A 144,179-nucleotide genomic window follows, 5' to 3' on the forward strand; every position below is an offset into this window, starting at 1 on the left:
TCCATGCTTGTATTGCAAGTAAGACCTGATTAAAACATTCAAATTTCCTTAGATCGAGAACACCTTCATCCTTTGGTGCACAGGCTTATTCCTCCCTTTAAAGTGAGTTTTTCTTTCAGAATATGATTCCCAAAAAAATTGTAAATCTTATGAATACGTTCACAAATCTCCTTGGGGGCCTTTAGGCAAAAGAAGTGGTAGATTGGAAAATTAAACACTGGTTTCATGAGGGTAAGCCTTCCCCCTGTTGAGTGTTTCATTTTCCATTGAAGGACACAAATCCACTCTGAGGTAGGCACTTGGTTTTTGTGAGATTTTAACTTGAAAAATTCTCTGAAACATGGGCTTCAATTTAGGGTGACAACTTCTCCCGATGAACTAGGAACTTTTTCCTTAATTGATTTGGAGCTCCCTCCGAATGAATTTTGACCATGTATACGGCACACTAATCTATTTATCTTTAAAAAGACAACAGTCATCTGGAGCATCAGATGATCAATGGCTATACTTATTTGTCACTTTGATGCCTTTTCACTCGTTCTGCAAGAACGTTGAGAGAATGTTTTGACATAAACAATAAGATGGGAGACAACAGGTAACCTTGCCTGTGTCCACTTTCGGGCTGAAATGAGCAATAAGCTTTCCATTAACAAGGACTTTAAAGCTTGTAGCAAATACAGCATATCATAACCCAATGTCTAATGTTAACTCTAACATGAGCTTTGCTCATGTATATCAATTTTGAGGGACCTTGGGACACCACAGAAAACCCACAAATGTCACCATACCAAAAAAGCAAAGAAAATTTCTGTAATGATTTCATTAGCAAATGGTTTTTGCCAAAATGATTAGATAGTGGGTTATTTAGCCATCAACAAACCTTCATATCCTTCTTATGTGAGGGGCTACTTGCTCTAACATTCAAAGGCACACTACCATCATGTACAGCAAAACCTGGAGAAGAAATACAGGTATTTCTAACACACTCGAGTTTTAAACATGAATCACTGTCACCAAAGTAATACAATATGATAACAATTAAATCAGATAGCTCTTTCAGCAAAGTTGTGACACAGGATCTCCAAGACATAGCATCATCGCAAGGATTCAGATTCAGAAACTACAGCAGTGCAAATAAAATTACAGAAATTAATGAGCAGTGTGGCAGCAACTACAGTTTAAACTTCTCTCATTGACTTAGAAAACTAGGGAAAAAGAACAAGGTGAATCTAATCTCCGCTTGCACAGCCCTTGCATCCACAATGGACACATTCAATAACCTTTTCCTCCCTTAAGTGCTTGGGCACTCGGCAGACACAAGTTGTAGCAAAGTTGTGATCCCGTGGCTGCATACATCTCAAGCAGCACAAACGCTCGTAACCCGGCTGCCATAAATAAAACAAGAAACCATAAACATTTACTACTACAAGATTGAATTGAAACTTCAGAAAGATGGAGTGCAAGAGAGAGAAGGACAGAGAATATTGAAGTGTGAGGTGTGGTGTCTGCGATATGAATGTATGTCAACCTATGTAAACAGACAAAAAATTGACACATTCTCAAATTTTGAATTGAAAAAACAGCCCTTAATACAAAAGGAGTAAATAATCAAACACCATGAGATACAATTAAATGGTTTGCCTAATGTCCATAACCACATCACCATCCAAAAAGACAACAATATACTATACCATCCAACATTAATCTATATAACTAACAAATGTTTCAAACATGCAAGTCTCATATAAGTAAAAATCAGATTGGAGGAATACTCAAATGCAAGTGAAATAAGATGTGCAAGGAGCAGGCTAACCTTCTTCCATTTAGCAATAAGGTTGCGGTCAGCATAGCCTTGGTCCAAGCAGAACTCATACAATTCCTTTGATATTTCCTTCCTCCGATGGTATAGGTCAAAAATGTAGCGGCTCTTCTGATGTGCAATTTTGAAAATAGGCCACAACGTCTCACATTTTCGCTTACCATCGTGAGGATCATTCTCAGCTGTCCAAGGAGTTGATAATTAGTTAATTACTTCACCATATTATGACGATGGCAAAGATGATACTAAATAAATAAAGTAAAGTATTGAATGTTTAAGTTTGATGCAGAAGAACCCACCTTCTCTCATCTTTGCTTGTAGTTCACGGAGGGTAGGCTCAATCAATTCCCATCCTTCCGGATATTTTACACGGTTTGTTTTCACCTTCGGCATTGTTCTACCTGTCATTGATGCCCATCACAAAATTACTACCATATACATTTTTCTACTAATTTCATCATGCCACGAAATCAAACCTCTTACTAATAACTTACCAATCACGACTTATTTATTAGTTCTTTAGCTTCTATACAAGGAGCTAAAAGGAGGTTTAGGTAAAAGCAGAGATTCCCCAAATTAAAAAAAAACCTATATTCCTTTTGGAATTAGGGCAGAACCTTTGTTCGCATAACCCTATCTTTTCTATATAACTTTTTTTAAAATTATCGGGTTACTAATACGATTGAAAGAAGGGGGTGAAAGGGTTTCAAACAGCGGCGTGAACAAATTTCACCTCAATAGCGGCGCCAGCGATAACGGTCTGCTATTTCCGCTAAACCAAGGCATAAACCAAAATCTGATGACTCAAGTAGAAACCTTGAAGGTTAAATTTAGGGTTTTGAAAAATTACCTTATACAATTTCCCGATATCGTCTGTACGAAACTTGAAGGCAAGAGAAGGCTCGGGTCAGGGACTGGTGGTGGTGGAGGAGAGGGATCAAAAGAAAGAAGAAAGATGAGAGTCGCTCGGGAAATTTTAAGATGATATATATTTTATAGGTTAAACTACAAAAATAATCACTTTTGTTTGCCTCAGGTTATATTTGAGTTATTTATGTTTGAAATATTACGTTTTAGTCACTTATGTTATTATTTTGTTACGAAGTGATACTCTTCCGTTAAGTTCCGTTATCTCTTTAATGGTAATCCTACGTGGCAGTCTAACTAGATTTTAAGTGCCAACTTAGATTTCCTAATGAGATGAGAATATATTTTTAATTAAATAAATTTAATTAATTAAAAATTTTAAATCCTAAATCTTAGTTAAAAAACCGTTCGTCTCCCCCTTTTTTTAGTTTCCTTTAAGGGTTTCTCTAAGACAAATTATGTACCATAAAGGACATCAAAGGAAACAATGACGACGAGCATGGCCAAAGTGATCAAATCATAAGGCGGTGACACCGCAGACATACATGTGAACTTTTCCGGGGTTTTGGACTTGAAAACCTCTTTTTCGAGTCATGGTATTGTAAACAACAAATTGGAATTCTTGGGTTTCCTTTCTAGCCATCGGTTTAGAAGCTTTTTTTTGTTTGTTTCTTGCTTTGAGGATCCATTCGACCCTAAAAATTACCCATTTTCTAAAACTTAAATCACATGTAAATTAGTATGAATCTCCAACACCCTACATCAATGGCAAAAAAAAAGTTCATAGCTTTTGAGACGCTTTAACAGTGAATTCATGTTTTAATAACTGGGAACCTTTAAATAGTGAATTCCAACACCCTACATCAATGGCAAAAAAAAAAGTTCAAGCTTTAAAAAAATTTGTTAACCCCAGTAAAGTTAAAAAAAATAACTGGGAATTCAAGCTTTTGAGACACTATAACAGTGAATTCAAAACTTAAAATCCATGTATCTCTCATTCAAAGAATAGACCAAAGAAACAATCTTTAACAACGAATTCAATATAACATTAAACATTAAAGAAACAAAACGATGCATTAAGTGATTGAAGAATGAAAAGAACTCACCAATTAATCAAGAAATTAAAGATGCAAAAATCCAAGTGGGGGAGATGAACGGTTTTTAAGTAAGATTTAGGGTTTAATTTTTTTAATCAATTAAATTTATTTAATTAAAAATATATTCTCATCCCATCCAAGTTGGCACTTAAAATCTAGTTAGACTGCCACGTAGGATTACAGTTAGGGAGATAACGGAACTTAACGGAAGAGTGATCACTTCGTAACAAAATAATAACATAAGTGACTAAAACATAACATTTCAAACATAAGTGACTAAAATGTAACCTGAGGCAAACAAAAGTGACTATTTTTGTAGTTTTTCCTATTTTATATGGAAAGATATTAAGAATTTAAATAGAACTTGTATATAAAAGGGTTATTGTAATTTTTGGCCTTCAATTTATTTACTAGTACTTAATTTTTTTAACCTAATTCGTCACTCAGATATAGAGTTGTCCATGGGCCAAATTGGGTTCGGGTCGGGCAAGTAAAAAATTTAGACCCATTTTCTAGGCTTGGGTTTGACTCAACCAAAATAATGGATTTAAAATTTTATCTAAGCTCGACTCGAATAAAAATGTTAAAACTCAAGCTCGGCTCGTCCATATTAAAAATTTTTAAATTAATTTTTATATAAAAATCAATTTAAAAAATATAATACACTAAAAATATTAAAATAAATGTTTCCCAACAAATGAAAAGAAAAGAAAATATATATACTTAACTAACACTAAAATAAATGCAACTTAGCAAGCAAATAACTCTAATATAGTAGCAAAATGAATAATAAAATAGGAGTTATACAATATTCAAATAATAACAACAAAATAGTAGCAATATAATAGCGAAATGATAGCAAAACAATGAAAAATTGTAAAAAAAAAAAGCAAAAAAACAACATTTTTTTTTTTTGCAAATTAGGGTCGGGCCGAACCCGAGCAAAAAAATTACCCAAGGCCTGGCCCGTTTATTTTTTTTTGTCCAAGCTTATTTTCGAGCCTATATTTTTGCCCAAATCCCCACACTTTTGTACCTCTACACTAACTCGGTTAGTTTTTGTTGACATGACACTGATGGTTAATTCGATGGTGACATGTGAAATTTCTTAATATGACACATGGCAAACATAAGTTAAAATTTTTAAAAAAAACTTTAAAAATATATTAATTAATTTTAAAAAGTAGTTTTTTTCAAATCAAGAACGAACGTGGACAAATGATTGTCGAACTAGATTGATATTTTAGTAAGTTTATATAATTTTAATTTATACAAAATATAAGTTTTAGGTTATTATTATTTTAAAAATATAAATTTATAAAATATATATAAATATATGAAAGAATTAAAATCACATCTATATTGAATATGGACAACTGATTTCTAGATGCATTTGAATTTGGACAATCATATGTCTAGGTCCATTATTGATGTAAAAATTATACTTTTTATTAATTTATATATTTAAAAATTTATATAGTTTTAATTTCAAAATAATAATAACCTAATATTTTATAATAAAAATTAAGAACATATAAACTTACTAAAAATACAACTAGAATGAATATAAATAAATAAGTGTCCAGATTTAGATGTATCTGGACAACAATTAGTCCAGTTCATTCTTGACGTGAAAAAATATATTTTTATTTATTTATATTTTAAATTTTTTTAATTTATATTTGTCACGTCATCATTGGATTGGCCATCAATGTCATGTCAGCACAAACTAACGATGTTAGTGTGAAGGTACCAACCTAGATAACAGAATACAAGTTCTGTAACAACACATTTTCAGTGAAATCGGAATAGTAGTTTCGGGATCACAAATCCGAGTTAGAAAGAAAATTTATTTTAATAATATTGTATGGTCTACATTATGATAAGAAAGATGTATGCAAATTTCGATAAGAAAATTTTATCGATTTCATGTTTAATTATAGAAATGACCAAATTGCATAAAATGTAAAAGTTGAGTTCTAGTAGCTAGAACGATTAAATAGCTATGGAATTCAAAATTTGAGGTCCTTATAAGGCAAATAAACCATTAAGAGAAGTTATTAGATATTTATGATGATTCATCCATGGAAATTTAAGAAAAGAAAATGACTAAATTGGAAAGTGGAAAAATAGAATATGATAATTAAATTAAATAACAAAATATCATCTTTTTCATCATCTTTCCCTAAATTATTTTCATGGAAAGCCTAGCTAAGAGAAAAGAATTCAAGCAAGCTAAATTGGCTTAATTGGGTAAGCATTATTGTCCCGTTTTTAGTAATTTTATATTTTCGAGATCGTAGGTTCTATTTTGGGGATTAATTTGTAAAGTTATCAAAGTATTAAAAGTTTTCCATGGATGAGTATGCTGAAATTTTGAAATTTATGGTAGAAAATGAAAGGTTGTTGATAGATAAACAACTTTTGTAAAGTGAATTTTGATGAAATTTTGATTTATGGACTAAATTGTAAAGATGTAAAATTCATGGAAATTTTTGAATTTAATGAATTACATGGGCTGTAAATTTTATATGAAAAATCTAGTTAGACTTGGAATAAGAATTAAATTGCATGAATTTCATTTTCCGAGCCTAGGGACGAAATCGTCATTTATTAAAAGTATAAGGGCAAAATGGTAATTTTTCCTAGTATGTGAATTGGATGAAATTGAATGTTAATTTTATTAAAATGAGTTAAATTTACTCATATAGATCCAGATAGACCTAGTTCGGAATTGGATCGAGGAAAATAAAAAGTATCGGATTAGTAGCCTACAAACATGAACAATTATCGAGGTAAGGTCGTGTAACTAAATTATGTATATTAATATGTTTGAATTGAATGTTGTATATGTGTGAATTGTATAAATGTCTTATGTATGAAAATCAGTCACATATCTGATAATATCCGATAAACGTTAAGTCTCGTTTGAATAAATGAAATTCGATAGATACTGTAATGACCCAAAATTCGCGGGCATCGGAAAAGTATAATATCGGGCCTCCGTCTTAGTAATTTGAGTTCAGAAATAATTATTAGAAATATTTACGAGGCTAGTTGTGTGTTTAAGTAGGTTTTGGATAGGTGAATTTAGTTTAATTATGAGTAATTAGTAAAAAGGATTAAATTGAATAAAGAGTGAAAGTCTAATTATAGATTAAAAGAAAGTGAAAAGGGCTAAAATGGCAATTAAGCCATTTATATGAAATAAGGCGGCACAAACGCTTAAAATCCAAGATTTTAATTAAGATATATATAAATATTATATGTATATAATTATTATAATTATTATAATTATTTATTTAAATGGTAATTTATATTAATTATATTAATTTATTATGGAATAAGTTAAAATTAAGACAAATGTGTGGTGATAGGATGGTACAAGTGTAATAACATATATATATACACTTGTATTATAATTATTATTTACTTAAAATTTAAGTAAAAGATATTAATTAATTAATTAATTAATTATATCATGAGATTTTATTTGGTAAACAAATTAAATAATGACAATTGTAATAAAACTATTGGCACAAATGTAAAAATATAAGTGTGACCAAATATAAAATGAATATTGATATTAAATAGATATTAATATAATATAAAGTAAATGAAATAAAAGGAAATAAAAACAAAGCAAAAGAAAAGAAAGAAACAGAATAGAAGTGACGAAACAGAGAAGAAACAGGGAGAAAGAAAGAAAGAAGAAAATAGGGAAAATAGGGTTTTGAGGCTTGAAATTTAATTTGGTAAGTCAATTTAGCCCTTTTCTCTTAATTCTAATGTTTTAGAAGTTTTAAAACAAAGTTTTGATGGAATTAAATTGATATTTAGAAAGTTAATAGATTTTTGAATAGGGTTTATGTTGAATAAATGATGAAATTGAGGGTTTATTTGATAGAAATTTTGATTGGAATTGATAAGGGATTAAATTGTAAAAGAAACTATAAATTTTATGTTTTAGGGACTAAATTGAGGGAAATTCGAAATTAGGAAAATATGCTGAAATTTTGATAGTTAAATTTGAGTTTGGATGGAATTTGAATAGAAATAGAGTGTGAATTGAATTAGGAAAGTAAGTGAATTTAGTTAGGATTAAATTGAGAATAATGAAGAAATTGAATAGAAATTTAATTATTTATCATAATTAGTGTTGAAATTAATAGTATAAATTATTATTATTTTCGTAGCTAACAGAGAACCCGAGGCATCGGCATCAAAAGGAAAAGGGAAAGCTATCGAGGACTAAAGCGGGAGATTTACGGTTTGTATTACTATAATTCAAGTTATTTATTATTAAATGCTAAATTTCAATTTATGTGTCTAGTAAATGAAATGTGAGGTAAGTATTAATATTATTATTAGTATTATTATTATTATGAGTGGGAATTAAATTGAATAGTTGATATGAATTAATATTTGAATTGTTTGTTGTTTGAAAGCGGGAAATGAATTTGAATCGAATTGTGAATGGTATTAAATTGTATGGAAATGTATTGAGTTGTGAAAATGTGTGAATTTGTGAAATAATTATTGATTGAAAGGTGGAAAAATGATTGAATTGAAAATGTAAGAAATTGTGATTGAATTGAGAATATATGTGATCTAAATACCCTATTAACTAGTCGGGCTGAGTCGGATATAGTTGGCATGCCATAAGATTGGAAGAGTTCAGGGATACTTTGACCTCGAGTCGATGAGACACTGAGTGTCACTGTATTTCTTCGGATAGTTTCGACGAGGTACTGGGTACCAACTTACTTCGGCTTGGCCGATGAGACACTGGGTGTCAACTATTGCTTCGAACTATCCGATGAGGCACTGGGTGCCATTCTGGTGTATTTGGTTGGATCCGTGTATCCGCCAAAGTCTGAGTTTTGTTAATAGGGTAAGTGATGAAATGATAAACCGAACGAGTTGGTCAAACGAGCTATTGAAATGAAATGAAAAAGTTGAATTGCGAATTGAAATGTGAAATGAGATTGAGAAATGAACCTAAGGTTCATGATTTGTTTAAACTCAAATTGTGGATATATGATATTGGTTGATGAATTGCTATTGTTGAGATATTGAATTTAAATTGTATATACGAATTATGCATTACATGTTTATTATTGTTATAATTTGAATTATGGTAATACCACTGAGTATGAAATACTCAGCGTACGGTTGTTTCCGTGCGCAGGTCGATAGAAGTCAAAGGTCCCGGTTCAGCATCCAGATCAATCCCGACTTTAGCGTAACTTTGGTGATGTATATTTTCTTTGGTAAATGTGGCATGTACATAGGATGTGTATAAAGAGTATTATGTTTAATATAAATGGTTAAAAATGTTAGTATTATAAGTTTAAGATTTATAATGAATGAAGTTTACCTAATTTGATTTATTTATTGTTTTGTTAAATTTAAATTAATATCATGTAGATTGAGTTTTATTAGAAGTATTTAGAATAGAAAATGAGAACGTGAAATGAATTGGTTAATTTGGTTATATTTGGAAATGTTATGAATTTTAATTGCAGGGGGTTGTATGTAAAAATAAGTCAAAGTCTTTAAAATTTTTAAAAAATATATATATTTAAAAGAAGAAAAAAATAAAAAAAATTGAATGAAGTCAATTAGTAAAATTTATATGAATTTATGACTCTTTTGTATATGTTTGTTAATTGTTTATGAATTATTTGTAGATTATCTGATATGTCCGGTAATGCCTCGTAACCCTGTTCCGACGACGGTTGGGGTTAGGGGGTGTTACAGATACAGGATTTCCCATACTGGTTGTGGTTCTGCATATGTTGCGGACACACCATAGCTCTTACGAGCATCCTGTTATAAGCCCTCTCGAGCTTCCCGTTACATGGTTCCTGTGAGCATCCCGGTCAGTATTGATCCTACATGTGTTGCGGTCATACCACAGCTATTTGTGAGCTTCCTGTTACATGATCGGTATGGATCCTGCATATAATGTGGACATACCGTAGCTCTTTATGAGCATCCCGTTATAGGCTCTTTATGAGCTTCTTGATATGGCTCGCTTGAACTTCCTGATATATGGTTATCCGAAGCTTCCTGATTATGTGCTTCCTGATTATGTGCCCTAATGGGTACCCCTGAATATGAGTTGACGGATTACAGTTTTGTACACTTCGAGTGTACTATATGTGTATCCATCGATATTTCAAACAAATTCAACGGGCAAAGTTCTAACATGGTTAAACTGAGCTTAAGATGATTTTTCATGGAAATGCACATGTTAAATGGAAATATGATATGAAAAGCATATGTATATGAAAGTTATTACATGATGAGCTCATCCTTGATTCTTGATGTTTACATGTAATACATGACTAACAAGTTTCTTGAGATTATATGTGTTTAGGCAAATTGCCACTTTCTTTGGATGAATTTTGTATGCTTATCTTAAATGTAAATGAGTGGTAAGTTAATTTCTTGTTATACGAACTTACTAAGGATAATATGCTTACTCTCTTTTACTTCCTCTATTTTATAGTACTCAGAAGCTCGTGAATGTTGGAACTTGGTCGGAGACACATCACACCATCCCTTGGACTTCTCGGCATATAAAGCAAACTAACTTTTGGTATAATGGCATGTATAAGCTAAGTTAAGCATAAAGAAGAAATATTTTGGTTGGAACTAGCCATTGGAATGGCTTGTAATAGTTATATTTTGAAGTAAAAGTATATATATTTGTGTGTAGCTTTATCATGCTTGGTATGTGTTTGAAATGGTTAAGTGATGCAAAGCATATCGTTATATTGATGGTTAAATTAAGTTAGCACATTAAGTCCAATATGCATATAAGTGATATTATGTCATACTTAATACATGAATTTGGCTTGATCTGAATGGTTTGAATTGGTTGGTGAACATGTTTAAGTGTATTTGTAGGTGGAAGGCAATTTGGGTGAGAAATAAGGCTTGGAAATGGTCTAATTTTGTCCACATGGGCAGAGACACGGGCATGTGTCTCAGCCGTGTGTGACACACGGCCATGCGCACGGGCGTGTGGTTTGGTCGTGTGTCCCCTGCATCTTAAAATTTGAGAAATAGAATGATTCGAATTGCTCACACGAGCAGAAACATGGGCGTGTGTCTTAGCTGTGTGTGTCACACAGCCTAGCACATGGGCGTGTGACTTGGTCGTGTGACCCCTGCACCTAATTTTAAAAAATTAAATTGTCCACACGACCTGGCATACGGGCGTGTGGCTGGCCGTGTGACCCAAGTCAGAGAATTACACGGGCATGGACACGGGCTGAGACACGGCCGTGTGCCTCACATCGAATGCCCACATAGCCTGGGACACGGGTGTGTCACTTGGCCGTGTGAGCCACACGAGCATGTGTCCCCTGCACCTAAGAAAAATTTTAAGATTTTGCAAAAAATTCTCTGAGTTCCCGATTTAATCCCGACTTGTTTCTAAAGCATAAATTGGGTCTGGATGGCCCATTCAAGGGACACTATGATTGAATATATCTGATTTCGGTTATGAATAGTAAATGATATGTGTAAATTATTTTTAAATTTGTAAACTTCGATAATGCCCCGTAACCCTGTTTCGGTGACGGATATAGGTTAGGGGTGTTACAAGTTCAAATATCAAATGGGTAAAAAAAATAGTTTAGGTATCAACCAAATTGGGATACAGTGTGGAAGCTCAACACTCACCAAAAACAAAATCAAATCTTTCATATGGAGAGCATGTTATAATTCGCTAGCCTCTAACAAAAATTTGGTACAGACACATCACAAAAGGGAAAGGTTGCTCGTGATGTGAGGCGGTATACGAATCTAAATCCTTAGAACACATCATTTTCTTTTGTCCAATTGCTTAAGCGACTTGGAAAGCTTCAACTTTTAGTATAACCCATCTCTAATTGGGTTTGATTTCGTGTTTTAGATGGTGGATGAGAATTAATATCGAGGTTCCAAAGTTCAGTGAGATTTTGCGAATGGCCCTCATTGCTTGGTTATTGTAACACCCCATACTTGACCCGATCGTCGGATCCTAGATACGAGATATCTTATTCGTTGCCGGAGCAACTAAAACTTCATTTGAATATCAAATAAACAATTTACACAAGCCAATATGTTCAATTCTTAATTATATTATGATATTTAATCAAATTCAGACTATATACGAGCTTAAGAAAGCTCTTGAGAAAAGTCAATGTTAATTGAGGGACTAAAATATAAAATTTCGAAAGTACCGAGGTGTCGTCGCAACTATGAAACAGGAGACATCGTGACATTATATACTGACGAGCTCACATTGCGAGATTGGAGGACTGTAGTCGCAACATTACTTATTGGAGATACAACACCTTTGAGCATTAATTCAAATCCAAGTAAATTCAACACCTATAATCAATCTAGTACATAAAATGAAATACTTGTATGATTACATTCAAGATTAGACATCTCTTTCGTTAACTTGGTAAACAAATAACATTTCAACTTTTATTCTTTACACATATTTACTTTCAATTAATGTATTCATGTTCAAGTTAACATTTTTTATCCGAGGTACCAAAATGATAACTCACAATATAAAAATGACTCAACCTTAAGTACGTGCCACTTATTGATAACATAAAAGAACTATACAAACTTGATGAGTCGAGAGTTGCAGTCTGAATGTTGTTTCACTCCTCAAAACCTCAAGATCTACTGGTACCTGCGCACGGAATAAACAAACTGTGCGCTGAGCGATAAAGCTCAATGATACTTTCATCATTCAAGTCAATAATACAATAACATTAACATGTTAACAATACAATCAATACATGATCTAGTTTTCAACAATTTCAATTCACCATTCATGTCATATGTACCAAATTCATGTCGTATTTTATTTGACAAATTCATATGAATATATCATACCATGTTTTCTATCAACACGTCAATTCACTTTCATTTCATAACATACCACTTATTCATTTCATTATCTCATTTCTTTCTCGAATCTATTGATTTGTTCATATCCATATTGGCCCTTAGGCTTGTTTAAATTGGTTCGCATGATCTTTCACATGCTATCGTTTGTCACATTACATATATATACATGATATACCATTTTTCATCCACATTTCATACCAACTATCATATAGCAACTTAATTTTTATGCTCCCAATTAATCTACAAAGGGAAACATTAAGGGGTGAGCTATAGAGCTCCACGTGAATTTAAAACATATTTAACAAAGGAATTACAAATCAAAAACCAAACAGTAGTTCGATAACGAAAAGTACTTAGAGAGATAAGCAGAAACAGAAAGCAAACTCGGAACCAACGTCCCAAAAATACGCAATAGTCAAAGCACACCAAATCACATACATAATACTCAACAGATAAACCCGTCAACGGGTTGATACAAGAATACTTATCATCACAATGCAAAATGTCACTACGCTAACACCTCAATGCGCACATAATCAGTCATAAATGTTATGTTGAACAGACAGATTACAAACAAGTACCTCACATTCAGATGCATATGAATGCAGTCAAGTATTAAAAACCCAACCTTCCAGCCAAAACACCTCTCCGTCCCATGATCACACCCCAAAAGGGCTGTTTAAGCTCACCCAACCAAACACACCACATAAGACCTCGAAAGGCCCAACCCACCCTACACACCATGTATGTAGGCTAAGTCACTCAGATAATAATACGCAGCAAGGCTGAGGTATATGTAGTATAGTGCATTGCGGTAAACCGTTGTACAAACATGTTACAGTTTAAACTACCAGATCAGATAATAGTACACAGTAAAATTGACGTACGTGCGGTACAGTGCTGTAAACTGATGTACCGATAAGTTGTAGTTAAACTGCCAGATCATATCAGAATCAGTCTTCCTTCTCTTCACAACCAACCCAAAAAATACTTTATGCAAGTGCACGTATGCCTACAACCTCATAGAAACAAGGAACACATCGACAGACTGTCAGACAGAAAAAGGCATGCACACACCCAGCTAACCGGGCTCAGAATTAGATATCTTGCACAACAGTCACATATAACACATAAGATGAAGCCCAGATCAGAGTCTTAACTACCCTCACTAAAGCCTAGTCAAGGGTCGTAACACAAATACACATTTTTAGATAAAAAAACATACACCGAACTAAAATTGGTGGCTTAGGGCAACCCGGCCGTGTGCTCTAGCCGTGTGAAAAATCTGAGGCTATGTGGGAGGAGGCACACGGTCGTGTGAGCCAAGGACATGGCCGTGAAAACAGGCCGTGTAACTCTCTGTCCATTTGTGCTAAAATTGAGTACAGGGCAGACACGGCCGTGTAAGGGTCTCATACGCCCGTGTGCCCACCAGACATGGCCGTATGTCCAAAACACACGCTCGTGTGAGATCTCTAAATCCCAAAATTGGCCACACGGTCGTGTGGCATCAAATCACATAACCCTAATTCTTAAACACATACGTCCGTGTGAGGAAGGGACCCGATTGTGTAGAAGTCGACTAAAATCCCCAAATCAGCCTCACGGCCATGTGGCATCCAAATGAGCCCCAAAACCATAAATCTCAATTACACACAGATGTGTGAACCGCCCGTATGGTCACCCATGTGGTTACAAAACCATAACGAAATTGACTTCAAGTCTCGTTTCCCAATCACTAAAACGACCCCTAATCAAAGTATTTCATAACATAACAAAATAAACCAAATTTTATGCAACTTAACACCGATTCGAGCCTCAATTGCTCAACTACCAAATCACCCTAAAGGTTGTCGAATTCCACAACAATTCAATGTCGAGTTACACAGTTCAGAACACACATGTTATGTTGAATTTTAGAGAATCAACTCGGTATTTCAATAACGAAAAGAAGAGTTCATAACCCAACCTTAATTCGTGATCAAAATGCCCAAAATGACCGACGCCTCAAACCCGCCAATTCTGATTCACACCTGATGACTTAGCGAATAATTTCTCTAACGAAAACACTTGGAGACTCAAAATAAAAGACTAAGGCACCAGAAAATAAACAACAGAACAAAATTGGGAAAAGAGAGAAAATGAAAACAAAAAAAACTAAAGAAAAAACAAAAAAAATGTGGGAATGTGTAAAACAATTTGGGGTCCCCTCCTTTTTTCTCTTTCTCTCCCACCACTAAAATAAAAATAAACTAGAAATAAAATGATAAACAAAATCTTCTATACTTAAAAACAATACTAAAGCAAAAAATTTTCCCCAAAATGCACACAAGAGGACTCAAACCAAGGACCCAGAAACAAACTAATACACAACCAACCACTAGACCAGCAGGCCCATTCTGAAACTAAAACGCGAAAACACACATAATTGGTCGAGCTACACACAGACCCTAATCACAAACCTCAAAACTTCTAACCCCAAAATCTGAGGCGTTACATACTTTGAATAGGTTATTTTTATATTTGGATTAGTATTGGCCACCCAAATTAACATTTAGAAAATAAATAAGTTAAATGCTTAATTTGTATTAAATATTGAAGTTTTATAAGTTTAAATACTACTTTATTTTTAAATATTGTAATTATTAACAATATTTTATACCAGAAGCATATTTAGATACTACATTGTATTAGTTTATCAAATTAAACTACGACAAGTCGAGCTCAATTTCAATTTCTTCCGTTGAAATAACGTGAGACGAATCCGATCGATACCTTCTAAGCATTGACACATGGAACACGTCGTGCATTTTCTGTAATTCATAGACAAAGTTAATCAATACGCAATTGGTCCCACCCTTTCAGTGATCTCCTACGGTCCAATAAAACGAGGACTTAGCTTCCCTTTTCTGCCAAATCGCAGAACTTTCTTCCGGGGTGACACTTTTAGAAACACCTTTTCACCAACAGCAAACTCAATATCTCTACATTTTAAGTCTGCGTACAATTTCTATTTATCAAAAGCTATTTTCAATATATCTTGGATTATCTTAACAATGTCTTCTGTTTCTTGAATCAATTCTGGCCCAACAACTTTTCTTTAATACAATTCCATCCAACAAATAGGTGTTGGACACCTACAACCGTATAAAGCTCCGTACGGAGCCATTTGAATACTCAATTGGAAACTGTTGTTGTATACGAATTTGGCCAAAGGTAAATAACGTTCCCAACCTGATTCAAAATCGATTACACAAGTGCGAAGCATATCTTACAAAATCTAAATAACACATTCAGATTGTCCGTCTGTCTGAGGGTGAAAGGTTGTGCTGAAATTGATTCTCGTACCAAGAGATTCATGCAACTGATTCCAAAATCTCGATGTAAATCGCAGATCTTAATCAGAGATAATTGACATAGGAACACCATGCAATCTCACAATTTCTTGAATGTACACTTCAGCATGTTTTTAAAGTGACCAATCAGTCCTGACTGTAATAAAATAAGCCAATTTCATAAATCGATCAACAATCACCCAAACAGTATTTTTCTTGCTCTGAGATAACGGTAATCCCGTTACAAAATCCATCGTGATGCGTTCCCATTTCCACTCAGGAATACAAATGGGTTGAAGTAATCCTGTGGGAACCAGATATTCTGCCTTAACTCGTTGGCAAGTTAAGCATTTAGCTACGAACTCAACTACATCTCTTTTCATTCCTGGCCACCAATAAACTTTTCGCAAGTCCCTATAGATTTTCGTCCCTCCAAGATGCAAAGTAAAAGGACTATCATAAGCTTCGCAAAGTATCAACTCTTTTAATTCTACAACATTCGGAACACAAATTCGATTTTGAAATCTCAAACAATCACAATCATCAATACTAAAACTTTCTAGTGTGCCATTTTGAACCATGTCTCTTTTCTTTGCTAACTTGACATCATCTAACTGTGCTACTTTAATCTGATCAAACAACACCCGTTTGACCTTTAACTCGACCAACAAGCTCCCATCATCATTGATACTAAGTCGAGCAAACATCACTCACAAATCAACTATTGTCTTCATGCTCAATACGTTAACTACGGCGTTAACTTTATCGTGATAGTAATCAATAACACAATCTTAATATTTTAGAAGCTGGACCCAACGTCGCTGTCTTAAATTCAACTTCTATTGTGTTAAGAGGTATTTAAGACTCTTGTGATTAGTATAGATGTGACATTTTTCAATGTACAGATAATGTCTCCAGATCTTTAAAGCAAATACCACCGTAGCTAACTCTAAGTCGTGCGTCGGATAGTTACGTTCATGCATTTTTAGTTGATGAGACGCATATGCGATCACTTTTCCATCTTGCATCAGGCCACAACCGAGGCCACTCAATGAGGCATCACTGTTGATCACAAAATCTTTTCCCGATCCAGGTAAAGTTAAAACCGGCACCTCAGTCAACATCTGTTTTAATTTCTTAAAACTCCCTTGACATTCATTGCTCTAAATGAATTGAATATTTTTATGCAACAGTTTTGTCATCGGCAAAGCTATCTTGGAAAATCCATTTACGAATATTCTGTAATAACCGGCAAAACCAAGAAAACTGCGAACCTCTAACATATTTCTCGGTGCTTTCCATTGAACAGTGACTTCAATCTTTTTCGAGTCAACTCTATCTCCATCTATCGAGATAACATGTCCTAAGAACACAACTTCTGGTAACCAGAATTCACACTTGCTAAGCTTTCCATATAATTGTTTCTCTCGTAACACTTGCAAAACAATTCTGAGGTGTTGCTCATGCTCGGATTCAGATTTTGAATAGATCAAGATGTCATCAATGAAAACTACCATAAATTGATCCAAATATGATTGGAAAATACGATTCATAAGATCCATGAATGCCACCGAAGTATTAGTCAGCCTAAAAGACATCACCAAAAATTCATAGTGGCCATGATGCGTACCAAATGTTGTCTTAGATACGTCACTATCTTTTACTTTCAACTGATAGTAACCAGATCTTAAATCGCTCTTAGAGAAGACAGAAGCTCCCTTTAATTGATCAGACAATTCATCGATATGAGGTAGGGGTATCAATTTTTAATCGTCAACTTATTCAATTATCGATAGTCTATACAGAGTCGCATCGAGCCATCTTTCTTTTCAACAAATAATATTGGAGCTCTCCAAGGCGGTATACTAGGGCGTATAAAGTCGCGATCCAGCAAATCTTGCAATTGCACATTCAATTCTTTCATCTCTATTTCTGCCATACAATAAGGGGACATTGACACCAGAGTCATACCAGAAAACACTTCAATTACAAATTCAACATCTCAATCGAGTGATAATCCCGGTAATTCCTTGAAAAACACATCGAATAATTTTCAAACAGTACGAATCTTACTGCTCTGGCTATCATCAGAATTTGAGTTGATAACATAGGCTAAAAAATCTTCACAGCCCTGATTGAGAAGTTTATTAGCTCAAATTGTCGAAATGATATGAGTTGACCTACTTGTTCGACACCATTCACTTCAATTATGTTGCCATCTTCACTCTAAACCATAAATTTCTTTTTACGAAATTCTAGAATCACCCCGTGCTCAATAAGCCAATCCACTCTCAAAATTAAATCAAAGTCGCCAAATGGCATTATCAACAAATCAACAGGGAATGTTATATTTTATATTTCCAACGGGCATCGCCTACACACCTGATCCACTATTACGGACTGTCCTAAAGGACTTGACACAAGTATAGATACTTTAGACGTCTCAGCTATTAAACTTTCTGATTTAACTAATTCAGTATTAACATATGAGTGTGAAGATCCTGGGCCTATCGAAGCATAAATAGGTTCTAAATGCAATAAAAAGATACATGCCACAACGTCGGTAGCATAATCATCCTCACGTGTCCATACAACATAAGCTCATGTTGGCGCTCTGGCCTCTGCCTGGTGAGTAACAATATTGCTTCCTTTTCTACACCACCTCTAGCTAAAGAACCACCGCGACTTGTTCCATGGCCCCTATATGCAGGCACAGATCATTGAGAAGAAACATGAGTAGCATTCTTATTCTTCGAACACTTTCGAGCAAAATGCTCTATAGATCCACAATGAAAACAAGCCAGAGTTAGCTTCCAACGTTCACCATGGTGATTTTTCCCACAATGTTCACAATTCAGAAGAACAGTATCCCTGGACAGACCTCACACACTACCCGTAGACACAGTCAATTGTCGATCACAGATTCTATCAAATCTATCGGACTTAAAAGTTAATTTCCAGCCATCACGAAATTCATTGGTTCATTTTGGTTGTGGATTCGAGTTAGCAGCTCAAATCCACTTTCTAGAAGTGCGAGTAACCTCAGCCTTTTTATCAAGTCCCAAGGCTTGTTCTACCATTTTTTCCTGGTCAACTAGATCGGTAAACTCTGTAATCTGATACGATACCAATTGTACCCGAAGTTCATCACGTAGCCCACGTAGAAATCACCTACAACTTTCAATGTTAGATGGTACAAATTCAGTAGCGTACTTACTAAGTCATACGAACTCTCATTTATAATCGGCCGCTGACATCTTGCTCTTCTTTAACAGCAAAAACTATTGCCTTCTATCTTCTATGTATAATTCTCTGACATATTTCTTTTGAAATTCCTTTTGAAAGAATTCCCAATTGGCCTGTTCAATAAATACATGGTGTGTTACTGACTGCAACCAGGTGTACACTTCTCTTTGCAGTAGAGAAACAACACAAATTACACTTTCGCACAAGTTGTATTCAAGTTGTTGCAAAACGTGTTTAGTGGATCCAATCCAAACTTCTGCTGCTGAGGGATCGACCCCTTTCAACCCCAAAAACTCAGTCGCACCATATCTCCGCAGTTCTTTTATGGGAGCCAGTCGAATGGTAGGTGCAAGCGCTGTAGTAGACGTAGTTCTCGCAACCCGCTAAAGTGCACTGGCGATAGCTCTAAATAAATGTGAATCACCTGCTCTATCATTATCATCACACTCAACATTAGGTCATCGAGCACCGATTGGGTTAACATTCGGAGTTACTGACTCCGTTGCCTCACAATCATCATTATGCTCATCAGTAAAGTAGAACTCTTGTTCCACTTCATTATCTGATTCATTTGTCATCTTTTAACTATAAAACAAAAAAATTATCATCAGTATCCAAATCCCGACTCAACTCGACTCAACTATGGCATGTACCTCTAGACCTAATTCTGAGCTCGATTTAGTCTGAGAATTGGCTAAACCTATAGCTTTGATACCACTAAATGTAACACCATTAACCCCTCTCCATCTTCAAATTAGGGTCACGAGTATTACTAACGAATCAAACAATTAATTCAACCATAATCAACATATAAACTAACTAATAACATTATAATTATGCTATGCATTTCTAAACTTGGTCTTCCATTGTCTACACTCTTATCACTATTTATACATTGCTAAATTTAGTCTCCCACTGTCTACACTCTTATCACTATTTATCCCTTCTAGAATGTCAAAATTCAGATATATACAAGACTATTCCAATTATTAGCATCAGAGTATTAGTCCATACTCTATCTACGATTATCTTATTAATTTATCTTCGGTGATGTTAATGGAACGCACTTATTTTAAGTTTGCTAATCCACCCCAATTCAGAGTAAAAGTTACTCTTACATCCCTTATTACGAGTCTACGGGACCCTAAAAGTAGTTTTAAAATAGGCAGGGACTAATTTGAAATAATTTGGAAGTTTAGGAAATAATTACAAAAATTTTGATTTCAGGGGTCACACACCCGTGTGACCAGGCAATGTACCTAACACACCTGTGTGGCTAGGTCGTGTGCCTCACACGACTGAGACACACACCCATGTCTCAGGACGTGTAACTCTCTGACTTGGGTCACATGCCCATGTATGTTGCCCGTGTGTGATACACGCCCGTGTGACTAGGCCGTGTGCACCCAAAAGTACCTTAAAACTCAAGTTTACCATTTCCTATTTACTTAGGCACTAAGCAACTCAATTACCAATCATTTAACCTATTTAAAACATGATTAAACATGCCCAAAATACAACAAATTCATCACCTAATATGCCTAACCAATGTACCCTCATTGGTACCATATTTTATATGTTCAAATACATCAACAACACATCAAACATTCAAGACTTTCATTCATATCACATTTACCATATTTGAACTAACTTTCAACTTTTAAAGTTACCAAATATGAAGCTAAGCACACACCAAGCATTATGGTAAGCTACCGAACTTTAAGCTATCACATTCCAAAATATAAACTAGGCTAACATACTAACATAGCCTCAACCACAACCATATACACATTTAACCATCATTTCACTAGCAACTAAGTTAACATCTTATAAACAATATAAACAAAAGACTCCCTAGGTACATGCCATTACAAAATGAAATATCACCACACCTGAGCTCGAGATTTGTGATTTGATACTGAGTTGGCAATAATTCGAACAGTACCTAGCCTGCACACGGAAAACAAACCTGCACGCTGAGTAAAACTCAGTGGTATTTCTATAATCTGAATATCATAAACTTGATATAAGTATTTAAAATGCAAACTGCAACAAGTAAGCTATGTTCATGTGTTTCAATTCAATAGTATAATTTTTGCTCATTCCTTATTCATATCTATTAAGATTTTCACATGTTCAAATATATAAGTATATATCAATGGCATTTCATTTAACATTTCAATACATCATCTCATGCAATGGCATGATTCATATCTTTGATCAATACTTGAATTCATTCAAGTTTCACATCTCAATTCATCATTTCATATCTCATTTCTCATCTCATAACCATTTCTCATCTTTTCCATTTTAGTATCAATCACATAAATTATTATTTTACTTTCCCCTATTAACAAGACACGGACTCGGACTCAAACGAATACACGGATCCAACGAACACACCAGTTTGGCACCCAGTGCCTCAACGAATAAATCCGAAGTAATAACTACGCCTAGCGTTATATAAAATGACACCCAGTGTCTCATCAGTTAAACTGAAGCAAATTGGCACCCAGTGCCTCATCAACTCAAGGTCGAATTAATCCTTGAACTCTTCCTATCCTATGGCATGCCACCTATATCCGACTCAGCCTGATGCAGTTATTAGGGATTCATTTCACTTTTCAATATAACCAATGTCTCAATTTCATGAATATATATCATCACATATAAGCATATATTCAATTTGATAATAATCAAAATTTTCTCAATAAACATATATTCATAATCAATATATTTCATAATATACAAAATCAATCCATTTCATTTCAATTATGAATTTAATTCAATTTCCAAGTATCAAAGCACTCACCTCAAATGCTTACCATATGCAAAAAATTATATATGCAATAATCTACTATTTAATTCGGATTATAGAAACAGAAACCATGATTTCTGAGCTATTCGATGTCGATTTTATCATTCCCCTTTTTACTCGAGGATTCCGGTACGACGTTAGCTATGGAATAAAACAATTAAATCACATTAATATTACACATTTCAACTTCACATTAAATTTCAACTTTCACACTATATTTTGCTTATTTTTCAATTTAGTCCCTACATCGAGACTAGTTTTAACCTTCACTTTTCAATTCATATTTTTATACTAATTTCACTCTAGACCACATTTAGATTTCTAATACTAAATTAAATCCCTTAATTTTAAATTTTTCATAATTTAGTCCCTATTATTCAAAATCAACAATTAATTCCACAATTTAGTCTTTTTCTATTTCTAACTTAAAATCTATCTATTTAATCCCTAATACTTAAATTATTCAACAATGTCAACATCTAAAATCTTGAAAAATACTAAAAATTACAATATGGGTCGGGTAGCCTTAAGTACCAGGATTCTAAAAATGTAAAAATTACAAGTATAGGGACTAAATTGCACTAACTAATTTGAGCTTGAACCTCAAACCCCCTTATGTCGTACGTTCATGCTATTTCTTTCTTTCTTTCCTTTCTTTTTGTTTTCTTAATGTTTTCATATAATAGTAATGAAAGAAGAAAATTTTTTGTTTTAATGCACTATTATTATTACTACCTATATTCATTAAGTTAACATATTATAATATATATTATATATACATATCATAAATATTATTTCATTATGACCGTCCACTTCAATTGAAGCAAAGGTATAATTCCTTCCTTAGTCCCTTTAATTTATTTAATCTATAATTCAACTTTTAACTCTTACGTGATTTAGTCCATATACCTTAATAACTCCTAATTTCACAAAATTCACTAATCAAAAAATTAATTAGCTACCCAACTAACTTCCTAAATATTTAATTAAATATTTATGAGTCCGATTTACGAAAATAGAGTCCTAAAAATATATTTTTTGACACCTCCGACTATCGGGTCGTTACATACTCTCTTTCGTGCACTTGGTCCGAACGAATATAGTAAAGTTTCTTTATGTTCCAATGCCAATGAAATTTAGGATAAATTGGAGGTCACTCATAAGGCTATCGATCAAGTCAAGAAATCAAAAGTGAGAATTCTCACACTCAACTATGAAACATTTAAGATGAAACCCGAGGAAGACATCAAGGCTTTGTTGGATCGATTTACAATTATCACTAATGGGCTCAAATCATATGGGAAGAATTATCCCAATAAAGAAGTTGTGAGAAAAATGCTTCAAAGCTTGCCTAAGGCATGGGAAGCTAAAGTGATCGCCATAAAAGAAGCAAAGAACTTGGAAACACTCTCTTTAGACGAGCTTATTGGTTTATTACTTACTCATGATATTAGAATTAAAGAAGGGGTTAAAGAAGAAAAGATAGAGAAGAAGAAGGTTGGTATTGCCCTCAAGTCCACAATAGAAAAAGGAAATTTAAATGAAGATGTGGACAATGATGAAGTCATGAAGAGATGGCTATGTTTGCAAGAAGATTCAAGAGGTTTATGAGGTCCAACAAAGGAAAATAATTCCAAAAGAAGGAATGACTCAAAATTGAATCAACCAAGGAGGAAGATTTCATCATTTGTTATGGGTGCAAGAAACCGGGACACATCAAGTTTGATTATCCTTAATGGAAGAAGAAGGGATCTAGCAAACAAAAACACAAGGCCAATATTGCCACTGGAGTGATAAGGATTCATCCAACAAAGAAAATTAATAAGTATCCAACTTATGTCTCATGGCCATAAATGATTCTAGGGTAACTTCTAACTCATCTATTTCAAATTCTTATTCTTTTGATGAGTTGTAAAATGCCTATGATGAACTACGTTTGGAATTTGAAGTCATGAATTCAAAACATAAGAAAAATATTTCAAAATTGAAAATGAAAATAACTTGCTTTCCAAAACCAATCATGAACTTGAAGAGAAAGTAAGTAAAATGTAAGAAATTATTAATGATTTTGAGAAGAAGAATTTAGACTTGCATAATTTACTCTCTAAAGTTCATGATGATCATGAAAAACAACTTTTCTAGAGTGAAAAGGCTCACATTAACAAAGTTTTTGAAAAAGAGAAAATTCTAAAATAATTGTTAAAAATAATTTTAATTTCTATAAATATAGATGTCCCCAAAATTTTTACAAAAGAAAATTATTAAAATTATATGGGTCCCTAAAGGACTCATAACTTCTCAATATAGGAACTTGATTTCAAAATGGATGCCTAAAGGGACTAAAATTATAGGAACTAATGCTTATGGACCCAAAAGAATTTGGGTACCAAAAATCAAAGTTCAATTCTATGTTTGTAGGAGAAGGAGCATTGCTTTGAGGTGACCATTTAATGAAAAACTTATGGTACCTTGATAGCGGATACTCAAGACACATGACCGGAGACAAAAGTTACTTTATCAATTTGAAGCCAAAAAGTGTAAGAGAATTTACATTCGGTGACAACTCCATAAGAAAAATCTAATGAATAGACTCTATTGGTAAAAATTCTTCAATTATGATTAAGAATGTCTTATATGTCGACGGTCTTAAGCATAATCTTCTAAGTATTAGTCAATTATGTAATAAAGGTTTCAATTTCATATTTGAGTTTAAAGGTTGTAAAGTTATTAACATTAGTTCTAATAAGATTGTGCTTGTAGGACATAGGATAGAAAATATATATATGGTGCATTTAGATGATTTGCATGCTTCTAACATATGCCTTGTTGCTAAAAATGAAAATGGTTCTTTATTATGTCATAGAAAACTAGAAAATGCTAGCATGAGCATATTGCATAAACTAGTTAAAAATGACTTAGTAAGAGGATTACGTAAAATTGATTTTGATATAGATAAAGTTTGTGATGCATGTGTTAAGGGTAAACATAAAAGAGTTTCCTTTAAACCTATTAATGATGTATCAACTAGTAGAGTTCTTCAACTAATACACATAGACTTGTTTGGTCCAACTAGGACAACTAACTTGGGTGGAAAATTATATGCTTTTGTGCTTGTTGATGACTATTCTAGATTTACTTGGGTTCTTTTCTTAAATACTAAAGATGAAGCTTTAGAAGAATTCATCACATTTTCAAAAATGAACCAAAAATGAAAAAGGTTATTCTATCACTAGTGTTAGAAGTGATCATGGAACCGAATTTCAAAATCTTGGTTTTGAAAATTTTTGCAACTCAAATGGAATTAGCCATAATTTCTCTACACCTAGAACCCCTCAACAAAATGGAGTTGTTGAGAGGAAAAATAGAACTTTAGAAGGAATGGCTAGATCTATGCTTTGTGAAACAATTTACCAAAATATTTTTGGGCGAAAGCCACAAACACTGCTTGATATGTTGTTAATAAAGTGATGATTAGGCCTGTTTTAAATAAAAAGCCTAACATTAGCTATTTTCATTCATTTGGATGCAAATGTTTTGTTTTAAACAATGACAAAAATAATCTTGGTAAATTTGATGCAAAAAGTTATGAATGAATTTTTCTTGATTATTCTTTAAGTTCTAGAACTTATCGAGCCTTTAACAAAAGAACTTTAGTAATAGAAAAGTCTATACATGTTATTTTTTATGATTCTAATCCTCCTCCTAGAAAGGATTCTTGTGTTGATGTTGATGATGCAGAATTTTTTTAATAACAATTATAAAGAGGTTCAATCATCAAAAGACAAAATTCAAGAACAAACATAAGATGCTCTAGAATAACTTTCAATTGAGGAAAGGGAAATCACTCATCCAAAAAAGTTCAACTATGTGAAGGATGATATGATTTTGGGATATCCATCCCAAGGGGTAATGTAAATATGTTGCATTTATCTCATGCATTGAGCCTAAAAATATCAAAGAAGCATTAAATGATGAACATTGGATATTGGCTATGCAAGAAGAGTTAAATCAATTTGAGAGAAGTAAAGTATGGATCCTAGTTGATAGACCTAGTGATAAATCTACTATAGGTACTAAATGGATTTTTAGGAACAAGCTAGATAAAAGTGGCAACATAGTGAGGAACAAGGTTAGACTTGTTGCTCAAGGTTACACTCAAGAGGAAGGAATAGATTATGATGAAACTTATGCTCCCATAGCCAGGATGGAAGCCATTAGAATTCTTTTAGCTTTTGCATGCTTTAATGATTTCAAATTATATCAAATGAATCTAAAAAGTGTTTTTCTAAATGATTTTATAAATGAAGAATTGTATGTTGAACAACCACCTAGTTTTGAAAATCAAAAAATTCCAAACCATGTTTTCAAACTTTCAAAAGCTTTATATGGTTTGAAACAAGCTCCTAGAGCTTGGTCTGAAAGATTATCAAATTTTCTTATTGAAAAAGACTTTTTTAAAGGGAATATTGACACAACACTTTTTATTAAAAGAAAAGATAAATATTTATTAGTAGTTCATGTAACACCCCTTACCCGAGACCGTTGCCGGAGTTGAGCATGGGGCGTTACTTGACTTAACTTATTAGTTCGGGGCATAAAAATTTGCTTTTAAAATTTATTTCACTGTTCACCATAATGCTGGGCACCTGCGCAGCAGTCACTAATTTAACTATAACTTTAGTTAAGAAACCCGAAATTTAGATCCGTAAATTTTTGCTAAAACTAGACTCATATATTATCTTATCATAAAATTTTCATAATTTTTGGTTTAGCCAATTAGTACAGTTTATTCATTAAATTCTCTCATGTTTCACTGCCTGACGGTTCTGACCTTTATTCACTAAAAATAAATTTTCTCATTGTATGATTTTCATATGGTGTTCTCACTTGTTTCTAAAGAAAATAGACTCATTAAGGAATCTATAAATATAACTTATAACTCATAATTATTATTTTAAATTTTTTAATGATTTTCTAAATTCAGAACAGGAGACTCCAAAAACTATTCTGACCCTGTCTAACCAAAATTCAAATATCTCGGAATATAAAATTCCTTTACCCACACCGTTATTTTTCTATGAAAATAGACTCGATAAGATTTAATTCTATATATCATTCACTCTCTAATTCATTTTATACTATCCTTGGTGATTTTTCAAATTCATGTCACTACTGTTGTCCCAAAACTATTTCATTGCAAATTTTTACTCTTTCATATTTTCTAGGTATAAACTATCACCTAGGCATTCATAACACCACACATATTCTTAATTAGCCATTTCAATAGCTAACCATTAGCCATATCATATAAACACACTCAAAATGACTAAGTCTCTATACATGCCATAGCTTTACAAGTTTCGAAATCACATAATACCGAGATGTCTGTAGATAGTGTGAGACGAACTTCGACGTCCTTGTGATCCTCGAACTGACTTGACGATACTATAAAAATAAGGAAAATAAAGAAAGTAAGCATAAAGCTTAGTAAGTTTACAAGTAAATAAATAACAACATTTATCATAAATAATCATACTCATAAATTTTATCAAACATTAGAATCTTTACTCACTTCTTTACTTACTCACTTACTTGTTTACTTACTTGCTTGCTTAAATAACTCATGATTATAACTTACTCCTCCCTTGCTGAAATTTCTTTCTCAACTGATAACTGAGATATTCTCAATTCTTATAACTCACCTGAATTTATTATTAAGCTTTTATCTAAACTTTCATGTAACATGGTCTACTTACTAGCCTGTTGAATCACTTGGAATACTAAGGATACTCGGGTCTCTTGTCTGATAATACATGCCAAAGCTATGTCCCAGACTTAGTCTTACATGAGATGTTTTCTGTACTGCCAATGCCATATCCCAGATATGGTCTTACATGGGAGTTCTCATATCGGTGCCCATGCCATGTCCCAGACATGGTCTTACGGGGGACCTCTCATCTCGGTGCCAACGCCATGTCCAGACATGGTCTTACATGGGACCTCTCATAATCTCAATGATGCCAATGCCATGTCCCAAACATGGTCTTACATGGGATCTCTTTACCCAAATATCATCACATTTGTATCCGATACATTCCTAATGTTTCAACGGTACTTTTTAATACTAATTCTCTATCATCTCATACTTGAGTCAACATTAAATAATTTAATAAAATAAATACATAATTGCTGGAAAATAGCAGCATTAATAATAATTATTGAAATATTGTATTTACTTACCGTAAACTTACCTTGGTACAAAATATGGTCAAATCTATCAACTTAGTCTTCAACATTTTTCTTTCCTCGGTCTAACTCCAGATTTCGTTCTTCTTGATCTATAAGAGCAAATTTATTTTATTTAATACTCACATTCATCAAAACAATCCTTGACTCGAACTTTGGAAAAATTACAATTTTGCCCCTAAACTTTTACATAATTACACTTTTTCCCCAAAGCTCAGAAATTAAACTTCATCCCTTATTCTTATGTTTTATGACATTCTGAACATTTTTCCCTTCTATGGCAACATCAAATTCACACTCTAACACTTACTTATGAACATTAGGTATTTTTACCGATTATGTCGTTTTACTCGTTTTCACTTAAAATCGCTTAGCAAAAGTTGTTTAACATAATTCCAAGCTTCATATTCTACCACAAAACATCAAAATAAACACATTTCACCTATGGGTATTTTTCCAAATATGAACCCTAGGTTAAATTATTGCTAGAATAAGCTAAATCAAGTTACTAGGGCTTAAAAAACGTAAATAACATTAAAAATGGGGCTTGGAATCACTTATTATGGAGCTTGGAAGCTTTAAAACCCTAACTATGGCTTCCCCCCTTACTAATTTCGGCCAAATGAAGAAGATGACCACAATTTGCCATTTTTTCCCTTTTAATTCATTTTAATTATTAAATTACCAAAATGCCCCTAACTTAAAAATTTCCTATTTCACTCATCTCATGTCCATTTTTTTCCATAACTTAACCAATGGTCTAATTACCATATAAAGACCTCCAATTTAAAATTTCATAACAATTGGACACCTCTAACATGTAGAACTCAACTTTTGCACTTTTTACAATTTAATTCTTTTGACTAAATTGAGTGCCCAAACGTCGAAATTTTCACGAAATCATTCCGTGAAATTTTAGGCCATAAAAATATAGTAAAAACAAATTTTTCCTCATCAGATTTGTGGTCCTGAAACCACTTTCCGACTAGGCACAAAATCGGGATGTTACAGTTCAAATTTATACTGATTATATTATTTTTAGTTCTACTAATGATCTTCTTTGTCAAGAATTTTTTAAGCTAATGCAAGGTGAGTTTGAGATGAGCATGATGGGAGAACTAAATTTCTTTTTGGGGCTCCAAATCAAGCAAAGAAAGGATGGCATCTTCATTAATCAAGCTAAGTACACCAAGGAAATGCTCAAGAAGTTTGGGATGGACACTCTCAAACCACAAGCTACTCCTATGAGCCTTTCTATAAAGCTTGATAGAGATGAGGAAGGTAAATTGACTAATCTTGTATATGTTACATGTTTTCCTATATGTAAATTTACTTATCTTATAAGACTTGTGATGTGTATAGGCAATTAAATGAACTCATGACATTGATTATGATTTTTATTGTGAAAGGTTTAAGTTAAGTTATTTACAGTAAGTTAAAGTTTACGTTCAATATGAACTTACTAAGCTTTACACAAGAGCTTACCTCATTTTGATTTTTCTTCCTTGTAAATCATCGGATACGAGCTGTCGATTGGATTGCTTTTGGAGATCACATTATCCGGCAACTTAAGCGGTAACTAATTGTTCCCTTTGGTCTGGTTATAAGCATTATGGATATGTATTGTGTCAATTGAAGTATGAGATGTATATATTGATGTAAATCTCAATTAGTATTTTGGTTGATTGTGGTGTGTGATAGCAATGGTATGTTTTTGGTTTTAAAATGCATTTTGAATGGTTGATTTGGTACAAATGCTTAGGCAGCTTGGTAAACCTTGGTTGATGATTTTGGTCATAATAAATGAGGTATATTTGATAGTTGAATAAGTGTTTAATATTTTGGCACCAGTAGCTTGCTAAACCTTGGTTGATGATTTTGGTCATAATAAATGAGGTATATTTGATATTTTGGTCAACACACAAACAAGTTCACCTAGCGTGTTTGTGGTTGAAACATTGTCGATTAAGTTAGGTTTTGTCCTCATCAACTGCTATACGTGGCAAAATGTGATCCTTGAATTGGATTGTTCAAAAGCCATTAGCATAATTCATGGGAAGCTCGGTATGACTTAGAATGTTTCCATGATTATTGATGACATCTTGTCATGCACTTTTAATATAGGATCTATATGTTTTAGACATGTCCTTAAAATTAGAAATCATGTTGCAAAACTAGATAACCAAGAGCACAATAAAAGGCTCTTGCCCACCCTTTAGGCAATACTTTAAGGGTTTGGTTTGTTGGGGAATAGCGTGATTCATTCCTCATAGACTTGTAAAAACTATATAAAGTAAAACAACTAATTAACTAAAAAAAACCTCAAAAAAGACTACTATTTATCTAAAAAAAAAAGGGAAAAAACACTAACATTAAAGAGAATTTTTCCTACTAAAATTATTCCTTCCATAAATGTTTAGCCAAACGAATAAGTGATTGTAATTTGTAATTATGAAATATGTGTAACAAATAAAAATTGTTTGATAAAATTTTGAATTTTTCTTACTATTTAAATTTTGAAAATAAAATTTTATTATTTAATATTTTAGATGTGAATGTTAATCATTTTAAATTTTCACTTTAATAAAATTTTGAGGGAAATTTTTTAAGAAGAGAAAGAAAGAAATGGGTAGATAATCACTTAATGCTAATAATGTTAAATTGAGTTTATTTTAAAATATATATTTTAAATTAAGTATCTCTTTTTAATGAAAGTTAAATATTTAAATTATCATATTTAATTTTTATTTAAAACTATCCAAATATATATATAATATTATATTAATAAGATTACATTAAGAAATAAATAATTTTAAACATCAATATTTATTTTTTAAACAACATAATTATAATTAGAAACTCTACCATACATGTATGTGGAAACCACATATTTAGAATACAAATGTATGCTTAAAATAACATGCAATAAATAATGAAATATATTCTTTGAAACTAATTAATAATTACATATATACGATATTAAAATAAAAAAATTAGATTAAATTGTAAGTAAAACGATATGTAAACACACAAATACATCATATTAAAAATACTAAATGAATACAAATATTTATCATAGTGTTGTCATCAATACTAAGTAGTCAAGTTAATTTGTGTCACAATCTCATTTAACAACATCATTAATTTATACAATTGATAGAGGTAATAAAGTGTACATAATAATATTAAAGTGTGATAATAATAATAATAAAAGTAAAGTTTTGGTTGAATGGTAAATTTAAAATTTTTCAATGTATTGACATGAGTTCAAGTCCCTTTAGATGCATATTTTATTATTTTTAAACTAAAAGACTAAATTACCTTTGATAATATTACTTATTTTAAATATGAAATGTCATTTTTATAATTTTTTTAACTCGTGACACCAACTCAATCAAAATTTTTATTAATAGTATAACTTTTAGGCTTAAATGGTAAAAAGCCCACAAAAAATAAATGCATGATCTATTTTCAAATTTAGTTGTCACATTTATTTCTACGTTAACTACCACTTCAGTTTGTCACCGCTTAGGGATTTCAACTGGAAACATAATTTTTGATTAAGGGCTCATTTAGGTGAGCTCAATTAAAAATTCATCTGTTTTATGAAGAATTCTTTTTATCATTGAAGTCAAGATTTAATTTTTTTTAACATTTAATTGTTTTCAATTTATCAAACCACCCAAAGATTTGTAATTTGTATATGTTTTATATATATTGGAGCAAAACCAGTGAAAAATAAAACCTTTATATCGGCTAAAGGCTTCAATTGAAATAAACCTTTTATGAATTGCTTGTATAAACATCCAACTTAGGTGTCATGTGACACATCAACATTCCTCTAACTTTATATTACAAATTAAATGATATATATGAAAAGACTTATTTAAAAACTTTAATTTTAACTTTTATATAAGTAACTCCTAAAAGATTAACTGCAATCTGATCTTTAAAAATCATCAAAGAAGAGTTTTTTCAAAAATCGAGTGATTAACGCAAACGTGTTTTAAATAATATATATATATATAAAAGAAAAAAAAGTTAGAACCAAGTCAATTACTTATCATTAATAAAATTGATGAATTTCTACCAATTCAAAATTATCTCGAACATCCATCCTAATTTAGTACACTTAGGCAATAATAACAGCTCCTTGGTTGTATTTGTATACATGTTTTTGGACGTTTGATTCAGAATGTATAAAAATAATATATGATTTCTTATTGGTCCCTAAATTTTTATTCCATTAATCAAGTTGGTCTCTCTACATTAACACTATTAATTTATATTGACATGACATTTCTAACCAATTTGATAGTGCCACATGGTATACCTCTCAAAACATCATGTGGCATACATAATTTATATACTTACATTTATATTTTTTAACTTATGTTACTAAAGACCAATTAGGTTCAAATGAACAAGTTCATGGATCAAATTATATTTTAACCCAATACATAAATGTGTATATAGTTATTTAATTTGAGAAATTTTATAAGTTTTAAATTTTAATAAATATTTGTAAATTTTAATTCGTTTTTAAATATTGAATGTTTGAGGAGGACCTCTGCTCATATTGAGAAATTTTATAATTTTGACTCGAAAATCTTTTTGAGAAAATAAAGTTTGATATAAGATAATGAATTTTATTTTATAAAATCATAAGTCAATCCTCAAACGAAAAATGCAAACATAGTAACGTGTTATTAATTTGATGTACTCTTCCAAGTACTAATCAATACCATCAAAAGATGCAGAAAGTAAAACCTATCTTCTTTTGACATATTAACATGGTGCTTTAGTACAAAGCGCAAGAAAAACGACTTGTATTCATCACAAACTTCATCTTCCAAGGCAAAAGAGAAAAAGATAAAAAAGAAAAATGATATCAGATTAGCAAACCTCCGCTGCTACTGCTTTCAGCTTTAGCATGATCTAGTCACGCCTCTTCTTCTTCTTCTCGCTCTTCTCAGCTGAATTTTTCAACTGAAACAAGTAGGTTCAATGTTAGTTCATATGCATCAGAATGATGGGTAATATGTATAAATTAAGTTACTAAAGATATTACAAAGAAAGGTTGGTCATTGACTCACCATAATTATCAGAATGCGGACGAATACGGCAACAAAGTCGGTGAAAAGGGTAAGGGCATGCTTAACATAGTCCAGGTCACCCAAGTGTGCCTTTTCAATTATGTCTTGAGTATCCACTACCATGTAGCCCACAAACACCAAAAGCCCGAAGTAGATCTGTAAGAGCAATCAATTGAGCCACAGGAATGTCAGTCAAAACCAATAGCAGCTTTTCACGATCTACAACAACACAACCTTTGGAATTACTATTCACTCACCTCAAACATAAAGAAGGCTGCGCTACCACCAAAGATAGAGGAAGCAAGATGCAACCACAGAAGCATGGACACAGCAGATGAAAGCAAGCCACCAAGGTAAAGGTACTCTCTGCGCTTTGCTAACATTGCAGCTCCTGAAAAACATGCAAAGGCTATTGCAGTTCCCACAAATGCAGCTACCAAAACACTGTCATGATGCAGAGAAAAAAACACAGTAAGCATAATTCATTCTGTTTATTTATTGAAGATGTAGAAAGGAAGAAAACAAATAGTCACCCACCCAAATCAAATGTACAGGTCTAGACAAGGATAAAAGTATAATAAAAATTAAGCTTAATCATCCACCACTATGGAGAGACCCCCTAAACTTTTGAGTCTAGGGTATCAATAGCCGAATTTTAATTTAGGTAAGAATAATACCCTCCAAAAGAAAAGCAAGATGAATATATTTGTTAACACTATTTCAAATCTAAGTACTTCAATCAATTGAATATATAAACTATCCATTCAATAATAAAAGAGAAATACCTTGGATCAATCTGAATGGCCAAGTCAATCAGAGGACCAACTGAAGCCCCTTCGAACACTGCAGATGCCATCAGAAGGGAAACTCTCCTTTGCTGCAAATTTTCGATACCAAATTAGAAGCTGAGTTCTAAACATGCATAAAGAACCATCATTTATTAAAGACAAATCAAGCAAGAAACTTACTTCCTGATAAGGAGGGATAGAGAGGAGCCAAATCATGGTTCCGAAGCATGCGAATGATGTGAGGTAACCCCCAATGTTCCATAAGATATGAAGATAAGCCCCAAAAGCAGAGGCAACCAGGGCACAACATAAGGTCAAATAAACCTGCCAATTGAAAACGATCCATTCAGTCAAAGATCAAATCATAATAGAAATTAGAAACATAGAAAGTTGAGAACCGTTCTTTTTCAGTCTCAGAACCCAAGAAGATTCAATCCAAGTGATCAACCAAATAAATAAATAAATGCGAGAAACCCTAGGTTACAAATTAGGGGCATATTCAAGATAAATGGAACAAACCTACAAACTAAAAACACTATATTCAGATAATCAATAAAACAAAATCCGGAAGCAAAGACTAAATTAAACAGATAAAATCTGTACCAATATCGAAGATAAAATCATTACAGGCATTAGAATCACATGAGAACAGTAGAGGTTTTTACACTAGAACAGAGGAAAGATTCGTTCCAAAAGATCAGCCAAAACATCAACGTAGAAAACCTTAGGTGACAAATTAGGGGCAAATTCAACAATAATTGTCAATTCGAAGAAGGATATGTGACATCAGAATTTCCATTTCTTTTCCTCCTTGAGAAAATTTATTTGTAGGGAGGATTACCCTTTTGAGATGAGATTGAACGACGGGAGAAATCTGACGGAAATTCTTGAGTGTATCGTAACTCCAGTTGCTTCTCGATCGAGATTCAAAGAACGCTTCCATTGTTTGTCGAGAGAGAAAATAACAGAAAATTGCTCAATTGTTAGGAAGACAGATAGAAACCGTCTTGTTTTTTATTTGATTTCGGTAGATCGCGGTATTTAATGGGACTGATTCAGACAATTTCCCGGAAACTTCCAGATAGCTAATGACTAAAAGGCCCCTCTCATATTTATGTATTGAAGTTTCTTCCAACTTGGCTGGAAATTCCTTTATTTTATTTTATTTTATTGACAAGTGTTATAGGAATTTATAATCTGAGTACTTGCTGATTTTGAATTTTATATTCTTAAATAATAATTAAAGTTGTCGTAACTGATTCATTACCAGAAATTTCTTATTTTAAAGAAATAAAAGTTTACTATTTTAAATAACTGTTGCCGTTGGCATTAATGGAAATAAAATAGCAAATGCTCTAGAAAATTCGCGGCTTCATAGGTTGACCAATAGCTTCCAGATGACAGGCAAAGACATTAGAATTCCTTTGTCAGTAAGGAAACAATCTACGCAATATGTACAAATAGGATATTGCCATGTCACTATGACACCTAATTTCATTAACTAAAAGATTTAATAAGAAATACAGTAATTGCACATGAACCTTCTCCTACTGATAGTGTAGTTGTATCTCTCATGGACTATCACGTAATCGTTTCTTTACAAATATCTACACCATCTACCCCTTCCATGCCAAACAAAGAATCCGACCAAAAAGAATCACAAACTTTTTTTACAGCTTAATTCTTCGCGTAGTGAAAGGTTCAAGTTTAACGTAAGGAATAGGTTAAGTATCTATTCCCCCCCCCCCCCACCTTTGGTTACAACATTGACAAATGTAAGCGCATGTGTTACTGCATTTACATTTACAGCAGAATAGATCCCAAAAACTGCAAGTTGATCAGGCTTTTTAAAGAGAAACCTTTAAAGATTTACTGATCCTTTCTCCCAACAAAAGATTGTTGCTGCTGTTGGTCCCGGAGTTAGAGCTGAGCCCCTGCTTGAAAGCTCTTTGCTTTCTCAAGTTTTCGTGTATTGAAGCCAAGAATTCATGCTTCAGAGCATCCTCTGCTGTAATTCTTACTCTTGGGTTCACTGTTAAGCACTTGTCTACAAGATCGTAAAGTGAGCTTGGTATCTCCTTGAGGAAGTCTCGTCGTTTGGTATTCATTTGGCACCACTCCCGTAGGCTCATAGATGTCAAATACTGTTTCCCATAGAGGTCCTACAGCAAGTCATACTCATCAATACAATACACCACTATTTACTTTTTTGATTAAATTATTAAAGTTAGAGATCACGCCTTATATGTTTACCTCAGGGAATGAGCATTCACGATTATGCAACTTAGCAACTTCCCAAAGATCTTCACTCCCTCTCAGCTTTGCAATATCCTTTATGTTCCTGAAAGTTACAGTGATATTGGCAACATGAGGCTTTAAGCAGAAACTGGATCGAGCAATTTGAATTTAAGCAATAAGTTTTACTGTTCAGGATCGCCAAAAAAGGGTGATTTCCCAATCATTAAGTAGAGCAAAGTGACCCCGGCAGACCAGATGTCAATCTTTGAACCTTGATGTTGAGATCTAAATAAGACCTGCACTAATCAGGATAGAGCGTTAATATTTTTCTTCCCTATGAATTCAACCTGTAAAACCACCAGCAGGAAACTCCAAATTACCTAAGTCTTTTAAGTTCTCCCCCCTTATTTATATAAAATAAAAACCTAACGAAAGTAATTACGAATTACCTCTGGAGCTCGGAAGCCTTTTGTTCCAGCACATGGACCTTCTCTCTTATGTTTTCCATCCCCTAAGAGTTAATAAAATTTAACGATTTAGCTACGGAAAATCACTCTTTGAAAGCAAATTTTCAAATTCCAACAGGAATACTACTTACCTTTGTTCTTGGTAAAGCCATCTCCAGAAATAGCAAAGCTAATTGAGTTCAATGGCATTGGAGTAGGATGAAGAACCTGTCTATCCACTTTTCCAGGAGAAGCAGCAACTCGCTTTCTCATGGCAGCTGGAACACGTGACACTCCATGATTTGGATGCTGCATTGCTTCCTGTGCCAAGCTGATGAGCTCTTTCCTACCTTGGCATGGCAAAGGTTCTCTGACCCTTTCTGCTGAAGGAGTCCTTGCACTTACATCCTTTGCTGAGGTGATGCCTGAGCCATCTGCACCCTGACTATTGATTTTATTCCAGCTACATACATCATTATGAGCCTTCCTTTTGTCTGTTGCCTTCTTCATGTTCTTAGGTTCTAATGTTAACCTGGAGCCTTTTGTCATCTCTATATTGATCCCCTCCCTTGACTTGGCATTTAAAAACTTGCTGCTATTTGCAGGATGAATGACTTTGGCAGGAACGCTGTTATGATGTAAACTTAAATCATATCCCATCTTTGATTTGTCTGTAAAATATATAACAATGCCACATCAATTATATATCAATAATCTGGAGGTTCCAAGCTAGTAATATCAGGAAACTTCAAAGGAAAACCATTACCATAAAAACAAAAGCAAGACCATTTAACCGGAATAGAGCATACAAGAAACTAAGCATTTGACAAGAAAAGGACAGCTTAGCAGCCACGTTAAAACTTTTTAAATCTTTATGGATATAGAGGGATACAAGAGAAGAAAAATGTTTAGGTGACCCTTTTTGTTGCTTAAAGTATAATAGCATGAGGATACTTGATTACAAGGTCCGGAAAAAGGAACTTACCCACACTCCTGGACTTTTGATGCAGGTCCTATCAAAATGATATAAAGAACAAAAACACGAATTCTTAAATTATAGCATGGAAATAATGGAAAAGAAAGCATGTAATGTCCATTCATAGAATGATGTAAGGTCAGCACTACTTACCATGGCAAGATTGAAATCGATAAGATAACCTTTATTGGTCTTACAACTGAAAAGAAAGTTTCCAGGTTTCACGTCTCTGTGAACTATTCCCTGCAGATGCATAGAGTTATTACATGTAATTTGTTGAATAGAAACATCACATCTACAAACTTGTGCACCTGTTTATGAAGATTTGCAAGGCCTTTAAACAAGCAATAAGCATACCACTGTAACTGAAAAACATCAATTTCTTTTTTCAACATCTGCACAATGAAACAGACTCACCATCAAGCTAAAGAACAAACAACATATGACTGTTAAATTTTAATAATTACCTCAGGTCTATCATGCTCAACATACTGTAGAACAAAGCAATCAGAATTTGCACTCTTAATGCATCCTTCATATCTTATTACAAAGTTTCTACCCCTGAGATTGACAAAGCAGGAATATTTAAGATTGGAGGATGGATAATAAGAGCTTAATAACAACTTTACTTTCATAAACATAAAAATTTTCTTTAAGCGAAACAAACTTTATCTAAATTACTTACCCAAAACGCTCCAACATTTTCAACTCATTGCTAACATAGTTCTTATGTGCACTGGCATGAGGACCTGCAAAGAGACAAATAAGCAATGTAACATAACATCAAGGGAGTGCCCTCATGCACATATTACAATAACAACCATCATTGCAGCATAAAAAACAACAGCATACTGCATAAAATATGCCTCTTACATTTAATGGCAACTAAAGCCCCATCATCCTTCCTTCTTGCCCTGTATACAGTGCCATAACCACCTGTGAATTAGAGTTTCACCTCAGCTAATCAATAAATGGGCATAGTGATAAGCAGATAAAAAGTGATGAGATATGTAGGCAAGAAATAACCAGATATATTCTACCTGACCCTTCTTCCTCTTCTACAATATAAGATTCAAACTGAGGCAATACCTTTGGTTTTGCCTGATCCTAAAGCATACAAAGATTTAAGTTATAATTAAAATAGTGCAGAACAGCCAATTTAGGTTAATAGAAAATACTAGAACATCCAACAAGAGAAAGAAAAACTACAAATGGAAACCTGAGCTTACCTGAGAAGAAACGCAGGCAGAGTTTTCCCTTCTTTCTTCAACATGCATGTCTTTCTGATTCTGAGTTGATTTCTGTACAACATGGACTAATAAATTATCTCTTTCACCATGCTGCTTTCTTCTGTAAGTATTAACAACCTTGGTACGACCTAAAGAATTACTTGGGTTTTGCCTTACTGGAGTCACCCTATTCCTCTGATTAGTCTTTGCCTTCTCCAAAGGTTCTGACAGCCGATCCTTTAAAACAAAAGGATTGGCAACGGAATGCATAACACTAGGACCTGCTGGAGGGGTGGGGTATTCCACCACTCGTAGTGATGGCATCTTATGGTTGCATTTACCCTCATCAAGCGTTTCCAAATCTCTTCCAGGTGGTAAATTGGAAAGGTTAATGTCAAATGATGGAGAAAGATCTAGTTCTTTTCCTTTACTTGCCAAATCAAGTTTCTCCTCTTTCTTGCTGCCCTTAGCAGCTTCGTTATTGTCTGCAGTTATAAAATATGTTGCAGTATCGTCCATATGTAATTTTGCACCCACCGCTACAGAAATATTGCTATGCCCATCGCATTGTGGATAGTATACTGGGTTTGCTGTAGAATCTTTGATTTCAGTCTCACTAGCTACCAATTCTGCGCTGGCATTTCTCCCCGTATTGTCTTCCATATTCATTTCGATTTCTGCATTTTTAATGCCCTCCACTTCACAACATAATTGCCTAGCAATTGGTTTGGCGAAGAAGTAGGGGTTCGGAACAATATTATTTACCCAGAACGATGGGTTGCTTAATTCTAAAATTTTGCTGATATCATCAGTTAGATTGTAATGTACCTGAATTTTTTTGAATAAATAAGTCTTTGGATACTATAACTCAGAAACGGAGAATTACTGAAAACAGATCTGCTTGATGGCATTTCAACTAGACATATTGTCGCAAACTAAAAATACAATCGAATTGAGCAAACGAACACTAATAAATATAAATCCCATCGAGTTCATCTGCAGATCTATTGTTTATAATAAGCTCAAAAAAATATATACCTTCGTGAAATAATTCCGACTTCTCTTCACCGAATGAACCAACTCCCTCTCCTCGTCCTCCACAAAACATACTGCTGAAAAATCACTTAAAGGTCAACAAGAAAACAAATATATACGAAATTACACCTAAAAGAGTAACAAATATGTTTCTTTTACCGTCTCGCTTCCTCTTGCCAAACCATATCTTCTGAGGAACACCGAATAGAATCGGGTGCGACGCGAAAAAATTGGCAACAGTGAAAATCGGGGCTATGTAAGCGGCCAAAAAGGAAAGGCCTATTGAAGAAATAGCGACGAAATGCTTGTTGCTTAAGAGAGAGATGGGAGAGTGCGGGATGGAACAGAGGGAGGCGATGATAGCCGGGCTTGCCGGAAAGAGAGTACATTGAGAAGCGAGATCCGGGAGAGAGGCGGGCTTGCCGATGAAGACTAGGAGAGAAAAAATGTGCCAGGCCTTGTGAAACTCGGTAGCGGAGAGACTCGGCGAATCAGCGAGTTGCTCCGAGTTACTTTTCATGACGATAATGAATGTAAAGAGAGAAGCAGAAGGAAATGCCGAAAGAGAGAGAAGGAGAAATGTTAGGGTTTGAATATGGAGGTAATTTTACAGACAATTTTGGGCGGCACTGAGAAAGGCGGGAATTAAGTGAGGGAGATTTTGAGATTTTAGCACGTGCGGTTTTTCCCGCCAGAACTTTCAGTTGTTAACTTACAACGTATGAGTGAATTTATTCTTACGTTACTCGCTCGATTATTAATATTTTTTTCATTTAATTATCAACAATTATAAAATAATCACTTCTTTTTTTACTTTGTCTCTCTTTTTTATTTAGTTGACTATGATTAATTAAGTAAACAAATTGAATTAACACTGAACATTTAAATATTATATCAATTTGATCATAATTTTAAATATTTTAATTCTCATCATTTATATATATCATGTTAATTTGATATTTATTCTAATAAAATTATAAAATATATATAAATTTTTCCCACATATTTTTTTTCTTTCTTTTCTCCCCCTCTCTTTTTCCTTTTTTCTCTTTTGTTCTCGTTTCTTCTTACTCACCCACAAATCTAGCCGTAATCACATTTACTTTCATTGTGTCAGCATCTTTTTCTAGCAATAAATGGCACCGACGAACTCCCGTTTATTCCCTTTGCTTCATCATCAGTTTATGTTTTCCCCAAAATTGATCAATAACTTGAAACGGAACTTTGTTCTCTTTAACACCAAAAGCTTTCAATCTTAAACCTTTACACCACGTTTGGTTTGCTGTAATGGAATAGAGGCGTAATAGTATTTTTGTGTTTGGTTGAATGAAATGATATTGTAATAGCATAAGGAAAAAAACTAAAATAACTAGAATACCCTTAGCAGAATTTTTTTAGGTAAATAATTATTGTTATTAAATTTTAATAAGATTATTAATATCAATAATAAATAATTTAATCATATTTTAACATAATTATTATTAAATATAATTTAATAATAATATATAATTTAATAAAATTCTTAATAATAAATATTCTTATATGAATTTACTAAAATCATAATATATAATCCTATAAAATATAATTTAAAATAATTATTATTAAATATATTTTAATAAAATATATAATTTAATAAAATTCTTAATATTAAATATTCTTATATAAATTTACTAAAATCATAATATATAATCCTGTAAAATATAATTTAAAATAATTATTATTAAATATATTTTAATAAAAATATATAATTTAATAAAATTTTAATATTAAATATTCTTATATGAATTTACTAAAATCATAATATTTTATATGAATTAAGAAAATAATATAGAATGCTAGAAAAATTATATAAAATTACATATGATGTTTTAGCGATTGTATTATCAATTACTTTCTTGGACTAACATATTATATATGATGATTTGATTTTAATTTTTGTTACTCCTTTAAAAATTCTTACAATTTGTAATATCAAACATGAGATTACGATGTAATTACACTTTCATCCAATTATTTTGTGCTGTCCAAACATACCTTAATGTTTGAAAAGAGACGAAATTAGCAAGTGCATAAAAATATTCGAACCAATAAAAATATATGAACATGAGACATTAGACCTTGCTGTTTTTAAGGCATTGGTTTAAGAAAGAAGACAGACGAGTATCCTTGAATTTGGTTATGCCCCCAAATTTGTTGCAGTTTCACCTGCAGGAAAGCTTCATTTCATTTCATGCCAACCAAACATGCTTTTGTTTTTTCTCCCTACCTACAAGCTAAAAACTGACTATATAATGCAAAGTTCAAGGGATCATAACTCCCAATTCTAAACAAATAAAGACATGGTACATAATGAATTAAAAAAATTCATAAATCATGTGCTTTATAGAACGAAGAACCACCATGCAGTGCTTCTTGCGAATGCAATTGAAACAAAGGCTCCTTGCAGCAGCACTGATCCACACCATTTCAACTAGAGAAGTTATATTTGAACATTTCCAGTGGTTGCTAATACGTATATTCTCTTTTAGAGTATTGCAAAGTTCAGTTAGGAATAATTCAGACCTTGCTTGCCTTCTCCATTTAGTGCAAGTTGCTAACTCTTTCACTTGAAATTGGAGGAAATGCCCTTATAATTAGACTCTGGACAAACGCTATCATCTGCATCAAAAATTTTCTATTAGTACATGAGTACGAGATATGACCCTCCAACAACAAAAATCACAAAAAAGGAAATTGAAAATATCCCAACACCAGCATCCAAGTTTGACTAACATAGACTGAAGGACTAAATTTATATTACTCCATAACATGTCCACGGTCGACTTTCTGCATAGAGGAAAAGAATACCGACTATGATCAAATGATGTTCTTACCGAAGCAAACGCAACGCACTTGATACTGAAACCAGGGAAATTAAACGGTGCTCTTTCCGACAGGAACAAAGCTGGAAGATTTGAGTAAAGTATGTCAGTCGTAAGTTAGAAGGAGCCTAAGGATGAAATGACTGGAGTTTTAGTTAACCTGTTAAAGGAGAGAAAAGTAAGGGAGAAGCAACATAAGCAGAGGAACCTATGCCTGATATGAACCCTTGAGCCTTCCATTGAGAAAAAGAGTCAAAAAGTACAAAGGCATTAGTCTGATTTAACAAACAAACAAACAAAACCAAAGTAACTAATCAGAATAGGTAGATAATTCTTATCAAGGGAAACTATACATAATTTGCATATTTGCATCAAATTTCATTTCTATCCATTTACTTTGTGTTTCTCAAAAATAAAAAGAGACAGAAAAGGAAGATATGTCCTTAATAGACTAGTATAGATAAATCAACAGAACCAGTTTCAACCAAGCAACCTTGCTTTACTTTGATTCTCCAGTTTCTTCTCTCCTATTTCATAGATTCTACAATAAAGGTTGGTGTCATCTATTTCTCCAGCACACCACCTTGTTTTATTATTCTCTACTTCTATGGAAATTGCTGCTATTGTCACAGTAGCTGGCATAAATCTTACCACCCATTATAACAGATATATATATTCATTAAGAATCACAAACATTCTTATTTCCTGTTCATACTAGTCCAAGTTGACTATAACCTGCACTTCAAACTGACTCATTCAAGGGAAAATAAGCTCTTAAAAAGTGGACAGGTAATGACCCAAATGTGTACTATTAGTTGCTAGCAGGTGAAGGTTTGTTTTGTCCTTCAAGAAGCAAAGGAAAATATGTTGATAAATCACACTTGTAACAAATTGCATTTAGTTTATTCAAACATAAAAGCAAGTCAGATCATATTATATGGCAGAAAACCATGACTAAAGTTGTGTATCAAATACTTAATCTCATAACAGGTTAGTCTAAAGTTTAGGTCCTATCAAATAGACACTAATCTATACACCCAGCTATAGTTTGATTTTATAGATCATCATACAGCAAAAACTTGTCAAACTGAAACAAAACATCAAAGCAATTAGTTTTCTGTTGTTCCAACATAGAGATCGGACAACTACAACATAACATCAAAGTACTAGATTTCATCTAATATTCTCACTCAACAGCAATTATCACCATTTTCTTCTCTACCTTCTTCAAGCAAAAACACAGATGGACATCTCTAAAGCTTCAAGAAAAGTTTTTCATTTTCTGTTGTTCCAACGTAGAGATCGGACAACTACAGCATAACATTAAAGTTTTTCATTTTAATTTAATAAAATATATTAAATTATACTTTTACTTTATCACAGACAAGCAATCCATAAAATGGATTTCATCACATACTATTAGCTTAAGAGATGTAAGCAGAACATAACACGCAACCCATAAAACTATTTAGCTTAAGAGATGTAAGCAAACAAGCAATCCATAAAACGTATTTCATCACAAAGTATTTAGCTTAAGAGATGTAAGCAGGCAACCCACCAAGCAAAATATGGACATTTACTCTATGTGCCAACAAGTAAATGATTCTTCCACTCCATATCTCAAATTGGAAAATTGCTTATATGGTATGCACGCATGAGGAGAGATAGAGACAAAAGGATCTTCACAGGCAAGGATTGAACAATTTTTTCAATCGAACATGCAATACAAACAGTCAAAGAAAAGCCCAAAGTTTAGGAGAACAGAAACAAATATTGCCGATTTGAGCTAAAGGAAAACTAACCTGTAAAATAAATCGGGGAAGAGTGCGAGCTGCTAAAATACCTCTGGAAAGAAAAGGGAAATCGATTTAAAGGAAACAGTGAAAATACCTCTGGAAATCAATTTTTTGTTCTTGATAAAATGAAGAAAATAAAACAAACGAATCTAGAAGGAAACGTGGGAGAATCGGAAGCTTGATGATGATGAGGGCAGAAAATGGAATAGAAAAGATGAAAAGAGGGCGGAATACCTAATCGGCGCTGAGGGGGTGTAATGCCTATTACGGGCAATGGGGGTAATAGGCCAGTAACCGATTCGGGCTGTAATCCTTTTACAGCGAACCAAACACTCGTTTGGTTGTGGGCCCGCTACATAGGGGGAAATGCATACCTATTCCCCCAACCAAACGCCCTCTCATTGTCTAATGAACCCAATATTCAAAAGATCGAGATCAGCTTCTTCTTTTTTTGTGGAAACAAGCTTGCAATGATAAAGATTGGGCGTGGATCTTCTTTAGTACCAATGTTGACTCGTTTCAACTCATCAATAGTGGTTTGATCTCCTTCCTCAAATGACAAATGAGTTTATTGGGCTTCCTCCTCATGGGGCTCTTGGTCGATTTCTTTCACAGATAAATAAAGAGATGAAAGGACTTTCATATGTTCATACTCTTCCTTCGTGGATGTATTAATTAAAACTATTGTATGTTGTTTGGCTTTTAAGACTTCACCAGTAGTTATCTTCAATTCAGAACACCTTTTTACCCGCGACTCTTTTGAAATGTGAGTTTTTATTTCTTGTTGTGGTTAGCCTTGTCAGAACATAAACTCCCAAGACTTGAATGGATAGAGCATGGCTTGGTGACAGATAATTTAGCGCTTACTTTTTCAACACTAACTTTTGAAGAGATTGAAGACCAAGGTGATTGATCGCCTCTCCCTCGCTCTCTCTTCGCAGATCGCGAGTTAAAGGAAGAGATAATTCAACACAGATCAAATCTGAATAATTACATGCGGTGTCTGCAAGTGTGGCAGGTCAGTTGTAATATAATTTGTACAACGATGTATAGAAGTACTACGAGAATCGAACCCACATGAGTCGGCAATTGAGTGTTTGACTAATTATTGGGGCAATGATGATGATGTTGAGGTTGAACAACCTCGTGCTCGTGCAAATAATGCTAGATTTGTCCTTCGTGATAATGAAGAGGTTCTGTTTAATAATGATTGTAGCCTACCTTCTTTGGCTAAACCAACATTCTCTATTCCACAACTTCGTGGAAATGGTGATTTAAAGGCTTATTGTGATAGTAAAGTTGGGTATAAATTAGTATGCCAATTCAATGGGAGATGACCAGGCGTAAGGAGGAGTACGATAGATCTCTCACATATTGTGAAATGATATTGGTGTAGTTCAAAAGATCATGAGGGCTTCCAATTTCCAAATTAATATCCAATTAAAAAAGAAAGTAAGTATGACATTCTGCCTTTTTTTGAATCTTCTTACTCTAGTAGAAAAGAGATATGTGATGAAAAATTTTGTGAACCGGAAAAAAATGATAGTGAGAATTTTTTCTCAAATATATGGATTTAAATGAGATAGAAATGTCATGTTCTCCTACTGAGATGTATTGTATTGAACTAAATATTCATAATACTTTTGAGGGGATATGAGAAGTCTACTTGATAGTCCACTTTTTGTGAGTGAAAATAAATATGAGGTAAAATTGGAGACTTCTCAAATGGGAAAAGAAAATGAAAAGTAAGAAAATACCCATGCAAAAGTGAGGAATGGTTATGTACTTATGTTTTAACTAACCATAACTCAAATTTGTTTAGTGGTGTTGATTTGTTATAAGATTTCAAGAATCCATTGATGAACTTCCAATTACATTGTGTTACCATCGATAGACAATTTTACTTGTAGGTGAGAGGTAAGTTGAACATTAATAATTCTCCAAAAGTGCTACAAGTTAAGAAAGGTAGGAAAATATTAGAAATTGAATTAAGAAGAAATACCTTGAATATTTTTATAAGTATGCTATTGATTTTGCTTTTAAATATTTTTCTTACGGCATACTTTCTTGTTGGTCAAGTTTCATCAAACATTGGTTTGAATGTTCAATAGATTTTATGAGTCTATCTAGGTTTGTAAAGAAATTTATGCATTTGCGATTGCAACAAAATTATCAAACTTAAATCTTAAAAATATTTTTCGCATAATAATATTAACCTTATTAATTTTTATGTGAAATTGTTGACTTATCGTTGGAAATTCTTATGGATGACCATACATATTCAAAGAAAATTAGAGGTTATTTTTACTTGAACACTCATGTACCTAACATTTCTTTATTTAGTGTTGATAACTTGTTTTTAAAGGAAACACACTTGATTGAAGCGAATTTGAAGGATCAAAATCATGTCTTTGATCCTGAAGATAGTTTTTGCGCACAAGAAAGCTTATATAAGTATTTGTTAAATTTTATTGTTATTAATTCTAATCCCTTTTCTTTTTATGCACCTAAAGATTCAAAGATGAATCTTCTCGAGGAAGGGGGAATGATGCGAGTCTCAAGGCATAATTTCAGGTCCATAGACATGATGGACTAAGTTTCCCTCAAGGCCAAATCACAAGCGCCAAATCCAAGCAATTGAACTCAAAACTCAACTTATTCATTCAAGACTTTATCATGAAGAAATTTCAATAAGAAAAGTTAAAGATCCAAGTTGATGGACTTTGGAGTTCGATACGGAGCAAAGATGAATTAGAAGGGACCAATTTTGTTTGTGGACTTGAAATCTCAATTTAGGATAACAAGCCCATGTGGAAGATGTTAAGTTAATTTACATAAATAATATAAAAAATTAAATTCTGAAATAGGTTGTCAGTGGGATTAATTACGAAAATGGTATGTTTTTTGGGTGGAGATTTTCTCATAGGCGCCACCACCTTTTTTTTTATATATTTTTTTGTTTTTATAAAGAAATAATTTTAAAAATATATATATGTATATTTATAAGGGTCAAAATATGGACAACGGGTCAGGATACGGGTTGAAAATATTTTGTTATAAATTGTTAGTTATTTTGTTAGTGTTTTGTTTTTTGTGATTTTTATTAATGTAAAACTATTTTGTTAGTAACTAATGTTAGTATTTTGTGTTTTGTGATTTTTGTTTATAAAAAATATTTTTATAGTTATTTTGTAAGTAATTTATGATTAGTTTATAAATTGTTAGTGTTTTGTGTTTTGTGATTTATTAGTAATGTAAATTCTTTTTTAAAAATGTTATAGTTATTTTGTTAGTAATTTGTGATTAATTTATAAATTGTTAGTGTTTAGTTTAGGGTTTTGTGATTTTTAGTAATGTAATTTAAAAAAATTATAATTTTTTGTTAGTAATTTATGATTAGGTTATATAAATTGTTAGTGTTTAGTTTAGTGTTTTGTGATTTTTTATTAATGTAAACTTTTTTATAATGTGATTTTATTTTTATTTGACAATTTTTATTCATAGGAGTCACCAGTGGCGCCTATCAGATGGGAGTCACCAGTGGCGCCTACCAAATAGGCACCACCTATCCCATACCACATTCGTATATATATACGGATCATGTACTGAACCGGAAAAAAATAATACAAGTGGTGGCTCTTATGAGATATGCGCCACCAATAAAATAATATTTTAAAAAAATATTATAAAAAAAGGTGGTGGCGCCTATGAGAAATGCTCCACCTAAAAAAACATACCATTTTCGTAATTAATCCCACTGACAACCCATTTCAGAAATTAAATTTTTTTATATATTGTTTATGTAAATTAACCAAGATGTTAACAAGCTTAGGTGCACTTCAAGGACCCCAATCAAGCCCACATGTCTAGGCATATTATAATCAGTTGAATTGCGGTACATTTTTTGAAAGGATCTAGGCATTTTTGGGTCAATATGTATCACATAAATTGAAGATATGTCTCTTAGCTTTGTAATGCACTTTGAATTACTCGATTTTGAGTTCAGGAACTCAAGTTATGACCATTTTAGTAAAGATTGCGCAAGCAAAATTTTTGAACGGAATTATTACAAAAAATATGAGTTTCGAGCTTTTATTTCGAGTTTAAATCATATTAGGTTCGATTTGTAGACTTAATTTTTATTATCTGCAAGCTCAATATTGTATTTATTAAGTTATATTTTTTATTATTTTTCATTCTGAATTTTGGATTTTTTAGGAGTTTATGTAAATAAGAACATTTAGTTTAAAATTACTTATTGTTTAGATCAGCTAGAGTTTCAGTATACTTGAGAGTTTTAACAATCTTTTCAGATTGTGGGTATCATCTTCAAGTTTTTTCTTACTATGTTTTCTTTCTTTGAGGAAAAATTAGAGTCATTTGAAAGAGTTGTGGATTTATCTGGTTTTCAAGGCTCCTTAAGACTTTTACACGCCACTTTCCAACTTTTCCATCTATCTTCTTTATTTTCTTATTTATTCTATCTTGTTTTTGATTAATTGTTCGAATATTTGATTATTTAACTTTTTTCTATCTTAAATATTTATTTTAATTTTTATCTTTTAATTCTTATATCTGACTTGGATTTGTTTGCGTTTCAGGTTGTGACAAACTCCAAGTTCTCATTCTTTCGTCTAGAGCTCTAAGCCAAATCCACGACTTAGACAAACTTGCAATTTTGTTTTGCACATTCTTATCATGATCAATCTTGTAGGAGTATGGCTTGGTCATAGGTGTATGAAGGTTGAGTTACACAATTGACTTGATATTTGAAACGTCATTGATAAGCTCAATGATTTGGTCGACAATGACAAATTCATTGATTGTTGATTGAAGATCTTTGACAACTTGGACATCGGATTGTTCATTAGGCTCCTATGATAGATTTTCATGTCGAACTTCTTCATTGATTGACCTATTCCCAAAAAGATCAGCGAGTCTTTTTATCATAAATATCATCTAGTCATCTTTTTCTTCGAAGCTTGTAGTGAGACTCTCCACCGTCTTTGATAGAGATGTCATATATTCTTCCAATGAAGTGGTGTTAGTTGTCATGACATTCATCACTTTGGAACTTGGCTTTGAGGGAGATGTTGGGATTGAGTTGTCGCTTGGTTGATTATTTTTCTCCTAAAATGACAATCATCGAGCTACACTTGATTAATGAGAAGAAACTTCTTCTATGTCATGAGTTGGTGAAGAATCATTAAAAAGTGGATTGTCATTGAGCATCAAAGAAGTTTGATTTAATAACTGAAAAAGAGATTTCGTCTTCTTCCTGGTGCCACAGGGATGACCAAGGACATTGGTGCTTGATGATGAAGTGAAACAGATTGCGAGATTATATACCATTCGAGATTGATAAATTTTAGTAACGGGGTTGCCTATAAATGTAAGATCTCTATTTCAAGGAAAACATGGTTGTATTTCAATATATGCATGATAATAAATAATAAAAAGAATTCGCAGATTCTAAGTTCATTTAGTCTTCCTGTTCAATTCATTTACAGTTAAATCGATGTTTGGTGGATCTGACTTCATTGTTACATTTAATATTACCTTGTAATGCTGAAATTATGACTTTGACTTAAAATTCTGTACTTATGCTGAAATTTTACGATTATATTTGTTGCCAATGCACAGTTTCGATAATTAAAGAGGGTCAAGTTTCCAAAATTCATAGCCTGACTAATTTCTTTGATTTTCTTTTAGGCCTAATGACACGTAAGAGGTAACATTTGATGGAGTGCCCCGTCAAAGAATCCCACGTCCAGGCTGTTACAACAGAACCGGGCTTTATCACCCTATTAGTTCGACACCTGTCACCATCTCTTCTTCTTTCCTTGTTTTTCTATCCATCTCGTGGAAACCGCAGTCTGGCATTCTCAGGGTGCACCAAAGCTCCTAACAAAATTAAAATTTATTCCAACTTCCGAGCTTGGTGGCGGCTAAACCGTTGATTTCCCACTTACCCAAAAAGGCAAAAGAAGAAACCTCGGATTTTAGACCGAGCCAGTTGCAGTTTGCACCACATGTTAGTTCCGGTGATTAATATTAACTTAAATTTCTCTCTCTTGAAAAATAAAACAAAAGTAGAAACACTTTTTTTTGGATCATTGGGTTTTCAATGTTTTTGGGGTTGATTTATTTTTTCCCCTTTGGTTTTGAAAGATTGTTGTGGGTGGTTTTGATTGATTATTTTTCTTCTTTGTTTTCCTTTCTGTAAGAGACTGAAGATCATCCAGGTGTTGGCGGTGGACCCAGTCATGACTGCTGACGGGAGTAATCCATTGATCTCTGTTCAACCCAATGCCCTCAAGTTCGTTTGTAAGTTCCACCTTATCTCTGTTTTCACTCCTATGCATGCATGTAATGCATACATTCATGATTCAATTCCAAGGTTATGTGATCAACTTGTACATGGGATTGGAGATGACTGTTCCTTTGATAAGTTTATGGAATTAGATTATGAAGACTCTAGTGACTGATATGTTTTTTTGGATGCTAGCACATACCCATTCAGCATCCTCCCCCAATCAGGGGAAATGCCAATATAATTTGTGAAGCTTGACATGGTGTTCTTTACAAGATGCCAGTTTTATCTTTGTATCAATTCTTTAATGTGTAGCTAGTTTATATTTTGCTCTTAGATGCTGATTTCTTTGAAATGCTAAATGTCAATGCGATCTTTGTCTTCAGCATATGGTTATTCTGGAAATTTTTTGAGGAACAAATTTTTAAGCTTAGTTAACCTATGTTTTCAGTTGAGCTTGAAAAACCAAGCTTTTGTGATCTTAAAGTGGTGAACAACACAGAACACTATGTGGCCTTTAAGGTATTCACGGTTTCGGTTGATATATGGTTATGTGTATTCTTGGTCCATTTTGAGATTGTTTAGGTTTGTATGATTTAATGTTTCCAACTTGTACTCATTTTAGGTTAAAACGACTTCGCCTAAGAAGTACTTTGTGCGACCAAACACTGGTGTTGTACAGCCTTGGGATTCATCTGTTATCAGAGGTATTACTTAACCATCTTGTAAAATGAGAATTTAATGATCTGCTTCCGTCCATTGCTTTTCTCAATTAGTTTGTTGAGACTCTTATATGTATGATACTGTTTTTCTTATATGCATGAATATCAGTCACTCTGCAAGCTCCACGGGAATATCCTCCAGATATGCAATGCAAAGACAAATTTCTGTTACAGAGTACTATAGTGCCTCCAAATACTGATGTGGATGACCTGCCAGCCGATACTGTAAGAAGTCGGACATTGAGAATAACGGTTTTAGTTTGACTACATTTATTATAATGTTCAAAAGTAAATATGATCTTTGGAATGTCATCCTTCTCTTTGCATTCAGTTTAATAAGGAAAGTACTAAGGAGATACAGGAGTGCAAGCTTAAAGTTTTCTATGTAACTCCTTCCTCTCTTGGAAATTCTGAAGATGAAGGATTCAAGAGCTACTCAGATCAAGCCCCTGATTCAAACTCTGTGAGTCTAGTCATTGTTCTGCTTAAATTCACAAGACCTTTACATATGCGCATTAAGGTTTTGCGTTGAAATCAGTATTGATATAAGTGACTCAAAGCTCTTTCGTTTTTAATGCTTTTGTCATATTAAGTATGTTCAAAGCCTGGTTTTGTTTGTATACTATTATGCTCTCTAGTTTCTTATATAATAATACCACTCATCTGCCTTGTGACGGAAGGGAAAAATATGCATGCACTAAAGCTTTTGAATTTTGATAAGTCAATCTGGAATTTGCTGTTTGACTGAAGTAGGCAGATGGTTTCTGATTTATGCATGCTCATAATTCCAGTTCCTTGGTTGTAGCGATGTCTTCCCTATGACCTGCTTACAATGGGATTAAGGACCCTTGTTCTTTTTCATTTCCTCTAAAGCAAAGCTAGCTATTGCAAATCATCATAGTATCTTGCATTTGCGTAATTCATTGTTATATGCTTGCCATTTTGCATTCTATTTAATCGGTTTTTTCTCCGATGAAGGCAACTTGAAAATGAAAACCCAGAATCTGATATTTATGTATTCATTTTTACATATCCATTCTGCACTTGTGAACCAGGCTGTGCAGCAGCTGAAGGATGAAAGAGATGCAGCAGTTCGGCAAACACTGCAGCTGCAACAGGAACTGGTATGTTTTTACTTCGGGCTTGCCGATGGGAACCAGTAAAACATTGTCATCCATCTAAAAATCATCTCCAAGTTAACCTGTAAACCTTTAACTTCCCAAACCGAGCCCAAGAAAGAATGCTTGATTCTTGTTTATGTTGTGAAGTACAACAGCATTAGTAACTCATGTAAACACTGTGTAATGGTGAAAACAGGATTTTCTGAAGAGACGGAGACATCGAAGGAATGACACAGGATTCTCCTTAAAGTTTGCGTTGATTGTGGGACTGATAGGGATAATGGTTGGGCTGCTGTTGAATTTTTCATTTTCATCATCGTTGTCATCACCGGCAGCAGTACCAACTGTAGAGACAACTACATCACCTGTAGAGCCATCTACTACAGAAGGAATAGAGACGCCCCTTTAAAAGAAATGTGGTAACCAGTCATTTTGTCTACTTGGTTGTATAGTGCTGAATGTTACTGTTGGATGAAGAGGAGTGTGCTAACTTCCTTTCCTTTTTCCTTTTCTGTGTATTTTGATCTTTGCCATCATCATTATTATATTCTGTTTATTTTTTTAATTAATTTATTTTATGTACTTTCATTCAATTTATAAGTTAATATGTTATTTTTCAGTAAAGAATTGTTAGTTTCGTATTTTAAGTGGGTTACCGAGTTCAATTTGTTGAAGGATAGTTGCAATGCTGGTATGCTATAGTAAGCGGTTTAACACAAACTCAAATTTGATTCACCGTAAAGTAAGAGACTGAAATGTAAAAGAAAAGGAAAAGGAGGGCTTTTAATTAATGCAGATAGCACGAATAGAGAAAATCATATAGTAATAAATGAAAATTTTTTAATAGTTTAATGACTAAATTGTATTTTTTTGTAGTTAAGTGACCAAAATAAAAATTTGATGACTAATGATATAATTTACATTTTAACAGGTTGAAATCGAATTTTAGTACAGGAATGTTTGTTTAAGGAACATGTAATTTGTAATCGAATAAGTTAATCATCAAACAACAAATATCGGACAACTACTGCTACTGCTAGTTTCCATCTTTAAATGGGTATATGCACAGCAGGACATTATCGCCTTGACACAGATTTTCTTTTATTCACATTTCAATTTGCAATTAATGTTTTATTCAGTATTTCCTCTTCTTACATTACATGAACCCAACTACTTATGTTCCATGCTAATTCCTGTCTCTTACCATTATGTATTTGTCGGATCTGCCTCTAACTGTATTGAAGGCAATCTTTTCTATTCTTTTCCCTTTCCCCCCTGTTTTCTTGCTTCTCCTCACTCCTTCAAGTTTTAATCATTAAATATGCTCCAAATCCATGTGTTATTTCCACTTTTATTTCAAAAAACTTTAATAGGATTTAAAAATACAATTTCAATTGTAAAAGTACAACATCAATTTTTTTTGTTATATAACTCTTAAATGAGTGTTTATTATTATTTTAAATTGTTAGGTAATTTAATAGATTATTTTAAAATAAGAATTAAATTCTAAAAATACGACATGTAACTTAAAATATTAGTTCGAACGGAAATGATAAAATGAAAATTTTTGACACACAAAAAAATAATGAATAATATATATTTACTAAACCAAAAAATATGTATATTTAGCTTTTTAGACTAAATTACCAAGTAAAGTCGTTTTTTAAATTACGAAAATAGGTTGATTTTTTGAAAAATTACAGGAATGGGCCATTTTTGATAAAAACGCTTCTAGCTGGAGTCATTTTCAGGGAAAAAAAATGCTTTCAGCTAGAAGCACTTTTCCTTTGTGTTTTTATTAGGAGTTTCTAGTTGTTTAGGGTTTTTGGGGTTTATTAATTAGGTTAGGGTTTTAGGGTTTTAAATTGATAAAAAATTTAATAATTGAATTCGATATTTAAAATATTTGTATTTACACCAATCGTATAATATTTTTGATTAAAAATCAAAACTCGGTGTACTGAAAAATATTTTTGACGAGATAGGTTCTGAAAAAATATCTTTGACGAGATGAGTTCTAAAAAAAATATCCCAGGAATCTCGAGATATTTGAAACGTTTTTGAAAAAATGCCCTAGATAGTGGGGATTGAAATTTGTAGAGAAAAAACGCTCCAAGTAGGACGCACTGTCAGCAAAAGTATTGAAAACGCTTCCAGCTGGACACCCTTTTTAGTACTGCTACTGGCAGTGCGTCCTGCTTGGAGCGTTTTTTCTCTACAAATTTCAACCCCCACTATCCGGGGCATTCTCTCAGAAACATTTTTTTGTTATCCCTTAGGCTATAAATGTAACGTATTTCAGCCTCTGGTGGCATAAACTGAGGAAATAATATTTGAAAAAGTTCAAAAGAATAGAAGTTCACAGGAAAGGCATAAGTTGGAGCAATAATACTATTTGTATAAAAAGTAAGCATAAGCATTGATTTTTCGTGTTAATATTTATTTGAAACATTATATTTTTTGCATAATGTTTTTGTTTTGAACTTCTCTCGACATATAATATGGTTAAAAAGGAGTGGACGAATTAATTCTATTATTTTTTACGACGGTGAGGTCCGTGACACCAAGAACGACGTGGTTTTTTTATCGGAGAACATAGTGTGGTTGACTTTTAACCATAACTTCGAAAAAGAATTAGGCAAAAAATCGTCGGATCCAACTAGATGAGAGTATCATCTATTAAGTATCAATTTTGCGCTTTGGTCGATCCCGTGAGATATGACGCTTTCGATATTAAAGATGCTTGGAGCTTGGAGGCGATGGTGCAGACGCATATTGATAGTTAATCACTATTTCTCGAGTTATATGTGGAAATTTTAAGAGATGAGAAGAGAATGGTTGAAAATGCCGATAATCTAACTACTTGTTAGAAAGTTCCCATTATGATATCCCAGAATCATCGATGGGAAGACACTCATCCATCTCAGCCTTAGATTTTAATCGTGAGAGGTAGACAGAACTAAGGTACTATCGGGGGAGTGTACCGTGTACACCTGAGAAATAGAACTTGCGACTGTGGGTGATTTGACATACTACGTTTTCCATGCGCTCATGCAATTGTAGCCTGTAGCAATCAACGCTTGGATCCCATGAGCTTTGTTGACGAAGTGTACAAATTAGAAAACTTGTACAACGTGTGGAGACACGTATTCCCACCAGTCCTAGATGAATGTTTGTGGCCACCTGTATCGAGCGCTCCACTTAAGTTGTTACCTAGTAGAAGATTGCGTCGCAAATCAAAAGGTTGATCGACATCGACTCGAATACGCGACAACATGAATATTTGGGATAAGTCAAACCAACCGAGGTTATGCGGGTGGTGTAGGAACTCAGGCTATACAATGCCGTCATGCCTACATCGAAAGGACTACGCAAACTAGAAAACAAATATCAATTCCATTATAATATGTAAACGCACGGTTTTGTGAAATGATAACAAATATCAACTAGCATTTTGTTAAATGATAAAAATATTCATCTAAAAATAATAATAAAAATCACCGATACATTATAAACGTTCGATACAAGGATAAAATTAATCTGCGCATATGTCAGTTAGAATTTGTGCCACATCGGGGTGGTCAACGGTACACGTTAGATTTTTTGTTGGTTTAGCCTTCAAGCGGGGTTATGGTTGTTGGGGTTGTGGGGATTATGGTCTCGGTTTCTCATCTTTTTCTCATTCGGTCGATTGCAATCCTTGCATTCTCGTTTGATATTGTGTATTCTCCAGTCTAGGAATAGTTGATCAGGAAGATGACCCACCTTGGTAGAACAAAGATCTCGAAGGTGTTTGCGTCACAAATGATGAATGAGCATAACTATGTTGAGATGACCTATACATCGTTGTCGGCGTTTTCGGGAAAGAAAATGGCCCGAGCATGTAAAACATCGGCGATGGGTGTCCAAGAGTCCAACCTGACATAGGACTAGAAGTAGAAAAATGTGGTACAACATATGGTGCTTGTGTGAAAATGATAGGGTTATTGTAACAGCCCGATTTTTTAGTGGTGTCAAAAACAGTGGTTTGAGGCCACCAAATTCAATGAGTAAGCTCATAAATGAGTCAAATATGGTTTTAAAAATATTTTTGAATTAGTAATTTAAGTTTTATAATGATTTATTAGGTTCGAGTGGTAAAACCCTAGGTCAAGTGGTTTTAGAAAGTGAGGTATCAGAACCTCGTTTCTATAAAATGAGCCCTAAATATTTTTATAAATATTTACAGAGTGTCATGAATGTGGTATTAAAGTTTCGTTGAAAAATTTTAACGTTTCAATAGTTAATTAATTAAAAAGGACTAAACTGAAAAAGGTATAAAACTTGTTAATTATAATATTTAAATTATTAAATGGCTTTGTTAATAAATGAGGGAGGACTTAAGAAACAATTATACCAAAATTAAAAAGATGAGGTGGCATATTAAGGAAAAATAATAAAATAAAATGATTCAATGGCAAAATTGTAATTTACTTGAAATAAAAAACAAACAAATTGAATTTAAAGGTTTTCTAGAAATTTTTTCTTCAATTTTTGACCAAAACAGCCATATGAGAGAGAGTTTAAGCTGGTCCTTCAATTTTTGCTTCATGTGAGTTCAATTCTTACCTGTTTCTTGTAATTTTTATGTTTTTGAGATTGTTACAATTAGGTCCAACTAAACCGTACCTTCGTTTTTTATTTTATTAAAAATTTTGGAAGTTTCCATTGATAAATATTACATTTTTTATGAATAACATGGATTTAGAGCTTTGATTGTGTTGTATGATGATTTTATAAAGTGATTTTGTTAAATATTGATTTTAGGATTAAATTGTGAAAAGGTTAAAATATTAGGGTTTGATAGTAAATTTTGGGTTTATTAGAGGCTGTATTAAGGCCTAGAATATTTGGATAGATTATTTATTGAGAAAATTAGTTTATTTGATAGATTAACTAATTAAGGGATTAAATTGTAAAATTGCAAAAGTTTGGGGTAATTGCATAAATTCAAAAAATAAAAGGGTATTAATTGTAAAATGAATTGGAAATGAAATATATGCTAATAAATGAATATTTGGATAGATTAGTGATTGAGGAAATTAGTTAATTTGATAGATTAACTAATTAAAGGATTAAATTGCCAAAATTGCAAAAGTTTGGGGTAATTGTGTAAATTCAAAAATAAAAGGGTATTAATTGTATAATGAATTAGAAATGAAATATATGCTAATAAATGAGTAATTTTTATATTCTAGATCAAGATCCCGTAGATACTCGTGAAAAAGGAAAAATAACGAAATAGTCCCTGAACTTCTGTAATTATTACAATTCAGTCCAGGTAAGTTCGTACGGTTAAAATTTAATATTTTATATAAATTTATGAATGGAATTATGCATTTATTCTATTGTTAGAAATGAATTGTTGTTGGAATTATAATATTAAATTAGATATTCGGTTTGAATTGAACGCAGGATTTGAGTGCATTCGTAATTTGGTGTACGATGGTATTGGAGGGAGATATCGGCATTTTACCCAAGTAAATCGAGGTTCAACATTTGTTGCGAACTTTCGTGTTTTACTTTCTGTTTGGCCTAATTGGGTGGATCAGCTCTTACGAGCTTCTGTTCAGCTTTCGAGCTTCTAATAACGATATACTCTTATCCGTAAGTCATTCCTCAAATGGAGAAATCTCAGTAAGGTGATTTATTTATTAAATTTGAAACATGTGTTATTTATTTTTGTATTTATTTGAATACATATGTATTTATTGATTGAAGTGTAAATGAAAGGGAATTGTTATGGATGATTTTTAATACCTAAATCAATTATAGTTAGTTCGATAAGATTTTTGTTTAACCCGTCAAACTTACTAAGCTTCATTAAGCTTATTTGTATTGTTTAATGTCTTTGTAGATTTTCAAAAAGTTGGACGATCGGATCAGCACTCAAGTCACACTATCTAGCTTATCTCGATCGTTTTTGAAACATTAAATACGGTTTATATGGCATGTATAGGCTTTTGTGCGGTCTTGGTTAAACTTTAATATATGTAAATATTATAAAGAATATTTTTTTTATATAACCAACATACATGTGAACTTTGGTAACTTGGTTAGATAGATTAATTAGGTAAGGTTGGAAACTTGGTTGACATGTTTTTAAGTTGTCATTTGAGGTGCCTAAGGGTATATTAGTTGTATGTGGTGATAATACATGTTTAAGACTTAATTTTAGCTTGTGTTGAATGCCTTGTTATGGCTTGTTCATGTGCATTTTGTTGAGGCTAAGTTGATGTCAATTTGGGTGAGAAATGTGGCCTAGAAAATAACTTAATTTCGTCCACACGGGTAGAGACACGGGCGTATGTCTCAGCCATGTGTGACGTACATCCAAATGACACGGTCGTTTGTCCCCTATATCTTCTTAAGAATGCAAGTCAGTATGCTCACACGGCCTAGCACACGGGCGTGTGACTTGGCTGTGTGACCCAAGTCAGAGAGTTACACAAGCACGGACATGGGTTGAGGCACGATCGTGTGTCCCTATTTTGAATGCCTACACGGCCTGAGATACGGACGTGTCTTCTGACCGTGTGAGTCATATGGCCTGGCTACACGACCGTGTGACCCCTACAGTGTTAAAAAATTTTAAATATTTCTAAAAAATTCTCTGAGTTTCTGATTTAGTCCCAACTTGTTTCTAATATGTATTTCGGGCCTTGAGGGATCGTTTAAGGGACAATATATATGATTTTGATTGGTTTTATTATGAATATTGATATGTAATGAAACGTTTAAAATTTCTACCTGATTGATCCGTAAATCTTGATAATGCTCTGTAACCCTGTTCTGGCGACGGATACGGGTTAAAGGTGTTACAGTTATAATACACATTAGAATAAGACGATACATACTGAATGGGGGGTGAGAATTGGTGCTAAGGTCGTCAGTGCCAGTTTTTGCGTGGGTGCTGATGATGGACCCACATTGCCAGCCTTTGAATTTAAAGGGGGTTGTCGTGGCCTACTCGTATGGGGTTGCCGACGCCTTGCCTCTTCCTCGTACAAATATGGTTTGCCATGGATATTAAACTATGGCATGTACTCCGGATTGCATGTTAAATTCGGAACGATAATAGGTTCCCAAGTAGGTAAAAAATCATATTGATTATTCTACATGTTGATATGTTGGGAGTGGAATGTTAGCCAATTCTCATTTAGTCACCGCAAGTTGATAGGATGCAGATTATCAAGGTCTTGAGGTGCCACGATAATCGACTGTCAGAATCCGAACTGTCGCAACACTTTATCTGTCTTGTGCATTTTGACGGTAGCGTACACTACCAATGAGACCTTCGCATGCCAGGCGTTGGGATTTACAAAGAATTCCTCGGGGATTATTGTCGGATTCTTGTATGGTGTCTATTCAAACTATATTAACGTGATAAAAACATTAGTTGTATATTAACACTACTAAATACAAAATCGACTACTTTATTTATATAGTTCAAAATTAAATAAATACATACCTCCGTTTTCGATCGTTGGTCTAATAGAAACCGTATATCTTGAAGCTTAATAGGTAATCCCACGTGACTCGACGCATGGTTCCACCTATTTAAATAACTTCTTAGCATAATAATTTTAATTTAAATAAATTTATTCATGGTAATATCTATTGAATTTTACCTTGTTACGAGTGGGAATGTATACGGGTAGTTCGCTCGAGGACGTAAAAATGGAAACTAAAACCAAGCCCATGATTGTAGTAGTAAAAGGCAGCCACCAATTTTGATTTTTCCTGGTTGCGTTGCCCGACACATCTCTTGGTATAATGTCGCCAACACGGTGAACCTCTAACTGAGTTCGCTCGCTCCTTTAAAATAAAAAAGTTTCAGCAATCACTTTAGATGGATGAGATTTAGTGACTTATCCGGCATCAGGATGCCTCCGATGATCTAAAGGATGCACGTCCAAGCATATCTTTCTCTTTGGACTTTAGTCGAATCCTCAACGATCCCCACGAAATTTTTTCGTATCCAAGCCATTTCGATTCGACCTCCGTAAATCATCTCCGAAGTTGCACCAAAATATCACCGCATACGGCTCCCCAATCAGCAGATTGAATAGATGTGACAGCTCGATTTCGACCCTAATCGGACATAGTGGTTTTGGGACCACAAATCTGAGTCAAAAAATATTTTAATATTACTTTGGGAGTTTACTATGTGTGAATTTGATTGTGTGAAATTTTCGTGTTTAAATTTTGTTGTTTGAGTAATCGATTAAATAAAAGGACTTAATCGCGTAAAAATAAAAATTTAGGGTTAAAGCTAAAAGTATCTATTTGTTGTTGTCTTTTATTTGGAAGGTTTAAACATGCAATTAGACCACTAAATAGTTAGTGGATGGCTAAGGACAAAACTAACCTATTTATATATATAAGTTATATTTATTTAAATAAGGCTAAATTAGTAATTAATAAATATTATAATATAAGATAGTTAAAAGCATAAAACATTAGATTATTATCATCTTTCTTAGCCGAAACCAAGAAGGAAGAAAGCCATTAAAGCTTAGTCAAGTTTCGGCCATATTCAAGCTTAAATTCAAGGTTCGTTTTTGTTCGGTTTTCGATAATTTTTACGTTTTTGAGATCGTTGCTTCGAATACTTTAAAACCCATGCCTTAATTTTATGAATTGTTGATGATTTTGAAATGTACCATTGATGAATGCTTTGTGATAGTTGATGATGAAATATGAAAGATATGTGAAAGATTAATATGTTTTGTCTTTGAATTTTTGATGAATTTGAGTAATTAGGGTTAAATTGTAAAAATAAATTTTTGAGGGGTTAAAATGTGAAATAAATGAAATGTGTGGGCTTGTAAAGATACTAGGAATATTCGGCCCTAAAGGAGTGTAGTCAAATTTTGTGTATTTTGTGTTTTGAGCAAAAAGGACTAAATTGAAACAAATGTAAAATGTTAGGGGCAAAATGGTAATTTTCCCTTTTATGTATCTTTGGATTTAATTGAATATTTTGATGAATAAAAAGGTTAAATTTGAATATGTTTAGATCGAGAAACGAAGAAAACGGATTTGGATCGGGGAAAAACGAAAGTAGTTGAATAGTCGATCGTGTCCGTTGATATCCGAGGTAAGTTTATTAGCTATTTAATTTTATTAAATCAGTTTATATTACATGTATGAATATCTAATGTATTTATGTTGAGTTAAAATTAAAAGTATATAAATCGAATGAGAAGTCTCAAAATTATGTATATATATGTGTTAGGTTCGAATGAGTATGAATATACAAATATATATACATCAATGTCTTTGTAAATAATTTAGGTATGGAACTATAGGCATGTGATGTATTCAACATAGGTATGTATATATGTCAATAAAGTTTTAATTTAGTTAATGTTAATTGTTTTATATGTTTACATGATGTTCGAATAGATATATATAAAGATATATGTATATATATGTATCAAATATTTGTATAAGTTGGATTGAATAAGCATATATATATATGAATAAATAACTATATTGAGTATAGGTATGAAATTATATTTATATATATGTGTGTTAATTTCGAATATGTATGTGTCTAATGTATAAAAGTACAAGTTATTGTTTTACTATAAGCATAGAGTAATATATATTTGTTAGATTCAAATATGTATATATGTACATGTATAAGATCTTGTATTGAAAAGGTATATGAAATTATATAGGTATATATGGAATTCAAATGTTAAAAGTACATAGTATATTATATGTTAAATCTTATGATATTAGTAGTGGAATCTAAAGTATGAGGTTATATATATATATATATATATATATATAAATGTGTTTCGTTGAATTATTGAATTATTTAAGTTAGATTTGATGATTGGGATTTATATATATCCATGTGTTTTAAAGATATAAGTTATGAATATTGAGCTGAATTTTATGTGGATTTTATATACAAATATGAGATACAACTTCGTGAATTGAGATTCTTTTGTTAAAGCTCAGTATCAATCGGATTTATTGCCGTGAAATTATTCGACTATACGTCTAGCGTGCTAAGTGCTTGTGATCTGAATCAAAGTTATAAACCTAGCAGTGCTAAGTGCTTATGATCTGAATCAAAGCTATAAGCCTAGCGAAGCTAAGTGCTTGAGTGAATCTGTTAAATTAAGTGATTATATGCATTTGATATATATATATTTATATATATATATATGATTTTGGTTATATGTAATGGATAAGTATATGAACATTTATTTATATGTATTTGATGAGCATATAAATGTTTGGATCTATGTGTTTAGTGAATAGGCACATATATTGGTTGTTATGAAAATTGTTGAATATACATGTATGCATTCGCACATGTGGATTAAAAGTATAAATGTGCATTTGGTTCATGTAGTTGATAAGTAAAAATATAAGCTTTTGACTTATGTATTTGAAAGATCATAGATATGCATTCGATGAAATGCAAATGATAAGTATATTAGAAATTAGTATATGCAATTAATGATTATGTCGTAATTTGATTATAAGCATATAATGTTTATACATATGTTCGTTTATATGTATTTTAGATATGCTATAAACTTACTAAGCTATAAAAGCTTACTTTGATTGTTTTTGTCCATTTGTTTTATAGTTAAAACCAAGTCTGCAGACTCGGGATCGTTAGCGAAGATCATCACTCTATCTACTATCTCGGTATTAAAACGTTTAAATTTTAACTTATGTCATGTATAGGCTAAATAAAATTTTGGGAGTCGTACTTTAATGTACTGTATATATATAATTAACAGCCATATGAAACTAGCTTATTTTTCTTACGGTTTAACTGAACTGAAATGTTATGTTTTGTTATAAAAGGTTAAAGTAAAATTTATAATTATACTTACTTCATATTTGACTAATTTAATATAAATGTAAAATTCTTGAATTCTATTGAATGTCTGCGTTAAGTTGCGTTTTATCTGGTAACGCTTTGTAACCCTAATTTATCGACGTATACGGGTTAGGAGTGTTACAATAGACCCGGTGACTACCGACTCGTCTACAGGTAACCATAACTCTAAATGCACGTCCTCTAGAGTGATAGTACACTCGCCGCGTGGAAAATGGAATGTGTACATCTAGGGTCTCCAACTCTCCACCAATGCGTTTATGAGTTTCGGGTCCAATTTACACCCTCGGCCTACAAGGGCCACGTGCCAAAAATTGACTTCCTTCAAGTATGGTTCAATCAACGGTGATGGAGGACCGAGTAGATTATGAATATGGCATTGTAAAATTTGATCTTCCGCCTATTTACGTCAAAATAATAAAAAAATATTAAATTAATATATAATAATTAAATAAAAAATTAAACACGATTAAAATTTATTTTACCATTTGCAATTGATTGACGGAGATGTGCTTCTTATTAAGATGGATTAGAGACCCGGCCATTGCTAAATTATATAGAACACAAAAAAAAATTTAATAAAAAAATATTTCTTGAAAATATTAATAAAAAATAGAATTTAGATAGAAATAGAATTTTAGTAAAAAAAAAAAAAAGAGAGAGTTTGAGAGATTTTTGAGAGTGGATTGAGAAATTTGAGAGATTTTTGAGAGAAATGTGAGAAATTAGTAGGTGGGGGTTTTTATAGTTTTTTTTTTTTTACCGTTGGGAGGGGGGCAACGACTATTTAAAATAGTCATCGGAAGTGACCTTTGGGGAGAACGCGCTGAGCTGGAAGCGTTTTACTGATCAGAGGGGAAACATGCTTCCAGCTGGAAGCTTTTATAGAAAATAGCCCATTCCCATAAATTTTCAAAAAAATCGACCTATTTATATGATTTAAAAAAAAAAGGGCTTAATTTTGTAATTTAATCACTTTTTAGATGACTGTTTAAGTAGTAGTAATGAAAACTGTCTCTTTCAGTAGCTCCAAAGAAGGCATTACCATCAATCACCATTGTAGTTAGCTGGAATGGAACCATCCCTTTGTCCTCTTTCTCCATTTTGATTAATAGTAACCATAGTTATTTATTTTCCTAATATATTTTATTTAAGAAAAAAACACAGTTTTTGGACAACATTTTCAACGAGTTCTATTTGAATTTAGAATTACACTGTCTCATATTCAGACATCATCTGTTTGGAAGTGATACTATGCAAGAAAATTTGAGAATTTAGGGTTAAATAAACCATGGGTTTTTGATTTAAGAAAAAGGCAACAAACTGAAAGGTAGAATGGACGGAGATAGGAGCAGTGATGAATATGACAAAATATCTCCTTTTGCATTTTCTCATTGGTATGTTTTGGTGAGAAAAAAAAATTAAAATGCAGGTTAAAATATGTTGGTAGTTTTGATTTAAAAATCATCCTTACTATTTTTCATTCTTAGTTAAGTTGATGGATAAAATAAATATGTAATTTTAAATATCTTAAATTTTGTAAAAAGGATGGAGGCTGGCATTATAGTTTGACCTAATTTTAAAAAGACTTTAATTTGCGATGATTTATTTTTTTCCCTTCATCTCCGTTTTTATTTTTATTTTTACTCAATTAAACAAATCTGAATAAACCCTCCTAAGTTCAGCTAAATGAGGTAATCAAGTATAACAAAGTGAAGTTACATAACAATGAAAAAGAAAATATCCTCATCTTTGTTGTCTGCATGGCATCTAAATCTCGACCACAAAAAATGAAAAAACAAAAATTCCGTTGGGACACGCGTCAATTCTTGTGGCGAGAAGCATGAAAAGTTCGTAGACTTGAAATGATACTTCCAAACTCCCTGCCTTTATATCAACTTCAGGACCTTCTCTCCCTTCACTACCATACCTCCCCGTCTCACACCTTAACTCCTCAACTCCCACACGTTTACGAGTTAATTTGGTAGCAGCATGGCTGGTTCAAGTGCCATGCTTGTGCAGCTCACTCTGATGCTTGCTTTACTCTCATGTTCAATGGCTCAAAGTCCATCGGCATCACCCACAATGTCACCAAGTTCAAGCACCACCCCCTCTCCCGTTGCCACTCCACCACCAACCACCATGACCCCTCCCCCAGCCATGACTCCAATGTCAGCACCCGCACCGTCAATCCCCATGGCTCCTACCCCTTCAACTACTCCAATGGCCCCAACCCCATCCTCTGTCCCAGAGGCACCAACCCCATCAATGAACAGTTCACCACCGGCACCTCCACCTATGACGCCTCCATCTATGACGCCTAATTCAGAACCTACAGCTCCAGCTCCACCTCCAGTCATGACCCCTGGGGCGGGCCCACCAGGTTCCGCTGCTTCTACACGTGAATACACCATGTCCTTGTTAGCATTGCTTGGAGGAGTTGCACTCTTTGTTTAGGACACTTCTTTTTTGGGTTTCGTTTACTTTGATGTAGATTAAGCTATTTATTTGTGTATTCTTTTTTCCTTGTTCCATTTTCTCTCTCTTCTCGTCGATTCTTGGAGCTGATGCTTTTGTGATTTGTGAGGGCTCTTTTGTAGCATTTTTACTTTAGCTTAATAAAGAGAGACTTTGTGATTCTTGTTTGTGTTACTGTAATCTTTAGTCCAATTATTTTCTTCTTTTTTTGCCTTCTTTAGAATTAAATCATGTTAGACTAATTATTTTGCTGAAAAAAATGGAGAAAATAATACTAGAAAATAGTGAAAAAAGGCTGGTTACTTTTAAGGACATTCCTTACTCTGATATTAACACACACGCACCAAAAAGCTTACAACTGGGATTATTAGTCCTAATGGACTATGGCTTTATTATTAATAAATAATACATTAGTTTACAAAATTTCAATTAGTCTAATCAATATGGAAGTACTTATATTGAATTATAAGAATTTAATCCTCTAAATATGGAAAAAATTAAATATACTCAATGTTGGACATATACATGTATACCCAACACTACCGGAGTCCGAACAACATGGCTAGAAGTAAGATGAGTGTGGTTGGTAGAAGTGTGGATAGAAAGATGGAATAGGTGCAAACAATTGGTGGTGGTGGTGAATGGGTGATGCCGATAAATATTGTCAGAGAAAAAGTTAGGTGGTAGCTGTTGTAGACTTTGGGTGGATGATGGAAGAGTAATTAACTTTTGGGGATAAAAATGAGAGTTGCCCTTGCCTTTGGGTTCTCTTTTGGACGGAGACCGGGTAATATTAAACACGATTTAAAGAACGAAAAAGAAAAATTAACATGTATGCATGGATACCTCAAAAGCTATATACAAATTATTATTAATGAATCAAATTTTATATAAATATAAAATACTTCAAATATGATGATTATATGACAGTACATTAATGATATTGGGTGCATGAGTTGGTAGGTCGAAAGAGAGGTGACTTGGGATAGAATGGGAGGGATGTATGATTGGCTGTTGTGGGCCTAAAACTCAAAAGACAAAACAATTGCTAGCATGAAAGGGACGTGCACATGGGGTGCTTGCCTTGCCCTCACCGACAAATACATATTCTTATAGTCTTATAACCTATGTAAACTTCAGATTAATTGGAATTAACTATCATGATAACAGCATTGGATACCTATTAAAGATGTAACTGTAACATTTAATAAAGAAGCATTGCACTAAAAACATCTTTATCTTATCCTCCTTTTCTTGATGAATAGTGAACACGATCTGTTCCAGTTAAAGCTAGACAGACTCAGTCTGGGTTCTTTCCCGTGAGTCCACTTGTTTATTGGAACCATTATCCCTCTACACTTGCTAAGAATACAAAAATTCACGGACTTACCAGAACCATGAAGAAGAAGCAGTACTCATTCTTCCGTGGTCTTTGCCTCTTCGGGGAATCCTGTTTGAGGAAAACAAGATCATTTACGCATAATTTAACTAAGAATAGAAGGTTGTACGATTGGATGTATATATTCATTAGTTTGCACTGTTTCTTGAAAGAAACAAGAATTTTTCTAAATTAAAAAAAAAAAAAAAACCCTGCAATTTGGATAAAAATAATCAAACCAACAATGTAGAGTTTTCATGGAAGTTATAACAAAGAATTGCATCAAGGGGAAAAAAAAGGATGTCATTGAAAGATTACAATACGCAAAAATGAGTGAATTCCTCTGGATATTAGTTTAAGTAGCTCTATCATCTGTTTGGTGTAATCATCTCTATTGTTTAATCAGCTCATTAAGTTGGTCATCGACGGATTTGATTTACTTTGGTATCCTTCTCCTTTGGCTCACATGTCATGATGGTTAACACCACTTCTGCATTATCAGGTTGGAGCACCTTGCCAGAACTTAAAATCCTGTTCCAGTCGGAAATGTTATCGAATAAGAACTTTGGTATAACACTTGAATGGTTTTTGGTTTACTTATCATACTTTGTCATCATCTATTTCTCCTTTGTTTCCTTCGGCAATAGAAGCATTCCGAACATGGAGATTTAATTTTACTAGAATAACTAGCTTGGAGCTTGCTTGGGGATATTTTCAGGTCTTCCATGAGAATCTGACGAAGCTTCAGATTCTCCTCCATAAGCTCCTCGATGATTCGTTGATGTTTCAGCACCTAAATGGAAATATAAGTTTCAGTACAAATGTAACGCAATCCTAATAAAATGAGAAGAATTAAATGTATCTCGAGAACCTTGCAGCATTCATCATGAATAAATCTTTTTGACACAAATTTTAAATATAGCAACCAATAAATTCCGATATTAAGAAAGTTTTACATCTAATTACAATTGCTTTCGGCCAATATTTATGTGTTCTCCCACTAAATAATCAATAATCATCTTAGCAAAAACACCAGCAAACAAAATGGCATCAGATTGGGGTGATAAAATAAATAAGGAGTATTACCAGTTGAAGTAAGTTGTTTTCAGAGCGCAACCGTCCAGCCTACAAAACAACCAAACCCAAGTGAATTATTTCTGCCGCTTACTGCTATCACCAGTGACCAAAATAAGAGCAAAAAAATAACTGCTTGTTGCACGTTAAAGCATGTTCCTTTTGAAATCTTAACATACCCAACTACTGTTCCAATTGCTGGAGTGAAATGATGTTTCTCTCCCATTAAGTGTATAAAATGAACTGATCTCACCTCAAGCCTTATATTGCACAAATTTAGCCTACAGGCATCCCATAATATTTTAAAAATTGACATTCCACATACAAACTCAATGCTGGAATGCCGATAAGAGATAGAAAAACTCTCAAGCAATGAATTACAAAGCCAAATGCACAAGCATATAGGCATCATTGCATACCAGTTCACTTAGGTTAGTCTCATCTTCCTTCAACAATGGATTTTGCAAAAAGCTATTAAGAACTTTTTCTGTTCGAGTCCCGAATGATGTTTCATTTGGAGATTCTGATGAAAGTTTTTGATAAGCTGAACCTCTGCTTGTATTTCCAGGTCCAGGCAAGCCTTGAGATGTAGTATCTGGTAGATTTGGCAGCAACTGCTTCAATTTTCCATGCGGGCCTTGAATAGAGGGTTCATTTGTTGTGGTCAAACCACTTTGAAAGGATGCAGGAAAAGCACCTTCATTGAAGGGCAAGTTGGAAGATATTCCAAACTTGTTCATCAATTTAGTCATCGTTTGCTAGAAGTTTCAGATAAAAACTTAGTTACAAATAATGCAAAAAAAAAAGAAGAAAAAATATGGATATTATATAAGAAATTATACGCACCATAACACAACATTGAATTTGATTCACCACCCCAGGCTTCACAGCAAGTCCTGCAATATAAACATTTCTTTTCAGTCAAAAAAGATGTAATTTATTTTCATTCATATGATATACTGTGAGTTTGCGACATGAAGATAAAGATATCAATGTCCGTTAAGGCATAAAGATAAAAGTAAAGCACATTTTGACGATGATGCCCCTTATGCAGATGCTTTAAATTCAAATGAAGAGGAAAGACCGAACGAATTTTCATGTTGCTACAAAAGACATGTCTGAGGTTGCTAAAATCCCCACCACAATCAGCTATTTTGCAACAATCATATGAGCAAGTAACGAAACTAAACAATCTGGTCTTGAAATTTATCTGAATCACATGCTGATGACACTAACACATTTGTACAAAGTATAAAATGTAGAAACCAACAAGGAAATCAAGAGAAAATAATCAGTAGTTTCTCTAATCTTGAAACATTTAGGCACACATATTGGTATGCAATACTTAATTGAGTAGTCGGACTCAGACTTTGCAATAAATGTATGCGACACCATACCTAATACAAGTGCATCAATACAGTAATACTTATTGAGTTAATTATTTTCAATATTATAGCATACCAATGCCAAAACCATGGCCAAGACCGACTCCACATCCGATCCCTGCTTCAACGTTCTTAGCACCCAACTTCCTTAACTAAAAACATGAGAAAGACTAGATCAGCAGATAGTGAAATATCAAACAAACAAAATCAACAACAAGAAGGAAAAAAAAAACTGAAAAATGATTCTGGAAGTTATATATTCGACTTACAGCACCATTTACATGTCTGCTAACACCAGAAAATGCATCAGTTGCTCCTCTAGTTGCACTCATAACTTCGCCCAGCATAGGTATTCGACCTGGTATATACCACAAGCATAAAATCATAATCAGAAACACCAGCCAAACTTATGTCAGCTAACAATAACATAGTGCATTTCATCGTAGAAGATGATCATCAATCATAAAGGTTTTTCCCTACTCCATTCATTTCTCGTTCCAAACACTAGCCATTACCCAATTTGTTCAACACAATAAATGAAGAGGAAGTGATAGAAAAACTGATACATACAGAGTTTCTTATGAAGCAAATTGGGATAAACACAATCATTCTTGGGACTAAACAAACCACCCCAGTGCATCACCACAATTCAAGGATTTAGATTTTTTTTTTTTTTGCATAAAAAATGTACTAGAAAAGAAATGAATGAGCAGTACCGAGGTTTATAGGTCGACCCACGCCTATACCAATACCGCAACCAATGCCAAAGCCAGTAAATACTTGACCCACTTTCAAAACAAATGGATTCTCCAATCTGATTCCTTCAAAGCCCTTTCTTTGATTGGTTGCTACCACCACTCTAGTGTCACTGTTTTTGATATTACTCTCCATTACTAATCTTTAGAAACTCTCTCTTTCTCTTCTTCTTGCAAAGTCCCAAAGAAAACTGAGTCTCATATGGGGAATTTTGACATGTTCATTTTTTGTTTGAAGAAGCAAAGGAATCTGTCTCCTTCACTTCTTCCCGTCTCTCTGCAACTAAAACATAGGCAATGAGGGTAGATATCTTCTAAATTGTCTGTTTCTTTGAGTTAATGGGTGGAGTGGATTTTTGTCTTTCGATTAGATTTGGGCTAAAAGGCCCGTAGTGATGAATTGTGGGCCTGCTTTTAAACTCTTGATCCAACTGTGATCAAACTTCGACTCAATTAAGAAATTAGTATTTTATCATTTTATATAAAATTAATAAAAATAAAGTACAGTGTCACGTTAAATTATGATTTATTAACCGATTGTTGACCTTCTTCAAAAGTAGCCTGAAACTTTAATACAGATTAAGAAAATGTAAACCAAAAAACACTCTAATTTCGTGAACTTTGAAAGCGTGCACGCGCGAGTCATTTGTTACACAAAGGATTATATGTTAAAAAATATTTAATTAATATTAAAACTTTATTTATCTGCAAAATACTCATAAAATATCATTCTATATCTAAAAGAAAGGTGACCTTCCTTGCCACACTCCCAACTCTCTCTCTTTTTCTTTTATTGCATTTTATCAAAATGGTTCAATTTCAGCTTTGGTCCTTTTAATATCTTTAAATTTAAGATTTAATTTTTAATATAAATTGGTCTCTATATTTTTATAATGTTATTAATTAGTCTCGTAGTTAATATTGCCAACTTTTCCATTAAAACATTACGTGAATGTTCTAAGAGTCTTAGAGATTAACATGTGGTTTTCTGTTCTTTTGAACTTATCCTTTCTTTTGCAATTGCATAAAACAAATTAAATTTCAATTATGCTTAATTTTGAGATTTAATTGCTACACATTAATTTCTAATGTAATTTGGTTATTGTATTTTTATAATGTTATTAATTAGTTCGAATAGGTAATATTATTAATTTTTATTAAAATATCACATGCCCTAGGAGTTTTAGAAACGTATATATAGCTCTTTTTTTTTAATATTATAAGATAATGATCAAATTTTAGTTTTAACCTTATACTACATTGAAACTTGGGATTTAATCTATATATTTTATTTTTGACATAAATTGATATTTATACTTTTATAATGCTATTAGTTAATCTAAATATTTAATATTGTTAAATATTTTTAATATTATAAGGTGTTTTTTAATAAAAGAATAATTATTTTTAAGTAACTCAATTAAAACTATTTAAAAATTAATTTAATTAAAGTTAAATTAAAATAAAAAGAGTGTATAATAATATTTATACATCTTTAAAAATTGATGACGTGATTTGTAAGATAATTCTAAATAAAATATTCAATGTAATTTTTAAACTATTTTAAATAAAAAAATAAAAAATATTGACACTTATGAGTAGGAACAAAATCTAAATGGTTTGGATTGGTACTACTAACAACTACGTTAAAGACATTTTATTTTTGTTTGCTAAAACAAGGCCATATTTTCTTTCATTATTAATTTCGTAAAGCTATCGTGATAACAACTTCATTTAGCCACCACATTAGGACACCACTAAGGTTATCTTTTGGTTGAGATTCTGGTCCTCTCAGGTGCATCATATGTTGATGTCAACATTAACAAAGGAAGAACAAGGGTTTAATTTTGTCTCCAATCCCTGTATTCTTTAGATTTTTGAAAGTCTTCCTACTTTTAATTTTAAGTTAGTAAATTCAAATCAAACACATTAAATTTTAGAAGTTTAAACAATACAGGGAGAACAAGCTTGGCAATGCCAACAGATTTAAATGACAAATAAAAGGAGAAATTATTAGCATTTTCGATTCATGCTGATAGTTTAATGGCCCCTCTACTTGCTGGGAATTGTGACAATGATATTCACAGTGTATTTATCTTCCTGAAGAGAAGGAATAACAATGATAAGCCCACCCAACGTCGATCTAAGCCAATACGAAACATGCGCAGGTTTATTCCCATCTCCAAAACTAACTTCATTAGCCCCCAAATCATCCCATTTTGCACGGTTCAAGACTCCCATCTCTGCTTCTTTCGACATCCCTTGCTTTGAGCAGCTTTCAACTTTGATGGACTCAAACGATTCGTTCACAAACAAGGAAAATTCTCCACCCACAACACTTCCTAGGTTGCTCTCGGCTTCCTCCAGACAGGCTAATGCCATTTTCCTGCACCAGTCACTCCCTGGACTTTCAGTTTCAGCTTGGATCTGGAAAATCATGGTTTTGGCTGAGTTTTTGCTTGAATTTGAGGTGATGATGTTAGGGGAGGCACCATTGGTGTTTTTCAGACCAGGAAGGTAGAATAAAGGAAGCTTTTGTTCATCGTTCTTGTTGATAATAACCTTGTTGTGAATATCTGCCCATGTCTTAAGGAATTCTTTCATTAACAAAAGATCTGCCAGAAGAATACTGCAGCTAATCCCAATTGAATATCCACCACACTGGAAATTAGTAACCTGTAAAAAAAATTAAATTCAGGGTCACTAAAATCTCTTCAATAGACAGTTTTGTTTTTGTTTTTTGGGGGTACCTGAACATAAAAGAGTGGGGAGAACTGTGGGTTTTGCTCATCAATATCTTTCCAGAAAACAAGCTGAGCTTCAGCATCTTCCCTTTGTTTCAAATCAAGAAAATCCGACAGATTCATCTGAATCCTTGCCTCAATGAGTCTAATGCCGCAGTCATTGGAAACAATCTCCAATTCTCCATCGTTTCGTTCCCCTTTCCGAAGACGACCAGAAATCATTGGTTGCTCATGTAAAGCTCTCCCAAGTGTTTCCTTGATCCACCCAGCCAGTAACCAACCAGAGTCTTCTTCTTTCTCCTTCATATAATACTGGACCACGTTCAAACACCTTTGGAAAATCCCGGGTCCTACAAGCTCCCCTGCCAATACTTGTCGAGTCTGTCGTGGTTCAGTTATCCTCATCGGAGTCACTGTCTGAATAGCTTCAATGGATAGTTTAGGGAGAAAGGTAACGGTGTGGTTGGCCATCTTTGGGGTGTTCAGCTGAACTCTTTCAACTGAACGGGTGTCTAATTCCCTTGGTTATATACAGATAGAAACACGTCCACCTCAAAAATGTGTTTGATGAAAAGAAATTAGCTGGTTTTTAAAAGTACAAAAATGTCATAGCTGTGCTTGATTAAAACCAACCATTATGGTTTAGTAGTTTAATTGATCCCAAAAAGGAATGCGCAGATGGTTAAACTTTGGGTGTTGAATGAGAGGGTGAAATCATAGATGAGGAACGACCGCAAGGAAGGAATTACCGGACAATAAAATGGGGCGGCATTTGAAATAGATATTAAGTGATGGATGGGGTTGGTGGCTTCATTTACTGAGTGTGGGAAAGTGGATCTTAAAAACACCCAACGCCCAGATCTCCTTAATTAATTAGATAGCATGTAAACATCACTCTCGTCTAAGTGTAAGCACCAGCTGGCTCTATTTGTTCCGCTACCCCTACGCAATTAATGTAGTCGCAAGGTCTCACGCTTTCATTTAGGGGTGAGCATTCGATCGAATCGAATCGAAAATTTTTGAGTTAATCGAGTTTTCGAATATCATTTTATCATCCTAACTTTATTTGAAGTTTTCTCGAATCGAGTCGAGTGAGATGAAATTCGAATCGAATCGAATATATTTGTTCGAGTTAAATTTTAAAAAATAATTTTGGGTCCTTTAACCATTGTCACCCATCGTAATAAAATTTGTCCACCTTAATCAAATTTTTTATTAACTTTCATCACCTCATAATTTATTTATTAATTTTTTATATACTGGCTAGCTTATTTGCTTGCTTAGTTGTTTCAATTATCTTCAGATTCTTGTCACTATGTAATTTGGAATTAAAAAATATATTAAATGTAAAAATATAATTTTTAATAAAAGTTATTTTAAAAATAAAATGTGAAATTGATATCAATATAAAATTTTAACACGAATATTTTATGGCATAATTAATAATTCAATTTTAATATAAATAGTTTAGTGATTTTTTTGGGATAATTTTGATTTTTTTATTTGAGAGTAAAGGGTGAGAAGTAAAAGTTTAAAGGAAAAATAAAAAGTTTTGGGGAATAAAAGTTTGAAGGAAAGTAAATAGGGGAGAGTAAAATTTTGGAGGGAAAATATTAAAAAAAAATTGGAGGGGGGAGGGTTTGGGATAGAGGTGCTCATGGGTCGGGCCGGGCCGGGCCTAGAAAAAAAATTTCAGCCCGGGTCCTAGGCCTGGACCCGGCCCAAAATATGGGCCTAGAATTTTGCCCAGGCCCGGCCCGGGAAAAAATTCATAAGCCCGGGCCCGGCCCGACCCGTTTTTTAAATAAATACCAAAAAATTATTTTAAAAATTAAAACAAAAATAAAAAAAATTATTTTAAAAATATTTTAAAATTAAAAAAAATTAAAAGTATTTTAAAAATATTTTAAAATTAAAAAAATTAAAAAAAGTATTTTAAAATTTAAAAAAATAAAAAATTTATTATATTCAGGTAAAATGGGTGGGCCCGGCCAAAAAGTGGTGCAGAGGCCTGCCCGTTTTTAATCGGGCCTCGTTTTTTTCCCAAGCCCATATTTCGGGCCTATATTTTTACCCAAACCCTCCCATATTTCGGGCGGGTCCGGCCGGGCCGCCCGGCCCATGAGCACCTCTAGTTTGGGATAGATGGGAGGTGGGATGGGAAGAGAATAAAAGTTTTAGGGGAAAAGTGAGAGGGAGTAAAAATTTTGGGGGAAAAGAAAAGATTTTGAGGGTTTTTGGGAGTAAAATTTTGAGAAAAAGTAAATGGGAGAGTAAAATTTTGGTGGGAAATGGATTTTGGGTAGATTAGGGGGTTGGGAGGGGAGGAGAGTAAAAGTTTTGGGGGAAAGTGGGAAGAAGTAAAAGTTTCGAAGAAAAAGTAAAAAGGTTTGGGAGTTTGGGGTAAAAATGTAAAATATTATAGTTTGATATTCAAATTATTCGAATTATTCGAATTCGAAAACTCAACTCGATTCAAACTCGAAATTCGAAAAAAAAATTCGAGTTGATTCGAATAACTCGATTAACTCGAATAACTCGATTCGTTTAACTCGAAATTCGAATTTTTTTCGATTTTTTTCAGTCGAATCGAGTTTTGCTCACCCCTACTTTCATTATTGTTTTTCTTTGTTTTTGTTGGCTGGTGATTCAATCTCACGTCGACTTGTTTTAATAATAACTATATTCTTTTAATGGTGTTTTCATTTTTCAATTTAATTGTTTTATATTGCACCAAGAAGCTTGTAAAAAGAATGAGAGTGACAGTTCACCTTTTTTTTTCTTAATTTTTTGAACAACTTTGTTTGTATTGCTTTTTATAGTATTTTTTAGAAAATTAGTTAATCTAATAATGTAATAAACATATTATATTAAATTATTTTTACTTTTTTTAATTTAATATAGTATTTTTAAATTAATTCTCATAGTATGTTTTTTCAAAAATTATTTTTTAGAATTTTTTTCAAAGGATTATCGAATGTTGAATTTTGATATTTATGTTGAATAATATGTAAAAAATTTGTCTAATCATTTGGTGATGATGAAAATACATTACTTTGACCTCAACACCCGTAAATGTTGAGGTCGTGACGACTAGTTTTTAGGATTCTCCCAAGAATCTAGTACTTTGCAGTTGTAGTAGGGATTTGATGTGATAGACCATGAACTCGAAATCTGTGGGTGTCAAATTTAGGTTTTCTTTACTTAATGTGTTAAATTTTGTTCTATACATGGCATTAGAAAGCTGTGTTTTTTTTTGTATAGTTATTATTGTAGCAAGTTAGCGTTAATTTTGCTAGATTATTTGTTTTTAAGAATTATTAAAATCGTTAGATTTGTATTTATTTGTTGTTACATTTGTTGAATATGTTCTACATATGGTAAAAAGAAGTTGTGTTATTGTTTTTTGCTTTTCATTATAGTAAATTAGCATTAATTTTGTTGAATTCTTTGTTATTAAGGGTTGTTGAAATTGATAAAGTTTTTTTTTTTTTGTAATGTTTGGAATGTAATATTTGATAGCCTTAAGATGATAGACTAATTCTTGGTACAAATCCATTTGAATGAAGAAATATTTTTGACTGATGATGGAGTTGTATTCCAATCGGATATGACCCTTAACATGACTTTTAGGAGTGATGCTTCCTTGAACAACATGAAATGAGGATCTTAAAGAAAATCCAGGTCAAGAGTAGTAAGTGCATATCTAACATGAAGTATAGATCTCCGAGGTCCAATAACAAAAAGAGGTGTAAATACATTGCATTGGATCTCAACAATAATGAAGATGTTAAGACAATGGTGTTTGGGATCAGGAAAGTAGGGATGTTACTATAGATTTATTCGTGGAGGTTGAAGATATGCCCAATATAGAATATGAGATTTCAAATTATGGAAGCACATCGACTATCTCAAAACCTACATGTGATTTTGGTATTCCACCAATGTTGGACAGTTTGGGTTCCTTTTTTATTACTATAGTTAGGGGTCCATGATTTTGGAGAATCCCCTAATGTTACCTATCCGGATTACCATATTCAGGGGGTACATAATGCAGAGAATCCCTTAATATCGAATATTCTCGAGGGACCTATCCTAATTAATATACTCAAGAGTTCGCGATGGGGGATATTTACAAATTGTATGACAAGATGTTGTCTATAACATTTGAACTAACTTCAGTGGTCAAACCATATTGTTTGGAGATGCTTACAAGTTATGGTAGAGGACAATCTCAGAGAATGTAGTCTAAGAGGAACCCCAACCTAATTTATTCGACAACTTTTTAGAACCAGAATGTCCTGATGACGATCTTGGTGACTTCACCAAAATTGAAGTCAAAGCCTAACTAGAAAGAAACAAATTTTGAAGTTACGGGTGCCAGTGATATTAATATGTAAGTTGAACCAATAGTTTATGCATAAACGAGTTGTGGTAATTGTACATATGAGTCCCGAAGTTGTTATCAGACATTATGTATTTGCACTCATTAGCATGAATTTCTCAAATATGTTCATGAACTATCAGATCTGAATTAGTTACCATTTGATAACAATGGTGACTTCGCACTTGGTTAGCTTTTTCCATCAAAAGATGTTGTGTAAAGAAGAGTCAAAGACAACAACATAAGGGAGTTAATGGATTTCAATGTCATGGAGTCTAGCACCAATGTTTATGCATGTAAATGCATTAATTATGGCAAGAATTGCAAACGGATAATTCGGTAGCATATATAAAGGAAACATGTATGGAAATTTTGTAAATATAATGACCCACATACTTGCATTGTGGTAATGATATCGTAGGATCATCATAAATTGGATTTCGATTTTATCTACAATTCTATCATTATGTTCGTCGAAGTAGACTTCTTCATACTTGTTCCTATTTTGATTGCAAAGATTAAAAATAAATATCATTATTTTATCTCATATAAGAAAATAGGACAAGCAAATGAAAAGATTATACGATGATTGGGAGCAAATTGTACAACCAACTGCATAATTGGAGAGTTAAAATATAGGGCACACTCATGGTACAATATTCAAGATGGTAGCAATTCTCGCATAGTATGCCAATAATTTAGTTTGGGGGTGCACTTCTATCATTTATTTTGGGCACTCAGACCATTAATGAAGGGTTTAAGTACTACAAACTCATTGTTTAGATAGATAACACATTCTTACATGGGAAGCATAAAGAGAAGCTGTTGGTGGCCATTTCTTAGGTTAGGGCCTGGAAAGTTATTTTGCTTACTTTCTCCCTGGTGGATCAAGAGATAGAGGAAGCTTGCGCATTCTTTCTAGAATGTTTGTGATTATATGTGGCTCAAGACATTGAAGGATTTTGTTTGATATTTGATCAAGCCTTACGAATTGTGGCTGCAATGCAAAATCCAGATATTAGTTAGATTGGACCATTGACATATTATGTATTCTATATTTGACATATCAACTCGAATTTCTATAGGAAGACCAATGATAAAGAACTACGACAACTTGTAAATGTAAGTATGTACAACCAGTTTCATAAATTACAATATGTTAACTATAATATGTTATTGTTATAGGATTGTAATTGTAGTATGTTAAACATGGTATGAGTAGATTTGTTTTAGATTCCACTAAAGGGCGAACCTTATAAAGACAACAAATAACAAAGCGTGAGACTTTATAAAAAAGCCTTTGGTTTGAGTAGTGGGCACAATTGTATGATGAAGGATGATGTTGTGGGTATATGGCAACCAATCTTGTGGAGTGGATAAATGGGGTGATGATGTCCACTTGTTATTTTCTAGTTATGAAATAGTTGAAGCTAGCTATTGTCACTTTAACAAACTTTGGGTAATATAATGGAAGGAAATTGTTGACTTGATGGTAAGCGAACATACCTTTAGCCAGGATGTTATGAAGAGACTTGCTGCCAATGGACATGATTTTAGTAACCATCACATTTCTAGATATTTCAATAAGCATTTCACGTTTCAAGTTGAAGAGACTAAACCCTTAGTGCGGGGTTACCACCTGGTTCCTATAGGGTTGGTTTTTGAATGGGTTGGTGTGACTGTGGGCTTTTTCCAAGTAGATAGATACCCATGTTTGCACGTTTATGCAACATGCAAGAAGTGCATGTTGATGTTTTGTGCCATTTATTAACATGTATAGACTTGATAATATTATGAGGGTACAAGAGTGTTCATTTGTACCATTTCTAAATCGAGAATAGATGCTTACAAACCCAATGCCATATAGAGTTTATCCAAATTTTAGAATGTTGTAGACTACCAAAATGTCAACCTCAGCCTATTTGAATATGAAGGAAGATGGATAGCGATAGGAAGGCCATCGAAAAAGGTGCAACTAATGTCGAAATGAAGGCCATGACAAACATAGACGTCCATTGCACACACTAAGGAAATGAACATCTCGAGTGGAATTTGGGGTTTCAACTTCTACTCTCTACATGATTTTGATTCTATCATTATTCAACATTCATTCAATCATTTATATGTTTATTCAATTTAATTTTTAAAAATCAACATTTTGTCCAATTCATTAAATTTTGTACATTAGTTGTGTGTTTTGATTTTGTAATATTCAATTCATTTTTATATTAGCAGTCTAATAATTATATGTTGAACATCATTTATATGCTCGGTTTAAAGAATTCTTATTCAATCGTTTTATGTTTACTCAATCGAATTATATGTTATAGATAACTTGTATATATATATATATTCAAATTTTGTAAATTTCAAATCATTTTTAAAATTAGTAATCATCCAATTGTATGTTTACTCAAATTAGTTTTGATTTTACTTATGGCATTGCATCAACCCAAAATAAAACACAAAAGTACTAATACCTTTTTCATATTAAACAAAAAAAATTACATCCATTTTTACAAAATATAAAACACTTAAACCTAAACCGTAAATCTAACGCCAAATCAATGGTATCTCTTCGAATGTGTTTTGCACGATGGCAAATGTTGATTGTGTGGTGGATTGACAAGGTGGAACCACGAGCGGATCTTCAGTTGGCTTCTCAATGAAGGTTGGACTTGGAGTGTATAAAATTTTTGGAAAAAAATTGAAAAATTTGGTGTACATGCCATATTGAAGATCAATGATGCAGTTGAGGGAACTATCTCAAAGTACCCTTTCAAATTGTTATGGGGATTTGTGCTAGTTTGGATATTATGAGACTTCTAGATATGGATGAAAGATAATTTGAAGAGGTCTTATGCTATGAATGGATGGGTCAATAGGCTCATGGATAACATGCGCACTCCTTTGAGCTCGGCCTTGCTGCTGCCAACTAAGATGGCTATTGCCAATGGATGGGTCAGGTTGGGTTGGTTGTGGGACAGACTCATCATCAAATACCACATGTGCTTGCACTCAAGCTCATTAATTCATATTTCGATGACTACTTAATATCGTAGTGCTCATGATAATTGGATATTTGCCATTGTGATAAAAGAATGGCAATCCGCTAGCCCTAAACTAAAGCATGTAATATGGATCTGTGTCAACCTAGTTCTCCTAGATCGACTATCCTAGTTCTCCTAGATCGACTATCCAGTGATGATAAATTGGTGATACATGTGCCAATATCTAATCCACTTTTGACATTCATAATCTCAATTTATTTTCGCCCAACCTCTCAAGTCATAATTTAAACTTTCCTCATATCCTTTGGTTCCCTTTGAATTGGTTGCCACATGCTGAATTGATATAACATTTGATCATTTTGCTACCATTCAATGATGTAGAAGCCTATAACAACCATGTAAGCCCTCCCCAATCTTTGTTCCTCCTCAACTACGTCCCTTAGGAGCAGGACTTGAAGTCTTTGACCTAGTACAGTGTCCACTGAAACAACAAATAATCATTTACGATTAATAAAACAAAAAAATGATGATAATGATCAATCCATTAAATACTAAAATAAATTAACAATTAACCTCTTGATTTACATATTTATCAATGTTAATTCAGATCTATGCAAACTCTTAATAATAGGTGGTGTGATCCAAATTCATTTAGAATATACAAATAAATTAATTTTTATAAGACACATTATAGAAAATGATAACCTAAATTATGTTCTAAATATTGAATATAAATATCTTTTTTTACCTTTTTTCTAGTGGAAAAAAATCATGAATGAGAAAGGATCGACGATGTAAACGACATCCACATCCATACTTGTAAGAGGGTGGAGCAACCATTCAATTCTTTTATTTTTCAATTGGTCATATTGTTAAGGGCTTGGTATAGAAATGCCAATACCTTGACCCCTAACTAGATGTGTTGACAGAAGCAAAATCATCTAACAATGGTAAATACATTAAGTGGCAAAGATTCCTACACTTATCTACCATAAACAATCCACCAATGATGTATGGTCTGTACACTCTAACATACTAATTGAACTTTTTGTCACTCACATTGGTAGCTAGTAGATGCTTGACTAACGTATGCAGTTAGGTGAACTTCGCTCGCCTTCTCTTGAGGTAATCCTCTTCATTTGGATAATGAATGATTAACACCGAATTTCTAGCTCAAGGTTAAATTCAACCACACCTATGGCAATGGCTTATTCAATTGGAAGGCCATGATTATGGCTACATATTCCAAAGTGATTGCCATTTCATCGCAGATCTCCACATTTTCACCAAAATTGTAAGACAACATTAAAATATGAGGTACTTTAGCAACTTATAAAAAATCCACTATGTTTAAATGGTCTCTAAGTCAATCATGCACTTCATTTAGAATTGTATAATGTATGTTACTCTAAATCTAGAGATTTCGTTCCTCGACCTAGCAAGAAAATAAAAATAAAAATAAAAATAAATTAATATTTTAAATTAAATATAATAAAAATTATACTAAAATTAAATATTAGCAACAAATAAATACTTGCTTAACTAACAAGTTAATAAAAAATCACGCTATTAACAAGTATTAGAGTAATATGATTCTTTTCCATCATCAAATCCGTAATAGGGTTTAAAAATTATTTATGAAGTAAGCAAAAGAAAAGAAGGATTTGGAAGGACTTTTAGCTTAAAGAAGTCCACAATTATGAAGGGCAACTTTAGATGAAAAAATAAATGAGGGTAGAGGGTACTTAAAAGCAACATTCATTTTTGATGTAACTGATTAAAATTTAATTATAATTAAACTCAACACTCACAAGTGTCAAGACCTATATAAGACATTTGTTAGGGTTAGTTTTATGGTATAGGTGAAAATTTAAATAAATATAAAGTTGTCGATGTCGAGCAAATTAAATGGAATTCAACAATAACATAGGTTAAGTTTCCTTAAACACATTTATTAAGGTTAGATTTAAGAAAACTTTAAAATATTATTTAAAAAGGACTCTACAACCATCAATATCGAATTTTTTGTTTTTATTAAATTTTAACTCTTAACGATAAAAATTAATTTCATACAAATTAATTTTATTTTTCAAAAGCACCATTAAATATAAATACAATGATCTGATTTATACTGAAATCATTAATTAATTATTACTAGATAATTATTTATCATCAAAATGGAAACATGGGAAAATAATTTTAGAAAAATGCTATATTAAAAATAAAAGATGTCACTTTATCTATTATAAAATGTATCATTTTCTATACGTTAACTAAATGAAGATATTTATCCTAGAGATTTTGAATTTAAGAAAATGATAATATATCAATCATATGTACATATCTTCTCAAGTTATGCCTCTAACCAAAAATATAGGTAATATTTTTGGTTTGAATTGGCAATTAAAGAGGAATTAATATGCTTAATTTAAAATTCAACAAGCTTGGGACCTGCTAATGCAAATCATAAATGGAATATTAATTACAAAATTGTACTAAACCTTTGAATCCCATAAGATGGCTTGATGGTTAAGGGTGTTCATTGCTCTAGGTGTGGCTTGGATTTGAGTGGTTGTTTGAATTTTGCCCTCTTATTATATTTCATAAAAGAAAAAGAGAGAAATCTTCTTAAATAATAATTAAATAACATCTTTTAATCGGTGGCTATAAGGGCATTTGATTCAAAGGACATAAAAATATTATTATTACTTATAATCATTAGTATTTTATCTATTTCACGGTCTGGATCTAATCTTATTTGGATCAGGCGATATTTATGTAAAATTTTTCAACAATGAATCAATTTAGTCCAAATATTTAGGAAAGAAGTCTATTCTATTTCTATCTATTTGTTGATAGATTACCTTTGATATTAGAATCACTTTTAACACATTCATATTATTAAATTATCCTTATTATTATATTTCTTATTTAGAGATTTAATTCTCTACCTCCATCATCTTCTTGTAAAAGTTACTATAATAGGTAATACAACATCAAACCTTTAACACTGAAAATAAAAAAAGGGGTACAACCAAATTACCAAATCATAACCATCAAAGCTTTAACACTGCAGCATCCGACAAACAGTAGGAGAAACTTGTCCGAAATTGGTTTTTTATTTTTAAATTTGCCAGGAAAAAACGTAGAAGAAAAACAAGTATTTTGTTTTTAATTAAACTTATCTTTTATTTGCATAAAGATGATATTGATTAAAATAAAAAAAAAAGTAAAATTATCTAAAATTTCATATTTCCCTTGTAATACCCAATTTTAGCCCGGGCTCACATATGGAAACATAATTTTCGAGGATATGCAATATTAGATATGATATGCAATCTTAGATATGATATATGCAATCTTAGAAGATATGATTTTGTAATATTAGAGATTTAATTTGTAGATACCCTTTAATCTTAGCCGTTGATGTAATTGATCTGTACCGTTGGATTTGGGGAAACTCAGCTATAAATAGAGGCCTCTCCCTTTATTGTCAAAAAAAAAAAGAAAAAAGAAAAGAATAAAAAAAAGGGAGAACGATTGGCAGTTTTTTAAAGGTGGCTTACTGTTTTCTTTTTTTTCTTTTTCGATTATTTTTTACTTATTTACGATTTTAAAAAAGAGAGAAGGTGATACCACTGCGAATTTTATTTATTTATTTTATTTAGCCCTAATAAAGTGACGCGTTTCAAAGGATGAAGATATTTTCCCATTCGAGCCCTATGAGTTATTCGCGCATTTTAATTGGGCCCTTCATTTTTTTTAAATTATGTTGATTTTCAATTTAATCCTTAATCTTTCATTTTAGGTTTTTAGTCTATTTTATTAATTTTGTTGTTATTATTATTTTATTATTATATTATATATTATTATTATACCTACATATATAATATATGCATGTTAATATATATACATATATATTTTAAATGTTTTAATATATATACATATTATATACATACTTTATTATTATTTTATTTTCATATTTTTATACATATATATATACACATTTATATTTCATAATATTTATACGTTTGCCCATATTCTATGATTTTTATATGTTTATACATTTTTGTAATATATACACATATATTTATACTCCATTCAAAGCTTATTATAAATATTTTCCACGTTTTATATTATACTTATATATTTCATTTTTTTGTAAATGCATGAATATATTTTATATGTATATATTTATATTTTCCTTGTTTTCATAAATGCATTATGTATTTTATATATATATATATATATAAGTTTTATAACCCAAAATTTTATGAGTAAATTATCTTTATGTCTTTTATTCTTCATAATTTCAAATGTATATATATTTTGTACCTTTTTCTCTTTATATATTTTGTTTATTTCCTTCATTTGCTTATTGATTTATGTTTTCATTTATATTCATTTGATATTTTACATGTCGTTGTTTATGTACATTAATTTCGTTTATTTCTATGCCATTGTTGTATTTATTATTACATTTTACATTTAATGTAGCATCACATAATTTTTTTTTCGATTTTAAAATTTTCAAAATTGAGATAACACTCGTATTTAGGATTTTCAAGGAAATTGAGCCCTAACGTATTGGGTTCCGATTTTCTTCATTAAATCCAACGATCGAGGGTTGCTCATTAATAAAAAATATATAAAATAAAAAGCTTGTTGTTGGGGAGTTAAATATGTTGTATCCTAACGTATTGGATGTGACGTATTGATTTCTCGAGACAAAGATTTTTTGAAAAAATAATAATAAAGGAAATATTTCAAGTTTGAGATTTTGAGGAATTGTGCCCTAACGTATTGGGCCGCGATTTCTTAAATCTTAAACAAATGAATATTCTTTTAAATTTTTATTACACGAGTTTTAGACTAATTCATTTCTGAGGAAATTAGAATGTTGTGCCCTAACGCATTGGGTGTGACATTTTTTTCTTCGAAATGATAAGGGTCTTAATAAGTAACGTTTTTAAGTTTTTGCTAAGGATTATATTTTTCAAATTTTCGACATTAAGACTCTAATTAATTAACTAGGTACCAATTTTGGGTGTTACGAGGGTGCTAATCCTTCCTCGTACGTAACTGACTCCCGGATCCGTTTTTCTAAAACTCGTAGACCAAAGCCGTTTTTTTAGGTGATCCAATCCGTTTTTTTAGGTGATCCAATCACACCTTAATAAAAGATTGGTGGCGACTCCCAATTTTCATTTTTTAAAGTCGACAACCTAAATTTTTTGTTTTTAAAAAATGATTTCGACAACTTGGCGACTCCGCTAGAGACTTTTAAAAATAAGAGAGTCGAGCCACAAAGTTGATTGATTTTAACCTTAATTAATCTAAGTTATTTTTGTATTATACATTACATGAGTTGATTGATTTTAACCTTTTAAGTGGGAGCGAGAAACTAGCCCTTCGTGAGGTTTTCACCTCCGTGCATGGTAGTGGACCGCTTCCGGGATACATTCGTACCTATGTCTTCATGAGATTTTTATCTCCGTGCAGCAATAGGGAAATGTATTCCCCTGAATTGAACTCGGTCCATATGAGCCTATAATTGGTGAGGATCGAAGAATCTGCTGGTTTAGGTACCCTTGCCCTAGAAGCCGAACTTCATATAGTGAACCTTAGGAGTCCACCTTAGGTAGAACTATACTGAACCCTAGTAGATATCCGATTAGGTGTTTTACTATTTCTTGATTATATTTTATGATACTGACTTTTTGTGTTTTATTTTGATTGCACGACATGACATTTCATTTCATCATAAAAAAAAGAGGTGTTGATTCACGTTCAGTTGCTAAATAGAGAGCTTGTCATAAGGAAATGGGTTTTTTGATAAAGTGGATGACAATATGGTTGTCCGAGTATGGTCCAAGAACACATGATAAGAGAAGAATGATAATTTAATGGAGGACTACACGATTATGGCTTCGTTGCCCAAAGATTCAAGATGATAAAGATTATTTGAGAGCCGCTGAACTTTCTTAAAGAGAAGCCAACGAAGCATCACGAGGATAAGTGAGCAATGAGTTGCGGTCCGTATCAAGCAAAAAAGGAGATAGAAGAGACGTCTTTCTTGAAGAGTTCGTGAGATTTATCTTAACGAAGATGATCGAATGTCTTCGCCTATGAGGGCAAGGCTGTATAAATATTCATTTTATGTAAAGAGATTTATTTTCTAGTAAAATTCTCTAAATGGAATTGAATCAGAATCAACGTCTCTTTATGCATTCATTTCATGCATTCGCATTGCATGATATCATAGCATTAAAGTCCACTAAAAGATTCTAATTAATTTAAATCACTCCTCAGTTAATCTGGAAACCAACCAGCCTACTAAACACCGCTACGATACTCGATCAAAAACTAGGGACATGGATAAAAGGATGGAAAAGCTAACAGTTCCAAAAGGAAATGCAGGAGCAACTTCAACAGCAAATGAGCGAGTAGTAAAAAATGATAGACAAAATGATAGAATCACAAGGGAGTATGATGGCTCAGTTAACTTAATGGTTGAACAAGGGAACTGATAAAGGAAAAGGCTCTGTGCTCAATGTTGAAGAAGGAGACAATGGGGGACCTGTCTATTCTCCAGAGTTTACCCCCCAGCAAGTTGAGATATACCCGCATAGGTCCTCTGTTACCATTAATCCTCAGCAATTTCAGGACGATGCTGCAACGCTAATGAATCTTCAGGCAAGCTCAAGTTCTAATCCCGGAGCCAACCTTGTTAATCCTGCTATCCTTGACTTTGATGAGACGGCTGGAAAGGAGAAAATGAATGATGAATTGCCAAAACAGCTAGAGGAAAAGTACAAATGGCTGGAAGAGAAATTTAGAGCGATGGAATTTGCAGAGAGCTACTACAGGATGGATGCTAAAGAATTGAGCCTAGTTCCGGATTTGGTACTCCCATACAAGTTCAAAATGCCAGAGTTTGAGAAGTACAACGGAACTAGTAGTCCCGAAGCCCATATTACTATGTTTTGCAGACAGATGACTGGGCATGTTAATAACGACCAACTACTGATACATTGCTTTCAAGATAGCCTCACATGAGTAGCATCTAAGTGGTACAATCGATTAAACCGTACCCAGATTAATTCATGGAGAGATCTAGCACAGGCGTTTATAAAATAGTACAGCCATGTGACTGACATGGTACCTGATAGAATCACTCTGCAAAATATGGAAAAGAAACACGGCGAAAGTTTTAGGCAGTACGCACAGAGGTGGAGGGAGGGCGCAATCCAAGTTCAGCCACCGCTCCTGGAAAGGGAAATGACAATGCTATTCATAAATACATTGAAAGCTCCGTTCATCACATATATGTTAGAGAGTGCCACAAAAAGCTTTTTTCTGACATAATCATGAATGGTGAAATAATTGAAAGTGCCATAAGGAGCGGAAAGATTGATGCTGGAGGGAATAACAGAAGGCAAGCCTCAAAAGAAAAAGAAAATAAGGTGAACAACGTGAATACGTACAACAAATCGATTGCTAATCAGTAGGGTTCATCAAGACGAGAATTATGTGTGAAGCAAGGTACTGAAAAACTCTAGTTCACACCAATACCAATGTCGTACAAGGAGCTATATCAAAGCTTATTCGATGCGCATGTTGTTTCTCCTTTACATGTGAAGCCTCCACAGCTTCCGTATCGCAAATGGTACGACGCAAGTGCACAATGCGATTATCATGCGGGAATTACAGGACACTCAATAGAGAATTGCATTACCTTTAAAAAGCTAGTTGAAAAATTCATCAACATGGGTATTGTCAAGTTGGATGGCTCATTTAATGCAGAAAATTCGCTACCCAATCATGATTGACAATGGGGTGAATGCAATATATGAAGAGATGTTGGGAAGTGTTCACATCAATGACATATAGGAAGACACAAATGAAATGGGGACCCTGTTAGATATCCGCCCTTATAAATCTGAGAGTGTTCAAAATAATTGGATTACGGAAGAAATCTCTGTAGTCTTTAGAGCTTATTTAGAGTAATGTTCAGAACATTCTTGTTGTTTTTAGCCTAAAAATGATAGGAATTCCTTTGTAAAATAGGCTCATGTCTGAACATCATTATTCTAATAAAAGACATCTTTGTATTTATTAGCCAATATTCTTTCATTCTTTACGAGTAATTATTCTTTCATTCTTTTAGATTTTCTTCCACATCATTCTTTCATTCGTAATCATATTGTACAAATATTTATTCATACATTTCTTTTGTATATTCTTTGGCACCTACTATGGGTCCCCAGATATCAATGACATGAGTGACGCTACTACGGACTCAGAAGTTCCTTTTGAGTGAGATTTGTGTTTAGAGGGATTTCAGGACTTTGAGAATGACATAGATTGTAGCCTATCTCCAGATTTATTGAGGATGATAGGACAGGAAGAGAAACAAACTTTACCTTATGAAGAGACAATAGAGATTGTGAACGTGCATAACCGGAGAAACAAGGCAGGACCTTGTTGAGTTACCTCAAGAGTTCAACGACGTCTTCACATAGTCATACTAGGATATGCCCAGGTTAATCTTTGACATTGTAATTTGAACAATGACATGATATCAGAAATTTGCAGTATGCTCAACATCATGAATGATACAATGAATTTTTTTACCGGGGTAACGCTTTTCTCTTTGACTTATCATAGTTTTGCCCATTGAGATCGAGTTTTTATCTCTCCAAATTTTGGTTGGATTTTATCCTAATCGAAAAGGAAGATCTAAAGTTTTTCGTCATAGTTAAATTTCGTCCCAAAAGGCTCTACGAGAGAAACCTGATACTGAAGAAGATCTTTCGCATACAAAATGAAAGTGGAAGATTTTTATGTGAAAAACCTTATCTGGAATGACATTGATTCTGATCGAAAGGGATGAAAAGGGCTTGTCTCTATCGGGGCTTTGCCTTTCTCTTGGGCCTATCGCGGTTTTTACTTATTGAAGACGAGATTCTTTCTCTCTGAGTTTTTGGATCCAATTCTGATTGAAGAGGAATATTCAAAGTTATCCATCATGGTCAAATGCGCTAGAATAAAATAATGTGAGCTAACAAAAGGTTCAGCCCAGAGAATTCCACGAGGGTGACCTAATGTTGAAGATCCTCTCTCTACAAAAAATATTTTGAAGGGAAACGGATTGGGAAGAACCTTATGTTATAGAGAAGGTTTGTTTTCAAATGAGCTTTGATTTTGAGCGAGATGGATGATAAACTTGCAAAGTCCTGCAAACTCAGATTCAGTCAGGAAATACTCCGCTTAAGGAAAGAGATGACCAAGGTTAGAAACCCGCAAAGGGCACTTTGAGTAAAAAAAATGATGACAAAATGAAAAAAATGAAAAAGTGAAAAATGAAAAATGAAAAATGAAAAAGTAAAATGGAGAGGCTATGGTGAAAACCCGCAAAGGGCGCCTTAGACAAAAGGGGATTTGAGTTGAAAACCCGAAAAGGGCGGCTCAAATATTGATCAGAATGGGTATGAGGTAATTAGAGCAGCTCAAATATTGATTAGAATGGGGCATGCTGTGATCTTGTTATGCCTTAGTCTGCAGGAAAGGGTACGCGACATCTTGGGGCATCGATAGAGTAATGTAGATCTCCTAAATACATGTCAAACTCAAAATGGTCTTCAGGAAGTTTGTACAGAGAAGTTCAAGCTGCGATATCTGGGGCACCTCGTCTCTATACTTTTTTTTTTGAATTTATTGTTCTTGGAATACTTCATTCTTTTCCAAGATACACATTCCCAATCAATTTATTTATCTTTATTTACTATTTTTGATAATTTATTCCTTTCGAGCTATGCTCAGAATGAACTTTATTCTTATCCATTGTTATGACCTTTTTCGCAAGTATGTTGCATTGGAATAATGATTAATGGACTAATAAAACTTTCACAAGGGAAGTTTTGCATATTACTCTATAAGTTTCTAAATAATACATGAGCCTAAAACATGACTATTATTTAGAACGCACTAGGTTTAAAGGTTGGAAATCTGAAAAGGAAGAGTCTAAACTAGGACTTTCTCTTTGGATTTTGTTCTCAAAAACATTGGTTGAACAAAATGATAAGATGTCGTGTTGATGAGAAAGCTTAAATCAAGAAGCAAGTAATGATCACCAGGCAATAGAAAGAGGCTACCTCGGGGAAGAGAGCCTTCATTTGCGCATAAGCCTTTGGTACGACACTATAGGCATAGTGTAAAGGACCAAAGAATTTCACATTTTGTAGCCTTGAATTGTGATAGGAGTGGATTGAGAAAAAGCTATATATGTCTACCTTCAGGTTGCAGTGGGAGAATAATGGTACAAATTTTGCGTCCTAGTGGATTGAACTTTGAGGTTTACAGTGGGGGCAATATGACTAAATGGAGACACCAGCTGAGCGAAGGCGTTATGGCGCGTCAGTGATAAAACCTTAATAAATGTCGAGCAGTGATAACTTAAGCGATAAAGAAATATCGCTGTAAAAAAAATGACATTCTGCATTCATCATTCATACATACCTAGTTAGGAGCATTTGACTCATTCTGATCATGACATCCTAATCACTAGGCATGATTAGGTTCATAAAATAAATTATACAGGTCATGTTCCCCAGAGAACAAACCGGTGAAAAGGTTGAAGATTGTAGATCTTATCTCCCTAAGCAGTAGTGGAGCAGATCGAAGACAGCAAATCTTATCTTTCCAAGATAGTGGGAAGCAGATTTAAGCCACCAAGCCTTGTCTCCCTGAGCAGCAGCGGAGAAGGTTGAAGATTGTAGATATTATCTCCCTAAGCAGTAGTGGAGCAGATCGAAAATGACAAATCTTATCTTTCCAAGATAGTGGGAAGCAGATTTAAGCCACCAAGCCTTGTCTCCCTGAGCAGCAGTGGAGTAGGTTGAAGATTGTAGATCTTATCTCCTTAAACAGTAGTGGAGCAGATTGAAGACGACAAATCTTATCTTTCCAAGATAGTGGGAAGCAGATTTAAGCCACTAAGCCTTGTCTCCCTAAGTAGCAGCGGAGTAGGTTAAAAATTGTAGATCTTATCTCCCTAAGCAATAGTGAAGCAGATCGAAGACAGCAAATCTTATCTTTCCAAGATAGTGAGAAGCAGATTTAAGTCACCAAGCCTTGTCTCCCTGAGCAGTAGCGGAGAAGGTTGAAGATTATAGATCTTATCTCCCTAAGCAGTAGTGGAGCAAATCGAAGACGGCAAATCTTATCTTTCCAAGATAATGGGAAGCAGATTTAAGCCACCAAGCCTTGTCTTCCTGAGCAGCAGCGGAGAAGGTTAAAGATTGTAGATCTTATCTCCCTAAGCAGTAGTGGAGCAGATCAAAGACGGTAAATCTTATCTTTCCAAGATAGTGGGAAGTAGATTTAAGCTACCAAGCCTTGTCTCCCTGAGCAGCAGCGGAGTAGGTTGAAGATTGTAGATCTTATCTCCCTAAGCAATAGTGGAGCAGATCGAAGACGGTAAATCATATCTTTCCAAGATAGTGGGAAGCAGATTTAGGCCACCAAGCCTTATCTCCCTGAGCAGCAGCGGAGTAGGTTGAAGATTGTAGATCTTATCTCCCTAAGCAGTAGTGGAGCAGATCGAAGACGGCAAATCATATCTTTCCAAGATAGTGGGAAGCAGATTAAAGCCAATAATCCTATCTCCTTGAAGTTGCAGTGGAGTGGATTAATATCACAGATCTTATCTCTCTGAAGTTACAGAGAGCAGATCGCATTTAGTCTTATCTCCCTGAAGTTGCAGTGGAACAAACTAAGTAAGCAAGTCTTATCCTCCTGAAGTTGCAGTGAGACAGACTGAAGATGGCAAATCTTATCTCCATGAAGTTGTAGTGGAGTAGATTAAAGCCAATAATCCTATCTCCCTGAAGTTGTAGTGGAGCAGACTCAGCAAGCAAGTCTTATCCTCCTGAAGTTGCAGTGAGGTAGACTGAAGATGGAAAATCTTATCTCCCTGAAGTTACAGTGGAGCAGATTAGAGCCGATAATCCTATCTGCCTAAAGTTGCAGTGGAGCGGATCAAAACCTTGGATCTTATCTCTCTGAAGTTGCAGAGAGCAGATCGGGTCTAGTCTTATCTCCCTGAAGTTGCAGTAGAGCAGATTAAGTAAACAAGTCTTATCCTCCTGAAGTTGCAGTGAGGCAGACTAAATAAACAAATCTTGTCTCCTTAAGTTGTAGTGGAGTGAATTAGAGTGATGGATTTTATCTCTCTGAAATTACAGTTAAGCAGATTAAAAGTTACGAGTCACCAATCCTATCTCTCCGATGTTGCGGTGGAGTGGATCGAGACACCAATTCCTATACCTCTGAAGATGCAGTAGGATGGATGTGGCTGCTTGAAGAAGAAGAGCACCAAGATCCAGCATGACCGGGCAAAAGTTGGCCATTTCTAAAGTATTTGCTCCGTTCCTGTTACACGACAACGAGCAAAGAGGGGCAGCTGTAATACCCAATTTTAGCCTGGGCTCACATATGGAAACATAATTTTCGAGGATATACAATCTTAGATATGATATATGCAATCTTAGATATGATATATGCAATCTTAGATATGATATATACAATCTTAGAAGATATGATTTTGTAATCTTAGAGATTTAATTTGTAGATACCTTTTAATCTTAGCCGTTGATGTAATTAATCTATACCGTTGGATTTGGGGAGGCTCAGCTATAAATAGAGGTCTCTCCCTTCATTGTCGAAAAAAAAAAGAAAAAAGAAAAGAATAAAAAAAAAGGGAGAACGATTGACAATTTTTTAAAGGTGGCTTACTGTTTTCTTTTTTTTCCTTTTCGATTATTTTTTACTTATTTACGATTTTAAAAAAGGGAGAAGGTGATACCGCTGCGAATTTTGTTTATTTATTTTATTTAGCCCTAATAAAGTGACGCATTTCAAAGGATGGAGATATTTTCCCATTCGAGCCCTATGAGTTATTCGCGCATTTTAATTGGGCCCTTCATTTTTTTAAAATTATGTTGATTTTCAATTTAATCCTTAATCTTTCATTTTATGTTTTTAGTCTATTTTATTAATTTTGTTATTATTATTATTATTATTATTATTATTATTATTATTATATATTATTATACCTACATATATGTAGATATGCATGTTAATATATATACATATATATATACACATTTATATTTCATAATATTTATACGCTTGCCCATATTCTATGGTTTTTTATATGTTTATACATTTTGTAATATATACACATATATTTATACTCCATTCAAAGCTTATTATAAATATTTTTCACGTTTTATATTATACTTATATATTTCATTTTTTTGTAAATGCATGAATATATTTTATATGTATATATTTATATTTTCCTTGTTTTCATAAATGCATTATGTATTTTATATATATATAAGTTTTATAACCCAAAATTTTATGAGTAAATTATCTTTATGTCTTTTATTCTTCATAATTTCAAATGTATATATATTTTGTACCTTTTTGTCTTTATATTTTTGTTTATTTCCTTCATTTGCTTATTAATTTATGTTTTCATTTATATTCATTTGATATTTTACATGTCGTTGTTTATGTACATTAATTTCGTTTATTTCTATGCCATTGTTGTATTTATTATTACATTTTACATTTAATGTAGCATCACATAATTTTTTTTTCGATTTTAAAATTTCAAAATTGAGATAACACTCGTATTTAGGATTTTCAAGGAAATTGAGCCCTAACGTATTGGGTTCCGATTTTCTTCGTTAAATCCAACGATTGAGGGTTGCTCATTAATAAAAATATATATAAAATAAAAAGCTTGTTGTTGGGGAGTTAAATATGTTGTATCCTAACGTATTGGATGTGACGTATTAATTTCTCGAGACAAAGATTTTTTGAAAAAAAAAATAAAGGAAATATTTCAAGTTTGGATTTTGAGGAATTGTGCCCTAACGTATTGGCCTGCGATTTCTTAAATCTTAAACAAATGAATATTCTTTTAAATTTTTATTACACGAGTTTTAGACTAATTCATTTTTTAGGAAATCAGAATGTTGTGCCCTAACGCATTGGGTGTGACATTTTTTTCTTCAAAATGATAAGGGTCTTAATAAGTAACGTTTTTAAGTTTTTGCTAAGGATTATATTTTTCAAATTTTTGACATTAAGACAGTAATTAATTAACTGTGCTAATCCTTCCTCGTACGTAACTGACTCCCGGATCCGTTTTTCTAAAACTCGTAGACCAAAGCCGTTTTTTTAGGTGATCCAATCACACCTTAATAAAAGATTGGTGGCGACTCCCAATTTTCATTTTTTAAAGTCGACAACCTAAATTTTTTGTTTTTAAATAAATGGTTTCGACATCCCTCGTAATGTAAAATTACTTAAAGAATATATGATATAGAGATTATCTCATATATTTCGGAATGTTTATATTGTTGGGAATATGAGATTATTGAATGTTGAATCAAACCATTGCTAATTACTATCAAAATGCTGCCATGGTCATTTCGATTACCACTATGATTAACAAACAAAAATAAAGTAAACAATAGACACAAATGATTGTTTACGCGGTTCGATCTTTCTATATCTGCAAAGCTTAGCTTAATGACTAAATTTACTATATATTTTACCAGTACAACAAGTGAATCAGGTCCTAACACTCTCTAGTATAAAAACCTCACTTTTATACCTAAAAATTAGACCACTCACTTCTAAATTCCCCTCTAAGAAATTAGTTTGTAAACACAAACTGTCTACTCTCGAATACACTCACAAAATACATTCCTTTGTGAACAATAAAATGATCTCTATGCTTTGTACAAAAACCTATACAAATCTATTAATAAATAGAAGTTTTCAAAACTTGTTAAGAGATCAGTTACGATCCAACCCCTTAGCTATAAAAAAAAAATACAATATACTAATAAAGACTAATGTAAAGTGAACAGTTGGAGATTCATCCTTTAATGATATCCTCAATGCGATCTTGTTCCGTTCTCCACAATCCATATGATTCAATTGCTTGATCCAAACAAATGCAATCTTCTAGGAAAGTTGTTTTAACTGAATTGGACTTCAAAATCAAGTTTGCATATATGGAGAATATTAGCATGCACAAAAAATTGTTTCAATAAATTATCAACATTAAATATGATAAGTATTAGGTTATCGTAGAGACGATGAAAATGACCACTTTCAATTAGCAATTTACCGATCACTTCAAATACTTATCTCAATAAAAAAATTTCAGAGTTTTACAATATCATTGTAAATATAATACTTTTTTGGAGTACATTCTTAAGTTGAATCGAATCCACAACTTCAAAATTGTGGCAACAATATTGGTAAAAATGTTGGGGCTGTTGACACCTAAACAGATGGAACATTAATACTATAAAAAAGGACAGCTAAAGTTTGTTGAGAAATTTAATACGATGGGGCTCAATCTTGCTAATTGAAACGATGTGGAAACAGTGTTTTTAATTGATATATATTAGGTTGCATGTGCACTGAGGTGGAGTATAAGAATAGCCAGTTGTGCCTCCCAAAATTTTCTAAATATCTAACTTAATATATTTATAAGTATTTATATATCAAATTAAATTAAATTTATATTATTGGAATAACTTAATTCTATGCATATATGCTATCGAGAATATTATAGTAAAAATAGGTGTAATACTCTTTAGGTTCTTGACTATTTTATCCTCTAAAGATTTTTTTATTTTAAACTATTTTTTAGATTTTGAAAATTTTCTCCCAATATTATTAAAAATTAAGAGTGAGATTATGCCATTTACGAAAAGAAATTAAAAAAATAATTATGATTTAAGATTTTTAAAATTATAATTTTTTAAATTTATATATTTATATTATTTTTATTGCGATTTTCAATAAATTTAGGAATTGTTTTGTAATGTTTTGAACTTTTGAAGATTATATTGTAATTTTTTGAATTTTTAAAAATATTTTAAATTTGAAATATTTTTAAATTTATAGTTTTAAAGGCTTTTTTTCACTTTAAAAGTATATTCCTAAAACTTTCCAATTTTAAAATTGGTAGGAACCTAAAATAAATTACACCGTAAAGGAGATCATTGCGTGTGCAACTCATAAATATAAGTTTTAACCAATAGGAACTTGAGTTTCCATGGTCATCCCCCAAAGCCAAGAAAATTAAGAATATGCACCCGCGCACCGCACAAGGCAATTGAAAGCCGCTATGTTTTCTACTCATACTTATCTGTCCAGGATAATGCCTTCCTTACATATGCTTCCATTTATTTTTTTTCCAGCTTTTTTAGGTTATGTTCGAAATATATGGCTGTTTTTGTCGACAATGTTTTTAAAAGTCAGAGTAAAGGTTGTTCCAATGCTTTAGTACTTGGGGTTTGGGGTTGCTTATGAAAGTGAGATCCGAGAAGTTAATTTCTGAACTAACAAACAAGGCACTTGGTAGCTGAGCCGAGTGCTTCTGCTGGTTGCATATTCATAAATTAAGTTAATAGCTCGGGGTGATGAATATAGATATGTATTTGATACAAATATGTATTTTTTTTTTAAAATCAAAATTTATAAAAGAAAGTCAAACTAGCATTATATCATAGAAGTAGTTGGTAAGAAGGATTGATGTGCATCCTGCAGGCAATTAATTGGACCATGAAAATACATGGAAAGGAGGGTAGCTAAAAGGGGGGGGGGGGAGGGGAGTTACATGTAGGGAATGCAGCTAGTTTGAAAATGGAGGCTTACGTTTTCTGATGAGGGAATGAAAAGAAAGCGTGAGCAGGGCTGCCTTTTGGTTGTCTTAGATTTTGCATGTTGGTAAGTAATGGGTGATGAGGAAGAGGGTGGGAAGTAATGAAAACAGGGTAAACAATTAATTAGTCCTCATTGCCATAGGGACCACGGTCTGGGAGGCCAAACCAGTTTTGGCTCGCAGGAAGGGGTAGGTCATCTTATGGATGCAATTGTATTTATGTAGCTACTTTTGACTTCCGGTAAATCTTATCTTGCGTGTACATTATATGCCACTTGCAAAAAAGAGAGGCCACATTGAAAAAAAATACTATTTCTTAAAAAAAAATGAATTTATCACTTAATTTCTATTCACCCTATTTGGCTCTGTCACACGCAAAACAGGTTTTTAGCAGGGTTTTTTGGTCCTATAGTGGCGTTTATAAGCGCCACTAAAACAATTTACGGCGTTTTTATAAGCGGCGCAAAGAACACCGCTACATATAACACCGCAAAAAACGCCATTACAGATAACGCCGCTAAATTTTACGGAGTTTATGTATGAAAATGCCGTTATAGAACATGACCTTTAGCGGCGTTTTTTTTCTAAAAATCCCGCTAAAAAACACGACCTTTAGCGTCGCTTTTACTAAAAACGCCGCTACAGAATATGATCTTTAGCGGTACTTTTCTCACAAACGCCACTAAAATTCATGTACTTTAGTGGCGTTTTTAGTAAATGTACCACTAAAAGTCATGTTCTATAGCGGCGCTTTTCCTAAAAACGCCACTAAAGATCATGTTTTTTAGCAGCGTTATTGGGAAAACGCTACTAATTTTAGTAGATTTTACCAATCCATTTTTATTCATATAGAACCCAAATTTTCAACATAATTTCCTCTAACATCAAATCCAACCAAAAACTTCAAATCTAAATGATACTATTACGAAAGAAAGATGTATATGATCTAAATTAATAAATGAAATAAAACAAAATATATTATATTCAAAAGTTATATTGTTAAGATATTCTCACAATAAGAAAACAAAAGTCTAAGATGGCGGATTCTACGACTCCTGAAACATCTTTATCATATTCTAAACCTGTAGTTGGAGTTTGTCATATTTTCTTGTTGCTTCTGTGTAATACCCCGAAAATTACTACAGTAAGAAAGTAGGTATCCTTGATAGTAAAATAAGGAAATAAAGTGACAAAAAGGGAAATTTTGAGTTATGGCAACATTGGGAATTATATTATGACATATTAATTCAAGAAAGGATTAAATCACAAAAGTGAGAAAATTTTTGTTGCCCAAGAGTAAATACTCAAAATTTGAGGGATTAAAGTGTAAATACAAAAAAGTTGAATGATCAATAGTGTAAATATTTTAAGGGTGGAATAATCTAGAAACTAAGGAAAATGGATGAATTAGGACCAAATTGAAAAGGTGAAGAATTTTGAGGACTAAATCACAATTTTACCAAATTAAGTGATACTCAAGGATGGAATTTTTAAAGATTATAAAGGAAAAATGGTCAATTAAAAGAGAGAGAAATCTAGAAGATAATGATGATGTTGGAGATATTTTATATTAATTAAATATATAAATATTAGTTTATTAATATTTTAATTTGATTTTTAAATGATATTTTATTATTTTATTAGTATTTTATTTAGTATATATAAGAAAAGGAAGATGAAGAATCATCCATTCCACCATATTTCCATGCAACTAACGTGAGAAGAGAGGAGAAGAAAGAAAGTTTTGCTTTCTTTACAATTTGGTCCTTCCACCAAAAATTTACCATTTTCACCTAGAAATAAAAAGAATTTCCATAGCTTCCAAGAGAGAAGAATAACAAGGAGACAATGGGGAGCTAGAATATCAAGTTAGATTCAAGAAATAGAAGATGGAGGAGAGAGAAAATCAAGTTAAAGATTGAAATCAATAGCACAAGGTAAGAACATCAACATTTCAATATATTTTAAGTTTGATATTATTGAAAAGGTATGGAAATAATGTTATAGTAGAGTTTTCTTATATAAGGTCTTATGTTCTTGATATATTAGTGAAGAGAAATAAGTGAAAATGATGGGAAATGTTATAGAGAAAGAGAATAAGGAGTTATACACCTAGTAATCAACATTTTGCACTAAAAACAGTTTTAGATAGCAGCAGTAGGTTAACTTTGAAAAATCACCATAAATTGTGGAAATAGAATTAGAGTATGAATAAAATATGCAAATAAATATTACTGAGTCTAGTTTCTCATAGAAGAAACGTGTAAGTAATGGGATTGTAAATCATGAGATATAATAAATTTTGTGAGACAATGTGAGAATGAATTCGGGTTCCCTGTTCTGACTTGGAAAACTCATTAAAATTGTAAAAAATAATTATGGGTTATAATTTATATGTTTAAAATAATTAATGAGTCTATTTTCAATAGAAATAAAAGGTAACATCATCCAAATTCTGTACAAATAGATAATTAATTTTTAGTGAAGAGGGTCGGAACTGTCAAATAGTGAAACAGGGAAACTTTAAAGAATAAACTGTACTTATTGGCTAAACAAAAATTATGAAAATTTTATGGTAAGAATATATATGAGTCTAGTTTTATATAAAATTTTCAGATCTCAATTCAGAGTTCTGTAGCTTAATATATAATTAATTTAGTGACTATGACTCAAATAAACAGCTTGTTATGAGTAAACAAGTTAATAGTGGTATTATGCATATATCAAGGATGTGGAATGGACTGGAGGAGGAGGAAAATATATGTGAATATTCAGCTAATATGAGTTTATTTTAAAATAGCTAATTTACATGTTTTAGGTTCAGGGACTAAATTGAATAAAAGTAAAATTTTAAGGGTAATTTTGTAAAATGTCAAAAGTGACCAAATTGCATGAAATGAATTGTTTTATTATTTAAATTAATAAATTGAATGAAATATTAATTTATATCAAGATTGGGTGGAAAATTGAGGAAAATAGAAAATTACCAAAATGTCCCTAAATTTTGGTATTTCGCAATTTAGTCTGTTAAGTTCATGTAACTTGAATTATATTCTTAGATGATTGAAATATAAATATTGGATTGAGAAATTGATTTGAATTGTGAACATGAGAAATTGTGAATTGAATGAAATAGAAATGAAGTTTTGAATTACATGAGTAAATATCGGGTCTCGTAGGCCCTATTTGTTATGAATATAATATTTCGAGGATATGTTGTAAAGAATTATAAAAGCACGTTAAAAATTTGAAAGTTTTAATTCGGATGAAATTTTGTAACTCGGTTTAATATGTATGCAAATGTATGTCTTCTAGTAATGCCTCGTACCCTATTCCGGCGGCTCAATCTTGTACTTTCTCAAGTTCTTCAACAATTAAAACTTTGCCACAAATAGCTTTCATTATGTTGGATAGTTCAATTATACAAGACGTCATCTTTTTTGACATACAACACTGTAAAACAACTGGTAGTAAATCTTGCATTAAGATGTGATAATCATGTGATTTTAGGGAATAGAGTCTTCGATCTTTAAGACTCACACATCGAGATATATTTGATGCATATGCATCTAGGACCTTTATATCCTTCAACACCATGCAGAATAATTTTTTTTTCTTTCTGTGACATTGTAAAAATAAAAGACGACAATCGAGATTTTCCATTCGGAAGTAATTGAGGATGAAGATCACGCCGAATTCCCATATCAACTAGATCAAGTCGACTCTGAAGATTGTCTTTTGATTTTCTGTCGACATTCAGAATTATCCCGATTATGTTCTCACAAACATTCTTTTCAATATGCATGACATCAAGATTGTGTCGCAAAATGTGATGCTCCTAATAAGGCAACTCAAAAGAAATACTTTTTTTTTTCCACAAGTCCGCCTCATTAGGATCATCCTCTTCATTAGATTCATCATCACTCTGCTGGTCAACATCACCAACATACGCCTCCCTTGGTCTTCTCTTTGTTTGCATGTTGGGTGGTTGATTCATCTTTCCATAACTGAAATTGATATCTTTTAACGTGAACAAGATTTCAGATCTAATGGTTTGCTCAGGAGCTTCTCTAAACTCTTCAGACCATTAAATAGAGTCCTCTAAAATCTAAATCTATAATTTCCATCTAACCACCGACGATGCCCCATATAAGAGAACTTCCCATTATATAACCACTTCGAACATGTTTGTGCCACACAACAAGGACAAGCATAACGTCCTTTCGTACTCTAACCAGATAAATTGGCATAAGCCAGGAAATCATTAATAGTCCACAACAAAGCTGCATGTAAATAAAAGTTCTCCTTTCTCAAGACATCATATGTTTCAACACCCGCCCATAACTGTTTCAACTCTTCAATAAGTGGCTGCATATAAATGTCAACATCATTCCCGGGACCTTTCTCTCTAGGGATAATTATAGATAAGATAAAAGAAGATTGCTTCATGCAAATCCACGGAGGCAAATTGTAAGGAACAATCACTACAGGCCAAATACTGTACGAAATACTCATGATTTTAAAAGAATTAAATCCTTCATATGCTAGCCCAAGCCTCACATTCTGAGGATCGCTTTCAAAGCTTGAAAATTTACTGTTAAATTATTTCCAAGCTAAAAAATCCGCAGGATGCCTTAATAATCCATCATCGGTTTGTTGATCATGATGCCACCTCATAGACTCGGCTGTCTTTGACGGCATGAAAAACCTTTGAAGCCTTAGTGTTAGTGGAAAATATCATAAAATATTTACTAGCTTCTTTCTTGACTATGCCTCACCTTCATCCTCATTCACATCTTCTGCATTCCTATTCATCCAACGAGATTTACCACAAACATGACAAGACTGTTGATTTATTCGATCACCCCAATACAACATGTAGTCATTTGGGCAACTATGAATTTTGTTGTACCCAAGGCCTAAATCCTTTATAAGTTTCTTCATATCTTTGTATGAATGAGGGATTTTTGCAAACAGGAACATATCTCCCAAAAACTCCAACAGCAGCGTAAAAGAGTTTTCGGTCCACCCTCCCAAACATTTTAAGTGAAAAAGATGAATGCAGAAAGACAGTTTTGAAAATTTCGATCCCTCATAAAGTTCTTCATTCATTTCATTAACTTGTAGAACTTCGTCGCTTCTCCATTCGGCTCTTCATCATGTACACTTCTTCCCGTCTCGGTAAAAACATTTTCGCTAATATCACAATCATCAAATGCAATAATTTCAGTTGGAAACGATTGCAAACCATGACCGTGCATATTAAATGCATCCAGCAACATACCTTCCATGTCATCTTTTCTAACAGACTAATGGTAAGCATTATGAGGATAAGTCGGATTAATCGTTGAAGAGGTTCTAGGTGTACACTCTCCATGGAAATTCCATTTTTTATACCCCCGAATAAAGCCATCAACAATTAGATGTTCGTAGACAACTTCACGAAAATGCCAATTGATGTTGCCACAGTTCTTACATGGGCAAAGAATCATATTCTCTTGGCTTGCATTTTGAAATGCAAAATTTAGAAAAGTTTGTACTCCATTTCGATAATCGTTGCTTACCCTTGACAAATCCATCCAACTCTTATCCATTTTGTAGTTCTTGAAGTCTAAAGTTGACAATAAATTACGGTTACTTAAGTGTTCTAAATAGACTTAAATCATGTCATTGTACTAAAATAGATAATATAATATCAAGTATCAAGTATCTAATTATTTAAAAAATATATATTAGTGACAACAATTTTATATTCTCTAAATATTAGAAATTGCATTTTTTATTAACTTTAAATGTGATAATAATTAAATTTTATTCTTATTTTTCCTTGTATTCATTTACTGAATTTTTTAATTTGTAGTTATAAATGGAACCAAGTTATGTAAAATCTTGCACAAACTATTATTTTATCATAACAACACTATTTGAACTTCCATCAATCTATATATTGATAATAATTTCTTTTCAAGTTAAAAGCTTGTTTTTGTTTTATTTATTTAGTTTTAAATTTTAAAAATCGATTAAATATTGCAACCATTTCTTATGTTTATGGCTTTGAAAATTGGCCTCAACTTTTGTTTCGTTTTCATCATTGCCAATACATGATATCAAATTCAGCTTTGAAAAAATACATGCAGTTACTGTTCATGTAACTTAATAGAGTAGTGTAAATTAATTAATTATTCATTGTGTTAAATTTTAAAAATAAAATAAAATAATTGAACATTTAAAATACAAAAAGAAATTTCATGTCATCTTCCACATGTGGATCATACATTGATTATTTTATTATCTTATAAAAATAAATCTTATAGTATATTGAAGTTAATTTGTATAATGTTTGATAAATTTAAATATCAAATTAAAAAAAATTAAGTACCAAATTAAAAATATATAAAATTTAATTATTAAAAAGAGAGAGTATAGATTGACTAAACGAACTCATTTTTCACTAAGCGATAAGTCACCCATCATTATTTACTTATCTTTTCAATAGCTTTTCATTGGAAAAAGGTTTGTGAAAATAATTAAATCAGAAATTAATCTCAACATGGGGAATAGTTTCGTTAATTTTTAAAGGTTAAAAATATTATTATGAAATATGATATATGATTAATTAATTAATTTTATATATAAATATGATTATTTATTTATTTAATCAAAAATTAATTATTTAAATATAAAACGTGTATTTAGTTAGTAGAGAGAAAAACTGGAATTTGGGAATGCTTGGATTGAGATGGGGAAAATAATATATACATTTTGGTAAGTTAAAAGGAAAATGTGGCAGTGATTAATAACTAACCAAACCAAGTGATGCCTAACTTTGGATGGAAGTGTCCAATAGGAAATCTTGGTCAAGGATAAGCTATTTATGTACATACAATATTGTCAACTATACTACTATTCTACTACTGGTAGTAGTATAAATTAAGAGGGTAGAACAAGTTGAAAGCAAAAAAAATCAAAGAGACAGAGAGGCGAAGGCAACATAGTTGTTAGTAAAAAATGGAAAGAAAGAAAGTAGTCATAAAGAAACTAACAGCACAAAAAAAAATTACAGCAAGAACTGTCTACCTGTGTTTCAGCAATCGACTTCCTTGTAAGTTCTTTCAATAATAGTGCACCTAAAGATCAAAGCATCATTTCAAGTTTCAGTATAAACTAAGAAAAAACATGAAAATGGCCAAATTCACATGCATTCAATAAACTAATTAATATTGTAAAATAGTTTATTAGATTTCTTAAGCATCATTTCAAGTTTTAACCTTGTAAAACAGTGTTGAAAGAACTTATTTTTGAAACCAAATCTGACCTAATTCAATTTCACATATAATAAAAACTTTTAAGATAAAAAAATTCCAATTAGCTATGAACATATAAAAACTAAATTCACAATTTACGCAGAACTAATAACAAAATTTTAACCTACAAACAATGATTTCGTGCTCAACTCACGGCTCTAAAATATGAACAATTCTTAAATGAATACAACTGTAAAATAATTGGCCTTGGTTACAGCATTTTGGTCTTCCCCTTCAAGAACCTTGTCTATATATGGTTTTCTACCAGTAATTAATTAACATAAAATTGTCAGGTTTTTTTTCCTTTTCTTTTTTTTTTTTGTAAACACAAACCGAGCACTAATTACAAGCCTAATTATGAAGCAAAAAAATGCACCTGCAAGCCCAAGCTAGAAGAAGAGAAAGGGAAGGCTAAATATGAGAGAAAACATACGTTGTTCAAACAAAACCAGAAGAGAAAGAAGAGCTACTCTCCATTGGTGTTGAAGGGACCGTTTTATGCAAATCAGTTTCTAATTACTACCCCATACCAGGTAATGCAGCTTTGAACATTGTGTATATAGTACTAACTTTGGTTCAATTCTATTTCACGCTTTTTACTAATAGAAACTATTCCTTTATTTAATATATTCCTGTTTTCATTAACTATTTCATAAATAGAATAGGAAACAAAATATTTTAATTATTTTCTAATAAAATTTCTGCCTTCCACTTATGCAGCAAAACCTATTGAAACAAAACTTTGTTCTAATCATCAATGGCCAACAAATGCAGCACAAAAGTTCACATTCTTTCCAATGTCGAGATAAAAAACTAACATCGGTCACAAAGTTCAACTGAAACAAAATTAATAAAACAACAAAAGAACTTAAACAGAACCATTCCTTTATTTTTTTTATTTCCTTCTTGTTTACCAGCAACCAAACACAACACCAATTAACAAATGAAAAATGAAAACATAAAGCAAAATTAATCAAATAAAAAAGGTGTGCGTGAGGGAGAGAATAATTGATTACCAGCTAGGAATGGAAGCAATACAGGTTGGAGAAAGAAACGAAACCTTGAAAACCTCGCCGATCTAGAAAAACATATCGATTACAGAAAAGAAGTAAGTTGGCAAAAATCCCAAACGCCAGAAAAAAAGAAACAAACAAGAATTAGCAATTACTTCAATTCGAGAACAAGGAACAAATGAGATAATATAATATCTTTCTACCAAAAGCAATCACCAATCTTTATCTTCTTCAACAAAATATCAATTTTGCACATATATTGGGGAGGGGGGAATTGATTTGGGGAAAAGAAATTTGGGAAAAAAAAGAAAGGGATTTAGGAAAAAATTAGGGATTTCGAGAAGGGGGAATTAATTTGGGGAAAAGAAATTGGGGAAAAAGAAAGGGGTCTGTGAAAGAAACTTAGGGATTTCAGGGAGAGGGGGAACCGATTTGGGAAAAAAAGAAAGAGGTTTAGGAAAAAAAATTAAGGATTTCAAAAAGAGGAGGAACTGATTTGGGGAAAAGAATTTGAGGTTTCAGGGCTAACAAAACAACGTTGTTTCGCTACAGTTCTACTCTTTTGTTGCGTTTTTCTCATAAATGCTGCTAATGCCTTACCTTTTGTAGCATTTTTCTCATAAACCGTTCATACCTTACCTTTTGCGACGTTTTTTAGTTAGCACCATTAATGTATAACCTTTGCGGCGTTTTCGGTCCAAACGCCGCTAAAAGCTTAATTTTCTGTAGTGACATAGAAATAGTTTAAGGGTATGAAAAGTTCTTAAATTTTTTTATTCAAAAAAAATTATAATAATTAAGTTATTCATGGTGTTAGGGTTGACAACGATGGTGGATCATATCATAGATGGTGTAGAGAATTATTAGGATGGTGGTGGTTCACACCGTTGATGGTGTGAAAGCCACTAAGGATGGTGGCTTATCTAAGTTAGGAGAACGTTTGAGCAACATATAGGCTATATAGATGATCTTTTTTGTTCACTTGTTGTTATTGGCATTGGTGTTGGAATGGGGTATTTATAGAGAGGTCTATTTGGCATGGACAACCATCAAGCACTCTGTTTCATAGGTCGTCAGGCCTAGAGAGGTGTTAGATTGACAAATGATGGTAGAGACTATTCCCCATATATCTTTTGGGGATTGTGTGGGTTCGATTTATATAATGTGATACTTTGGATTAAGGTTGATGAAATAGGAACTATTCTCCTGAAAATGCTATAAAGTTAAGCTTTGCCATGTTTTTCCTTTGAGTATGGTTGTCGGGTGGTTTGGTGATGAATGCTATAGCGAGGGTACAACAATTTCCTCCTAAACAAAAAAGTAGGTTATAAAGTGACTTAGTTGAGTCAAATCCTTAGTGGGGCTATTAGGAGTCTTTTTAAAGCTAGAAAGGAGTTTAGAACATCACAATTATTGCTATTGCTCTAATCATTGCACCTTTGTATTAATTTCTTCTTGGGTATGTATTTACCTTTGATTGAGTTTTTTTCCCAAATTCGTTGTTTCTTTATTACCACTGTTTTTCTTAGAGTGAAACTTCAATTTCCCACCTTGCTACTTTTAATTAGGACTCTTTTTTGGCTTCAGGATCATATCTTCTTCTTTGCTTTTGATTCTCTTTCACTAGTTTACATCAAAAAGTTGATTTTTCTAATCTTTTTATCTTTTCATTGTTTTTCATTTCCTTTCTTTTTGTCTTTTCATTTGTTTTCATTTTTCCTTTTAAAATAGACGATGATCATTCAAGGTTTTAAATGGATTACAATTTAATGAAAGGCGAAGAGTGATTATGCACCACCACTATGGCAGAGATGATATCTAGTTGTTATTGAATGTGTCAAGCTACATTTTTATACCATTTCTTAGTTTTGTCAAGATCACATTAGATGAGCGAAGTTATGACTAATAGGAAGGGCTTCTATTTCCCATTGCAGTTATTTGAAACGGGTTTTCATTAGCCCTTTTATCCTTGGTTCATAAAGATACTTTGACTATACAATGTTGCTCTTGGACAACTATTAAGGACTTCTTGGTATTTGCTTGTATTGTACTTTTAAATGTGTTCTTCAATCAATTTTAGGAACCTACTTATCCTTACTTTTGAAGGTGTGCAGATATAGGTCATTTTTAGCCACTAAATAGTCTTAACCTTAAAGCGAACAAATTCACCAAAAGTTTTACTTTTTATCCTTATAAGTATATTTTGATAAAGAATAAGTTAAGGGACTTCCCTTTTCCCCCTTAAGTGGACCATTACTTTATCTACAAGACTTTTGGAAATTTGTTTGACAAACTTGCCACTAGGAATTAATATTGTAGCCTATGAATAGAGAAAGTGAAGTTTGGCAAGGTATGGTCTATAAGTAAATTTTGAAGGTTTTGTTTTAATAAGCGTAGCCTTATTTGTGCGACTCCAAAAGAGGCGGCTAGGCTCTTCTATATGCCAAATGTTAACACTTGGTCCATGTCACATATTGTTTGGGCATGGTCTAAAGTGAGACTTGAGTCCTAAACTCAAACACTAGAAACACATGAAACACATTTAAAATCCAATAGAGATCTCGTTACATACATTAGAAAGAAAAGAAGAAAATGAGATTAAGGAACCAATACCAATTCAATAGAATCAAGAGTCTGATCGAAGCTCAAATTTTGAAAAACACTCACCAAATAACACACTTTAATTCTAATGAGTTCCTTTAGTGATTTGGATGGTCCTATTTCTATTAGAAAAGGGGTAAAAACATGTGCCCAACACTCAATCTCCAAATTTGTCTCCTATGAAGTATTGTCTTTTAGATTTCATGCATTGGTGATTAATCTTGATAGGATTACAATTAAAAAAAAATATATGAAGCCTTAAAGGGACTAGAATGGAGAAAAGCTATGAATGAAGAAATTTTAACTTTAGAAAGGAATAAAACCTAAAAAAATATATATTTTTATAGGCGTCGAAGCCACCAAAAATAATTCCTATAAAATAACTCTAAATAGTAGTAAAGAGCAGTAGTAAGGTCGAGTCTATAGGGATTGGTATTATAATCAACTTTCGCATTTAACTTGTGATGAAAATTTTTATCGTGTCAATAATCGTGGCAATAGTCGTGCCCACGACTCCAAACAGACCTGCTGAAAAATAAATAAATAAATCAGTGGTGTTTTAAAATGTTTAGAAATTAAATAATTGAAACAGCATAAATAAAAAATTAAATAAATTAGAAATAAATTAAATTGGGAAATAAATTCAGATTTTGTAAACAGAGATAATAAACCTTAGCTTTAGACTCGGTGGAGTCCAGATTTAGAATCGATCCTCGAAAATTAATTTTCTCCTCCAAACAATAAGTTGGTTATAGTAGTTAAGAACGTTCTAACCACCAATTATTCCTCTCATAGCTGGTCCCGGTACGACCTGTAAACCAACCCTTACCAGTTAACTAACCGAGATACACGCATTCCCGATTCAAGATTTCGACAGCCTTGTGCTTTGAAGAACCCAACTCAAATTAACGGCCTCAACTGCGCGGGTTGTTTAAACCCGATCACTATCTCCTTGATTTGTTCTCGGAGATTCAAATACAGCACGGCCGACTCGTTTCCCCAACTGTCTACAAACACGACTCCAACCCAACGTACTTTTTTATTTGAAATCGAGTTAACTTTAAGAGATGAGTTGTCAATCCCGATACTTAGGAAAGATAGTGAATACCGAATAGAAGGATTTCAATACAGATACGTATCTCATGATTCTTAATCAGAAAGAATACCAGCCCAAAGCTAAGTTAGTATTTAGTGAAGCATGAATTTAATCATGCTTTGGTTGGCTATAGAATGAATTTGAATGAAAATGGTGGAAATTGGGAAGGGAAGGTACTTGGAAAGCAATTAGACAACTTTTGTAAAAACAAGGAAATGAAAATGGAGTAGCAGTAGCTACTGACGCATGAATTTGGAAGGAAAAGAATAATTCTTATTTAATTCCAAGTGAAATCAAGTGTCAAGTGTGTCTCCCAAGCTACCTTAAAGCCCTATTTATATACATATGACTTACAAAATTTGACTTAACCACCCAATACATACTTAAAATTAAATAAAAATAAAATCAAATTTTTTAAAATTTTGGCTTTTACAAAGTCAAAAGAAATCTGTTGAGTCCTTGACTATTTCCACGTTTTTTGTTTGGCCCTCACTTTATTAACTGTGTTGCAAATTGGTCCTTTTCTACTCGTTTTTATCCCAATTGTATCACTGACAAAATTAAAACGTAAAATCACTAATTTAGCAAGGACTAATTCAAGAATTGACCAAGTTAAACACAAAAAATCATGGAAATTTAACATGTTATCAATTTTTCACCAAACAAAAATCCAATAGGATGCAAATGGGCCTTTATAGTAAAACATAATCAAAACAGAAGTGTGGACAAATTCAAGGCTAGAATCATTGCAAAACGATTCCACTACAATTAGTAACCTCTTTTTTTTGGAAGCAAACCTTAATTGGCCCTTACATCAACTTGATGTTAATGATGCTTTTCTGAATGGAGATCTTGTGAATGAGTGTACATGAACATTCCACAAAGCTTTGAAGCACATACCACCAAGAATAAGGCATGCAAACTGAAAAGATCATAATATGGGCTCAAGAAATCTCCTTAAGCTTGGTTTGATAGAATTTTCCAAATTGTGAAGAATAATAATACTTTCAAAGTCAAGTATATCATACTTTATTCATCAAACATACACAAAAAGGAAAAATCTTCATTCTTATTGTGTGTAAATGATATAAGCTTAACAAATAATGATATTGTAGAGATGAATAGCCTAAAGAAGATATTGGCAAAATAATTTGAGATCAATGACCTTTGACAACTCAAGTATTTTCTAGGAATGAAAGTAGCATGTTGAAAGAATGGAATCTTTGTTTCTCAGAGAAAGTGTGTACTTGATCTGTAAAAGAAATAGGAGTGTTCAAATGTAACCGACAACTAACTCCCATGGATACAAGTCAAATTTTAAGGTCTAATGAAAGTAATCTAGTCAACAAGGGCAAATATTAGAGGCTTCTTAGAATTTTGATATATTTGTCACACATTAGACATGATATTGCATTTTTTGTTAACGTTATGAGCTAATTCATAAATGATTCGCAAGAAGAACACATGAGGACACTATAGAATTCTAAAGTACTTAAAAGTGACTTTTGAAAAAGGTCTATACTTCAGAAGGAATACCAACCGACACTAATGTAGATTGGCAAGCTCAGAAAAAGATCAACGTCCAAGTTCTAGATATTTTACTTTTGTTTAGGGAAATCTTGTCATATGGCGAAGTAAGAAACAAGTTGTAGTCTCCAGAAGTAGTGTTGAGAAAAATTTAGATCGATGTCACATGAAATTTATGAAAGAATATGGCTTGAAAGGGTACTAAAAGAATTAAAGGTTGAAATCAACAATCTTATAAAATGTTTTGTGACAATCAATCATCTATAAATTACAAAGAATCATGTACATTATGATAAGAGCCAACACATAGATATTGACCATCATTTTACAAAGGAGAAAATAGAAGAAAGGAGGATCAAATTACTCTATGTTCCTACATCAACTTAATTAGTTGATATCTGATAGCATGTTTATTTTGCATATTTTACATGCTCAAATCAACTTGTTCTCGAATTAATTCCTGCCAATTGGTGAATTTTATGTTTAAATATTGTTAGGAACGAAATTCGAATGCTTTAATGCAAAAACAAGCAGAAAATGATTCAATTGGATTATGAACAATAGAAGAGGGGTCAAATCAGAAATTTGGACATTTAAGGGCTAATCAGATTTTTGACCTTGTTAAAGCCAAATTTAGAAAAGAAAATCTGATATTTTATTTCATGTAATTAGTGGGTAGGTGGAATTAGCCTAATTTTAGTATACGGTTTGTATATAAATAGGGTGTATGGTGGACTTGAAAAGACACACCTTGAATACCTAGAAATTGAATTAAAAAATAAATTCTTTTCTTTCTTTTCTTTGCGTGAAATAGTAACAGGTATTCTGCAAACTTTCTTTTCCTTTTCAATATTTAGGGTTAATTATTTTCCAAGTTCTTCCCTTATTTCATCTCCTACCATTTCCATTTAAGTTATTTTCATAAACCAACAAAAGCATGATTAATTTCATGCTTCACTAAATCTCTACTTCGCTTTAGGCCATTAATCTTTCCGGTCAAGAATCATGAGAAATGTATCCGCACTAAAAATCTTTCATAACGGTATTCACCGTCTCTTCGGAATATTGAGATTGTAAAATTCATCCCTTAAAGTTGACTCGATTTCAACTCAAAAGCGCGCGTTAGGTTGGAGTCGTTTTGGCGTACAGTTGGGAAGACGAGTCGACCGTGCTGTATTCAGATTCTCGTGAACAAATTGGCAAATCCTGGTGGGGTCATATTAGTGGGATTTTCGTCAAGGGAGATGATGATCGGATTTAAATGTCTCGCGCGATTGAGGTCGTTGATCTGAGTTATGTTTTTTAGAATGCAAGGCTACCGAGGTCTTGAATTATGAACGCCTATATTGCGGTTAGATAATCAGTAAAGGTTGGTTTGCAGGTCGTACCAGAATCAACTACGAAAGGAAGAATTAGCGGTTAGGATATTCTTAGCCGCTATAACTAGCTTATTGATTGGAGGAGAAAACTCATTTTCGAGGATCGATTCCCAAATCCCATAAATATCATATATCATAAAATTCCAAATTCCAATTCCGAAATTCCAAGCTTGACTTGTACAATATCTACAACTTGACTTGAAGGGGTTGTTATTATGGATATTAGGGGATTCCCAAATCCCATAAATATCATATATCATAAAATCAAAAATTAAATAAGATAGCATGTTTGTGATTTTAAGGGATACGATAAAAGGAAAATTTGGTAATTAGTGATTATTGTTTACCAAATTGATTGGCGTTAACCGATCATTGACCATTATAACTTGTCATTTACCATGTTGATCGATCAACCATTAAAATTATTTAAAATTATAAAATACTTTAAAATAAAAAATTTGTAAAATTTATATAGAAAAATTTTAAAATTTATTTTAAAATATAAAATTATTGAAAATATTAAAATTTGTAAAAGTTCTTCAATTGTAAAAAAATTTGTTAAGAATTATAATAATTATAATAACTTAAAAGATTGTAAAAATATTAAATTTTGTAAAAAAATATTTTTACATTTTTACAAAATTTACAATTTTAGAAATTTTAATATTTCTAACAATTATAAAATTGTAATTTTTTAAAATGTAAAAAATGTGAAAATAATTTTTTAAATGACTAAAATTGAAAAAGATTATTTAAATTTTGTTTAAAATTGTGAAAATCATAATAATTTTAAAATATTTTAAAATTTTATAATAATTTTAATTTTTTTCTGAAAACTATCTTTTAATATTTGAACTCAATTTTTTTTTAATTCAAATTTTAATTTATTTACCAAATTTTTGCAAGCATCTTATTGAAAAATTTTCAATTAGACACTGAGGTCTAATTAACCAAATAATGCATTAAATTTGTCATTACCAACCCTTGAGCACAGGGATTAATCTTTAATTTGTTTATTCGAACAATATTGAACTCTTTAGTATAATAAATTTTACAATTTTAAGGATTTTTACAACTTTTAAATATTTTTAAATAAATTATATATATTTTATATATATTTAAATAAAATTTAAAATTTTCTAAACATTCTTTTACTAATTTTTACAAGTGCCATGTCATTGATGAGGTGATACGTTTTGATTGGCTGATTTTTTTTTTAATGCCATTAGCTGTTAGGTAGCAAAACAGGTAGCAGTGCAAAATCCAAGTACCAAAATGGGACAACAAAAAAGTTTAGGTATTAAAGTGAAAAACTGGGTATAGTTCAGGGACTAAATAGTGAATAAAGCCTAAAACAAAAGGCTGAAGAAAGGCCCAAGGCCGAGTTCAGGCCTAATACAAACAGGACCTGGGTTCTTGTTATGGGAGCAAAAGCTGAAGCTGAAACTGGTATTAAAGAGGGAGGAAACACAGTCATCTTTGAAGCTTGGCTCAATTCGAATTTGCATTTCCAGTTCAACTACAACCAATCTCCACACATTGTTCTGATTTTTATGTTAATTGATCCTCAGACTAGGTTAGGAACAGGATACAGCTGATGGAACTTCACTCATCCTTTTCAGCAACGGCTGGCCGGATATCGGAATGATTGCATAGCCTGGATAAATTGATGAAACGATGCACAATGTTCTAATCAATTATTGTCAATTACAAAAACACCCGCTAGGAATTGTCATTCACTAAAGCGGTTAGGAAACTTTCCGTGAAAGTAAATTCTTCTCTAAATAAAACCGGAATCGTCAAGGTATCTGAAGAAACTATATAAAAAACAATTTCTTTTTCTTTTTGCGAGAATGATTGAATTGAATTCAAGGTGGTGTTAGTGGCACCCGATGTTAAAGACCCATTTTCATAAATAATATGTTTTCCATACTCTTTTTATATTTAATTATTTTGTTATAAAAGACCCTCATTTTGGTTTCTATCCCTAGCATATATTTCCCAACATCTATGAAATCATTTCAATTCTACAAGCATCTAAATGGAGTTCCATAATCAAATGAATATCTACCTGTCTCTCTGACAAGAAACAAGTTAGATGCCCTTCTTTGATAATGTCATAGGTTGAGCACACTCTGTCTTGCTTTGTTTTTTGGAATTAAAACTCCTCCTTCACCTCCATTAAAGACCCTTGCTTTTGCAATCAATCTTCAAACCCTTGATTCTGCAAAGAATTAGATTCTCAGTCTACTATATTAAACATATCATTGATAGTCTAAATTTTGATTTTTTTCCTTAATTCTAACTTTAAGCATCTACTTAATGTTTGCAACTGAAAATCTTATATAGAAATAAATCTATAAAATAACATAAAACCAATATAAGGATTTAAAGGATAAATAAGACTAATAATCAATGAGAGCCTCTTAATATCCTAACAAGCTCTAGGAACTACTTGCGGATCATTTCATTTCTCAACCAAAATGATTGCAAGCTACATGTTTCACTGCATGATAGCTATATAAAGCAGGCTTGTATAGGAAAAAGAAAGGATGATGTTTGAAACCTGGGCTGGAAAAGAACCAAAGAATGATAGCACAAAGAACGAGAACGAGAGGGATGATGTGGATGGCGTTCTCGGCAGATCTGAGTCGAGACCTTTCTTTCTTGGCGGCGGCTGACAAGGGGTTGTACATAGGCAGTTCTTGCGGATTCAGGGGAACCGTCTCCGAGGATGGTTGCTTGGAACCCAGTGATTGGGGTGGGGATGAGTTGAGGAAGAACTCATCGGAGACTCGAGAACTGCTTGATGATCGATGCATCTTTTGGGGGGTTTGGGTTTCTTTCCCTTTTGGTTCAGAGAAACAGAGAGAGTCCGAAAAGATGGAGAAATGAGAAGTTGGGTCTTTGTTGGGGTGCTGACTGCTGACCAAAGCCAACTCCCCCACGAAACGGGACGGTTTTTGCTACTTTAGGCGGTGCCGCAAAATTACAAAACTCTGCTTCAGCCTTTTTCTTCCTTTTATTTATTTATTTATTACTACAAATAACAAATTATTAAAAATACGAAAAAGTAAGCTTTTTTACCTATATATTATAAAAAAAATACTTAAATGGTATGTGAGACAAATTATGTACCAAAATGGTACATCCAAGCAAGTGGAGGGTGGTGCATAGGTGGCACCACCCTAAAAATCTGACATCTTTGACTGGAGAAAAATATTTTAATAGTGGTGTCTACTTAATAGGCGGCACCACATTTGTATCAGAATAATATAGAACCGGTATTTATGTAGTGTAGGGTTATGGTGCCTATCAGATAGGCGGCACTAGTACCAATTTTCCCCCCTCCTCCCATCCGACTCAATACTAAATATCTATTAAAAAAATAGCAGAACATAAGGAAGAAGAGAGGGAGAAGAAAGAAAGAAAGAGAAGAGAAGAGAGAAAGGGAAAAAAAAGTATTTTTAATTTTATTGTTATTTTCAAATAGAATAAATTATGATAAGAAAAAATTATTTTGTTAGTATTATATAGTTTGTTTAGTGTTATTTTTATGTTTTGTTTTAAAGTTATTTTGTTTATTGTAATTTGTTAGATTATAAATGTAAACTTATATTAATTTTAGTTATTTTGTTAGTAAGTTTTGTGTTTAGATTAATTATTTGTCTAAGGTTTATTGTGATTTGTTAGGTTGTGAATGTTATGTTTTAAAATTTTTAATATATTTGAAAGCTTTTATGTTAGTAACTTTTATAAAGTAATTGTTAGTTAGTGATAACAACAGAAAAAATTAGATAAATATTAAAAATCGAAATAAAAATACTTTCTGTCATAGATATTATTAGAAATGGCAATAAATTCGATAATGCCTGATGAGATAATAACTTCAGTACAAAGGGAGAAAGTTGATAAGATGATGAGAGAATTGCAAGATTACAGACTGAAACCAGAAAAAGACATCGTTGAACACCTTATTACCGTAAATCAAAAGATGCAAGAAGTGTTATAGAAAGGTCATGAACTGATTAGAAAGAATAAAGTGCAATACTTAACCCTTAGAAGGACATTAATAGAATGAGAGCATCAAATCATTGTAGACCAACTTTGGAAGACATTGGTACCACGAACCTATTGGAATCTAGTTATATACATCATGAAGTTTTAATCTCTTATGGAGCAAGGAAAATAGCGAGACAAAGTGTAGGTTCACGAAAGTTGACTGGGAAGCAAAATGTGTTTGACATACCATGGATGGATAAATTAGTTGTTAGAAAATTACCAAGAGAATTTCTAAATTCAATACCTGTTATAAATATTGAAGAGGAAGAAGATCCTGAGGAATTTCCAAATTGGATTGTAGAAGATGAATTTGAAGAATTCAGAATTTAATATAGAGAATTTCCCAGAGGATGATACAGGATCGGAGATGGAAGAAAACGTAGAAATGAATTTAAGTGGTTAAATGTAAAGATAAATGTTGTTCATGTACAAAATGAGAACTGAAAAAGTCTGAGCTTATGAATGAAAAAACATTACATATTGATATAATTTTGGTCTCTTTTTATTCATTAAATTTTTTATGTAAGTATTTTTTTTGCTGTTCGAAATTGTTATGAGAATTTTTTGTTTATTTTTTAACAGATTGAGTATTGAAGATGGATAATCAGTTTTTTGTATGCGTTTATTTCGATGGAATAATCTTGACAACAACCGTTGGATGTATATTTGAACGTCATCAACAAATAGCAATGAGATTTAATAGAAATGTCTCGTTCGATGATATGAAGGAAATGATTAGCGCAAAAATTGTTAGACGTTGTGGGAGAAGGATTTCAAAACTTTTCTACAAGTTTCCAGTTTCGACAGACCCCATCAAATTCACCAAAATTGAACTTGTAGAAGATGAAGACGTGGAGACAATGATCGATCTTTTATTGTGGGAATCGGAGTGACCAAAATGCACCAATTCAGTTATTTGCTGAGTTAGCTGGTGTGGAGCCAACTGAAGATCTCACTGCATTAAGCGAAGAAAATGAAGCTCAAGAACCGTATATGGTGGCTCCAATATCGTACGTTGATAGTGAATCGATTATACGCAGGATCGATATCGATATTAATGTTGCACCCAATATTGATGTGGTTGGTGATGATGGATACAATAGTAGTGATCCTTGTGATCACGAGGTCGATAGTGATAGTGATCCCAATGTGGACGAGGTCCCCGATGATATTGACGACGAAGACGTGAATGACGATGGAAACATTAACACGTCTTCAGTCAGGAACCAGATTCGACGTATTATGACACACAATAATCCTAGGGCACACATGTCACTCATAGACCCCGACACGGTGCACGTAGATGAGTTCCCAGAGTACCCTGGAATACTACCTACTCACTGGCTGGCTGTAGATTTTGATCCTGAGGAGTTGTTCATGGGCCAGAGATTCAAAAGTAAGGAAGAGTGCATATTTGCTATTAAGCGGTATAACAAAAACATAACATAAACTATCTCAACATAATAAATACGAACATTGTTATTATTTTAAAATGATAATAAGTAAAATGTATTGGTTTAAAATATAATATATATATATATATATATAATAACATGCCAACTTAATTATTGTCAAAAAATATATTTTTTTTGCATAGAAGAATTCAAAAGAAATTTTATTTATAATATTTATAAAAAACATAAAATAAAATTTAAAAACATAAACTCTTATTCCCAATTATAAAATCTTAAAAATTAGAACATGTAAACTATTATTCCTAAATTATCTCATAAATTCCAACTCAATGGTCTCATTCACAAATTTCATCTCAATGGTCTCATCTTTTACCTACAAAAAATAAAAATAAAATTATATTAAAATAATAAAATAACATGCCAAATAAATTACATAAAAATAAATCTAATAAACCTAAAACACACATAACAAATAAATTACATAAAAATAAAACATTCTTTATACATAACATAAATAGGCCTTTTTGCTTCAATAAACATTAAAAATAACTTATGAATGAATGAAAATATAAAATAAATACAAACATACCTTAATAGCTCTTTTAACCAAATAATACCTTGCAAAATAAAATTAAAAATTAAATTTGAAATAAATCAACAAAACAAATTAACATCCATTTATAACAAAAAAAATTACTAAATAAAAAATTACATTTTATGATTTTTTAACACCAAATCTTTCTAAACCCTAAACACAATTTCTCTCTTCCTTTTCTATTTATTTTTTTAAACACCAAATCTTTCATTTTCCCCTTCCCGCTCTCTTCTTCTTCTTCTTCTTCTTCTCTTCTTCAAATTTCTTTTCTCTTCCGGCCAAAATGAGACATTGGGGACCTTATAATGGTCCCCAAAACACAAGTCACGAGCATGGGCATAGTCCCATCCCATCGCTGCCACAAGTCAAAGGTGTGCCACTTGTGGAATGGGCATGATCAGTGGTGTGCCGCCTGTGGAATGGGCATGACCAACCGATGCCGCCTGTGAAATGGGCATTGCCAGTGGTGTGTCGCCTTTCTCTAAGGCTTCACCAGTTGTCCTATACCATCAATGATAGCGGGTCGGCAGTGGGTCTGGGTCGGTCGGGTTTTGGTCGTATATGGGTTGTAATTGACCCGTATTCTTTTAGGTGACACCTATTTAGATGCCATTTCCATTTTTTTTTTAGTCAAAGATGTCAGGTTTTTAGTGTGGTGTCGCCTATGCACCACCCTCCACTTGCTTGAATGTACCATTTCGGTACATAATCTGTTTTACATATCATTTAAGTATTTTTTTATTTTATAATATACAGGTAAAAACCCGAAAAATTAATAGAAAAATAGTTGAAAAAATTTGGGTTTTGTATGGTGAAACTTATTATTAATTGCTAAAATAGTTATTTAAAAGTTATTTCTCAAAGGTTATTTTGATATTTATGGGTATTATGATGAAATCATCATAAAATCTCTACAAGAAAAAAGTATTGCACAAAGTACAATTTGTAGGATCTTAACACCGAGGATAATGAATTTTGATTAGAGTATTATTTGCTTGGTGGCCAATCAATTAATTTAATAAAATGAACTGTTTATGGGTATTGAGATCCTCTCAGTTCATTTCAATTTTTTTACAGATGTTTATGGATCGGGTCGAGTTAGATTTCAGTTAGGTCTATTTAAAATTTTAAGTTTTGTTTGCTAGGTTTGGTCTAGACTGAAAAATAAGTCTAAAAATTTATTCAAACTTGATCTTGATAAAAATGCTAAAACTCGGGCTTGACTTGGCTTGGCCCTCCTGTATAATTTTTTTATATTATTTTTTAATATAAATTAAAAACGTAATACATAAAAAATACTAAAAAGTTAAAATAAATATTTCCCAACAAATTAAAAATATATATATACTTAAATAACACTAAGAGATGTGCAACTTAACAAGCAAATGTCTCTAAAATAGTAATAAAATTAGCAATAAAACAGGAGTTATATAATATCCAAACAATAACAACAAAGTAATAGTAATATAATTGTAAAATGGTAGCAAAATAGTGAGAAAACAACAGTAAAACAATAAAAAAAGCAAAAAAAAAGTAGTTTTCTTTTGAAAATTCGGGCTAGGCTCCGGCAAAAAAAAAACCTTATCCAATACCTGACCCATTTTCTAAACATGCTTTATTTTTTTGCCAAAACCCTTTTTTTGAGCATATATTTTTACCCAAATTCTCCCATTTTTTGGACGGGACGCCAAACCCAACCCATGGACAAGTTTTTTCTCTTCCATTTCCATAGAAAATCCTCTTAAACTCTTCCACTTTGCCAAAAAAAAAATTTGTCATTTTCCACTTCTTTCCTCGTAAAGATGGTCGATTTAAGGTTTCAAATAGAAAATGTAACAAACTATGTCAACAAGATAGTAAATTTTTTAAGTCAATTTTTTAAAAAAATTTTGTTATATTTACACAAACACTTTTAAGATTTTTTGAAATTAAATTTTGCTTTTTGTGATATTTTGAACAGCAAAAAAATTGAATTTTTCACGCTCGACATAAATTACATTTTTTAGAGCCGAATAAACGTATTTAAGACCTCCTGAAGAGTGTTGATTTATATGTGATACTTACAATAGTAAAGTTTGAAAAGATACTGGTTTTGCTTCCCATCTTACTCCAAATATGGAAGCGCACATACATTTAATTTTTCATGTCGAAAGCAATTGTAATTCTAGAATATGAAATGAACATAGTTGGAGCGACTCTTTGTTCTTACCCCTCCAACACATGCAACTTTGAAAGAAATGATATGACAAAACTTCAATGCTTTAGATAGTAAGAGGAATGTCGTTGTTAAATAGGTCTAACAATGATTTCAATGGTATACTTATTTACATTGTTTATTAGTAAAGGTATTTTCATTATTACTTTTTTTTTCTTTATTTCTATGCATTAAATAAACTAATTAATAATAAAGTCTTGCGAATAATACGATTTTTTTAAAATTATTTTTATTCAAATATTATTGTGAGTTGAGACAACAATAATACATTGAGACTAATGTGTAGTTGATTGATGAGAAGGTGTTGTAATGGATATGAGATATCAAGTTTACGTGTGGGAACATGTTAGTAGAATAGTGTACTAGGTTGACTCACCATGGAATGTGATACATGCACATATGGGGTAAATTTTATTAAAGTCAATTCAACTAAGTTGCCAATTTTTAAGTTTGAAAGATCAGTCGACTTGCGATGAATTTTTTAATGGGATCCAAACATTTTTGGGTTGAAATATTAACATTGCGTTTGAAGAGCTATCTTTTAGTTTCAAAACTCACTTTGAATAACTCGATTTTGAGTCTAGAAGCTCAAGTTATAACCATTTTACTGAAGACTACGTGAATAGAATTTTTGGATGGGATTATTACGGAAAATTACGAGTTTCGGACTTTAATTCGAGTTTAAATCATATAGGGTTCAAGTTTAGGGCCTAATTTGATTATATATGATCCAAGTATTGTATCTATTATATTTTATTATTTTATTATTTATTCCAAATTTTAGGATATTTTAAAGTATTTAAAGTTGTTTAGGAGTTTTATGTCTCTTAGTTAACAAGAAAGTTTAGTTCTACTAAAACTACTCATTGTTTAGATTAATTAGAGTTTCATTATTCTTTAGAGTTTTATTTAGATGTAATTAGTTAGCCAATATAAACGTCTCTTTATTGTTCATTAAAGTCATTGATTAATAAAATTTTTAACTCTGAGAGTTAATTTCTTTCATGCAAGATTACTTTCTTGTAATTTTTAGAAACAATTTTTCTTCTCGATTTTCTTCAAGTAGTCATGAGAATCCATTCTTCATCTTTCAATTTTCCAAAGACTATTTATTGTTGCGCACTCGTTCGTTGGTCTCGAATTAACCAACGAGATCGAGATATAAACCGGACCTAATTCGTCTAAGTCGGTAAAATTGAGATTGAGAGATAAAATGGAGCCACTTAGTAATTTAAGCGATTTATGTCCCGAGCCTGAGATTTGGTGAACCACATAGAAGTCAACCAACCCCCATTGGTGATTTGCTGGATAGTCCCTCTAGTTTACTTTTCTTGCAATTTAATCATTAGGGTAGAATATTTAATTTTCTTGAAAAATCTTCTACTATAAAATCGTGTTAGTAGTCACTTAGACTCTATTGTGTATACTAATAATTTCTTAATTGCCTCTTCCTTTGAGTTTGATCTTTGGAATACTTCGGTGTTTCATTGTAAAACTATAAATATTACAACTGACACTTTATGCTTATAGTAAAACCGGACTTTAAAAATGGTTTCATAAATTCAGTGTTTTAACGCGCATGCGCGCAACCGGTCAGTTGTACTATAAAGGCTCTTATTGGGTATACCACAAACTATGAGTGATCAAGACAAGATTTGTCTCTTTTATATAACTAGAGTTGTATGTAGGTCCTCTTGATCAAGTGAGACTAGAAATGCATAGTGTTATTCGGTGTTTTAATTTAATTTGATGAAGATAGAAATTGGACATAATATATGTGCCTACTTGACGCAAAAATATAAAGGGTGCAATTAAAATAATTTGAAATGTGTTTCACATATTTTAATTGGGTAAATCTGCTTGAATTTATTAGATAAGATATTTAGTAAATCTCAATTAAGAGATTATTTGAGAAAGAAAATAAACGAATATTACGTTTCTTTAAAAGAGATGATATCACATTTTGATTTGGATTACTTAATATCCTCTTGGGCATAATTTATGAAGATTGAATACAAAGAAAATACTATTATCCCATCGTTATTTCTTCACCCTAAAATACTCTAGTTAGCACTAAAGTTTTTCAAAACAACTCTCTGAAAGGTTTTGTGTAAATTTTGGTCGTGTTCATCAAGTGAATACAGAAGAGACCAGGGCAAAATTTATGACTACGGTTCAACCTTTGCATCGAAGGCTTCCCGTAAACATGGTTTTTGTTTACTCATCAACTCAAACTAAGGGCGAAACGAGAAATTTTTTTTTAAGGGAGTCAAAATTAACTTGCAATTTTTACAATAAAAAATGTAATTTCACCTTTTTAATAGACTATATCTTTATAATTTTTAAAGGATTAAATCAATTTTTTTATATTTTAGGGGGCTAAAGTGCAATTTTACCTTTACTAATTTAAATTTTTAAAAACTTTAAAGGGGTCATATGAAAAAATTTTCATTTTAAAGGGGGTCGGGGCCCCTGCCAGCCCCTAGTTTCGCCACTGATTGAAGCTTTATTTCAAACCTTTTTTAATCTTGGATCCATTGTGCGAGTTCACCAAAAATTAATTTTCCATTATATTGGTGGTACTCTGGTAGCTCAACAATATCTTCATCTATCGAATTTTTTTTTTCATACGATTGGTACATTTTGCTGGGATTTAAAGACTATAACATATTTGTACATGACGCTTTGCAAGGCGACTCAAGAGCCAATCAACGAAATAAATAGATGTTGCCTACTTCTGTAAATATGGGCATGGGTGTGGATGCCGTGGTTAGTGCCCATCTCTTTCACAACCATGGGAGTTCCCTATCGATTGAAGGCAAAAATATAATTGTACTTAATCTCTTGAAATGTATTAAATGACCAACATTTATAATTTTCCAATGCATCTAATATTAGTACAGACTTAAGGGTCATTTAGATCATACATATTATAGAAAAAGACTTTACTTGGATGCAATGAGATATCAATCGATGAGTCTATGAAAAGTCATGTTAATGTTGTATTCATATTTAATGTAAGTGATTATTTATTTTAATAAATATTGTCGAAACCGTTTTTGAAAACAAAATTTTAGTTGTCGACTTTAAAAATTAATCTGGAGTCACCACCGATCCTTTATTAAGGTGTGATTGGCCCACCTTAAACATTATTTTGGTCTACGGATTTTGAGAAAATGAGTTCGGGAGTCAGTTACGCACGAGGAAGGGTTAGCACCCTCGTAACGCCCAAAATCGGTACCAAATTGATTATTTGATGTCTTAGTGTCGAAGGTTTAAAAAGATTTTAAAATAAACTCAAACGATGAAATTTGAAAAATGGATAATCAATTGTTCAAGTCATGTAAAGAAATCGAGTCCCAATAAGTTAGGGTACAATTCTTCATAATCCCCGAACTTTGAATATCACTTTATTTTATGTGAAAATCTTCATTTTGAGAAAATAACATGCCACACCCAATACGTTAGGACACAACAAGTTAAGTTCCCAAAAATGATTTTTATTCTCATGCATTTTGAATAAAGAATATTCTCGATTATTCAGGATTAACAAAGAAAATCAGAACCCAATTCGTTAGGGCTCAATTTCCTCGAAAATTCCCAACCTTGAATATTGCTTTTATTCAAAAAAAACTTTTAAATCAAGAAAATAATTTTGATGTATTGTCAAAACCAGAATGTATTTCCCAAAAGGTAAGTTAAAAGTTAGTGTATAATATGAGACAAAAAATTTTAACTTAAAGCATATATGAATATATATTTACAAAATAAATAAAAAACTGTATAGGTATATGTACATGGTAAATTGTAAAAATACGTATATAAATATTGAAACACTTATATGTATGTATAATATGTATATAGATAACAGAGTATACATAGAGTAATAAAAATGTTTATAATAACTCGGTAATATCAAAAATGTATATATATAGTATAAAAATGTGTATTTTGAATTATAAAATGTAAATATATGTATAGATGTGTGTACAAAAGACATGAAAATAAAATATAAAATATAAATAAAAATAAGCATAATATATTAATAAATTATGGGTATATATATATATATATATATATATGTATATATAAAAGATATGAACATAGAATAAAGTAAAAAAATATATATAATATATAGATATGTATTTAAAACGTGTAAAGTATATATACATTATACATATGCGTAATAAAATAATAACTAATAATAATAATAATAATAATACAAAAAATAACAGAAGGGCTAATTTGAAATTCAAGCAAAATTTAAGAGCAAATTTGGAAGAAACACAAATATGCGAACCCTATTGAACACGCACATAACAGAGGGGGATCAAATGGGATATTAACCCTTTTCCCTAAAATGCTGCATTTTAATGAGGGTCGAAATGAAACAAAAATAAAGCGTGCGGTCAAATTTAAAAAAACAAAAAAAAATTGATTTAGAAATGCTTTTAAAAACAGAGGGACGAAACGCGCAAATAGACTATTAAAAGTAAAGCACGCGGATCCGGTCGGGTTCTGGGTCGGGCCACACGGGTTATAGGCTTAAACGGCGCCGTTTTAAACCCTTTAAATCCCACTTTAAAACAACCTAAATCATTTCTCCTTCGCTTTTGAAACCGCATGCCATATCTCCTCTCTGCTGCTTTGAGACCCTCTCACTCCGATGACGACGAACGAAGAGGTCTTTCGGCAACACTCACAATGGTAAGTCCTTCTCTACCTTTTCCTTTCCGTTTTGTACACAAAATAATAAATCAAAGGAAAAAAATGAAAAAACGAACCAAATAGAAAATCACCTTCTAAAAAAACTTTTCTTTCTCTTCGATTTCTCTCTGTTTTCGTTTTTTAATAATTTTGATACAATCTTTTTCTCCCATATACAGATTTTAATTGGCTTTTTATAGCCAAAGCGAAAAGGAAAATAGATATATAAAAATATTTCTTCCTTCTATTTTGCTATGAATCCCTTTCTTTTCGCTGTTTGCTCCTTGTTTGTTGTATTGCAGGTATGCGGCCAGTTAATGTGGAGGAGAACGTGGGTGCTGCTGTACGTGGGAGCGGCGCGCGTGTAGGGAGGCCGGTTTAGGATGTCAGCAAATTAATTTTTCTTGGCTAGGGTTTGAAAATTGGCTATTGGGCCTGCTATTGGGCCTGCTAGTGTTGGACTGTTTATTTTTCTGTTTTAATTTACTATGTGGGCCCGGGTAAATAATTGGTATTACAGTTGCCCCTCTTTGCTCGTTGTCGTGTAACGGGAATAGAGCAAAGACTAAAATACCAAATTATGCTCGGTTTTACTAAGCATCGACTTCTTCAGTGCTTCTTTTCTTCAGGTAGCATCATTCCTTCATACTGCATCTTCAGAGGTTATAGGAAACAGTGCTTTGATCCACTCCACTGCAACGTCAGGGAGATAGGATTCGTACGTTGTAACTTTCAAAAGAACAAAATTTACTATCTTTAGTCTGTTCCACTGCAACTTCAGGGAGATAAGACTTATAGCTTCAACTTGTTCTGCTACAATTTTAGGATAAATCTTGACACAATCTGCCCTACCGCAACTTCAGAGAGATGAGATCTGCGGTTTTAATCCACTCCATTGCAACTTCAGGGAGATAGGATTGATTTCTTCTGTCTATTCCACTGTTGCCCCAGGAGATAGAATTACTGGCTTCAATGTACTCCACTGTAACCTCAGGGAGGTAAAATCCACCATCATTGATCTGCTTTCTTCGATCTACTTCGCCACCAGTATGGGAAGACAAGATCTGCTATCTTTGATCTACTTCACGCCAATACATGAAGACAAGATCTGCTTCTCAATCTATTCCACTGCTGCCCAGGGAAGTAGAATTACTGGCTTCAATATACTCCACTGTAACCACAGGGAGGTAAAATATGCCATCTTTGATCTGCTCCACTACTGCTTAGGGAGACAAGATCTGAAATCTTCAATCTATTCCACTGTTGCCCAGGGAAATAGAATTACTAGCTTCAATGTACTTCACTATAACCACGAAGAGGTAAAATCCTCCATCTTTGATCTGCTCCACTACTGCTTGGGGAGACAAGATCTGAAATCTTCAATCTATTCCATCTTGCCTGTGGAAGTAGAATTATCGCTTCAATGTACTCCATCGCAACCTCGTGGAGGTAAAATCGCCATCTTTGATCTGCTCCACTCATCGCTTGGGGAGACAATATCCGAAATCTTCAATCTATTCCACTGTTGCCTAGGGAGATAGAATTACTGGCTTCAATGTACTCCACTATAACTACGAGGAGGTAAAATCCGCCATCTTTGATCTGCTCCACTCATCGCTAGGAGACAAGATCTCGAAATCTTCAATCTATTCCACTGTTGCCCAGGGAAATAGAATTACTGGCTTCAATGTACTCCACTATAACCACGATGAGGTAAAATCCGCCATCTTTGATCTGTTCCACTACTGCTTAGGGAGACAAGATCTGAAATCTTCAATCTATTCCACTGCTGCCCAGGGAAGTAGAATTACTGGCTTCAATGTACTCCACTGCAACCTCAGGGAGGTAAAATCTGCCATCTTTGATCTGCTCCACTACTGCTTGGGGAGACAAGATCTGAAATCTTCAATCTATTCCACTGCTGCCCAGGGAAGTAGAATTATTGGCTTCAATATACTCCACTGCAACCTCAGGGAGGTAAAATCTGTCATCTTTGATCTGCTCCACTACTGCTTAGGGAGACAAGATCTGTAATCTTCAACCTGCTCTACTGTCTCCGAGAGAGGCAAGGTTGGTGTTTTCGATCTGTTTCACTGTCGATGCAAGAAGGCAAGATCTGTTATCATCATTGATCTGTTCTCTAGGGAACATCACCTGTATAACGAATTTTATGAACCTAATTATGCCTAGTGATTAGGATGTCATGATCAGAATGAATCAACTGCTCCTAACTAGACATGTATGAATGACATTTGAATGAATGCAGAATGTCATGAAAATGATATTTTAACGCTTGGGTTATTATTACTCCAAGTTTATTAAGGTTTCATCACTAATGTGTTATAACACCTTCTTGCTTAGCTAGCGTCTCCAAAGAAGCACTTAGTCAGATTACCCCACTGTAACCTTCAAAGTTTAATCCACTAGGATGCAAAAATTTGTACCATCTTTCTCCCGTTGTAGACCAAGATGTAAAAGATTTGGCCTTTTCTTAATCCTCTGCTATCACAATTCAAGGATACAAGATGTGAAACTCTTTGGTCTCTTACACCATTCCCAGGGTGTTGTACCAAATGCTCATGCACAAATGAAGAAAATTCTTCTCCAAGAACAACTTCTTCTTATTATTCAGTGATCATTGCTTGCTTATTCATTTAAGCTTTGTCACCAACACAACATCTTGCCATTTTGTTCAATTAATACTTTAGATAAGAAAATTCAAAGGGATAGTCTTAATTTAGACTCTTCTTTATCAGATTTCTAACCTGGTGCGTTTTAAACAATAGTCCTGTTTGAGGTTCCTATATTATTCAGAAACTTCTAGAGTAATATGCAAAACTTCCCTTGTGAAAGTTTTATTAGCCCATTAATCATTACTCTAATGCAACACACTTGCAAAGAGAACAAAATGATGGATAAAATTGCATTGGTTCTGAGCATGGCTCGAAATGAATAAATTGTCAAGGATAATAAAGATGGATAGCAAAGAAATTGACTTAGGAATGCGTATCATGGAAATGAATGAAATGTTCCAAGAATAACAAAAATGGTATAAGGATTAGGTGCCCCAGATATCGCAGCTTGAACTTCTTTGTACAAACTTTTCGAAGACCATTCTGAGTTTAACATGTGCTTAGGAGATCTATAATACTTTGTCAATGCCCTAAGATGTCGCTTACCCTTTCCTATTGATTCAAGTATAGCAAGACCACTGCATGCCCCACTCTAATCAGTATTTGAGCTACTCCGATAATCTCATGCCCCATTCTGTTCAGTATTTGAGCTACTCCGATAATCACATGCCCCATTCTAATCAATATTTGAGCCGGCCTTTTCGGGTTTTCAACTCAAATCCCCTTTGGTCTAAGGCGCCCTTTGCGAGTTTTCACCTTAGCCTTTCCATTTTTCTCTTTTTCTCTTTTTTGATTTTTATTTTTTGAACTAAAAGCACCCTTTGTGGGTTTTCACCTTGGTCATCTCATTCTTTAAGCGGAGTATTTCCTGACTGAACCTGAGTTTACAGGACTTTACAGGTTTATCATCCATCTCACTCAAAATCAAAAGCTCCTTTGGAAAAGACCTTCTCTATAACATAATGTTTTTCCCAATTTGGCATCCGTTATATTTTTTTGTAGAGTGAGGATCTTCTTTAGCATTAGGTTGCCATCGTGGAATTCTCTGGGACAAACCTTTTGCTATAGGCTCGCATCATTCATTTCTTGGTACATTTAACCCTGATGAATAGTTTCTAGCCTTTTCCTTCAATTAAGTTCAACTAATCGTGTCGGGATTGGATCTTTATCCTACTTCAGCTCAGTCAAAACTCGAAGAGAAGGAATTTCAACTTTAATGAAAAAAACATGATAAACTAAAAAGAGTGGCACTGTCCCGGTAGAGTTTTTACTGCACCATTCATGATATTCACCTTGAACATACATCAAATTTCTGATATCGGGCTGTTGTTCAAATTGCAATGACAGCGCTTAAACTGGGTACATCCTGGTATGACCATGCGAAGGCATCTTTGAATACTTGAAGTAACTCAAGAACGTCGGCTTTGTTTTTCGATCATGCATCTTCCTCAAGGTCACAGCTTTATTGTCTCCTCATGAGGTAAAATTTCCTTCCCGCTCTACCATCCTTAATAAGTCCAGAAATAAGCTACAATCCATGTCATCTTTAAAGTTGTGAGATCCCTCTAAACACATGTCTCACTCGAAAGGCGATTTTGAGTCTGTAGCAGCGTCACTCATGGCATTGATATTTGGGGCCCCATAGTGGGTACCAAAGAATATACAAAAGAATGTATGAATAATGAATGAATGGTTTGATAGAAAAAATCAAAAGAATGAAAACGTAAAAACTGAAAGAACATTTGCTCAAAGATGATTGCAATAATGTACTCATTAAAATAATAATATTCAGACGTGAGCCTATTTCACAAAGAAGTTCTTATTACTTCTAGGCTGAAAGCAACAAGTGTGTTCTGAACATTACTCTAACAAATTCTAAATACTACAGCGTTTCTTCTGCGGTCCAATTATTTAGAACACTCCCAGGTTTATCTATCAATGACCCTTTTAATTGTGTCTATATATATGGCATCGATGTGAACACCCCCAACACCTCTTCATATATTGCATCCACCCTATTGTCAATCATGATTGGAAAACAGATTTTTTTGCACTTGATGAGTGTTCAAGCTTGACAACCCCCATGTTGATGAGTTTTTCAACTAGCTTTTTGAAGGTAATGCAATTCTCGATTGAGTGCCCTGTAATTCCCGCATGGTAGTCACATTGTGCGTTCCCATCATACCACTTGGGATACGGAGGTTGTGGGGGTTTTATGTAGGAAGGAGAAACAACGTGTGCATCAAATAAGCTTTGGTATAGCTCCTTATACGACATCGAAACTGGCGTGAACTGGAGCTTCTCAGTACCTGGTTTCACTCCAGATTCCTGTCTCAATGAACTTTGTTGACTAGCAACCCCCTTTCCTGGATGACTTATAGTAACTGATTTAGAGTAACATGTGTTGTTCACCTCATTTTCTTTTCTCTTTGGGACTAACCTCTTGTTACTCTCATCTGCATCAATTTTCTCGCTCCTTATAGCGCTCTCAATCATTTCACCATTCATGACTATGTCAGGAAAGCTTTTTGTGGCACTTCCTAACATATGTGTGATGAAAGGTGCTTTCAGGGTGTTAATGAATAGCATGGTCATTTCCTTTTCCAGGAGTGGTGGCTGAACTTGGACCGCGACCTCCCTCCATCTCTGCGCGTACTGCCTAAAGCTTTCGCTCGGCTTCTTCTCCATATTCTGAAGGGTGATCCTATCTGGAGCCATGTCTGTCACATGACTATATTGCTTCATGAACGATTGCGCCAAGTCCCTCCATGAACCAATCGTGGTACGGCTCAGCTGATTGTACCACTTAGATGCTGCCCCTGCAAGGTTGTCTTGGAAACAATGTATTAAGAGTTGGTCGTTGTTAACATATCCCGCCATCCGCCTACAAAACATGGTGATATGAGCCTCTGGGCAAGTCGTCCCATTGTACTTCTCGAATTCAGGCATCTTAAACTTATGAGGGAGAACAAGATCTGGCACTAAACTCAGCTCTTTTGCATCAATGCCTCGATAACTTTCAGTGACTTCCATCGCTTTGAACTTCTCCTCGAGCCACTTACATCGATCCTCTAACTATTTCGGTAATTCCACCTTTATTATTTCTTTCTCAGCCACTTCGTCAAAGTCCGGAATGGCAGGGTTCACGGGGTTGTTTTCGGGATTAAAACCCAGCCCAGTTTGGAGGTTCAAAATACCAGCTCGAAATTGCTGAGGCATGATGGTGACAGTAGATTTGCGCGGGTATTCAGCTTGAGCTCGCTCATGTGGAGGGGTGAAACCTGGAAGATAGAAAAGTTCATCATCATTTCCCTCATCGACATCTGCCATGGGGCCCTTTCCTTTGTCACATCCCTTAGTTATCAGTTGGGTTAACTTTGCCACTATATCCTCTTGAGATTCCCGCATCTTCTCAGACATTTCTTGCTTCATCTTGTTTAACCGCTCCTGCATTTGTAGCTGAAGCCGGTCTTGTATCTCTTTCTAGTACTGTTCGAGCTTCTCTAATCTCTGATCCATATCTTTTGTCTTTGCTCGAGTGCCGTATCGGTGTCGGGTTGGTTGGTTGTTTTCCAGGTTAACTGAGCAATGATTTTATCGATTAGGCTCTTTTAGTGAATGTTAATGCATACGATGTCATGTAATGCAAATGCACGAAATGAAGGCCTAAAGAGATGTTAACTTTGATTCAATTACATTTAAAAAACTTTACTAGAAGACAAATTTCTTTACATAAAGCAGATATATATATATACGACTTTGCCCTCATATTCCAGTCGAAGACATCTTCTCCTTCTCCATCCGGATGCTAGGATAAACCTTGCGAATTCTTCAAAAGGAGCGTCTCTTTTATCTCTTTTTGCTTGATCCTGGTTGATATCCATCATCTGCTCATCTTCATAATGCTCATCGGCTTCTTTAAGAAAGTTAGATTATCGAAAACTCTTGAATAATCAGCTTGAATCCTCGGGCCATGAAGTAAAGTCACGAACACTTCTGTCGCCCTTCTTGTGTTTCTTGGAATATATTCAGGCATCCGTATTATTTTCCACTTTATCAAGAAATCCGTATTCCATGACAAGCTTTCTAAGTTAGTAATCGAATGTGAATCAACACCTCTTTTCTATAATGCAAATGCAATGTAATCATGATGTCATGCAATCAAAACAAAATAAACCCAAGTCAGTATCAGGTATAAACATTAAATCCAATACAATCAAGAAATAATAAAAACTCCTAGTCATGTATCTACTAAGGTTTAGAGTACTTCTACCTAGGGTAAGTTCCTAAAGCTCACTATATGAGGCTTAGTTTCTAGAGTAAGGGTACCCGAACCAGCAGATTCCTCAATCCTCACCCATTATAGGCTCAGGTGGATCGAGTTCAGTTCAGGGGGATACATTTCCCTATGGCTGCACGGAGATGAAAATCTCACGAAGACATAGGTACGGATGTATCCCGGAAGCGGTCCACTACCCTGCACGGAGGTGAAAACCTCACGAAGGACTAGTTTCTCGCTCCCACTTAAGGGGGTAAAATGCAAAATGTAAATGCAAAGTTGCCAAAATACCATGATAAAACATCAATGAGTGCAAAGGGAACTCATGAATTTTTTTTAAAAACTTTTGATTTTCGACACAAAGACAAACATAATCAGTTTATGGCTCGACTCTCTAAAGTCCCCAGTGGAGTCGCCAAGCTGTCGAAACCGTTTTTTGAAAACAAAATTTTAGTTGTCGACTTTAAAAATTAATCTGGAGTCACCACTGATCCTTTATTAAGGTGTGATCGGCCCACCTTAAACATTATTTTGGTCTACGGATTTTGAGAAAATGAGTTCGGGAGTCGATTACATACGAGGAAGGGTTAGCACCCTCGTAACGCCCAAAATCGGTACCAAATTGATTATTTGATGTCTTAGTGTCGAAGGTTTAAAAAGATTTTAAAATAAACTCAAACGATGAAATTTGAAAAATGGATAATCAATTGTTCAAGTCATGTAAAGAAATCGAGTCCCAATACGTTAGGGTACAATTCTTCATAATCCCCGAACTTTGAATATCACTTTATTTTATGTGAAAATCTTCATTTTGAGAAAATAACATGCCACACCCAATACGTTAGGACACAACAAGTTAAGTTCCCAAAAATGATTTTTATTCTCATGCATTTTGAATAAAGAATATTCTCGGTTATTCAGATTAACAAAGAAAATCGAACCCAATTCGTTAGGGCTCAATTTCTCGAAAATTCCCAACCTTGAATATTGCTTTTATTCAAAAAACTTTTAAATCAAGAAAATAATTTTGATGTATTGTCAAAACCGAATGTATTTCCCAAAAGGTAAGTTAAAAGTTAGTGTATAATATGAGACAAAAATTTTAACTTAAAGCATATATGAATATATATTTACAAAATAAATAAAAAGCAGATAGGTATATGTACATGGTAAATTGTAAAAATACGTATATGAATATTGAAACACTTATATGTATGTATAATATGTATATAGATAATGAGTATACATAGAGTAATAAAAATGTTTATAATAACTCGGTAATATCAAAAATGTATATATATAGTATAAAATGTGTATTTTGAATTATAAAATGTAAATATATGTATAGATGTGTGTACAAAAGACATGAAAATAAGATATAAAATATAAATAAAAATAAGCATAATATATTAATAAATTATGGGTATATATATATATGTATATATAAAAGATATGAACATAGAATAAAGTAAAATATATATATATAATATATAGATATGTATTTAAAACGTGTAAAGTATATATACATTATACATATGCGTAATAAAATAATAACTAATAATAATAATAATAATAATAATAATACAAAAAATAACAGAAGGGCTAATTTGAAATTCAAGCAAAATTTAAGAGCAAATTTGGAAGAAACACAAATATGCGAACCCTATTGAACACGCACATAACAGAGGGGGATCAAATGGGATATTAACCCTTTTCCCTAAAATGCTGCATTTTAATGAGGGTCGAAATGAAACAAAAATAAAGCGTGCGGTCAAATTTAAAAAAACAAAAAAAAATTGATTTAGAAATGCTTTTAAAAACCGAGGGACGAAACGCGCAAATAGACTATTAAAAGTAAAGCACGCGGATCCAGTCGGGTTCTGGGTCGGCCCACACGGGTTATAGGCTTAAACGGCGCCGTTTTAAACCCTTTAAATCCCACTTTAAAAAAACCTAAATCATTTCTCCTTCGCTTTTGAAACCGCTGCTTGCCATCTCCTCTTTGCTGCTTTGCACCCCTCTCACTCCGATGACGACGAACGAAGAGGTCTTTCGGCAACACTCACAATGGTAAGTCCTTCTCTACCTTTTCCTTTCCGCTTTGTACACAAAATAATAAATCAAAGGAAAAAATGAAAAACGAACCAAATAGAAAATCACCTTCTAAAAAAACTTTTCTTTCTCTTCGATTTCTCTCTGTTTTCGTTTTTTAATAATTTTGATACAATCTTTTTCTCCCATATACAGATTTTAATTGGCTTTTTATAGCCAAAGCGAAAAGGAAAATAGATATATAAAAATATTTTTTCCTTCTATTTTGCTATGAATCCCTTTCTTTTCGCTGTTTGCTCCTTGTTTGTTGTATTGCAGGTATGCGGCCAGTTAATGTAGAGGAGAACGTGGGTGCTGCTGTACGTGGGAGCGGCGCGCGTGTAGGGGAGGCCGGTTTAGGATTTCAGCAAATTAATTTTTCTTGGCTAGGGTTTGAAAATTGGCTATTAGGCCTGCTAGTGTTGGACTGTTTATTTTTTCTGTTTTAATTTACTATGTGGGCCCGGGTAAATAATTGGTATTACAAATATAATTGTACTTATTGCATATATTTATTGTTTTTGTAGATGCCATATCTAGACAACGTTCGTTCTACCCAAGATAGGCTATGAGCATCCTGCATTATTTAGTATGCGAGTGTCCATCATTTGTTTTCACATTGTCAAGTGACAATACCTTGACCGGGTGAAACAACAATTTAGGTTGGTACAAGGTATTCTTAATGACCTACTGACCCTTGATCGGCTTTGCAAGATATATTTAAAGGAGTAGGATAAGCATTGTTGACCGGTCAGACATAAGAGGTTCTCCTTTTGGATCGACAAGATCAACATTCCCTGTATAGGAAAATTATCCAAGATGTTAATTTTCAAGCCTCTAAGACATTTATGCAATGGTTTTTGCAAATGAGTCAAATGTGGTTTTATGCAATAGGGGAATGTCTGATAATTAGGGAACGACATATACTACCCAGCCATCAGTGAGCACATCAACAAGTCATGGTAGACTAGTTCAACATGTCTAGTTGGAGCTAGAGCCCTAGCCGTTGATTTTGTGGCAAAGTAGCCCAACTTGTCCAATCATTAACGCCGAATTCTATATGTCTATAGTGGTCACAAAATTAATTATATTATTATTACACAAAACTCTACACCTATAGTTATTGAGATCCTTTTAAGCATTTAATATTAATTACCCCGATTCTAATGAGTGCGAAAAATTTGATAGCGCCATATATAACTAAACTTAGCACACATAGCTGTTGAACTAGCCCTAAAAACGTATTTTTTAAGCATTCAATAATAATTACCCTGATTCTAATGAGTGCGAAAAACTTAATAGTGCCATATATAACTAAACTTAGCACACATAGATGTTGAACTAGCCCTAAAAAACTTATTTTTAGACATAGCCATTAATTCTTTTTACTATATTCAAGTAAAAGATAAAATAATTCGAATGAAAATTGTAGACATAATTTTCTTTAAAGAGTAAAATGGATAATTGAGTTAATAAACAACTAACTTTAAAAAATTTATTAATGTAGTATATTATTTTTATTTTAATGTCTGCTTTTATTGTTCATGTTCGAGACTTATGGTTCTTGGTCCCAATAATTTTATTTAATTTTTATATTTTAATGATTTTTTTGAATTTTAAAAATTTAAAATTTAATTAAATGATGACATGTCATCTACATCTATGTGTATGACATGTCAACAATGTTAAAAACATTAACTTTTCCATGTATTTTGGGGTGATTTGACAAAAATGCATGTTCAAGGGCTAAAAGAGGCCAAAATTAAATGAATGGATAAAATAACTTCTTTTATAAAGTTGAAGGGCCAAAAAGTTATTATGCCTAAAAAATTATAAAAATTATTTTATATCTAGAATAAACTTAGACAAATAGATGTACGGATTTAGATGAACCTAGATGTGATTTTGTCCAAATCCATTCTAAACATATTTTTAGTAATTTTATATATTTCAAATTTGTTATAAAATATAATGTTTTTGTATTATTATTTTAAAATTAAAATCATATAATATATATAATCTAAAAAAATTAAATATATATAAACTTATAAAATGTATATAAATTATTTGATAGTCAAAATAAGCTCGGACAAATGAATGTTTAGGTTTAAATGAACTCGACATTAATTTGTCTAAGTTCATTCCAAATGAAATTTTTTAAGTAATTATATATATTTAATTTTTATAAAAGGTTTGATTGTACAAATATTGAAGTATAAAAAATCAAATACAGACAGATTAAAATTTCAGAAAACCTAAAAAAATAAAATATATGAAATAATAATAAATAGTAACAATAAAAAAGATTTTCTTGCATATTTCTCATGATAATTGATTAAAGTTAAGAATGGTTTCAACTAAATCATAAAAATTCAAAAAAGATAAATTTTGTTTGAAATTGGGAGTGTAAACCCCACAATTATTGAAGCAAGAAGACAAAGAAGAAAACATTCAAACAAAGAGAATTGAATCATTTATTTAGTGCATAAAAAACCGAGTGAGTTGAAAGTCGAAGAGATCCAACCAAAAATGAAGCGAAGTCGGTGGTTTTATTCAAGATGAGAAATTATCCAAAAATTGCAAATTTTTTAAAAATTCTAAAATTATGAAAAAATCTAAAATTTTCTTTAAAAGACCTGAAAACTTTTGTCAACTTTTAATAATATTATTTTCAAATTAAAAACCATATACATAAAATTATTTTTAAAAAATATTTTTGGAATGAATTTAAATAAAATAGCTTCTAGGTTCATCTGAATTGAGACAACCATTTATACAAAATTCATTTTGGATGTAAATCAATTTTATAATTTATTTATAGATTTTTACATTTATAAAGTTTTTTAGATTTTATATATTTCTAATTTCAAAATAATAATACAAAAACTTGATATTTTATTAAAGAAATAAAAATATATAAAATTACTAGAAGCCACATTCAAATGAATCCAGAAAAGTCACATTCAGATTCATCTGAATTTCGTCATCTGTTTGTTTATATTCATTCTAAATGTGAAATATTTTTATTTTTATTAATGTTTGTCACATATCAAAAGTGAGATTGTCTTGTGTTATTGTATTATAGGTTGCTAGTGTTATATTATCACATTTTAAGAGTATTACAAAAAAATTAAAGCATGTGGTGGAACCCAAGTTTAGATACAAAAATATATCACGTGTCATTTTAGCATTTCATATAATTTTTCGTTTCTTTTAATTAAATCACCTCGAAATGAATGAAAAATTAACATTTTAACTTTGTTGATGTTAACATTTAAAATAATCATTTTCATAATTTTAATGATTTTAAATTCTTTTAAAAATATTTTTATAATTTTTAAAATTTTAAATTTTTAAAAATTAATTAAATACTAACCTATCACCCACGTGCCATGTCAATAAAAAAATCTAACAACTACTTGAGTGATTTGAAAAAATTAAATTAAATTTAAAAAATCATTATGCTAGAACAGCAGCATCGAAGAGCAAAGTTGATATTAGAAAAGGAAAAAGGAAAATTAATGGAATGGAAGAAACATTTTTCTCACCGCCAATAAATAAATTATTTATTTTTGGTCAGAACTCAACAATATTTAAAAATATATTTATATAGACAATAATAAATTTTAGAACATTTTTATTATTTTCGTAATTACATAAATAATTTTCATACAAATTTGACCTTTCAACTTAACCTTTTCTAGAACTTTCTCAGATCTTAAGGAAGCTAGAACACGCGCCTGTCTCGAGCGTCGTCAAAATCTTATTGATGAAAAAGGAGCACCACAAGTATGTCCCATTCAGCCATAGTTGCTTGCCGGCTGGCAGGCGCGTGGCTAAATACAAATTCTGACAAATCTAAGTCATAACTTATCAAACTCTGAATACTTATATATAAATAGAAGTTCTTTTTTGAACTCATTTGGAATATTTTTCAAGAAAATGCCTTAATTTGTAAGTAGCATGATGCAAGTGCACGACAGGAGGCATTCTTTTTGTTCTCTGTTGCTACGTCACGCCTCCAATTTCCCCCACCTTCTCAATTTCAATTTAATCACATTATTATTATTATCTTTTTAATTAAAACTCCAGCAAGTCTGCTTCTTTATTTATAACAACCATACAACAACGCCTTCCTCCCCTTTTAACTTCATTGATTTCTTCTTCCATCTCACGCTTCTCTTTTTCTCCTTCTCCGGCGACGATCTCAATTCACCGGAAGTTCTCGCCCTAAGGATTACCTCTATCATATCCTTCGACATCTTGTGATTCAGCATATTCTAACTTGTCGCCACCATGAATCCCGAATAGTAAGCTCTTTTCTTCTTTTCAAATCTTTGAAGGAAAATAAATAGCCTGTTATTTTATTTTATTCGGTTTTATTCACTCGTTTCTAGTTCGTTTTCTATAGATCTGTTTTTTGCTTTTCCTTTTGAATTAGCGGTTTCTTTTTTTAATTTCTACTAAATATCTGTGTTTCTTTCGTTACCTTTATTATTCATGGATTTCTTATTCAGATCCGATTGAGTAAAGCTTCAGATATGTATTGAATTTCTAATGATAAGTTAGCTAATAAATAATAGTTAGAGCTGAAAGTCGTGACTTATAGAAGTGATTTCTTAAGTTAGGTGACAGTTTATGGGGAAATTGAAGGTAAATCAAAGAAAGTTAGGGCATAAGAATGGAAGTAATCAGGTGAATAAAAGTGTTGATTGTTATTCTAATGTCATGTGAAGGAGCTTATAGTACTCAAAACTGCTAGAGAAAAAAAGTGAACCTTGTTTGAAGCTTCATCGGATGTTTGCTTATATGTTGAAATTTTGATTTTTTTAAATATTTATTCTGAATTTTGTTTGTTTGTGTTAATGACAGTGATTATCTGTTTAAGCTTTTGCTTATTGGAGATTCTGGTGTTGGGAAATCGTGTTTACTTCTGAGGTTTGCTGTAAGTTTTTGGTTGCTCTTTGATTTTCGTGTCATTTTAACTTTGTGATTTGTTCTGGTGTTACTCAATAGAGGTTTATGTTTCTGAACTCAGTTTCTTTAATTTTTTGCGAAACAGGATGATTCATATCTGGAGAGTTATATCAGTACCATTGGTGTTGACTTTGTAAGTACTATCTCAATTCCTTTATAGCAGTGGTTTTTTTGTTAATCACGTGAAGGTAAGTTAAATTTGAATTGTATTCCCATATGCAGAAAATCCGCACTGTGGAACAGGATGGAAAAACTATCAAACTCCAAATAGTAAGTTTTTGAAATTTGCTGGATACTCTTTCGTTTGTTAATCAAGATTTATTTGGAATGCATACTATAATTGCTGTACACCATTCTTTGTATGCTTTAATCCTTTAACTGCTTTCTGTACATTCTCTCGGTTCGGTTCTATTCGATTCTGATTCTGCGAATTTGATTTTTATAAGTCAAATTGTTTTTTCTTTCTGTTGGTAGAATTATTTGATGATTTATACAGTTAAAAGCTGCATGACTGCATCTTTGTTCTGACCATTGTGGGTTGCTAATTGACTTTTCTCGCTTGTCACTGGACAGTGGGACACTGCTGGCCAAGAACGTTTTAGGACAATAACTAGCAGCTATTATCGTGGGGCTCACGGTATCATAGTAAGTGCCATATTTCACACCTTATCTGCGTTGTTCCCCACTTATTTTTCTTCGTGCAGGAAACAGGATTGAAATATTGTTGCTAACATCTTGGCAGGTTGTTTATGATGTGACAGACCAAGAGAGTTTCAACAATGTCAAGCAATGGCTAAATGAAATTGACCGCTATGCCAGTGAGAATGTGAACAAGCTTTTAGTTGGGAACAAGTGTGATCTAACAGCAAGCAGAGCTGTATCCTATGAAACTGCTAAGGTAAATTGATTGACCCTATTTAGTCATTTGCTGCAAACTTATACAGAGGTTTGGGTATTGTTGAAGTTCCATAATTTCATCATTCGTGACTTGTTTCCTTTGTACAGGCTTTTGCAGATGAAATTGGAATTCCTTTCATGGAAACAAGTGCTAAGAGTGCTACTAATGTCGAAGAAGCTTTCATGGCCATGGCTGCTTCAATCAAGAACAGGTACAGACAAACATATATGTGGTAGATGAATTTAATTCTTCTCTCATTTGTAGGCTTTTATTTTCGAGCCAATTGACCCGTCTTTATGGCTGTTGGCAGGATGGCAAGCCAACCAGCAATGGATAATGCGAGACCTACAACAGTGCAGATGCGAGGACAGGCTGTGGACCAGAAATCTGGTTGCTGCTCTTCTTAATGAAAAATAAGGTTTTAGTGGGGCTCATAATGCTCTCTTGTGTTAATTTGTTGCATGTAAAACTAGTCCTTTAATGCTTTGGATATAAATTTCAGATGGTTCAGCATGATATCCTATCCTTGTCTTTGGTTATGTTAAATTTCCATTCTTCTAATTGTATTTCATTTTAAGAATACGGTTGTACAAAGTAGTAATGTCAGGTTTTGAAATTTATGTTTTTACCATGCTCTGGAATTTCAGAAAATTATACCATCCTTTCCTCCCAAGAAAACGTTGTATTATGAAGCGTGTATTTGACAAACATCTAAATTTCCAACAGTTAAAGTGAAAGGGAAATGCTGAAAACTAGGGAAGCATGCAAAGTTACCAGTAATCGCCACAAGAACAGCATCCACCCATGAAATGGTGAAACCTAACAGTATCCCTAAGAATAATCTCTCTTCTTTCTATGGCTGATATGTACTTGATGGCACGGTGACAATCACCGCAAACTCTCAAGTTCTTGAACACTCTGATCGGGGTCCCATATGGCACTACGATAAGCCCAAAGGCAATCGCCAGCTTTTCGCTATGCCATAATAGAAGCTGTTCTTTCTGCTCTTCCCCCACATCATGCAATGCAGATTCAAGATCTGGAACATAACCAGCCAATTTCATTTTCTTCTCCAACTCATTCAATTTCTCATGTATAGATGCTAATTCTGGGTGCACCCTATCCCCTGATCTGAATTCATGAACTGTATTCTTTATTTCAATCCAACTATAACCAGGTGTCTTTACTACCTTATTGTCCTTCATCGAACGGCGAACCCTAGCAACATGGTCCCATTTGTTCGTTGCTGCATAAACATTAGCCAGTTGCACATAACCAGCTGCACTTTGTGGATCAAGATTAAGCAAGTTCTGAGCAGCAAACTCGGCCAGCTCCAAGTTCTTGTGGATCCTACAGGCACCCAAAAGGGTTCCAAATATGGCGGAATGTGGTTTGAATGGCATTTTCTTTATCAAATCTACAGCTTCAACAAGTTTCCCAGCTCGACCAAGCAGGTCCACCATACATGTATAATGATCTGGTCTAGGTTCAACCCCATAATCCTTCACCATAGAATCGAAGTATCGAACGCCAATATCTACCAGCCCTGCATGGTTACAAGCCAGAAGAACAGCCACAAAAGTGATCCAATCTGGCTTTATTCCTTCACCCCTCATCTCCTCAAATAAATGGAGAGCTTTCTCACCTGCACCATGTTGGGCATAACCAGATATCATTGCATTCCAACTAACAATATCCTTGCTCTTTGTCTCGAGAAACAGTTTCCAAGCATCATCCAACACTCCACATTTACAGTACATGCTAATCAATGAAGTACAAGCAGTTGTATCATCACGTAACAAAGACTTACAAACAAGCTGATGAACTTGTTTTCCCAACTGCAAAGCAGACAATTCACTGCAACCCAATAGGACACTGCTCAAACTTGAATGATTTGGCCTAATACCGTACCTTAACATAATTCTAAAAATCTTTAAACCATCCTCAGCTCGACAATTCTCCACATAGCCGGCGATCATAGCATTCCAAGTCACCAAGTTTTTAACCGGCATTTCTTTAAACAATCTCTCAGCTTTTTTTATCTTCCCAAACTTCAGATACCCACTTATCATTGCAGTCCATGCCACCACACTCTTCACTGCCGCAAACTCAAAAAATTCCTCAGCCAATTCCAGTGCCCCACATTCAACATACCCAGAAATCATTGCACTCCAAGTAACGCTATTCTTCGCCGGCATTGCCAAAAACAACTCCCTTGCTTTCGCCATCGCTCCCTTTTGAGCGAAACCAGAAATCATTGTATTCCAAGAAGCGATATCCTTAGAGGGCATGGAATTAAAGAAAGACCAAACCGTTTCCATATCAGAGTTTTGTACATAACCAGCCAACATGATATTATACGAAACAGTGTCTTTTTCAGGAATTTGATCAAACAGTTTCTGGGCTTCAGTTAATTTCCCAGGTTTTCTAGAATACCCCGCTAACATTGCGTTCCAAGTAACAGTCGTTTTAACAGTCATGTTTCCGAAAACTCGGAGAGCGGAACTCAAATCACCTGATCGAATATAGCTAGTGATAATCTTATTAGAAGAAATGATATCATTGAGAGAATTTTGATCGAAAGGTGGAGATTTGTCAAGAGAAGGGGCAGCTGGGTGTGTGCTTGTTAAGTTATGGGTGGAAAGCAAGTTGGGTCTTTGCGGTGAATGGGCATGGAAATTGGAGGGAACAGCTTCAAAGTTGGGATTGGCATTTGGGGTTTGGACTGTGAAAGTGGAGAAAGGCCAGTTACAGTGTTTGGTTGGCAGGAAATTTTCAATGAAAGGGAAGGGGAAGTGTCTTTGGTTTCTTCTGTTTCTCAGATAATGATACATTTGACATGCTCAGAAAGAAAAAGAAGGCAGTCGTTTGGTTAATATTAAATCGATGGGCATTGACCTTTGTGCTCTAAGTGCTGCTTTAGCCCCCACCGACAGTGCGGCTTTCACCGTCGTCTAACGCCTGTCCTCCCATCATAGTTTTATGGTGATTGTTAGTAAATCTTTAACAACGGTTAACTGCTAACATATTTTACTACCATCGACAGCGAAATGACAATTAAGCTCTTTCTCTGTTTTTCAGAAAGTTGGGAGAAATCAGTATAAGAAATGCACGCAAGTGTGTAAATAAAACGCTGAAACTACTTCAGTTCAACCTGAATAATTTAAATTTAGTAATACAAAACTCAAAAAATTTGTAATTATTATTCAGTTTTTCATTTGTAGAACTTTTTTTGTATTATTAATTATCAAACTTATATAAATTAATTGATTATATTTCAAACCAAATTCAAATTTAAAAATAATTCTTTACTTGTAACGAATATTAAATGCTTTTAGCCGCTCACTAGTAGGAGTGAGCGTTAGATCGAATTGATGAAAAATTTTCAAGTTGACGAATTTTATTAAATCATCCTAACTCGATTTAAATTTTTTTCGAATCGATTGAAAATTGTTCGAGTTAAATTAAAAAATTAAACATGTCAAATTAAAATCTTGTTACAGCATAACTAACTCCATATT

The 144,179-nt window shown here is 32.9% G+C and overlaps 10 protein-coding genes across 15 annotated transcripts; 3 read left to right on the forward strand and 7 right to left on the reverse strand.

The window, feature by feature from the left end:
* Window positions 1–972: 972 nt before the first annotated feature.
* Window positions 973–2,834, reverse strand: LOC105792014 (protein BUD31 homolog 2). Its single transcript, XM_012620368.2, has 4 exons — window positions 2,670–2,834; window positions 2,119–2,220; window positions 1,814–2,001; window positions 973–1,385 (listed from the first exon to the last, which is right to left on the reverse strand). Exons 2-4 carry the CDS (start codon window positions 2,210–2,212, stop codon window positions 1,230–1,232), a joined length of 438 nt encoding a protein of 145 aa, XP_012475822.1. The 5' UTR covers window positions 2,213–2,220; window positions 2,670–2,834; the 3' UTR covers window positions 973–1,229.
* Window positions 2,835–33,044: 30,210 nt separating this feature from the next.
* LOC105792015 (bax inhibitor 1) lies at window positions 33,045–35,264 on the reverse strand. The gene is made up of 6 exons (XM_012620369.2): window positions 35,082–35,264; window positions 34,421–34,564; window positions 34,238–34,329; window positions 33,710–33,896; window positions 33,453–33,608; window positions 33,045–33,345 (listed from the first exon to the last, which is right to left on the reverse strand). The coding sequence occupies exons 1-6, from the start codon at window positions 35,181–35,183 to the stop codon at window positions 33,295–33,297; spliced, it is 732 nt and encodes a 243-aa protein (XP_012475823.1). The 5' UTR covers window positions 35,184–35,264; the 3' UTR covers window positions 33,045–33,294.
* Window positions 35,265–35,693: 429 nt separating this feature from the next.
* Window positions 35,694–40,756, reverse strand: LOC105792016 (uncharacterized). Of its 2 annotated transcripts, none has more exons than XM_012620372.2 (15): window positions 40,324–40,756; window positions 40,168–40,238; window positions 39,130–39,957; window positions 38,941–39,007; window positions 38,774–38,836; window positions 38,586–38,649; window positions 38,368–38,461; window positions 38,212–38,295; window positions 38,054–38,143; window positions 37,910–37,937; window positions 37,077–37,595; window positions 36,928–36,989; window positions 36,665–36,774; window positions 36,494–36,581; window positions 35,694–36,402 (listed from the first exon to the last, which is right to left on the reverse strand). In XM_012620372.2, exons 1-15 carry the CDS (start codon window positions 40,682–40,684, stop codon window positions 36,088–36,090), a joined length of 2,844 nt encoding a protein of 947 aa, XP_012475826.1. In that variant the 5' UTR covers window positions 40,685–40,756; the 3' UTR covers window positions 35,694–36,087. The 2 variants fall into 2 exon arrangements, with proteins under 2 accessions (XP_012475826.1, XP_012475824.1); XM_012620370.2 differs by having other exon boundaries at window positions 40,168–40,241.
* Window positions 40,757–50,633: 9,877 nt separating this feature from the next.
* LOC105792018 (vesicle-associated protein 2-1) lies at window positions 50,634–53,618 on the forward strand. 4 transcript variants are annotated; one of them, XM_012620373.2, is made up of 8 exons: window positions 50,634–50,865; window positions 51,049–51,148; window positions 51,586–51,656; window positions 51,760–51,841; window positions 51,966–52,081; window positions 52,188–52,319; window positions 52,912–52,980; window positions 53,174–53,618. In XM_012620373.2, exons 1-8 carry the CDS (start codon window positions 50,854–50,856, stop codon window positions 53,384–53,386), a joined length of 795 nt encoding a protein of 264 aa, XP_012475827.1. In that variant the 5' UTR covers window positions 50,634–50,853; the 3' UTR covers window positions 53,387–53,618. The 4 variants fall into 4 exon arrangements, with proteins under 4 accessions (XP_012475827.1, XP_012475828.1, XP_012475831.1 ...); XM_012620374.2 differs by having other exon boundaries at window positions 51,058–51,148; XM_012620377.2 differs by having other exon boundaries at window positions 50,636–50,855; window positions 51,058–51,148.
* Window positions 53,619–65,795: 12,177 nt separating this feature from the next.
* LOC128042977 (classical arabinogalactan protein 9-like) lies at window positions 65,796–66,531 on the forward strand. Its single transcript, XM_052634650.1, has one exon. It carries the CDS (start codon window positions 65,885–65,887, stop codon window positions 66,347–66,349), a length of 465 nt encoding a protein of 154 aa, XP_052490610.1. The 5' UTR covers window positions 65,796–65,884; the 3' UTR covers window positions 66,350–66,531.
* A 1,435-nt stretch (window positions 66,532–67,966) lies between these two features.
* LOC105792019 (hypothetical protein) lies at window positions 67,967–71,276 on the reverse strand. Of its 2 annotated transcripts, XM_012620379.2 has the most exons (8): window positions 70,924–71,276; window positions 70,477–70,565; window positions 70,284–70,359; window positions 69,669–69,718; window positions 69,242–69,580; window positions 68,835–68,873; window positions 68,355–68,541; window positions 67,967–68,279 (listed from the first exon to the last, which is right to left on the reverse strand). In XM_012620379.2, exons 1-7 carry the CDS (start codon window positions 71,096–71,098, stop codon window positions 68,362–68,364), a joined length of 948 nt encoding a protein of 315 aa, XP_012475833.1. In that variant the 5' UTR covers window positions 71,099–71,276; the 3' UTR covers window positions 67,967–68,279; window positions 68,355–68,361. The 2 variants fall into 2 exon arrangements, with proteins under 2 accessions (XP_012475833.1, XP_012475832.1); XM_012620378.2 differs by having other exon boundaries at window positions 67,967–68,541.
* A 1,600-nt stretch (window positions 71,277–72,876) lies between these two features.
* LOC105792021 (taxadien-5-alpha-ol O-acetyltransferase) lies at window positions 72,877–74,444 on the reverse strand. Its single transcript, XM_012620380.2, has 2 exons — window positions 73,713–74,444; window positions 72,877–73,638 (listed from the first exon to the last, which is right to left on the reverse strand). Exons 1-2 carry the CDS (start codon window positions 74,175–74,177, stop codon window positions 73,015–73,017), a joined length of 1,089 nt encoding a protein of 362 aa, XP_012475834.1. The 5' UTR covers window positions 74,178–74,444; the 3' UTR covers window positions 72,877–73,014.
* A 40,248-nt stretch (window positions 74,445–114,692) lies between these two features.
* Window positions 114,693–115,776, reverse strand: LOC105792022 (hypothetical protein). The gene is made up of 2 exons (XM_012620381.2): window positions 115,353–115,776; window positions 114,693–115,010 (listed from the first exon to the last, which is right to left on the reverse strand). Exons 1-2 carry the CDS (start codon window positions 115,606–115,608, stop codon window positions 114,997–114,999), a joined length of 270 nt encoding a protein of 89 aa, XP_012475835.1. The 5' UTR covers window positions 115,609–115,776; the 3' UTR covers window positions 114,693–114,996.
* Window positions 115,777–138,754: 22,978 nt separating this feature from the next.
* LOC105792025 (GTP-binding protein YPTM2) lies at window positions 138,755–141,286 on the forward strand. The gene is made up of 8 exons (XM_012620385.2): window positions 138,755–139,093; window positions 139,656–139,728; window positions 139,846–139,893; window positions 139,983–140,030; window positions 140,334–140,405; window positions 140,503–140,658; window positions 140,766–140,869; window positions 140,969–141,286. The coding sequence occupies exons 1-8, from the start codon at window positions 139,080–139,082 to the stop codon at window positions 141,063–141,065; spliced, it is 612 nt and encodes a 203-aa protein (XP_012475839.1). The 5' UTR covers window positions 138,755–139,079; the 3' UTR covers window positions 141,066–141,286.
* A 34-nt stretch (window positions 141,287–141,320) lies between these two features.
* On the reverse strand, window positions 141,321–143,774 carry LOC105792024 (pentatricopeptide repeat-containing protein At4g16835, mitochondrial). The gene has a single exon (XM_012620383.2). The coding sequence runs from the start codon at window positions 143,490–143,492 to the stop codon at window positions 141,429–141,431; it is 2,064 nt and encodes a 687-aa protein (XP_012475837.1). The 5' UTR covers window positions 143,493–143,774; the 3' UTR covers window positions 141,321–141,428.
* Window positions 143,775–144,179: the final 405 nt, after the last annotated feature.

Source organism: Gossypium raimondii, chromosome 8, assembly GCF_025698545.1.
Source record: "Gossypium raimondii isolate GPD5lz chromosome 8, ASM2569854v1, whole genome shotgun sequence".
Classification (NCBI taxonomy): Eukaryota; Viridiplantae; Streptophyta; class Magnoliopsida; order Malvales; family Malvaceae; genus Gossypium; species Gossypium raimondii.

Excerpts from the sequence above, each read along its gene's own strand:
- LOC105792014 (XM_012620368.2), bottom strand. The coding sequence starts at position 2,212 with ATGCCGAAGGTGAAAACAAACCGTGTAAAATATCCGGAAGGATGGGAA. Across the intron at positions 2,002-2,118 it reads ACAAGCAAAGATGAGAGAAG|CTGAGAATGATCCTCACGAT; the intron begins GTGGGTTCTTCT and ends CTCCTTGGACAG. Across the intron at positions 1,386-1,813 it reads TTATTGCTAAATGGAAGAAG|CCGGGTTACGAGCGTTTGTG; the intron begins GTTAGCCTGCTC and ends TATTTATGGCAG.
- LOC105792015 (XM_012620369.2), bottom strand. The coding sequence starts at position 35,183 with ATGGAAGCGTTCTTTGAATCTCGATCGAGAAGCAACTGGAGTTACGAT. Across the intron at positions 33,897-34,237 it reads GCCATTCAGATTGATCCAAG|TGTTTTGGTAGCTGCATTTG; the intron begins GTATTTCTCTTT and ends GCATCATGACAG. Across the intron at positions 33,346-33,452 it reads TCCGCATTCTGATAATTATG|TTGAAAAATTCAGCTGAGAA; the intron begins GTGAGTCAATGA and ends TACTTGTTTCAG.
- LOC105792016 (XM_012620370.2), bottom strand. The coding sequence starts at position 40,684 with ATGAAAAGTAACTCGGAGCAACTCGCTGATTCGCCGAGTCTCTCCGCT. Across the intron at positions 38,144-38,211 it reads TTGCAAATCTTCATAAACAG|GGAATAGTTCACAGAGACGT; the intron begins GTGCACAAGTTT and ends ATGCATCTGCAG. Across the intron at positions 36,582-36,664 it reads TTTTTTGGCGATCCTGAACA|GAACATAAAGGATATTGCAA; the intron begins GTAAAACTTATT and ends TGTAACTTTCAG.
- LOC105792018 (XM_012620373.2), top strand. Across the intron at positions 52,320-52,911 it reads AAGCCCCTGATTCAAACTCT|GCTGTGCAGCAGCTGAAGGA; the intron begins GTGAGTCTAGTC and ends CTTGTGAACCAG. Across the intron at positions 52,981-53,173 it reads TGCAGCTGCAACAGGAACTG|GATTTTCTGAAGAGACGGAG; the intron begins GTATGTTTTTAC and ends TGGTGAAAACAG.
- LOC128042977 (XM_052634650.1), top strand. The coding sequence starts at position 65,885 with ATGGCTGGTTCAAGTGCCATGCTTGTGCAGCTCACTCTGATGCTTGCT.
- LOC105792019 (XM_012620379.2), bottom strand. The coding sequence starts at position 71,098 with ATGGAGAGTAATATCAAAAACAGTGACACTAGAGTGGTGGTAGCAACC. Across the intron at positions 69,719-70,283 it reads TGGCCATGGTTTTGGCATTG|GACTTGCTGTGAAGCCTGGG; the intron begins GTATGCTATAAT and ends TTTATATTGCAG. Across the intron at positions 68,542-68,834 it reads AAAACAACTTACTTCAACTG|GTGCTGAAACATCAACGAAT; the intron begins GTAATACTCCTT and ends ATTTCCATTTAG.
- LOC105792021 (XM_012620380.2), bottom strand. The coding sequence starts at position 74,177 with ATGGCCAACCACACCGTTACCTTTCTCCCTAAACTATCCATTGAAGCT. Across the intron at positions 73,639-73,712 it reads CCCCACTCTTTTATGTTCAG|GTTACTAATTTCCAGTGTGG; the intron begins GTACCCCCAAAA and ends TTTTTTTTACAG.
- LOC105792022 (XM_012620381.2), bottom strand. The coding sequence starts at position 115,608 with ATGCATCGATCATCAAGCAGTTCTCGAGTCTCCGATGAGTTCTTCCTC.
- LOC105792025 (XM_012620385.2), top strand. Across the intron at positions 140,031-140,333 it reads AAACTATCAAACTCCAAATA|TGGGACACTGCTGGCCAAGA; the intron begins GTAAGTTTTTGA and ends GTCACTGGACAG. Across the intron at positions 140,406-140,502 it reads GTGGGGCTCACGGTATCATA|GTTGTTTATGATGTGACAGA; the intron begins GTAAGTGCCATA and ends ACATCTTGGCAG.
- LOC105792024 (XM_012620383.2), bottom strand. The coding sequence starts at position 143,492 with ATGTATCATTATCTGAGAAACAGAAGAAACCAAAGACACTTCCCCTTC.